This window comes from Saimiri boliviensis, chromosome 9 (genome assembly GCF_048565385.1).
Source record: "Saimiri boliviensis isolate mSaiBol1 chromosome 9, mSaiBol1.pri, whole genome shotgun sequence".
Taxonomy (NCBI): Eukaryota; Metazoa; Chordata; class Mammalia; order Primates; family Cebidae; genus Saimiri; species Saimiri boliviensis.
This window is the reverse complement of record NC_133457.1, coordinates 47,054,840-47,199,018: the sequence shown is the minus strand read 5'-3', so window position 1 is coordinate 47,199,018 and position 144,179 is coordinate 47,054,840. Positions and strand designations below refer to the sequence as shown.

Below are 144,179 nucleotides of genomic sequence, written 5' to 3'. Positions count from 1 at the left end.
ATCGCTTGGCTTTGAGGGCACGACGCTCCCAGGAGCTCTGCGAGGCTCTGTCCCGCGGACCCGTGGAGCCTGGGTGACGGCGCCGGGGTCGGAGGAGGGGAGACGTTTGGGGTCCCCAGCCAAGATGAATCAGCGTTACCGTCCCATCACGCTTGGGAAAATAAATGTTTCAAGATGAATTGAGAACTGTGGTTTGTGCAAGGTTAACTTAAGGACAAGCGAGCTGTGCTGTCCTGGCATGGGAAGGAGACGGGGGTCCTCATTTAGAGGCAGCTTGTAACAGGGTCAGGGGAGAACTGCGCTCGAGCGCGGGTGTCTGCGTTTATCCGCTGTTTGATCCAGAGCGAGTGGCTCTACTTTTTGGGCCTCAGTAATGCCGTCGTAAAATGCAGGCTTTGACAGATGGACCTCTAAGCAAAAAGATTATCTTCCGCTTGGTCCCTCCCTCTATCTTGTGAAAGGGTGGCAAGAAACATTTTACCTGAAAGCCACCAAAAGAAAAGGAAATAATCTTTGGCTATAAATCAGGGGTAACGTTGGATTCGCTGTGAGGGTATTCCTGCTGATCTATTCCAAAACAGGTTAAAAAAGAGATCAGAAGGGACATTTTATTCACAGTGTCTTATCAAGTGTGCCGAGAAGAAAGCAAAAACTACAATCTAATAAAATAAAACGAGGAATTAGTGTCTTTTAAGTATAGGGTCTAGCCAGGAAGACCTCCAGGAAAAGCATGGCCGAGATGAAGATTTGGGGAAATTCCATCCATCCATATGCATTTGGTAAGCACCCTGGGCTGGTGGGTAAATCTTAAAAATTTAAAATATAGCACTTTCCCCTGGAGCAGTAGTTCTCAAAGTGGCCCTTGGACCAACAGCAGGCAAGTTCCCTGGGAACCTGTCAGAAAATGGAAGTTCTCAAGCCCCACCCCCAGACTCACTGAATCAGAAACTCTTGAGGGTGAAGCCAGGAAGCTGTGATTGAACAAGCCCTCCAAAAGACCCTGATGCCTGCTGAAGTTAGCTGCTGCTTTAGAGAAACTGTTAATGAGTTTGGGGAAATAAGAGATACATACATGAAATGGCTGGAGGGGACTAACGTTTTGTGCATGACATTTAGTGAATACAAAAGACAGAAAAAGAGTCTAGACAACTCTATTTCCATAACACAAAGGCCAATCCTCTCTTAAAATTCTTGTGGTCGAATGGATTTCTAAATTCAGATTTTTTTTTTTATTTTAGAAAGGTAAAATGTATATATACCACATATTACATAATACCTTCAATGAGGTGTGTATTGACACTCTAATACACTAATTTTCTGCAAGGAAAATTACATGAATGACATAAGTATATACTTGGATTATCTATTGCAATGTATCAACTATTCACAAAAACATTAATAACTTAAAAAACATTTTATTTGCTCAGAAATTTGTTGTGTCAGGAATTTAGGAAGGGCTTGGCTGGCACGTTCTTCTGCTTTGCATGGTGTAATTGGAGTCATTTACTCAGCTGCTTTTAGTTGGTGACTTGGCAGGGCTAGAAGGTCCAAAAAGTCTTCAATCCCATTTGTGCATTTCAGTGCTCTTTCAACTTGCCTCCTTCTCCGTGCAACTTGGGCTTTCTAACAGCATGAGACACTCATAGTGGTTGGACTTCTACCTGGCACCTGGCTACTGGAAGAGACTTTCTAAGAAGGGCAAATGCAGAAGCAGATCTTTTAAGGCCGGGCCCTGAAGGCTACACAGACTCATTTCCACCGCATTTTATTGGTTTAAGCTAATGAATGACAAGGCCAGTCAGATTCACACACAAGGGAAACAGATACCACCTGTGGATGGGAGGAGCAATAAAGAAATGTGGCTGTCTTTTAATCTAAGTGAGATAAACACAGAGACAACAAATAGCTTCGCATCAGTTTAGGTTAGGTTTTTCTACCAAATATGTTTTCTGCAAGATCAGGAAAAAAATTTTGGTTTTCAGCTTTTGGGATTTCAGAATTTCAGAGAAAAAAAATTATACACTGGTTGTTTGCAAACTAGCTGCCCCTTTCCAACTGCTGCCTACATTTGGGTGATTGTCTTCCACCTGAAACTCTGATTGATGCCCATTCTTCCAATAACACTCTTATCCAGTCTACCTTCCATCTTTTGTTTGTTTGTTTGTTTGTTTGTTTGTTTTTTGAGACAGAGTTTTGCTCTTGTTACCCAGGCTGGAGCGCAATGGCGAGATCTCGGCTCATCGTAACCTCCGCCTCCTGGGTTCAGGCAATTCTCCTGCCTCAGCCTCCTGAGTAGCTGGGATTACAGGCATGCACCACCATGCCCAGCTAATTTTTTGTATTTTTTTTTTAGTAGAGACGGGGTTTCACCATGTTGACCAGGTTGGTCTCAATCTCTTGACCTCGTGATCCACCCACCTTGGCCTCCCAAAGTACTGGGATTACAGGCTTGAGCCACTGCACCCGGCCCGTCCATCTTCTTTTTATTTATTTATTTATTTTATTATTATTATTTTTTAAAGACAGTGTTTCACCATGTTGGTCAGGCTGGTCTTGAACTCCCAGCCTCAGGTAATCCACCCGCCTTGGCCTCCAAAGTGCTTGGATTACAGGTGTGAGCCACCACGTCCAGCCACCTTCCATCTTCTTGCAAGAATTATTGTCCTGAAACCCCAGACTAAGGTACCACTGTGCACAGCATAAGGGCCTATGTAAGATATTTCAGTCTATCTCTTCTGATCCCTTCTCTCAGCCAATCTAGAATGCATACTATTTCAGCCCCAGATACATTTTGCATATATCTCTGTAAGTGTGACCCCTTTATGCCCATAGCCAGCTTTTCTTTTAGCCTGCAAGGCCTCCTAGCTTCACACAGCTCAGAATCTGCAGTCTTCATGGGCCATTTTAAATGCCACCTTTTCTGTGATTTCTTTGAATTTCTGTGAGCATTGTTATTTTTGTTTTAGAATTCGTTGATTTTATGCACTTCTTTTTACTACCTCTCAAGAGATACGAATTACTCTTCCTTGTCTGCCACCCGCCATAGGAGGTATTGAATGAATGCTGAGGCTCAAACCTTTTATTTATTTATTTTTTTGAGACAGGGTCTCGTTCTGTCACCCAGGTTGGAGTGCAGTCGCACAATCACAGCTCTCTGCAGCCTTGACCTCCTAGGCTTAAGCAAGCCTCCTCACTCAGCCACCTGAGTAGCTGGGACTACAGGCGATCACCACTACATCCAGCTGCTTCGTTTTTCATTTTTTATTTTTGGAGAGATGAGGTCTCACTTTGTTGCCCAGGCTGGTCTCAAATTCCTAAAGTCAAGTGTTTCTCCCACCTCAGCCTCCCAAAGTGCTGGGATTACAGGTGTGAGCTACCATGCTGGTTCCAAATTTAATTCTTAAATGCAGAAAAATGTCAAAAGCTAAGCTAAGCCCTGTGACCCCATAATGACTTAATGCAGAAGAGAGCTTCCAGCTGAGACTTGTGGGAAGTATTTGATTTGTGAGAAGAAAATGAAAACAGGTTCAGCCCAAGTGATGCCACATGTGCCAGGACAAGCAGGTACTGTGTAATTAGGCACAGAGAAATCTAAGATCTGTTAGCATGGAATGTAGGGTTGAGGGTTTATGCAGAGTCTAAAATATGGCTGCCACAAGGCCATATTACCCAACCAGCCAAAGTTATGAGACACAGCACTCTTAAGGGTCTGTAGGGCTTAGGCCATTCAGGGGAAGCCCAAGACTCGTGAATAATTTAAAGAAATAAATAGACAGCATATGACTTCCACCTGCTATCTGAGAAAGAGGGCCAAAGGATATTCCCATTTTTTAGGCAATTTTCACAGGTTTCTTCATGTTCCTCTTCGCTGTTATTCTAGTTTGAAATTATGGTTGGTTCATGCAAGAATCATCAATGGATGTTAAAATTAGTGGGTGAAAGTGTGATGAGAAAAAGGACATTTACATTATCTCTTAAAAAATAGAAGTAACGAAATAGGAAAAAGATATTTACATTGTCTCAAAGTCTGTCTTCAAAAGATACTGTTCTCTCTTTGAAATTCATAACTGTACAGTGGAGAAACCTTTGGATATCACTAGACATTATCTCCTAATATGATGCAGTGAGAAGGATACAACATCATTTCTGTGATATGCTTACCAATACATAACCTGAATTTAATCATGAGGAGGGAGCAGACAGACTGAAATTAAGGGACAGTTTATTAATTATCAAGTTCACAAAAGACAAACACTGAGGAACTGTTCTATACTAAAAGAGACTAAGGAGACCTGACAGTAAAACACAATGTGAAATCCTGGATTAGAGCCTCCGCTGGAAGAAGAACAAGGATGGGACAATTGGTGAAATCAGAATAAATTGTGTAGATCAGATAAACATTGTATCGCTGTTACATTGATACAATAATAACATTGTATCTGTTATTTTGATGCTTATACTCTAGTTAAGAAAGTGTTGCTGGCTCGGTGGCTCAAGCCTGTAATCCCAGCACTTTGGGAGGCCGAGGCGGGTGGATCAGGAGGTCAATAGATCGAGACCATCCTGGTCAACATGGTGAAACCCCGTCTCTACTAAAAATACAAAAAATTAGCTGGGCATGGTGGCGCATGCCTGTAATCCCAGCTACTCAGGAAGCTGAGGCAGGAGAATTGCCTGAACCCAGGAGGGGTTGAGAGTGAGCCGAGATCGTGCCATTGCACTCCAGCCTGGGTAACAAGAGAGAAACTCCGTCTCAAAAAAAAAAAAAGTGTTAACATTTCAGGTATCTGGGTAAAAGTTTATATAAAATCTTTTTACTATTTTTGCAACTTTTTAAAGACTGAAATTATTTCAAAAACTTAAGAAAATAAAAATAATTCCTTATGGTTGATTAAAAATAGAGCTCTCTAATCCAAACACTTGTTCACACTCTCCAGGCACATTCGACTCTGTGGTTTATCCATCTTAGAACTTCCTGCCTCCCTTCATCTTGCTATTAATACTTGTCTTGGAAAAGAAATCAGATACTTGGCTGAGAAGTGAGTGTTCTTCCCACTCCAGCCGCCAAAGCCACCAGTTTTCCATCTTCCATTTGGAAATAGGCAGAGAGAGAATCGAAATCCATTCACTAAAGAACTTCTGAATCTGGGGTGGGTTTCAGTTCCAAGAGGCTATTATCAATTTGACCAGAGGTTATAAGCCCAAATGACCGCAGGCTTAGGCATATAAAGTAAGAAAATAAGTGAATTGGTCTCAGTTGTTTCCAGAATAGCCTCTTGAATTGCACTCTTCTGAACCAGACACCCTTGGGCTTACATATTAACTTTGTATCAAATTCTTCACTTATGCAAAGAGTACATTCACTTTATTTTTCTCAAAACATGTGACCTCCTGGATCTCACTCTGATTTTTCTCTTTAGTTTGAGACACAGGGTCAAGAAATACTTCACTTTCCGGCCAGGCGCCGTGGCTCACGCCTGTAATCCCAGCACTTTGGGTGACTCTAAGAGCAGAGTAGCTGGAGGAAATATTTAGAAGAGTGGTGAATAAAACGTGAAACAAATGGGATGCTGCTAATGGCAGAAGATGGCTGTCTGAGCCAGGGAAGTTTCAGACTGGGAGACTGTGGAGGGATGTTAAGAATTAACTTATTTTGAAGTAGGCATTCTTAGAAGATGTAATAATAACTAATTTATTGTTAACCTATTTTGTGCCAAGCACTATTTTAACTCTGAATAATTTTATTAAGTCACTGATTTTTTTCTTTAAAAGTTCTGTGTGGGGGCAGTGGCTCATGCCTGTAATGCCAGCACTTTGGGAGGCTGAGGTGGGTAGATTGCTTGAACCCAGGAGTTCAAGACCAGCCTAGGCAACACAGAGAAACCCTGTCTCTACAGAAAATACAAAAATTAGCTGGATGTGGTGGTTCATACCTGTAGTCCCAGCTGTGCATGTGACACTGCACTTCAGCCTGGGAAACAGAGCAAGACCTGTTAGGACTCTTGACCTTAATGAGAAAGATAGATAAAGCTGCCTCCATGGGCTCAACATTTATTTATCTAATATGCCACTCATTATTAAAATATTCACCTTGGCTGGGCGTGGTGGCTCATGCCTGTAATCCAAGCACTTTGGAGGCCAAGGTGTGTGGATCACCTGAGGTCGGGAGTTCAAGACCAGCCTGACCAACATGGTGAAACCCCATCTTAAAAATAAGAAGAAGAAGAAAAAAATTTTTTATTATTAAAAAAATAATGATAAATAAAATATTCACCTCAATAAGACACTAGCCCTTCCCTTAATGAATAGGTCATCAAGAGATTGAGAGAAATCAGTACATCAGTGATGGGTGGGACCCTTGCCAGGCCAAAGGTGGGCCCAGGGCCACTCCCATGTAAAGGGAAGGTGGTGAGGTCAGCCTGGGGCTCAGGCAGTTTCCTCAAGGAGCAGCCATTTAAACTATTTTCAAGGACCATTCAAAGTTAGCTAAGCAAAGAATAAGGGGACAGGGGAGAAAATTCTAGAAGGAGGGACATAACCTCTCCCAACAAGACACATGTGACCACTGTGTTTGCTGAGAAATGTAGCTAGAGGGAACTTCAACCCTCTTCCCTACCAGCATAGTAGACAATGGGCTGTCCCTGCTCCCTGTCCATTCCTTCAATGAACATTCACTACTTTGGGAGGCCAAGATGGGCAGATCACGAGGTCAGGAGATCAAGACCACCCTGGCTAGCATGGTGAAACCCCATCTCTACTAAAATACAAAAAATTAGCCGGGCATAGTGGCATGCACCTGTAGTCCCAGCTACTCGGGAGGTGGAGGCAGGGGAAATGCTTGAACTCAGAGGCGGAGGTTGCAGTGAGCCAAGACTGCAATGCTGCACTCCAGCCTGGGGATAGAGTGAAACTCCATCTCAAACAAAACAAAACAAAACAAAACAAAACAAAACAAAAAATGTTCACTAAACCATGCTTGGCAAAGGGGAAGATGTGGAGAAATTCCATCAGTGAGCATTTATGAAGCGCGAGGTCAAAACATATGCACATCCTGTTCCAGACAGGGAAAGGGCACAGGGGGTGTGTGTGGGGGGGTGGGGTGGTGTGTGTGTGTGTGTATAAGAAGAGTGAAATACTTGAGTCTTTTCCTGGTCTCCAGACTTTTTACTTTTTTTTTAGCAATTAAAAAATCAGTAGAAAATTGAAATTTTTTATATATATTTAAATGTATACACATACATTTTTCCACACAAAAATAAGAGGACTGGAGGATGGGATAGGGGTGGATGCTAACAGTTAACTTGATCCTCCTGTAGTGTGGCTTAGTTAACCCCACCTCAGGTTGCAGAGCAGAAAATCACTGAGCTTTATTGAAGAAAGGCCAAGTTTCCCTGAAACATGTATTAAATGGGCCCATTCAAAGAAGCAAACAGTATAAATGATAAGCAGATGGAAACCCACGAAAGACTGTGTTTGAGGACCAGGCCTGAGTGAGATGGACATTGATTTTAAAGAAAAGATCAGCTGACGGCCAGGCATGGTGGCTCACGCCTGTAATCCCAGCAGTTTGGGAGGCTGACGCGGGTGGATCACAAGGTCAGGAAATCGAGACCGTCCTGGTCAACATGGTGAAACCCCGTCTCTACTAAAAGTACAAAAAAATTAGCTGGGCATGGTGGCGCGTGCCTTTAATCCCAGCTACTCAGGAGGCTGAGGCAGGAGAATTGCCTGAACCCAGGAGGCGGAGGTTGCGGTGAGCCGAGATCGCGCCATTGCACTCCAGCCTGGGTAACAAGAGCGAAACTCTGTCTCAAAATAAATAAATAAATAAATAAATAAATAAATAAATAAGAAAAGATCAGCTGAGTTTGGAGAATCTGCCCTAGGAATTCCCTGGAATAATGGGAAATCACAAGGCAGTGGCTACTAAAAATACCTTGTGCGTGTTAATAGCACCTTGTCAAAAGTCCATGGGCCAAATCCTACAGGCTTTATTTGTATTTTACTGACAAACATTCTAGGCTCCCTTAAAAGGTCTTGAAACAGGTCAATATGAAGGTCCTAATGCCACCGCCTTTCTCTGCCCAAGGAGACGCAAGGATCTGTTGTCCAAAGCTGACAACCCCCAAAGCAGTGCCAGGATAGTTGCAAAATGAAATCAGAAACTCATCAAAAAACTGGACAGCGGGCCAAGTGTGGCAGCTCATGCCTATACTCCCAGCACTTTGGGAGGCTGAGGTGGGCTGACCACTGGAGCCCAGGAGTTTGAGACCAGCTTGGGCAACATGGTGAAACCCCATCTCTACAAAAACAAAACAAAAAACCCACAAAAGTTACCTGGGCGGGGTGGTGAATACCTGTAGTTCCAGCTACTTGGGAGGTTGAAGCAGGAGAATTGCTTGAGCCTGGGAGGTTGAGGTTACAGTGAGCTACAGTTTCGCCACTGTATTCCCTGGTGACAGAGGGACTCCCTGTCTCAAAAAAGAAAAAGAAAATCAGAATAATTACACCCATAACATGCCTCACCAAAGACTCTAAAAGGAATACATTAGGCAAGCGATTTAGGGAGAGGTGATTTGCTTACCAGGTTCTTTTGCTTTAGAAAGCATTAATTGGAGGGCTCTTCTGAGCCAGGAGCCAGCAAACATAAGGATTTGTTTATGGTCAATAAACTATTTGAGGAGCCGTGATGGAGCTGAGAAATTTAAAGGTGGCTAGGGTTTCTATCTAGAGTCACCACCAAGAAATATCAATAAAACATCAACTCTGTACAAAAGATATATTTAAGTATGCATCCTTGAAGAGTTACTGGCAAATAAAAGGTAAAATGTATTACAGGATTGTTCTGGAAATTCTATTGCCTGTCTTTTATAATGCCAAGAATCACCCCTTTGTTTTTTAGTTTCCATGTGCAAATCCACTTTGCTGGAAGGTAAATAACTGGCCCTTCAGGCCCAGCCTGTGCTTGCTTTGGGAGTTGGGGGAGAGGTTTTGGGCCTGGGTAGCAAGGCTTCCATTGCACAAGCTGAAGCAAGGTCAGCATTAGGTGTATGCCTACATGACACACTGTTCTCCCCTCCCTTGACCTGGTGAATCTGTAACCAGAAAAGCCAGTTAGATCTCCTGACGCAGTCAGAGGGTGGGTGCTGGTGGAGAAGGAGCAGGGGATGCCTTCGTGGGAGCTGTGTTTTCACAGTGGGGAGTCCTGATGCCTTGCCTGTGAGGGCCTTCACAGACATCCGAGAATGATGGCAGTGCCAGAGAGAAGAGAATTCATCATGGACACCTAGCCTAGTGCCTAGCAGATCGCAAGCATTCAACAAGATCTGGAGAGAGAATGGGGTTCAAAAACATGGAACTTTTCATAAATTCAGAATATGATGAGGCCTCCAAACATGTCATTGTGGACAGCTGAGATCCAGCTGGGCCCTGAGACTCACATACTATTATTATTTTTTTCTTTCTTTTTTTTTTTTTTCTTGAGACAGAGTCTCACTTCTTCGCCCACGCTGGAGTGCAGTGGCGCAATCTCAGCTCACTGCAACCTCTGCCTCCCAGGTTCAAGCAATTTTCTGCCTCAGTCTCCCGAGTAGCTGGGATTATAGGCATGTCCCACCACACCTGGCTAATTTTTGTGTTTTAGTAGAGGCGGGGTTTCACTCTCTTGGTCAGGCTGGTCTTAAACTCCTGACCTCGTAGTGCACCCGCCTCAGCCTCCCGAAGTGCTGGGATTGCATGCAGGTGTGAGCCACCGCGTCCAGCCTGTTACTATTTTTCTTCTCTCCACCTCCGTGAATGGTGCACTTTATCACACGAGGAGGAGTTTCACGTTGGCTTTGTTTGCTTGTTTGTTGAGTCAGAGTCTTGCTCTGTCTCCCGGGCTGGAGTGCAGTGGTGTGATCTCAGCTCACCTCAACCTCCACCTCCAAGGTTCAAGTGATTCTCCTGCCTCAGCCTCCTAAGTAACTGGGACTGCAGGTGCATGCCACCACACCTGGCTAATTTTTTTTTGTATTTTTAGTAGAGATGGGGTTTCACCACATTGGCCAGGCTAGTGTTTTGTTTTTTTGAGACAGAGTTTCGCTCTTGTTGCCCAGGCTGGAGGGCAATGGTGCAATCTAGGCTCACTGCAACCTCTGCTTTCCAGGTTCATGTGATTCTCCTGCCTCAGCCTCCCAAGTAGCGAGGATTACAAGCATGTGCCACCTTGCCTGGCTAATTTTTGTATTTTTAGTAGGGACAGAGTCTCACCAATTTGGTCAGGCTAGTTTCAGACTCTTGACCTCAGGCGATCCACCCTCCTTGGCCTGCCAAAGTGTTGGGATTACAGGTGTGAGCCACCACACCTGGCTATTTTGTTTTTGTTTGAGACAGTCTCACTTTGTCACTCAGGCTAGAGTTCAGTGGTGTGGTCAGAGCTCATGGTAGCCTCGACCTCTTGGGCTTAAGTGATTCTTCATTAGCCTCCCAGCAGCTAGGACTACAGGCATGCACCACCATGCCCAGCTAATTAAAACTTTATTTTTGTTTTTGTAGAGACATGGTCTCACTATGCCCCCCAGGCTGGTCTCAAATTACTGGCCTCCAATAATTTGAGTGCTCCTCATGACTCAGCCTCCCATAGCACTGGGATTACTGGCATGAGCCACCATGCCTGGCTTATGTAGGCTTTTTAAGACACAAATTAGAGATGGCAATCACTTTAATTCTGTAGTCTTTTCACTTATTTTAACTACTCAGATATGTCAGAAACTCTGGTTGTCTGCTAGTGCCCACTCTCCCCTCCTTCAAAGATAGAATTCTAAAACTCTAGCTGGACACACAGCCACCTGATTAAAGATATTTCCCAGTCTCCCTCACAGTTAGGTGCGGCAAGGTGGCTACACAAATAAAAATAATAATAGTTTATACTCTTTTTTTTTTTTTTTTTTTTTTTTGAGACGGAGTTTCGCTCTTGTTACCCAGGCTGGAGTGCAATGGCGCGATCTTGGCTCACTGCAACCTCTGCCTCCTGGGTTCAGGCAATTCTCCTGCCTCAGCCTCCCTAGTAGCTGGGATTACAGGCACGCGCCACCATGCCCAGCTAATTTTTTGTATTTTTAGTAGAGACGGGGTTTCACTTTGTTGACCAGGACGGTCTTGATCTCTTGACCTCGTGATCCACCCACCTCGGCCTCCCAAAGTGCTGGGATTACAGGTGTGAGCCACTGCACCCGGCTATAGTTTATACTCTTATATGTGTCGAGTAACTATCCTAAGTGCTTTAGATATACTTTTCACAATAACTTCATGAAATATTTAAAAACAGGAGTACAGATATGTTAAGTGACTTGGCCAAGGCCACACAGATAGGGAGTGGTAGGGCTGGGGTTTCATCTCAAAAATGGGGCTGCTGAATCTGCAACTAACTCCCATTTAGCCCAATGGATGAAAGTAGACCGTCTAGGCCACGCCCTCAAAGAGGAGAGGATCATCAGCCATTGCCCCTTCGCTCTTTCCTCCTAGCAAAAAATCACCATCTTAAACTACAAGATGAATGCTCCATACCAAAGTTGGCAGAACAGCAAGATAAAAAGAGCCTGGGTTGAGCGGGGTGCAGTGCCCTGTAATCCTCAGCTTTGGGAAGCTGAGGCAGGAGGATCACTTGTGGCCAAGGCCAGCCTGGGCAATATGGGGAGACTCCATCTCTACAAAAAACAATGAAAAAAAAAATTAGCCAGGTGTGATGGCCTGACCATGTCATCCTAGCTACTTGGGAGGCTGATGCAGGATTGCCTGATCCTAGGAGTTCAAGGCTGCTGTGAGCTATGATCATGCCATTGCACTCCAGCCTGAGTGACAGTATGAGACCCTGTCTCTGCAAAAAGAAAGAAAGAAAGAGCCTGGGTTCCCAGAGCCACAGAACTATCCATCAGTCTTGATTCCCAATGTTCAGATTGTTGCATGAGAAAGAAATAAATGTTTAACGGATTTTAGCCATTGTTATTTGGAGAGGAAAGGTGGTCTTTTATCACAGCCATATTGTAACAAGGGATATATCCTAACTAATCTAGGTCACAGAGGGAAGGAAAACATATCTTTGAGCACCTACTGTATACCTGCTGTCTTCATATATTACCTCATTCAACTCCTAGAAAAGTTCTGCAAAATAGGCATCATTAGCCAGTATCTGCAATGAGAAATCTGAGGCCCAGGGTGGCAATTCATCTAAGATCATATAATTAGATAGTTGAATAGGCCAGGATTTCAATAAATCTTCACCCAAGGCCTCTTTTTCACTATTCTATAGCAATGCCTCCTGGAGATGGTGACTCATTCATAAAAGACAATTTCCACATCTGTATCATGATTCATAACCCTTTTTTTAATTCTTCGAAGCAATTTGATCAGATTGGTACTCTTAGTTCCATTTTATAGACGACAAAACAGGCAAGGCATGCAATTACACCTCCAAAGTCAACAGAGAGCCTAGATTTAGAAGTTGCAGCTGCAGAAATTAAAGACTGATGATTCCCCTACAAATAGAACCGGTTTGAGACCCCAAAAGCCCTTACTCTTGAATCTTGCAAAATAACTGCTCATTTTTCATGAATTTTAAAGGCGTGGGATGTTGCTATGAGACAGACAATCTGTGTTTAAGCTGATTTTTAGAGATCTTTCCTAAAAGGTTTGACTATTCCAGGTTTGTGTGTCACATTAGGTCTTCTAGGCTTCAGGGACAGTTGCATGAAGTCCCTCAGCCTGGAAACTGGCCCTCTTTCAGAGACAAAGATGTAGTTACCAAGATTCTTGCATACTCTGCCATGAATAACCTTAAGGTGGGAGACCTGGAAACCTCCCCAGTACCCAGCCCCAAGTCCCAAGTCCCAAGTCCCAAGTCCCACTGTTTTTCTTCTTTGGTTTCCGGTGGGAGAGCAGCTTTCTCTGTTACCAGTCTACTTAGGGGTAAATGGTGGCCAACTGCTCCCTATGACATATTTCCTGGGTTAACAGGATGATATGGTTTGGCTGCAAACCCACACAAATCTCATTTTTTTTTTTTTTTTTTTTAAGACGGAGTTTCACCATATTGGTCAGGCTGGTCTTGAACTCCTGACCTCAGGTGATCCGCCCGCCTTAGCCTCCAAAGGTGTGAGTCACCACGCCCGGCCCCAAATCTCATCTTGAATTGTGACTCCCTCAATTCCCCTGTGTCATGGGAGGAGCCCAGCAGGAGGTGATTGAATTATGGAGGTGGGTCTTTCCTGTGCTATTCTTGAGACAGTGAATGAGTCTCATGAGATCTGCTAGTTTTAAAAATGGGAGTTTCCCTGCACAAGCTCTCTTTTGCTGCCATCCATGTATGATGTGATTTGCTCCTCCTTGCCTTCCACCATGATTGTGAGGCTTCCTTGGCCATGTGGAAGTGTAAGCCCCATTAAACCTCTTTCTTTTGTAAATTGCCCAGTCTCAGGTATGTCTTTATCAGCAGCATGAAAATGGACTAATACACAGGAATAACCAGATCAAGCTGGGTCTCACACCTAATTTCCCAGGGAAGGGGGAACAATGTTGTAACTTAAGCCCACTGTCTGCCCTTCATCCAATCAACCATGCCCAGTGAGAATATAGCTGTGGAGATTTGGGGAAAGGTCTGTTCTCATAGAAACTGCAGGAGCCAATGACTTAGAACATTGTTACAAGGACATAGGACAGGATTCTCAAATCTATCTGCACATCAGCATCTTCTGGGGAATCTTAAAAATCTACCAAAGTCCAAGCCCTACCCCAGAGACTATGATTTTTTGGTGCTTTGTCAAAAGTTAACCAGGTGATGATTTGTAGGCCATGGTAAGATATTTGCAATGTGTCTTAACAGTACAGAGGAATCCTCTCAAAAAGGGGAGCTCTGTGTTCTGAAAAGTGGTTTGCTTTGTTCTGTGACCGTTAGTGGCTCGATTCCCTTCAGGTGTTAAAGAAACATCCAAGGATCTGCTAACTGAAGAGTGGTCCACAGACCACTGGCATCATCATCACCTGGGAGCTTATTAGAAATGCAGAACCTCATGCCCCACCCCTGACTGCTGAACTAGAATCTGCATTTTGACAAAATCCCCAGGCGCTTTGTGTGCACATTACATTTGGGAAGCGCCACCTTGAGACCCTCATTCTCAAACTTGGTTGCACATTGGAGTCATTTGGGGCCAGATCCCACCTCCAGGGATTCTGATTTAATTGAGCTGAACTATAGTCTGGGAATTGAGATTTCTTTTTTCTTTTATTTTTGAGACAGTCTTGCTCTGTCGCCCAGGTTGGAGTTTGATGGCCTGATCTCAGCTCACTGCAACCTCTGCCTTTCGGGTTCAAGTGATTCTTCTGCCTCAGCCTCCCAAGTAGCTGGGATTACAGGCACCCACCACCACACCCAGCTAATTTTTTTGTATTTTTAGTAGAGACGGGGCTTCACCATGTTGATCAGGTTAGTTTCAAACTCCTGACCTCAAGTGATCCGCCCGACTCAGCCTCCCAAAGTGTTAGGATTACAGGTGTGAGCCACTGTGCTCGGGCAAAATTGAGTTTTTCGTTGTTTTTTGTTTGTTTGTTTTTGTTTTTTTTTGAGACGGAGTTTCTCTCTTGTTACCCAGGCTGGAGTGCAATGGCACGATCTCGGCTCACCGCAACCTCCGCCTCCTGGGTTCAGGCAATTCTCCTGCCTCAGCCTCCTGAGTAGCTGGGATTACAGGCACGCGCCACCATGCCCAGCTCATTTTTTGTATTTTTAGGAGAGAAGGGGTTTCACCATGTTGACCAGGATGGTCTCGATCTCTTGACCTTGTGATCCACCCGCCTCGGCCTCCCAAAGTGCTGGGATTACAGGTGTGAGCCACCTCGCCCGGCCAGAATTGAGCTTTTTAAGAGCTTACTAGGTGATTGTAAAAGGCAGCAAAATTTGAGAACCACGGCCTCAAGGGTCTTCCCGTCCCACACTCTCCACTCCACTTCTCTCTCTGCCCCCAAATTAGCTAAAGAGTCAGTCCTGAAAATCTCCTGTCTGTTAGGAGAGGGAATTCCAAGAAAGCAGTTATCCTATTTCACTATTTGATTTAGGTTTAAAGTAAATAGCCCCAGGCAAAAATACAGCCCTCAAGATTCTATTTGAATCTTTGTAAGAATTGATTGGAAAAAACTTTATGAATGTTTCTCTACCCCTTCTGTCTCAAGAACCACACCCCTAGGTGTCAGCCTGGAGTTTTCTCTCTCTTCCAGCCACTTTTTGAAGGCAGGGAAAGGAAAGAATAAATATTAGGCTTCCTGATGCTCACCTTGGTGTCCACAGCACAGAATGCCGTTTGTTACTGATTCGATGTCTCAATCTGGGGAAGTTTTCCATTTTGCTTAAGGTCTCAGTCTTCTGGGCTGCTCAATTTAAGCTCTGCCCCCTGCTGTGAGCAGCTAAACTAAAAAGCTCTGCAGAACCGGTCAAAGCAGGCTCAGGTTTTCTTTCTCCAGATAGCATCAGAGGGAAATAATGGAAAGCTACTGCAGAACAATTGTCCTTTCATGTCAAGGCAGCCTTCACTGAGGGAGGGGACCCCTTTGCTTTGTTATTCTCAAAATTAGCCTCCCAGGCAAGGGTCTGTGCTCTCCCCTCGAATGTCAATCATCACCCCAGTTTAGGGCTTTTCAATGTCACCTCTCAATCTCCCCAGCTCCTTTCTTTTTATTTTCTTGGCTAATAAGAATCACGTTTCCTAATATTGATTAAAAGAGATGTTGACATTCAAAACCAGAGAACTTAAATCTGTGGGAGTAGGAGGCCTTTCAGCAAGCAGTGACTGGTAAAATATGGGAGTCAGATATAGAAGACTGAACAAAGCAGGACCTTGGTCATCTCCCCAAATCTAGGGAGCCACCAAATCAAACAAGCAGCCACCTGGAACTACGAACACATGCCACCACTCCTCAGAGTCTCCTAAACCACATCTTGAAGTTGAAAGATGAGTTCATGTATGAAAACAGGGATTTGATAGCCATTGAGATTGCTTCCCCAACATCTATCAATCCCTCCACTACAGGGGCCATCATGGAAGAATGAGTTTGATCCCACCCTCAGCTCCACCTCCCTTTGCCATAGGGATTGGCATGAAGGAAGCTGGTCTGAGGACCGAGCCAACGTGTTGGGGGAAGACAGAAAAATGGAGACGCAGCCCTCAACAGTAACTCTCAGCACTCAGGAGTCAGTGTCTACATCCCCCAGCCTTGTTATCCTGGAGCGAGATAATTCTGAGCCACGTGTTGTACATCAGTTCCCAGAGCTTCCCCGGGGGTTAACTACCCGGTGCCGTTCCCAAGGATGTAAGTACCTTTCCCAAGGATATAAGGAAATGGATGCCAGTTCCTGGAGGGATGGCCCAGTCATTCTCCTTATGAATATGTATTTGAATCCAAGTTCCTTGATATTATGGCAAGATGTGTGTGTGTGTGTGTGTGTGTGTGTGCGCGCGCGTGCGTGTGTGCCCGCGCTGGCAGCGGCAGTAAAGGAAATGGAATATGACCAAAATACATTTGAATCTTTTTAAAAATTGCACTTATGTCAAGTAGCTTCATTGGGGGAAAGATTCTCTCACTAGGCTGGCCTGGGACTGGGCTAGCGGCCTCAGGAGGTGAGGAGAGTGATTAAGGTAACTCTGAACCCTAGAAATCATCATCTTTTGAATGAAAAGACATCTAATTTTTTTTTGCCTTTTTTCAACTGGGTTTTCAATGTGACTTCAGCTCAGTCTTCCTCTTCTCTTATGTTTCAGCTAAGTCTGGGTTCTAATGAAGACTGGGCTGAGAAGCATTTGCTTCCCATACTGGTAAGCAGGCAATATTTGTGGTATCTAAGAAGCTCATTATTGACCAGGCATGGTGGCTCATGCCTGTAGTCCCAGCACCTTGGGAGGCAGAGGAGGGTGGATCACTTGAGGTCAGGAGTTCAAGACCAGCCCAGGCAACATGGCAAAACACCGTTTCTATTAAAAACACATTTAGCTGGGCATGGTGGTGTGCACCTGTAATCCCAGCTACTTGGGTGGCTGAGGCATGAGAATTACTTGAACCCTGGAGGCAGAGGTTGTAGTGAGCTAAGATCGTACCACTGCACTCCATCCTGGGTGAGAAAGTGAGACTCTGTCTTAAACAAACAAACAAAAACAAACTGTAGAGCATATGCTAATGCAAGAGAAATTTGGGCTGATTTCAGGCTTACACAAAGTTGACTTTTCACTGAATCTCTGTGAGCTTATCTAGGAGGCTGCAGTGTGGCCAGAAGCACAGATTCTGAAGCCAGACTACCTGGCTTTGAATACCAGTTCTGCCATTTCTAGCTGTGTGACCATCAGCAATGGACTTAACCTCTCTGTGCCTTGAATTCCTTACCTGGAAATTCTCCTTACAAGGTCAGGAGATCGAGACCATCCTGGCTAACATGGTGAAACCCTGTCTCTACTAAAATTACAAAAAAAAAAAAAAAAAAAAAATTAGCCAGCATGGTGGCACTTGCCTGTACTGCCAGCTACTCGGGAGGCTGAGGCAGGAGAATCAGTTGAACACAGGAGGTGGAGGTTGCAGTGAGCCGAGATTGCACCATTGTACTCTAGCCTGGGCGACAGAGTGAGACTCCAACTAAAAAAAAAAAAAAGCATTTTCTCCTTTGTCACCTCTTGCTGTCCCCTTTGGCAAATTGTCACCATGGTCGTCCTATCCTGTTAAGCCTGAAAGCTTACATGAAACAAAAATGGGTTGCATCAGCTGCTCCCAGTGATGCGCTATCTCAAGGCTATGGGCTAGGATTCTTTTGGTAGGGAGGAGGCTTAGAGAATGCCGAACCCCAGACCTTCAATTCACAGATACAAGAACAACCTGATAGATGAATGCTCAAAGCTAGGACCTAAGCCCAGTACTCCTTTCCCTACAGGCAAGCAATGACCTCTATTTGTCCAAATACCATGTAACGGGCGTCCAGATGTTTTTTCACAATGTACCGACTGCTCAGGTATCTGCTGCACACATGCAAATGTCATTTCCAGTCTGCCCCAGTGGAATGGCCTGTTTGGATAGCAAACAAGACTTTGCTCCCTCTGAATGCCTATGCACACAGAATGTGTGCAGCCTGCCTGACCCTGTGCAGCTGATTGGGAAAACAAACCAAGTTGTTAACAGGCACAGCCATTAAAGACACACACAGAACATTTATTTTACATGGTTACAAGTCCCTCTAGAAAACCCTGTGCTTTTGCGAACTAGAAGTACCTGAGTAAGCTAAAAATAGTTAGACATTTTAAGCCATAGCAAGGTATGGTTTCATATATATCTAGTGCTATTTATTGCCATTCTCAGGGGAAAGTATAAAATAAAATTGCCCATTGTGGGGAGTTACATGCAAAATTAATATATTCCTTATGCCAGACAAGCATATATAATTATCTGCAGTGGCTAGAATTGAAATTTTAAACAGTGCTGGGAATGACAATGGGTAAAAAGAAAAGCTTTGGATGGGAGCTTTCAAATAAATACTCCATTAGAGCTGGTTTATGGGCTGGGCGCGGTGGCTCAAGCCTGTAATCCCAACACTTTGGGAGGCCGAGGCGGGTGGATCACACAGTCAAGAGATCGAGACCATTCTGGTCAACATGGTGAAACCCCGTCTCTACTAAAAATACAAAAAATTAGCTGGGCATGGTGGCACGTGCCTGTAATCCCAGCTACTCAGGAGGCTGAGGCAGGAGAATTGCTTGAACCCAGGAGGCGGAGGTTGCGGTGAGCCGAGATCATGCCATTGCACTCCAGCCTGGGTAACAAGAGTGAAACTCCGTTTCAAAAAATAAATAAATAAATAAAAATAGAGCTGGTTTATTAACTTTTGATACTAAATGAATGTATCTATGACAGACTTATTCCAGGAATAAATTATCTTTAACCTTCTCCATGTACCCAAATGTCCATACAACTTTCAAAAATTACACTAGGCCACCTTGCTTTTAATAGTGCCTTTTATACATGGCCATTTGAATAAAGCTTCTTCCAAAGTTAAATAATTTAACTGCACATTATTCTTAAAAGCCTAGCTTTAAAAGTATGAGGGGATTGAAATGGATGTTGATTTTTATTTCATCTGTTTTTTCATCTAGCTCCTTCCTTTCTGTTCTTATAAGACGTTATATAAACTTTCATTAGAGCCAGTGACAGTCTGCATGTACATGTTTTTCCAGCTGTCATATCAATAGTTTCTCCTCTGACTCTTAAAACTGCCCTGCCTTGGGGACACTTGCCTGGTGGCTCTAATTATAGCACAGGTCACACCAAGTTGTGGCATCTCCCTACTGATGTTGTGGGTTCCCTGGGGAAGGGAGCCCTTTCTTTTCTTTCTTTTTTCTTTCTTTCTTTTTTTTTTTTTTTAATAGAGACAGGTTTCACCAAGTTGACCAGGCTGGTCTTGAACTCCTGACCTCAAGCAATCCACCCGCCTCAGCCTCCCAAAGTGCTGGGCTTACAGGCGTGAGACACTGGGCCCGGCCGCGCTTTCTTTCCTCTTTATCTTTGTGTCCTCAGTGCCTAGAACAGAATCCGACTCATGGTACGTACCCTGGAAATGTTTACTAAGGACTAACAGCCAGTCACCAAAGGATTGGTATTTGCCATTGAGATTTTTTTATTGAGTCTTAATTATTTCATTCTAGTTACTGTATCGTGCTTGAGCCTATTAGCTAATCACAGTTGGCCACTAGTAATGACTGAAAAAGAAAAAGTGAATTGACTTGAAATCCCTCTGACTGAGTGATAGAGTTACAAGAAGATAGGAGGCAGAGGAAAACAGAGGAGGAGGTAAATATCACCCAGAGCCTGGCAGTGTTCCACATACAGCAATGATTTCACAATTTTCTTACTGAACAGGATCTGCTACTCCAAAACCAAAGTTTGGAAAATGAAATCGCGCTTGCAGTCAACAAGTATTAAAATCTTTCAATATTTATAGTGATATCACATGCTAACAAGATAAAGTTATTTATAGTGCCTGCCTTGCCCCTGGCAAGAATAATATGTTTTAATCTTATAAACATAAAAATGATAGTTTACAGAATTATAATAACTATCGAATCCCTTCGGAAAAGGTCTAGAATCCTTAGGGAAACGCACGTTAAGATTCAGTTTTAGTATCGTGTAGTTCACTTTTATTTAGGAGTAGAGTAGTAGAAATAGTAGTTTTGATTCATAAATTTATTCCTATGCTGAAATTGTTCCCAAAATGTAAATATCAGTATCACTGAAAAGGGAATAAGATTTCCTTCTGATAACAAAGCATATTTAGGACAATTGTCATTGGATAATTTGAATCTTACGACTGTTTAAGGCAATGTCTACTGTGAGTACTTTTTACCACCAAATTGTGAAAGCAGTAACAACTCATTGCCTTACAATTAAAAAAATGCAAGAGGGCGGGGCGCGGTGGCTCAAGCCTGTAATCCCAGCACTTTGGGAGGCCGAGGCAGGTGGATCACGAGGTCAAGAGATCGAGACCATCCTGGTCAACATGGTGAAACCCCATCTCTACTAAAAATACAAAAAATCAGCTGGGCATGGTGGCGCGTGCCTGTAATCCCAGCTACTCGGGAGGCTGAGGCAGGAGAATTGCCTGAACCCAGGAGGCAGAGGTTGCGGTGATCGCGCCATTGCACTCCAGCCTGGGTAACAAGAGTGAAACTCCATCTCAAAAAAAAAAAAATGCAGGAAATGAAAATTCTTTCCTATTCTTCTCTTCAGAAGTAATAATAATTTTATTTTTTAATTTAAGCAAGATTTTAAAAAGTTTTTAGCCAGATGTGGTGGCTAACACCTGTATCCCCACCACTTTGGGAGGCCAAGAAGGCTTGAGGCCAGGAGTTTGAGACCAACCTGGGTAACATAGGGAGACTCCATTTCTACAAAAAATAAAAAATTAGCTGGGCATGGTAATGTGTGCCTGTAATCCTAGCCTTGGGAGGCTGAGGTAGGAGCATCAGCTGAGCCCAGGAGACTACTGTAAGCCATGATTGGACCACTGCACTCCCGCTTGGGTGACAAAGTAAGACACTGTCAAAAAAAAAAAAAAAAAAAAAAAACAGTTCAGGTGTGGTGGCTTATACTTGTAGTCCCAGCACTTTTGAATCCAAAGGTAGGATCCCAAGGTAGGATCCAAAACATATTTATGTTTTGGGAATATTTCAGTATAGGAATAAATGTGTGAATTCTAACTACTATTTCTACTACTCTACTCCTAAATAAAAGTGAACTACATGATCGCAAGGTAGGCAGATGTGTTGAGGCTAGGAGTTCAAGACCAGCCTGGGCAACATGGTGAAACTCCATCTCTACCAAAAATAAAAATAAAATTAGCTAGATGTGGTGGCATGTAATATACCTGTAACATATATACCTTATACTATTTATATATTTACATAGCTTATACTTATATATATATTACATATAATATAATATATGTAATACATATAATACATAATACATACATATGTAATACATATAATATATGGAATATAATATATGTATAAGTATAGCTATGTAAATATATAAATAGTATAAGGTATATATATTACATATACCTTATAAATATGTAAATAAGGTAATCCTTATTAATATAAGGATTATATATAAATATATATAATATATTGATTTATTTATATATTTATATAAGGATTATATATAAATATATATAATAAATTATATATAATATATAATAAATATATATACTATAAATTATAAATATTTATAATATAAATATATATATATTTATTATATATAACATATATTTATGTAAATATATAAATAGTATAAGGTATATATATTACATATACATTATAAATATATAAATAAGGTGTATACCTTATACCTGTAATCCCAACTACTTGGGAGGCTGAGATGGGAGGATTGCTTGAGCTGGAAGGCCGAGGCTGCAGTGAACTGTGATCACACCACTGTACTCTAGCTGGGGTGACAGAGAGAGACCCTGTCTCAAAAAAAAAAAATTGAAAAAATTCTAAGTAAATATGCTTTGTACACACGCACACACAGATACACACATACATCAATGCAAATACACTTCTTCTGGAGGTCAACGTCACTCTTCCTGTTAATGGAGCATAAATCACTTCCCAGTTATAACCCTAAAATCCAATGATCCGAAAGAGCATTTCTTGATTTTTAATTCTAAAGAAAAGGAGTTGCAAACACAGTACAAAGAGGTCCTTGGAACCCTGAAGCCAGCTTTCCCGAATGGTTACACCTGATATAACCGTAGTATACCAAGCCAAGCCAACAAAGAATGTTTTTGTTTGTTTTCTCACTTCTTTTTGAAACACGAAGTCATTTGGGGAAAATCCTGCTATACATATGACAAAAGGCCCTTTGAATTCTTTATATCCACATAAAATTTTTTCTAAAAGGTTTTTATATCGTAGAAGGACATATTAACAACTTTAATTAGTGAAAGTAACAAGATACCAGGTCACAGGCCAAGGTAGATGTCAACAACATAACATTAAATGGGCTTTGACGGACAATATTGTTTTAAACTCTATACCCTCCTAGTCTGAATCAACAGAATTTTGAGTCACAAATGATATTGATGGCCCAAACACATTTATACTTAGTGGTAATGAGGTTGATAATAAATGTTTCTTAAAATACTAGATACTTTACAGTACATCATGTATACATTGTATGTACTTGGAGCAGTGCTCAAACAGCAATCAGCGCATCTGTAACAATCATGAGTGGTGGCACCAGTATGTTTTAGTTGTAATTTAAAAACTTGCCCTCAAGGCCTCACCCACATCAGTTCCTCAAAACCTGTGTGTTTTCATCTGTTTTGGCACCTTCATTTGGTATCATATTCCCTTTACTGTTGAGGTTGCATTTAGCAAAATCACAGAAAACAAATAACACAGTAATAAGAGTATTCTCAAAAGGCAGTTTCCTCGTTATTAAGCAGGTGGTTTGGGGCTTGGAAAACATAATGACAGTGTACTTCATAAGCCAGAACTACGAAGCAGAGGACAATAGCAAGTCACACGAATCTGTAAGATAAATGAATCAATGTATTTATTTGTGAAATACTGAAGGTCACCTGGTGGACAGGCACAGTCCTGAGCACTGGATATATACAATCCTAGATTAGACTTTTTCCTCCAACATGTTGACATCTCAAAAATAGAGAAGTAGCTAACAGTGTCTTAAAAGCATTATTGGGCTGATTGTGGTGGCTCCCTCCTGTAATTCCAGTGCTTTGGGAGACTGAGGCAGGCAGATCGCAAGGTCAGGAATCCGAGACCAGCCTGGCCAAAATGGAAAAACCCTGTCTACTAAAATACAAAACTTTAGCTGGGTATGATGGCAGGTGCCTGTAATCCCAACTACTCAGGAGCCTGAGGCAGGATAATCACTTAACCTGGGAAGCAGAGGTTGCAGTGAGCTGAGATGGCACCACAGCCCTCCAGCCTGGGGCACAGAGGGAGACTCTGTCTCAAAAAAAAAAAAAGGAAACAAGAAAAAAATTTTCAAGGATTATTGGCTAGATAGTAGTTGTCACTGCCTACACATCTGCAAATTATTATAATTCCTTTGATGTTTTGGTCAGTCTTAGCCCATTTTGTACAGCTATAACAAAATACCTGAGACAGGGTAATTTATAATGAAAAGAAGTTTAGACCAGGCACAGTGGCTCACGCCTGTAATCCCAGAAGTTTGGGAGGCTAAGGGAGGCAGATCACCTGAGGTCAGGAGTTCATGACCAGCCTGGACAACATGGTGAAATCCCATCTCTACTAAAACTACAAAAATTAGCTGGGCGTGGTGGTGGACACCTGTGATCCTGGCTACTCAGGAGGCTGAGGCAGGAGAATCACTTCAACCTGGGAGGCGGAGGCTGCAGTGAGCTGAGATCATGCCACTATACTCCAGCCTGGATGACAGAAGGAGACTCCATATCAAACAATAAATAAAATAAAAAACAAAAGTTTATCATTTCATGGTTCCAGGGGCTGGGAAGTTCAAAATCAAGAGGCCAGAACCCAGTGAGGGCCTTCTTGCTGTGTCATCCCCTGGGGGGAGGGGCAAAGAGAAGGTGAGAAGGAGAGAGTGGATAGCACTCACAGCCTTGAGCCCTTTTAGAATTGGCTTTCGTCCATTCTTTTTTTTTTTTTTTGAAACAGAGTTTCACTCTTGTTACCCAGGCTGGAGTGCAATGGCGCGATCTCGGCTCACCGCCAACTCCGCCTCCTGGGTTCAGGCAATTCTCCTGCCTCAGCCTCCTGAGTAGCTGGGATTACAGGCACGCGCCACCATGCCCAGCTAATTTTTTGTATTTTTAGTAGAGACGGGGTTTCACTATGTTGACCAGGATGGTCTCGATCTCTTGACCTCGTGATCCTCCCGCCTCAGCCTCCCAAAGTGCTGGGATTACAGGCTTGAGCCACTGTGCCCGGCCAGCTTTAATCCATTCTTGAGAGCAGAGCCCTCATGACCTAAGCACCTCACATTAGGCCCTGCCTCCCAGTACTGTTGCACTGGGGATTAAGTTTCCAACACGTGTTTTTTGGGAAGACACACTCAAATTATATCAGTCAACAAACCGTTTAAGAAGCATTTCAAGAAAGAATATGAGTCCTGGTTATTGTCAAAAAACCTTCTATTGACTCAGAAAAATCTAAAAAATATCAAAATTCAGACTCACAAAATGGGTGTCAAAGCACTGGGGAAAAACATCCTGTAGGCGAGAATGGAGCACTCTCTTAAGAGACCCTGAATATAGATGATACTCTTGATGTCTTAGAGGACAATATGATACATATGCAATCTATATATTATATATGCATTTTAAAATATCTTACCATTTATATACACACAAGAGGAAGATATAAAAAATATGTATAAATAAGTTTATTAAAAAGGCCAAAGTAATCCAATAGGGAAATAAAACTCTTTCAATGGATGTTGCCAGAACAATCAATACTGATAAGAAAAAAAAAAATTTGCTCTCTACCTCACACCATATACAAAATTAATTTGAAACCTTAAGGTGGTGGATCATTGGGTGTTTCAACTTTTTTGTATGATTGAAAATTTTCAAAATAAGATGGTGGAAAAAAATGTTTAAAAAGAAATCCAGCTGGGTGCAGTAGCTCACACCTGTAATCCCAGCACTTTGGGAGGCTGAGGTGGGTGGATCACCTGAGGTCAGGAGTTCAAAACCAGCCTGGCCATCATGGTGAAACCCCATCTTTAAAATAAATAAATAAATAAATAAATAAAAAGAAAGAAATCCAAAAGAGCTCTTTCAAAAAGTACAAAATAAAAATTCCAAGTGATAAGGAGTCATGGTCTCACAGTTTAATTGACAGGGTTTTTCTCCCTTTTACTAATTGTACCCAAAATAATGATATATCTTACAGTTGACGACATTTTAGATTTAAAGAAATATAATGATTCCTAGGGTGGAAGAGAATACAGTCTTCCCTGACCTCTAGGAGCTTACAGTAGAGGAGAAAAGGAACATGCACCTCTGGGTGGGTGGGATTGAGTTCTGTGATGGGACGTGGGAGTGCACCTACAAAGCAGCCCTCACATTTTAGAGCTTTACAGCTTGCACTGGGCTTCCACATTTATATTTACGGCATCTCCTTAACCATCCTTTCGATAGGCCACATGATTAGCCCAATAGGCATTAGTTTAATGAACCCATAAAAAGAGTGGGGCCCAAAGAAGTGAAATAACTTAACTAGGATCATTTGGCCAGTAAAGGCTCAGTCTCAGACAAGGTTCTTCCAATAATTCTTCCTCCTAAGCCACATTTGTTTTAGGTTGGGTTCCCTAGAAGCAGAGTCAGAGATGGGGACGCTTTTGTGCAAGTGACTTAGTGAGGTTGTGATCTTGGGGAAAACCTGTAAGGGACTGAAGAATGTAGAATAGGGCCAGGGATTGAGGCTGAGTGAAGATGTAGGTTCAGCCCAAGTCTGGCCTCAGTCTGATCTCATGGGGAACCCTGGAGAGGGGGTTTTCCCACCTTGGGGTAAGAGTCTGGGCTTACATACCCCTCTATCAATCTGGCTTCGGGTGCCGCACCTTCTCATGTTGGGGGTATGCATCTCTGAACAACGTGTTCTGAGGGCAGTTCTCTGGACAAGCGGGGGAGCTGTGACCCATTAGCAGCCAAAAGTCAGCAGCAGCTAGGGAACGCTTGTGCCAGCCAGGCAAGCAGATCTGGGTGGAGCAGTAACCACAACTCTTACACCACCGGGGCTCTCAGCGAGAATTCTATCAGAGACAGAGCGTCACATATTATCTTAGGGGAGGGTCACTGTCCCCGCTAATGACTTCACTGTGAGATATTGTGAACAGATAGCGTTTAGCCATTAGGCCCGCTCTGAGAGTTAGACAATGTTTACTGCAAAATAGATATTCCCGTGACATTATGTTCTGCTGGCCTAGAGGTCCTAGTTCCAGAGGGAGAAATGCTGCCACCAGGAGACACAGCAACGATTCCATTAAACTGGAAGATTGCTACCTGATCACTTTGGGCTCCTCCTACCTTTAAGTCAACAGGTTAAGAAGGGAGTTACAGTGTCGGCTGGGGTGATGGACCTGGACCATCAAAATGAAATCGGTCTACGAATCCAGAGTGGAGGTAAGGAAGAGTAGGCATGGAACACAGGAGATCATTACGTCTCTTAGTATTACCAGGCCCTGTGATTAAGGTCAATGAGAACCTGCAACAGCCCAATCCAGGCAGAACCACAAATGACCGAGATCCTTCAGGAATGAAGGTTTGGGTGACTCCAAAAGAGAAAAAACCCGCAATGTGCTGAGGTGCTTGCTGAAGGCAAAGGGAATACAGCAAGGGTAGTAGCAGAAGGCAGCCATCAATACCAGCTACGACCACGTGACCAGCAGCAGAAACAAGGACTGTCATTGTGAATGTTTGCTCATTTTGTTAACAATACGTTTGTGCATGTGTACACTTGCACTAAGAAAATTTTTTTTTTAAAGAAAATATTTTATTTCCTTTCTTTTTCCTTTATCAAGTGACATTTTTTTGGCTTCATATCAATATTTAAGTGTTAACTTTATGTAAAAACATTTAGGTTAAGGATTAGTGCGCTTTCCGGTTGTATGAGGGATAGCTGTATTATGTTAGACAACCTTATTATTCTTTATTTGGAGATTATATATGATTTTGGGAAATGTGTAAGGTTCAAGTGGACAAGGAGTGGACTTGTGACAGTTAATATTGAGTGTCAACTTGATTGGATTGAAGTATTGTTCCTGGGTGTGTCTGTGAGGGTGTTGCAAAAGGAGATTACCATTTTTGTTTGCTAGGTTGGTGTTTTTTTGTTTTTTTTTTTTGAGACGGAGTTTCGCTCTTGTTACCCAGGCTGGAGTGCAATGGTGCGATCTCGGCTCACCGCAACCTCCGCCTCCTGGGTTCAGGCAATTCTCCTGCCTCAGCCTCCTGAGTAGCTGGGATTACAGGCACGCGCCACCATGCCCAGCTAATGTTTTGTATTTTTAGTAGAGACGGGGTTTCACCATGTTGACCAGGATGGTCTTGATCTCTTGACCTCGTGATCCACCCGCCTCGGCCTCCCAAAGTGCTGAGATTACAGGCTTGAGCCACCGTGCCCGGCCTAGGTTGGTGTTTTTTTGGAGACAGAGTCTCGCTCTGTTGCCCAGGCTGAAGTGCGGTGGCGCAATCTCAGCTCGCAGCAACCTCTGCCTCCCAGGTTCAAGCAATTCTTCCTCAGCCTCGAAAGTAGCTGAGATTACATGTGCATACCGCCAGGCCTGGCTACATTTTGTGTGTGTGTGTGTGTGTGTGTGTGTGTGTGTGTTTTAGTAGAGATGGAGTTTCAACTTGTTGCCCAAGCTTGTCTCGAACTCCTGAGCTCAGGCAATTCACCCACCTTGGCCTCCCAAAGTGCTGGGATTACAGCTGTGAACCACCGTGCCTGGCCAGGAGATTAACATTTGAGTCAGTGGACTGGAAGAGGCAGACCCACCCTCAAATCTGCATGGGCACCATTCTGAGTCATCTGGCCTCCGTCTTTCTCCCGTGCGGGATGCTGCCTGCCCTCAAGCATCTGACTCCAAGTTCTTCAGCTTTTGGACTCTTGGACCTACACCAGTGTTTTGCCGGGATTCTCAGGCCTTTGGCCGCAGACTGAAGGCGGCACTGTTGGCTTCCCCACTTTTGAGGTTTTGGGACTCGGACTGGCTTCCTTGCTCCTCAGCTTGCAGATGGCCTAATGTGGGACTTCACCTTGTGATCACGTAAGCCAATTCTCCTAATAAACTCCCCTTCATATATATATTTATCCTATTAGTCTAGTTCCTCTAGAGAATCCTGACTATACAGCAGAGTTAAAGACCAACTCCCTGTACCGCTTTATCTCAGCTTTCTGTCATAAACCAGAGTCTACAGGCAGGATTTGCCTCACGGATGCATTTCATCTGGGCAGGAAAGTGTTTGACTGTTTTAAAAAGTTGGAGATTCCACATTGTGGGTTGTCTTGCTTTCACCAATAAAGTTGAAAGGGCTGAGTGGCTGTGCCAACGTTCCAACATGGCAACAATTTGAGTCTCAATATAAAGCAAGCAGAGCAGTGGCTTCCCATTGCAGACAGGTGTTTCCCTCCCTGGCCGCGTCCACCTCTCACTTTCACTGTGTCTGCCCTGAGGGTATTGGAATTAGTGACTCCAGGTATAATCTCCTTGTAAACCCTTTGCATGTATTTTTAAGAAAACTCTATGAAAAGTGCATATAATTGCTCCAGTTCTCCCTCTGCACAGTATAATTAACTTGTTAAAATTGAAGTATAATATACATATAAAAAGTGCATATTTCACAGTGTACGCCTTGGTGAGTGTTCATAAGTTAAACATATCTGTGTGATAATAACCAAGTCAAGAACCAACACATTTCCAGCACCCCAGAAGCCCCCTTGTGTCCCCTTCTGGTTACTCCTGCCCCGGGGTCACCACTATCCTGATCTCTATCAACATAGATCAGTTGTGTCTGTCCTTGTAGCTTATAAAAAGAGAATCGCCCATCTAGTATAACTTTGGAAACATTTTCGATAGCATATGTTTGGCTCCAGTTTGTAATAAAGTGATACAGTTTACTGTCCTGCTATATACTTTGCAGAGACTTCTGCCTCAGCTGTAGAATAACTGCATTTCCAGGTGAGCTGGGCACAGTTTAATTCCATCGTATTTTCCCGTATACTCCTGGGAAGAACTTGGTCAAGTAGACATTGTACATGAAAAGGGTCTCTGAGTGTTAGCACTTTGGGAACTGACTTGCATTCTACCAGGGAAGATAATAAGGTTTTACCTACAACAATAGCCTTTGCTTTCAGCCTACGTGTAATTAACAACCCCACTGCTCAATGCCAAACACTGGGGATATATTTAAAAAAAACAACTTTCCCTTAAGATCTCGTAGTCTGGCCTGCATAGAAACAAGTAGCTGCTATTTCTAGTTCAGGATGCTAAGTGAGTGCGTGACTCTGGAGTCAGATCGCCTGGGTTTAAAATCATGTCACTGCCAATCAGCTGTGTGACTTTGGCTCAACTCCTTAAGCACTCTGTGCTTCAATTTCCTCACCAGTAAAGATGATGAATAGCTCCTGCTTCATGGGTGTGTTTTGTGGCTTAAATGAAATCATCTGGCCAGGTGTGGTGGGTCACATCTGTAATCCAGCACTTTGTGGGTCAATGTGGGAGGATTACTTGAGGCCAGAAGTTCAAGATCAGCCTTAGCAATATCATGAGACATCCCCCCACTACTCCCAGCCCCTTGTCTACAAAATAATAATAATAATAATAAGCTAGGCATGGGGGCACATGCCTGTAAACCTGTACTCCTAGCTACTTGGGAGGTTGAGGCAGGAGGATCACTTGAGCCCAGGAGTTTGAGGCTGTAGTGAGCTATGATTATGCCACTGAACTCCAGCTTGGACAACAGAGTGAGCGCCTGTCTCTAAAAATAAAAAATTTTAAAACAAATATGGAAGAAAAATTTTTTTTAAAAAGACCAAAAACAAAAGAGAAAAGCAAATCATCTAGGTAAAGCACTTAACACAGTACCAGAACATGCAGACAGCTCAGCACATGTCATGATCGTTGTGATTATAAAGGAACACAGAAACATGTGAGGCATACTGAATGGAGTCAGGGGCTGGGGAAGATAGAAAGTGGACAGGAATGGAAGGAGGCAGAGGAATAGTCAGAAAAGCCTCAGATTAGGTGATACCTTGGTTGAGTTTAAAGTTGCCTTTCGGAAGTTAACCAAATATTAGCTAAGTTAACCAAGAGGAGAAAGGACTGGAAGGTGGCAGAGAGAGGAAGGGTGTTTAGGAAGGAGGAACAGCCTGTGCGAAAGAAAAAAGGCAGGAGTGAGCATTACCTGTTCTGGGCATCACACCCCAAGGCGTTTTCCTGGAGAATCTAAGAAGTGGCAGGAAATGAGTTTGGTAAAGTTCACGACGGTTGGATAACGCAGACTGTTAGGAAAAATGAGAGAAAAATTAGAATAAAACCAAGTGAAGATGACTGCATATGACTTCAATGCCTTACTGAAGCTCTGAGTAAAACGCCCACCGAAGGGCTATTTATTTCTCCAGGCAAATGTACCATTGTGAGATTTTGCTTTTTTTTTTTTTTTTTTTGAGACAGAATCCCATTCTGTCACCCAGGCTGGGGTGCAGTGGCAAGATCTCAGCTCACTGAAACCTCCACCTCCCAGGTTCAAGTGATTCTCTTGCCTCACCCTCCTGAGTAGCTGGGATTACAGGCACCCACCACCACACTCTGCTAATTTTTTTGTATTTTTAGTAGAGATTGGGTTTTGCCATGTTGGCCAGGCTGGTCTCGAACTCCTGACCTCAGACTATCTACCTGCCTTAGCCTCCCAAAGTGTTGGGATTATAGGCGTGAGGCACCGCGCCCAGTCTTTTTTGTTTTTTGAGACAGAGTCTCACTTTGTCACTCAGGCTGGAGTGCAGTGGTACGATCTTCGCTCACTGCAACCTTTGCCTCCTGGGTTCAAGTGATTCTTGTGCCTCAGTCTCCTGAGTAGCTGGAATTACAGGCATGTGTCACCCTGGGTAATTTTTATATCTTTAGTAGAGACAGGTTTTCGCCATGTTAGCCAGGCTAGTCTCAAATTCCTGGCCTCAAGTGATCCCCTCTGCTTGGCCTCCCAAAGTGCTGGGATTGCAGGTGTGAGCTACAGTGCCAACAGATTTTACTACTTAATATTAATTAAGGACTCAGACTTTGTGAAGTTCCATGTAAATTAGTAGATCTGTCTAACAGAGATGTAAATAATTTCTGTCTGGTAGAAAAATAATCCCAAAGGTTATAATTATATTGCTTTGCAGGATATTAACCAGCTTTATGTCTAACCTAGGAAACTTATTCTAACATTTTTTTAAAGGACCATATAAATCCTAGTTCCCCAAGCATTCCAGCTCTATTTTCTGATCGGTTCTCTCACGAATTAATGAATTCAATAAATTTTAACCTTTTTGTTCTATATTTGTGTAAAAGTCTAATTTTTTCAGTTTTCTTTTGTTTTTGTTTGTTTGTTTGTTTTTTTGAGACGGAGTTTCACTCTTGTTACCCAGGCTGGAGTGCAATGGCGCGATCTCGGCTCACCACAACCTCCGCCTCCTGGGTTCAGGCAATTCTCCTGCCTCAGCCTCCTGAGTAGCTGGGATTACAGGCTGCGCCACCATGCCCAGCTAATTTTTTGTATTTTTAGTACAGATGGGGTTTCACCATGTTGACCAGGATGGTCTCGATCTCTTGACCTCGTGATCCACCCACCTCAGCCTCCCAAAGTGCTGTGATTACAGGCTTGAGCCACCGCGCCCGGCCCTGTTTTGTTTTTTTGAGAAGAAGTGTCTCTCTGTCACCCAGGCTGGAGTGCAGTGATGTGATCTTGGCTCACTGCAACCTCTGCCTCTGGGTTCAAGCAATTCTCTGGCCTGAGCCTCCCGAATAGCTGGGATTACAGGCGTGTCACCACACCCAGCTAATTGATCTCGATCTCTTGACCTCATGATCCACCTGCCTTGGCCTCCCAAAGTGCTGGGATTACAGGCGTGAGCCACAGCGCCCAGCCTCAGTTTTCAAAATTATACTTTGGTGAAGGCCATTACATACTGTGCTAAGAGGTATGAATTTATGCTTTAAAAAGTAGGAAACCTTTGGAACATTTATGCAGAAGAATGACATGATTATATCACTTTAGAAAGGTCACTTTTATCAGGAGTGTCTTAAAGGAGTGAGATAGTCATTCATGTGAAATTTAAGTCTGAAAACCAGTGGACACTTGGTGGCAACAGTAGTGATAAGAATTTCTGAATATCATGGGAGCAGGTAGTAATTTCTGTATGGGAATTTTATCACGTACAGAATCAGGGAAGAATGGTATTTACACTGCAGTTTAGGAGAATGTCCTACATATTAATGTCCATTAACAACCACTATGGTAATCAGAGCTCATAAATATTTTAAGTAGATAAAAGAAGCTGTACTCTAGGGTTACTAGCAGAGGCACATTCTCAACGTGCCCATGGATATGGAGTAAGAAAAATGAGTCATCATTGCCTGCAGCTGGGAAGAAAGCCAGTTTATCTGATGTGAAGTTATCTCTAATACCCTTTTTTCTTCTCCTGGTATTCTCGAAACTCAAGAGGTGAAGTAGAATAAGGGAACACCCTGGAAAGCTCAAATTATCTTGGAACACTGCCTCTGGTCAAGGAAAGCAGGGATAGGAAGGAAACGTGCTGCTCATGTGCCTTTGTATTTTAAGCCATTGGAATGAACGCACTGCAGTTCTGCGCACTGCTGTGCCTGGGGTCCCACCCTCTGTGGAGGCGCCGTTCATATTATAGAGACTGTAGATCTGGATAAATATGCCGAGCTTTTGGTAGTTATCAGTAAAGCATCTTGGATCAGGATTGCATTTTTGCACAAAGGCACCAAGTGGGCTAGGGGTGGCCTTGTGAATGATGAACCTTTTCACATGTATTTAAAAATGCTAACAGGTCAGATTCCTAGGATTTGGGAAGGCTGGCATTTTGAAGTGCTTTTCTTATATTACTCATTATTGTACTACTGTTTCTCCCTTAAGATGGACTTATTTCTCCAAAGTCCTGGAAGGTAAGCAGAAGGCACAAATTCTTTACCCTAAGGAACATGATCCTTCTGTTTTGTGTTACTTTCACATTTAGAATCCTTTCTGCAGATGACTTGTCTGTCTATGTATCTATCTATGTATATATATCTGTACCTATGTATCTATGTATGTATCTATCTGTCTACCTCTCTATCTTTTATTTTTTTTAATTTTTTTGGCTTTTCTATCTGTCTGTCTGTCTGTCTGTCTGTCTATCTATCTATCTATCTATCTATCTATCTATCTATCTATCTAGAGTCTTGCTCTGTCACCCAGGCTGGAGTGCAGCGGCACGATCTGGGCTCAAGGCAACCTCTACCTCCCAGGTTTAAGCAATTATTGTGCCTCAGCCTCCCAAGTAACTGGGATTATACTCACATGCCACCATGCTCTACTAAAATTTTGTCTTTGTAGTAGAGACAGGGTTTTGTCATGTTGGCCAGGCTGGTCTCAAACTCCAGGCCTCAAGTGATTCACCTTCCTTTGCCTCCCAAAGTGCTGAGATTACAGGAATGAGCCACCACACCGGGCCATCTTGTCATTTTAAAAAGCTGTTCGGCCTCCACTCTGCCATTAAGACATCAGTCTGAATTTCTTTTGGGAAACCACTCTTTCCTCATTCTCAGCCATGTGGTTTAGATGGGACTGATTCTAACGCTGACCCCGACTGTCCTAAGTCACCATCTTGGCCACTTGATTGGTTCAGCAAAGGGAATATATCCCAATCAGAACTTGTGAGACAGGAAGATGCTTTCTGGGGGTATTTTGCTGCCACACTAGGGGAGAGCCTGATGCTGCTGGAGAGAGAGCACCTGGTATAGTTTGAGAATAAATCTAAAAGCATAGAAAAAAAAAGTCACCCATGGAAATGTCATTTGAGTCTGGGATCACACAGATTCTGAAACCAGCACTGCCTTTGGGTATTGTGGTTATGTAAGCCAATGCAGTCCATTTCTTGTTCAAGCAAGTTGAGGTTTTTTAGGGAGGTTGATTTTGTTTTGATTTTGATCACATGAAACACACACACATTCTTCACGAATCCATTCTATTTCTTATGTGATTCGGATTTATCCATTTTCAGACTAATGACTTAAAGGATGACTGCAGGCTACAGCAGATCATTTTAAAAATAACTATTTGCCATTAAAAGCACTTAAGGTCAGGTGGGAGGGCTGATGCCTGGAATCCTAGCACTTTGGAAGTCCAAGGTGGGAGGATTGCTTGAGCCTAGGAATTTGAGGACAGCCTGAGCAACCTGTAGGGAGACCTTATCTCTACAAAAAAATTTAAAAATTAGCTGGGCGTGGTGGGGGAGGTCAAGGTTGCAGTGAGCCATGATCGTGTCACTGTGCTGTAGCCTGGGTGACAAGCAAGATGCTGTCTCAAAAAAAGCAGGGGGATGGGGGAGGCACTCCAGCACCTAACATAAATTGCTGACACGAGAGCCTTATAGTATTTGAAATTTACAATTACTTTTTGTTTTCGCCTTTAAGCAGAAATGATTACCCTGACTACTCTTTCTCGATGTTTTGCTTTGGATAAATGATCAGTAATATCATGCATTTCACAGTATGGGTCCGTTCAGGAGAAAGAACCACTGCATAGGTGAAGTAGAGGAGGTTTTAGATAAAGAAGTATTAACTATGCTAAAAGTGTAACAATAAAAGATATATGGTGCCCTAGGGCTGAGCGAGAGGACTAAAGGAAGCATAGACTTGAAAGAGGTTCACGTCTCACTGGAGAAGCTGTGGTTCAGCCCATGGGGCAGCAGAGTGGTTTCCCAGTTCTGCTGGAGAAGAGCTGGCCTGAAGCTGCTGGAAAGCAAAGGGCCACCTTCCAGAGTGCAGCCTTGGAGCTGGGCTTGGGTGGGCAGTGGGAGTCTGCATGGGGACAGGAGCCCCTCAGAACACACGGGCTGCACCAGAGCTTTGGTTTCCATGACAAGAGGGCCATGGAAAGGCTGTCACCAGGCTGAGGCTGCAATGTCACAGAGGGACTGTGTTCTGGGCTGGGGCAGGCTCTACTGGAAGTCCTGGGACCCATAGAACTGACCCCTGGTTCCCTCAGGAAATGACAGGAGAGTCTCTTCCTCCTGCAGTGTCCTCCAGCGCCCTGTACAGAAGTTTAATGAACATCATGCTCCACTTCAAGAGAAATGCTTGAAAGAATTCTAGGTTGATCCCAGAGCATATACCGAAGGTTGCATTCAGAGCTGAGAAGCAATAAATTGTGTTTTTTCAAGAACACAGCTCTGTGCAATTCATCAGGGACTGTTCTGGGGGAAAGGATGACAGCAGTTGTCTGATCTTACTCAGATTTTGAGTTGGGTTAAGGGTTTCCCAAAGGGGTGAGCTTTGTCTACGTGGGTGTCAGCTAGAGTGTTCTATGTACTAGGATGAAGCAGAAAACAATGGAGATATGCCGTGTCAGGCAAAGTGTTAAGACTGACCTACTGCTGTTCACTCCAAGGCTTTCACATGCTAATGTATAATGACTTCTTCCCAAACTATTCAAACTGAGAACCCTTTTCCCTTCGGGGTTATGTTGCCTATAGCAGATTGTTTTTCTCTCAAAATTGCCATATCCTCCACATTCTCTTCTTACAATATGATATTAAAACTCTTCCCATTGAGAATTTGGATCTATTTTTCTTCCCCTGAAGTTTGGGTGAGCATATGACTATGTCGGATCTATACTACGTGGCTTCCAAGGTTAGATTATAAAAGATAAAACAGCTTCTGCCTGGTTCTCTTGGGACAATTGCTCTCGGAATCTAGCCACCGCACTTTCAGGAAGCCTAAGTGGCCACATGCAAGTCTTATGTCCAAAAGGCCCAGCTGTATCCCAACCAACAGCCAGAATCAATCACCATGCATGTGAGTGAGTGTTTAGTTGGTTCCAGCCCCCAGCCATTGAGTCAGGTCTTCCCAGTCAAGGCCTCCGACATTGTGCAGCAGAGGCAAGCCAGCCACACGATGTCCTTCCCAATTCCCAGACCTACAGGATCCATGAGGGTGATATAATGGTTGTTGTTTGAAGCTACTAAGTTTGGCTTGGTTTGTTACACAGTAAGAATTACTGCACCGGCTGGGCGCGGTGGCTCACGCCTGTAATCCCAGCACTTTGGGAGGCCGAGGCAGGCAGATCACAAGGTCAAGAGATCGAGACCATCTTGGCCAACATGGTGAAACCCCGTCTCTACTAAAAAATACAAAAATTAGCTGGGCATGGTGGCATGTACCTGTAGTCCCAGCTACTCGGGAGGCTGAGGCAGGAGAATTGCTTGAACCTGGGAGGCAGAGGATGCAGTGAGCCGAGATTGCGCTACTGCACTCCAGCCTGGTGCCTGGTGACAGAGAGAGACTCTGTCTCAAAAAAAAAAAAAAAAAAAAAAAAAGAGTTACTGGACCACACACTGTAGGAAAGCCTTTCTTGCAACTCCCAGCTGTCTTACAGTTCTGTCCCATCCTTTGATCCTTCTTTTCACTAGTACCAGGCTGTCCACTGCCCAGTCCAGGCATCCACTGCTCTACCAATGTGATTGCCAGTGTGCTGCGACTCTGTGAACACATTCTTCTGCTCTGTGTGACCCATACTGACCCGGCACTTTCCAGATTCTTACTCTGCAGTGCAAGATATGTTCTCATTAGGTCTGGAAGGGAGAGGGTGCTCGACTTGGCCCGGGTTGTTTAATCTTAGGTTTGTGTTTTGGTCACAAAATGTAAAGAAGCGAGCCTGAGCGAAGCCACTTCCGTTTCGTCCCTTTCAGGGTGACAGCCCACTGGGGTATTAGGCCTCCCAAGGAGGGCTCCTCCTCCTCTTCTTTCCCCCTCCATTATCCTCTCCTTCCCCTTCCTCTCCTTCTCCTCCTCTTCCTCTTCTTCACTCCCTCCTCCTTTTTTTTTTTTTTTTTGAGACGGAGTTTCGCTCTTCTTACCCAGGCTGGAGTGCAATGGCGCGATCTCGGCTCACCGCAACCTCCGCCTCCTGGGTTCAGGCAATTCTCTTGCCTCAGCCTCCTGAGTAGCTGGGATTACAGGCACGCACCACTATGCCCAGCTAATTTTTTGTATTTTTAGTAGATACGGGGTTTCACCATGTTGACCAGGATGGTCTCGATCTCTTGACCTTGTGAGCCACCCGCCTCGGCCTCCCAAAGTGCTGGGATTACAGGCGTGAGCCACCTCGCCCGGCTCCTCCTTCTTAAGCAGTGACCAGGAGCCAGGCACAGCATGTAACGACATACAAGGTGTGAGCGCGCTGTCATCCCCTGGGTGGTGCGGTTCGTGTTCTCCATCCGTGTGGATGCCTTTTCCATTTCCCTGCACACAGGCTCCCCAGCCAGCACCTGAGTCTCTGGTTTCTTTGTCCTAGAATGGTTCTCCGGCTGCCTAGTTGCAAATGCCTGGCAGTTAACACACCTTCTCCCGGTAGCCCTGAACTTTTGTGGAACTAGACCAAAACTTCCCTCTGTGCGACCTGGCTTGCTGGAGCACTTTAGATTGCCCCCATTCCCTTTCCTGTCTCCTGCGAATAGTTCCTGATACATCGCTTTTGCATGAATCCCAGACTCAGGGTCTCTTTCTGAGAAATTCAGCCTAAGACATTTCTGTTTAATTGTCAGGGAAACTGAGACGTACATCGCACCATCTCTGTAAAAAATAAGTGATTGACATTGAGATTTAAACCTGGCTTCCTTTGGATCTCAGGTCTGCGTACCTGCTCCTGACTCAATACTGCTTCCTGAGAGGAGGCAGCCAGGTAACACCTAGGTCTCTCCCCAGGACAGCTCCAGGGAAGACACTGCTAGGGAGAGCCAGCTGTGCCCAGTCAGCTGCCTGTTTATCCACCAGCCCACAGTTCTTTTTTTTTTTTTTTTTGAGACGTAGTTTCGCTCCTTACCCAGACTGGAGTGCAATGGCGAGATCTCGGCTCACCACAACCTCCGCCTCCTGGGTTCAGGCAACCCAGCCTGAACCCTGCCTCAGCCTCCTGAGCAGCTGGGATTACAGGCACGTGCCACCATGCCCAGCTAATTTTTTGTATTTTTTAGTAGAGACAGGGTTTCACCATGTTGACCAGGATGGGCTCGATCTCTTGACCTCGTGATCCACCCGCCTCGGCCTCCCAAAGTGCTGGGATTACAGGCTTGAGCCACTGCGCCTGGCCCCCACAGTTCTTTAAAGTTCATCCTTTGAGGGCAGACCATGTTATATTGAAGTTTGCAGCCCCACAACATTATGATGCTCGTGACTGCCATTAGGACAGGATTCGGTGGGGAAGGAAAGGCTCATCTCTGTTCCATGTGGTGTCAGCTGCAGGCCTCCACTGAGGGATGGAGAATCTGCTTCTAAGAGGGCTCAGTCTGTCAAATTGGTGCTCTCAACAAGATGATCAGCCAAGGCTGAGGCTAGAGGGGTCTCTCTCGGTGGGTCTCTCCATGTGGCTTCTCTTTTTTTTTCTTTTTTTTTTCAAGATGGGGTTTCACCATATCGGTCAGGCTGGTCTCTAAGTCCTGACCTCAGGTGATCCGCCCACCTTAGCCTCCCAAAGCGCTGGGATTACAGCCATGAGCCACCGCGCCTGGCCTCCACGTGGCTTCTCATAGCAGCAGAGCCAGGTTCCAGGTGTGAGCCATCCCCGTAGAGAGCCAGGAGGAAGCTGGGCTGCTTCTGTGGGCTGGGTTCAGAAGTCAGACAATATCACTTCTGCCCTTCTCTACTGATGGAGGCAGTCACAAAGGCCCACCCAGTTTTTTTCAAGGATGGGGACAGCCATAGACTCCACCTCTTGTTCAGGAGTGGCCAGGTTCTGGAAAAACACATGTGATGGAAAATATTACTGTGGCCATCATTTGGAAGCACAATCTGTCACAAAGGTATTACCTTCCTTCCCGTGGGTGAGCTTGTTAGACACAGACATCAGTAATTCTCAGGTTCCCAGCTTCCGCTCCACCATCCGAGAGGGATGCCCTTCTTGCCTTTAGCCCAGTTTGGGTTGCATCTTTGCTCTAATTGCTCTGGTGAGAGATTGAATAATGTTGTTGGTTTATTTGGGGTTGGGGCCCTACGTCTCCCTGTGGCCTGGGGTGTGAGATCTGAAAGCAGATGGCTCTTAGCAAGAGGGTGAGGACAGGATGAGGGTGAGGAGTAGACCCAGACGAGGCGAGGGGTGCTACCCTGAGCAGACAAATCAATAGCTGTCCACCACAGGCAAGACATCTGACCCCTGACCTTAGGACATGCTGTCTTGGAGAGATTGCTCTTAAGTACTGCCCTTCCCTGCCCTCCACCGGGCGGCAAAGAATGTGGCTGCTTAGATAAATGGGCTCCCAGCCTGCTGTTCCAAGGGAGGACTTATATTACTTTATAGACCCAATTCTGCCAATGTAGCTAGAGGTTTAGGTGGAAGTTGTGAAGATCTATGTTTAAAGAAAGAAACCCGGCAGGTTTAGCAATAAATGGGATCCATTTCTTCTTGGAAGTTTCTGCTCTGAGAAGGTGTAAACTTTTAAGTTTTATGATCCCTGATGGTGGCAGTCAACCCACATATGTTTCTCAGAACAATTTCTTTGGTTAAACACTTCAGATTTTTGTGTTATTTTGTTTGAAATTATTTATTTAAATGGACAGATATCATTGTTTGTTTTTTATCATGTATAACGTGATATTTGAAGTGCATGTCTATTGCAGAATGGTAATTAACAAAGGAGCCCTTCAGATTTTAAACACCAGCATTGGCCCTAAAAAACAAGAACTGCTTGAGACCACATGAATAAAATCAAGATTTTGGGAGGTCAGACATTCAAGGCTTTTTGTAAACTGGATCCAGCTGAAAAATGATAGCCTTTATTTTCACTACTGATTTAAGCTTCAACAAGTGGAATTTAACATAAGATTTTAAAAGCCAGGCACAGTGGCACATGCCTGCAGTTCCAGCTATGTTGGAGGCTGAAGTGGGGGGCAGATCCCTTGAGCCTAGGAATTTAAGGCCAGACTAGGCAACAAGTGAGATCCTATCTCCAAAAAACAAATAAATAAAAATAAAATAATGCTTTAATCAATCTTTCTTTCTCTTTTTCTTTTCCTTTCTTTTTCTTTCTTTTCCTCCCTCCCTTCCTTCTTTCCCTCCCTCCCTCTCTCCCTCTTTTTCTTTTCTTTTTTTTTTGAGACGAAGTTTCGCTCTTGTAACCCAGGCTGGAGTGCAACGGCGCAATCTCGGCTCACCGCAACGTCCGCCTCCTGGGTTCAAGCAATTCTCCTGCCTCAGCCTCCCGAGTAGCTAGGATTACAGGCACGCATCACCATGCCCAGCTAATTTTTTGTATTTTTAGTAGAGACGGGGGTTTCACCATGTTGACCAGGATGGTCTCGATCTCTTGACCTCGTGATCCACCCCCCTCGGCCTCCCAAAGTGCTGGGATTACAGGCATGAGCCACCGCGCCCGGCCTCTTTCTCTCTTTTTCTTCTTTTCTCTCTTTCTTTTTCTCTTTTTCTCTCTTCCCTCCCTCTCTCCCTTCCTCCCTCCCTCCCTCTTTTTCTCTTTCTCTCTTTCTTTCCTTCTTTCTGAGTTTCACTCTATTACCCAGGCTGGAGTGCAGTGACACAATCTCAGCTCTGCCTCTGGGTTCAAGCAATTCTCCTGCTTCAGCCTCCCAAGTAGCCGGGATTACAGACATGCATACCATGCCTGGCTAATTTTTGTATTTTTGATAGAGACGGGATTTCATCATGTTGGCCAGGCTGGTCTCGAACTCCTGACCTCAAGTGATCTGCCTGTCTCTGTCTCCCAAAGTGCTGAGATTATAGGCAAGAGCCATCACCCCCGGCCTACATATTTCTTAATAGTTTTATTTTCAACTTTGGTGGTTTCCTCGGAAATGGATTCTAGATAATTTTTTTTGGTTTTAGTCCTATTTTTTAATACAATTGAGGAAACCCAAGAAACATAAATCTGGGGGACATAAAATTCCTCACTCAACAGGATCCCCTCAAGGTCATCAGGTGCTGCTGGAACATGTGGGTGGGAGAGAACACACTGCTGGAAGAGGCTGTCCATCTTCCAACTCCGACACTCCTCACTGCGAGAAGGGTATTACATTAAAGCCAAGCCTGCCTCTCTCATGCAGGAGTGCATTTCTGGACTCTGACCAAGAAACACAATTCCGCTTCCTCCCACGACCGCCCTCTGGATACTTTAAGATAGTTATCAGGTTCATGCATGTTCAGTCCAAACTTTCTGTTGCCTAAGTCAGTCATACCCAGAACCCAAACCCCACACCATCCTGACTGTCCTCCTCAAGATGGATCTTCATTTTAAATGTTCCTTCTGAAAAGGGAGTGCCTGTACCAAACACAGTATTTCTTCATTCCTTCATCAACTAGGCACTGAACACCTATATGAGGGCTAGGCACTGCTTGTCATCCAGAGAGCTTGAAGAGCGCAGGACAGATGCAATTCCTGCCTTATGGAGTGTGACGTATCCTGAAGGAGCTGGGCATACAGGGTGCCAGGTGTTGGGGAGCCGGGCATGCAGAGTGCCAGGTGCTTTTATTTTTCCTGATCACCACTCTTTTGTCCCATTCATGCTGCCTGAAACTGTATTATCTTATTTGATTTCCACAACAAACCGTGTGTCATACAAACTGGGGCAGTGCCAGGCATCTGTCACCCCGAGCCTGTGCAGCTGTATTTATTTTATGCTTAAATACAGCTGTCATTTCCCTTTTATCTTGTTGGCTACACCTCAGGATTCTGATCTGTTGAAATCATTTAAATGTTGATTATGCCATCTCTTTTATTTGCCATTTCTCTGAGTTTAGGATCATCTGCTAAGTTGATGAGCATGGATTTTAAGGTTTTTGCTTTTAAATTAGTAGTTGATTTTTTTCAAAATGTGAAGGACAGAGCAATAAACAGTACCCTGTGGAATACCACACTAGTTCAAGGAGTCTCAGTAAAATACTTGAATGAACAGCTAGAGAGGAAGAGTAAGTTCTAATGTTCTGTACCAGTGTAGAATGACTACAGTCAGCAATAATGTATTATGGGCCAGGTGCAGTGGCTCATGCCTAAAATCCCAGCACTTTGGGAGGCCGAGGCAAGCAGACCACGTGAGGTCAGGAGTTCGGGACCAGCCTGGCCAATATGGTGAAACCCCATCTCGACTAAAAATACAAAAATTAGCTGGTGCGGTGGTGCAGGACTGTAATCCCAACTGCTCAGGAGGCTGAGACGCAAGAATCGCTTGAACCAGGGAGGCAGAGGCTGCAGTGAGCCGAGACGGTGCCACTGCATTCCAGCCTGGGCAACAGAGTGAGACTCTGTCTCAAAAAAAAAAAAAAAAAAAAAAGAGAGAGAGAAAAGAAAACAACACCCACCCCCCCACCCCGCCGACAACAAAACCCAATAATACACAGTTTCAAATGGCTAGATGGCTAGGAAGAGGATACTGAATGATCCCAACACGAAGGAATAAAACTGTTTGAGCTGATGGATACGCTAGTTACTCTGATCTGATCATTGTACATTAAATGTATTGAAACATCTCTATGTTCCCCATGAATATGTAGTTATTTGTCAATATAAAAAATGAATCCTTGAATGAATGAATATGTACTTTTCTCTGAAATTTTTAAAATCTGCTTTTCTAAAGTCACATTTACTATTCTCCAAATCAGTTAATCACTTTTTTCCAAAGGGTTCTGGCATTTCGTTACCCGTTGTTTGGAGGTTTGTACAAATTACCATATGCCCACTAATCCCTTACTCCGAAGAAAGGAAAACTGGGTACTTTGAATGCAATGTTCAATTTACCTTTGGTTGTGTCGAAGAGGATAGCCTTTAAAAAATGATCTAAGGTCAAAAAAGACATCTGCTATACTATTTTGTTGGTAATTTTAAAACCCTGGGCTAGTCAGGAAGATTCTATTTTTACACTCATTGTTGAGAGAATCAAGTAACAACAGGAAAACCACCCTACGGACTGAAATCAGATAATCTCAGACAATAGGGTGTCTTGCCACTGGCTTGAAGCTTCTGGTCCGGCCTGCAGGGAGGTAATGGTCTGCTCACAAACCTGGAGCAAGTTCCGGTTCCAGAGGCTTCACAGAGCAGAAGTTGGAGCCGTATCAAGCAGGCCTCTGATTTATGAGGGTAAGGCAGGGGAATAAACATGGCTCCTGCCTGTGCTGACCCAGTCTGCGTCATGGGGCTGAGGTGTGTGTGCCTGTGTGTGTGTGGGCATTCCTCGAGGGCACACCCCTGGCAGCCTCGCCAAGTGTTGGTGAGGTGAAATTCTGAAACCAAATATTGTTTGTAATCTTGCTGTTACAGGGACAGATTTACTTTATTGTCAAAATTAAAACTCGTTCATATCTCCCAAGAAGTTTATGGACCCCTTGTGCACCGTTGTGTATGGGAGCAGATTTGGTTTTGTCAGCTCGGGGAACGAGCAGTCTGGAAATTCACACCAGCCTCTGGTTCGTCTGAAGGTCCTGAGTGGTGAGGAGTGGAGTGGCCATCTGAGGGGTTGATGGTGACAGGCCCACAGCCTGGGAGTGGAGAGGGCTAGGTTCTGACTGCGTTGTGGAAAGGGACGCCATAGCCTTTCTTGATGATAAATGATCACCATTTATCATCCAGACTGTGGCACTTAAAAAAAATTCTAAATAAGGCCGGGCGCAGTGGTTCGTGCCTATAATCCCAGCACTTTGGAAGGCTGAGGCTGGTGGATCACAAGGTCAAGAGATCGAGACCATCTTGGTCAACAAGGTGAAACCCCGTCTCTACTAAAAATACAAAAATTAGCCAGGCGTGGTGGTGCACACCTGTAGTCCCAGCTACTCGGGAGGCTGAGGCAGGAGAATTGCTTGAACCCAGGAGGCGGAGGTTGCAGTGAGCCGAGATCGTGCCATTGCACTCCAGTCTGGGTAACAACAGCGAAACTCCATCTCAAAAAACAAAACAACAACAACAAAAACAGCTTTAAATACTTTGATGTGTATTTCCTTTTTTTTTTTTTTTGAGACGGAGTTTCGCTCTTATTACCCAGGCTGGAGTGCAATGGCACGATCTCGGCTCACTGCAACCTCTGCCTCCTGGGTTCAGGCAATTCTCCTGCCTCAGCCTCCCGAGTAGCTGGGATTACAGGCACACGCCACCATGCCCAGCTAATTTTTGTATTTTAGTAGAGACGGGGTTTCACTATGTTGACCAGGATGGCCTCGATCTCTTGACCTCGTGATCCACCCGCCTTGGCCTTCCAAAGTGCTGGGATTACAGGCGTGAGCCACCGCGCCCGGCTGATGTGTATTTCCTAAACCTAAGGACCTTCTACATTAATGGCAGTGCTGTTACCTAATCTGCAGTATTCAGATTTCACATGGCCTGCTAATGCGCTCTTTTTCCATTCAGGACATAATCTTGTACCACGTGTTGCATTTCGTTGTCATTTCTCTTTAGTCTCCTTCAATCTCGAATGACTCCTTAGTCCTTCTCGTCTCTCATGACCTTCACATGCTTTGTGGCTCAATTGTTGTGTGGAACGTCCCTTAGTTGGGGTTTATCTGATATTTCTTAGTCATGAGATTCAGTTTAGATATTTCTGGCAACAATATCACAAAAATGCTGTTGTGTCCTTCTCAGCACTTTTTTTTTTTTTTTTTAAGATGGGGTCTCACTCTGTCGTCCAGGCTGTAGTGCAGCGGTACGATCTTGGCTCATTGCAACTTCCACCTCCCAGGTTCAAGTGATTCTCCTGCTTCAACCTCCTTAGTAGCTGGGATTACAGGTGCATGCCACCACGGCCAGCTAATTTTGTATTTTGTATTTTTTTTCTTTTGAGACGGAGTTTTCACTCATTACCCAGGCTGGAGTGCAATGGCACAATCTTGGCTCACCGCAACCTCCGCCTCCTGGGTTCAGGCAATTCTCCTGCCTCAGCCTCCTGAGTAGCTGGGATTACAGGCATGCACCACCATGCCCAGCTAATTTTTAGTATTTTTAGTAGAGACGGGGTTTCACCATGTTGACCAGGATGGTCTCGATCTCTTGACCTCGTGATCTACCCGCCTCGGCCTCCCAAAGTGCTGGGATTACAGGCTTGAGCCACCGCGCCCGGCCTAATTTTGTATTTTTAGTAGAGATGGGTTTTACCATATTAGCCAGGCTGGTCTTGAACTCCTGACCTCAGGTGATCTGCCCACCTGCCCACCTCAGCCTCCCAAAATACTGGGATTACAGGTGTGAGCCACCACACCTGGCCCTTCTCAGCACATTAAAAAAAAGTTGTTTTTTTTTAAGAAACTGATGGGTTTTTAAAAACTGATGTTTGGTTTCATTAACCTTATTTCCATGTTGCTTAAGAGTCCGTGAAGAACAGCTTAAGACCATTCAATGGTTGCTCCTACCCATTCAGTGGCCTACGCAGTGGGAGCTGCAGACCAGTCTTCCGTGGCAGGCTGGGTGCTCCAGGCTTCAGCAGGGAACTCCTGGACAGGCACAGCGGGCACCTGAATGCCTTCAGACCAGTCGGCAACCTCAGGCTGAGTGGCAGTGAACTCAGGAGCTGGAGCAGTCCATTCGCCCTGAAATTCCTCCTTTTTTTTTTTTTGAGACGGAGTTTCGCTCTTGTTACCCAGGCTGGAGTGCAATGGCGCGATCTCGGCTCACCGCAACCTCCACCTCCTGGGTTCAGGCAATTCTCCTGCCTCAGCCTCCTGAGTAGCTGGGATTACAGGCATGTGCCACCATGCCCAGCTAATTTTTTGTATTTTTAGTAGAGACGGGGTTTCACTATGTTGACTGGGATGGTCTCTATCTCTTGACCTCGTGATCCACCCGCCTCGGCCTCCCAAAGTGCTGGGATTACAGGCTTGAGCCACCGCGCCCGGCCGAAATTCCTCCTTGGTCACAGCCTTGTCAGCAGCAGCCTGCTCTTTTTCAGTCTCTTCAGGATCTCTGTAGAAGTAGAGATCAGGCATGACCTCCCACGGGTGTTCACGGGAAATGGTGCCACGCATGCACAGAGCTTCCTGAGCCAGCATCCACCACATCAGCCCACGGAGTGAGCTCCCTTGTTGTCGCATGGGATGGCAATGTCCACACAGCGCAGAGGAGAATCTGTGTTACACAGAGCAGTGATAGGTAGGTTAACTTAAGACGCCTCCATGAGAGGCTGGTGGTCTGCCCTGGGTCGGTAACCATAAGAGGCCATGGCTCCCGGAAGGCTGCCTGGATCTGGTTGGTGAAGGTTCCAGGAGTGAAACAGTGGCAATTGGAGTGGCTCCAGTGGAAGAGCAAACTCAGCGCGGCCCTCTGGCCAGTATTCCTGGAGGATACAACACTGGCATCAGCAGGGTTTTCAATGGCAACAATGGCACGAGCTGCCAGCAGGAGCTGCTCCCAGGTCCTCTGCAGATTTCTGATGTAGATGCCATCACTTTTCATTTTACAGATGTACTGTTCCATTTGGAAGACAAGATTGGTGCCACCTAAGTGCGTTCCTCCTGCAAGGAACTTAAGGACATCCTCCTCCTTCATTTGCAGGACATCAAGGGCTCCGGACACTGTGAAAGTTTCCCTTTAAGTTACGATGGGAATCCAGAACAACGCCGTCTGGACCCCTCTGTGGGTGGCATGGAAAGCTCTCCACACATCTTAACAGGAGGCACATGACGCCCGTTGGTACCGTCTGTGAAGATATTGATCTTGGTTCCTGGATTAAACTTCTGCCAGATTTCTCTACTGTGAAGTTACTATTTTTTTCCTTCGTAATTACAACAATTTTTTAGGGAAATGCTTTGAAACCATGCATAGATCAAACATGTATTTTGAGAGGAAAAAAGGGAGCTACTGATACTTAAACTGTGACAACAGAAGCAAACGTATTATTCTGGGGAACTAGGACATATGGTCATCCTAGTTCTGAATGACTTTTGTTATTTCCTGGTGTAATGTCCAGGTTGCTCCTAGCCACATTGTAAGGGTCACATTCACGGCAAAACCATTTCGGAACCCCTCTGCACTGCTCCCATTTCACCCTGTGAAATGACTGACATAGACGGTTATGTCTGTCTGACTTCCTATCTCTTTCTCAGACTCACAGCTCCTTGAAGGCAAGAACCTTGTCATTTCTATATCTCCTAGGGCCGTGCGCGGGGCGAGTACTTTCTACAAGTTTTAATTCATACTGACCTCTGAACATTGGTTTTGTCATCTTTTGCAAAGAGGGGTAATGAACTTTGCTGATTGCCTGTATGGATGAATTGCAATGAGATTTTATAAGTGAAAGCATTTCATAACCTACAGAGTACCAGGGGACTCAGGCATCATGGTTTGTTTGGAGAGAAGAAGGACTCCAACACCAGTGAGAACTGCTGGGTCTCCTCGCACACTCAGCAGCTGGCCACCCAGACTCTGATCTGAAATCAGCATGTTCACTCCCTGGTCCTAAGGGTAGTTTCTGTGGCTGTCTTGTTCATCTTAGCAGCTTCAGGGCCTAACATAGAACACACCCAGGGGTACTCAATAAGTGTTTTGAAAGAACCCCACATAAGTGAATGAATCTAGCCCCTTTCCCTTTTCTTAGTGTCCAAATCTCCTAAAAGAAATTTCAGAACTAGCACTGTACCTGACACAGTATTGTGTCAGCATTCAAGATGAATGCTGTGAAGAGAATCACAGCAAGTAAAGAGATTGAATTAGCAATCAAATAGCTACTTACAAAGAAAGCCCCAGATTTAGATGGCTTCACTTGGTGAATCCTATCAAACATTTGAAAAACAATGAATACCAAGTTTTTCACAAACTCTTTCAAAAAAATATTAGACAGGGGAATATTTCCCAACTCATTCTATGATGCCAGTATTATCCCTGATACCAAACAAAGACAATTCAATAAAACTCCAGCTCAATATCCCTTATAAATATAGTCAAAATCCTTTAACAAAATACCAGTGAAATAGAAGAGTTATACACCATGACCAAGTGGAATTTATCCCAAGAATATAAGGTTGGCAATACATGAAAATAAATCATATAATATACCACATAAAAAAAGAAATTGAAAAAAGCCACATGATCATCTCAGTAAACGCAGGAAAAGCATTTGACAAAAGTGAATATACTTTCATGACAAAAACACTCAACTACGACTAGAAGGGAACTTCTTAAACCTGATAAAGGGCATCTACAAAAAGAAAACTCATCGATAATGGTGGAAGACAAATGCTTTTTTTTTTTTTTCTAAAATCAGGAAGAAGATAAGAATGTCTATGCTTGGCCAGGTGCCGTGGCTTACGCCTGCAATCCCTGCACTTTTGGGAGGCTGAGACAGGCAGATCATGAGGTCAAGAGATGAAGACCATCCAGGCCCACATGGTGAAACCCCATCTCTACTACAAACACTAAACTTAGCTGGGCATGGTGGCACACACCTGTAGTCCTAGCTACTGTGGAGGGCTGAGGCCGGAGAATTGCTTGAACCCAGGAGGCAGAGGTTGCAGTGAGCCAAGATTGCATCACTGTACTCCAGCCTAGTAACAGAACAAGACTCTGTCTAAAAAAAAAAAAAAAAAAGAATGTGCTCACCACTTCTACTCAACATTCAATTAACTGACAAAGTAATTCGAAAATAAAATAAAATAAAAGGCATCTAGATCTGAAAGGAAGAAATAAACTCTATGTCATCTATTGGCAGATATAAGTCTTATATAATTATGAAGTATCCACTAAAAATTACTAGCACTAATAAACAAGTTCAGCAAGGATATAAAATCAATATATAAAAATCAATTGTATTTCTATATGCTAGCACTAAACAATCTGAAAATGAAATTAATCTAAAAATTCTAGTTATAATAGTATCGAAAAGAGTAACATACTTGGGAATAGGTCTAACATAAGAAGTATAAGACTAAAACACTCAAATTATAGAACACTGCTGAAAGAAATTAATGAAGACCTAAAGAGATGAAAAGACATCCCATATCCATGAATTGAAAGACTTAATATTGTTCAGACGGCAGTACTCCCTAGAGTGATCTATGGTTTCAATGCAGTCCTTATCAAAATCTCACCTGGATTTTTTTGTAAAAATCAACAAACTGATCTTGAAAATCATATAATTTGTGTATTAGCTCAATTTAGCCATTTTATAATATATATGTATTTCAAAACATGTTATACATGATAAATATATACTGTTTTTGTCAATTAAAAATTAATTAAAAATAAAATAAACCCAACAGTAATGAGAAAAACTTAAAAAAAAATATGGAAATTCAAGGTATCCAGAATAACCACAACCATCTTAAAAAGGAAGAATTAAGTTGGAGGCTCACATTCCTCTATTTCAAAACTTACTACAAATCTATGGTAATCCAGACAGTATGGTACTGGTGTAAGGATAGATACACTGGTCAATGGAATAGAATTGAGAGTCGTGACAGAAATTTATACATCTATGGTCAACTTGTTTTCTAAAACGGTGCCAAGACCATTCAGTGGAGAAGGAAGTTTCTTCAATAAATGATGGTGAGGCCGGGCGCGGTGGCTCAAGCCTGTAATCCCAGCACTTTGGGAGGCCAAGGCGGGTGGATCACGAGGTCAAGAGATCGAGACCATCCTGGTCAACATGGTGAAACCCTGTCTCTACTAAAAATACAAAACATGAGCTGGGCATGGTGGCATGTGCCTGTAATCCCAGCTACTCAGGAGGCTGAGGCAGGAGAATTGCCTGAACCCAGGAGGCGGAGGTTGTGGTGAGCCGAATTCGCGCCATTGCACTCCAGCCTGGGTGACAAGAGCAAAACTCCGTCTCAAAAAAAAAAATAAATAAATAAATAAATGATGGTGAAACAACAGGATAGCCATATGCAAAAGATTGAAATTGAACTCCTACTTCATGCCATATACAAAACTTCATCAAAATGGAGCAAATACCTAAATAAATGTGAGAGTTAAACTATAAAACTCATAGGCCAAAATCTTCACGATCTTGGATTAGGCAGTGGTTTCTTATCAACAGCACAAGCAACAAAAAAAAGTAGATAAACAGATAAATAGGACTTCATCAAAATTGAAAACCATTGTGCTTCAAGGATACCTTCCAGAAAATGAAAAGAAAACCACTGAATGGAAGAAAATATTTGTAAATCGTGTATCTGACAAGGGACTTACAGCTAGAATATGTAAGAACTCTTAAAATTCAGTAATAAAAAGATAAATAACCCAGTTTTTAAATGAGCAAAGGATCTGAATACACATTTCTCTAAAAAGATACACAAATGGCCCATAAGCACATGAAAAGATATTCGACATTATTAATCATCAGGGAAATGCAAATCTAAACCACAATGAGATACTACTTCACGCCTACTAGGCTGGCTAGAATCAAAAGGTAGATAATAATAGGTGCTGGTGAGGCTATGGAGGAATTAGAACCTTCATATTTGTGCTGGTGCCAACATAAAATGATACAGAGACTTTAATAAAGTCTGGCAGTTCTTCAAAATGTTAAACATAGAGTTACCATATGACCCAGCAATTCCACTCAGTGTATACCCAAGAAAATGAAAGACATATGTCCACACAAAACCTGCATACAGATGTTCACAGGAGCTATTATTCATACTAGCCCAAGAGTGGAAATGACCCAAATGTCCATCAACAGTTGAAGGTGGTAAAGCCATGTAAGGAAGCATTATTCAGCCATAAAGAGAAATGAAGTATGTGAACCTGCTACTTCCTGAATGAACCTTAAAAACATGCTAAGTGAGATGAGCCAGATACAAAAGGCCACATATTGTGGGATTCCATTTATATGAACTTTCCAGAACCCGAAAATCAGTAGAGACAGGAAGTAGATAAACGGTTGCCAGCAGCTGGGGGCAGGGAGGACAAGGAGTAACTGCTGATGGGTTTGTGGTTTCTGTAGAAGGTACAGCCTCTTCGGTTTGCCTGGGACTGGGGGATTTCCTTGGGATATTGCAGGACTTTCAGTGCTAAATTTGGGGCAGTCCCAGCTAAACCAGGAGGGACTGGTCGCTCTATTCCATACTTGCAAATGAATGTGTTATATTAGATTGTCTCTAAGGTCTCTTTGAGCTCACAAATTCTTTGAAATTTGTGACAAAAACAACAAAAGCAACAACCCATGCTCAAAAACAAGAAAAGCCTGTTTTTCTCTCCCTGTCTGGTAAATGATCCTCTCTGGGTTAGCTTGCTGTCCACACCTGCTGGCTATTCCCCGCTCATCACAGCTAGCGGCAGACTTCCCTGGTTTCGGGAGAAGCGTGGGTACCACGCATCTGAAACAATAAGCATGCTTAGTCTCTAACCCCAGATCCATTGAACCAGAATCTCTGAGGGTGGGACCCAGGTCGTGGGCATGTTTTTAAAGCTGCGCAGGTGATCTGAATATGCAGCCAGGTGACCTGAGAGCCGCCCAGCTCCTCTTTCCCTTTACTCCCCGCCTGTGCCAGCTCCTCCATTTGATTGGACCATGTGTTGCTGAGACAGATGAGATGAGCCAGTCAGAGCCTCTCTCTGGAATTTGAACTAATACATTTGGGGAAGCTTGAGAAAGGGAGGGCAAGGCCATAGCAGGTCAAAGGCCAGTGCGCTGGGGAGGAGCAGGGGCTGAGGGAAATCTAACAAGACTAAGAGAAACAGTACAGAGAGGGCAAAGCAGAAATACAGAGGTCGGAGTCAGAGTAGCTGGTCCATTCCAGGGCTTTTCTAATTCTAGTCTTTTGTATTTTTATAATAAATCCTTTTTTTCTTAGCAGTGGAGGAGATTCTATTTTTTTTTTTTTAAAGAGATGGGGTGTCACCATGTTGACCAGGCTGGTCTCGAACTCCTGACCTCAGGTGATCCACCGATCTCGGCCTCCCAAAGTGCTGGGATTACAGGCGTGAGCCACCGCGCCCAGCCTGCTGATGCTTTCATAGCCAGAATGGTTCTGAAAAGCACATAATGCAATTCTAAAGTACTAAGAGAAAATATAAGCAAAATATCTCTAAAATGTGGTAAAATATACAAAAACTTACCATTTTAACCATTTTTAAGTGTATAGTTCAGTGGCATTAAGCACATTAACACTGTTATATAGCAATCATTGCCATTTACCTCCAGAACTTTTTCATCTTCCTAGAATGAAACTGCACTCATTAAACAACTCCCCATTCTCCCCTCCCCTGTGTCCCAGGAACCACCACTGTGCTTTAGGTCTCCATGAATTTGGCTACTCTGTGTACCTCATATAAGTGGAGTTACGTGGTATTTGTGCTTTTTTTTTTTTTTTTTTTGAGACGGAGTTTCGCTGTCATTACCCAGGCTGGAGCGCAATGGCGCGATCTCGGCTCACCACAACCTCCGCCTCCTGGGTTCAGGCAATTCTCCTGCTTCAGCCTCCTGAGTAGCTGCGACTACAGGCGTGCGCCACCATGCCCAGCTAATTTTTTGTATTTTTAGTAGAGGCGGGGTTTCACCATGTTGACCAGGATGGTCTTGATCTCTTGACCTCGTGATCCACCCACCTCGGCCCCGCAAAGTGCTGGGATTACAGGCTTGAGCCGCTGCGCCCGGCCGTATTTGTGCTTTTATATCTGACTTAATTCTCATAACATAATGTCTCCAAAGTTCATATATGTGATAGCAGGTGTTGGAATTTCTTTTCTTTTTAAGGTGAAAGAATAGTCCATTGTATGGGCTGGGCGCAGTGGCTTACACTTGTAATCTCAGCTCTTTGGGAGGCTGAGGTGGGTGGATCATAAGGTCAGACATTTGAGACTAGCCTGGACAACATGGTGAAACCCAGTCTCTACTAAAAATACAACAATTAGCAGGGTGTGGTGGTGTGTGCCTGTAATTTCAGTTACTCGGGAGCCTGAGGCAGGAGAACCGCTTGAACCTAGGAGGCGGAGGTTGCAGTGAGCCGAGATCGGGCCAATGCACTCCAGCCTGGGTGAAAGAGTGAGACTCTCTCTCAAAAAAAAAAAAAAAAAAAAAAAGATTAGCCTATTGTATGTATAGATCACATTTTGTTTATCCATTCATCTTTTAGTGGACACTTGGATTCCTGCTACTCTTCGGCTACTGTGATTAACATTACTGTGAATGTTGGCATACAAATACCGGAGTCCTTGCTTTTAATTCTTTTGGGTATATACCCAGAAGTAGAACTACTAGATCATATGGTAATTCTATTTTTAACTCTTTGAGGAAACACTATACTATTTTCCATAATGGCTGCACCTTTTTTTTTTTTTTTTTGAGACAGAGTTTTGCTCTTGTTGCCCAGGCTGAAGTGAAATGGTTCGATCTTGGCTCACCACAACCTCTGCCTCCCGGGTTCAAGTGATTCTCCTGCCTCAGGCTCTCCGGGAGCTGAGACTACAGGCATGTGCCACCACGCCCAGCTAATTTTGTATTTTTATTAGAGATGGGGTTTCTCCATGTTGGTTGGGCTGATCTTGAACTCCCGACCTCAGGTGATCCCCTGCCTTGGCCTCCCAAAGTGCTGGGATCACAGGCGTGAGCCGCCGTGGCTGCACCATTTTATGTTCCCACCAACAACGCAAAGCAGTTCCAATTTTCCCACATCCTAATTCTTGTAATTAACTACATATTATGAAAAAAATAACCTTCCTAATGAGTGTGAAGTGGTGTCTCTTTGTGGTTTCGGTTTGCATTTCACTGATGATTAGTGAAGTTGGGCATCTTTTCCTGTGCTTATTGCCACTGCATATCTTTGGAGGAATGCCTATTTAAGCCTTTTGTCAGTTTTTCAATTGTTTTTGTTGTTATTGAGCTGTGGGAATTCTTTATATAGTCTGGATATCAATCCATTATCAGTTATATGATTGCAAATATTTTCTCCCATTTTGTGGGCTGCCTATAAACAATATAAAAAGACCTGAAAAACACCTTCTCTTTCTTTCCCTCCCTCTGTCCTTTCTCCCTCACTCCCTCCCTCTTTTCACTCCTCCCTCCCTCTTTGCTCTCTCTCTCTCTCTCTCTCTCTCTCTTGCTCTCGCTCTCGCTCTCTCTCGCTCTTTCTCTCCCTCTCCTTTCTTGAGATGGTCTCACTGCCACCCAGGCTGGAGTGCAGTGGTGCAATCTTGGCTCACTCCAGCCTCCGCCTCCAGGGTTCAAGGGATTCTCCTGCCTCAGCCTCCTGAGTAGCTGGAATTACAGATGTGCACCACCACACCCAGCTAATTTTTGTAATTTTAGTAGAGATGAGGTTTCACCATGGTGGCCAGGTGGTCTTGAGCTCCTCACTTCAAGTGATCCACCCACCTCGGACTCCCAAAGTGCCGGGATTACAGGCATAAGCCACTGCACCTGGCTGAAAAAGACTTTCTAAGTGTGGTGCCAAAGCGGAAGTTATAAGGAAACTAATTGAAGAATTTGACTACATAAAGATGCAAGAATTATCACAAAAAATATAAACCAAAAGGCAAAGGACACTGATTTTTTTTTTTACATTATATAACAATAGAGTTTTAATATACGGGAAATAAAATTCAATAAGCAAAAGGTAAGCCCCAGTAAAATTAAATGGGGCAAAAGACATGTATGGTTATACAAGAAGAAATTTACAATCCAGTCTACACCTGAAAAGTCTCATGGACGCAAAACAGATCCCTTGCCTCCGTTAAGTCTCATGGTTAGAGGAAAACAAATGTTTAGAACCCTCTCTAATTCTAGCCCCCCAAATAAATGAACTCCTGAGCATTTCCTGTAAGCTGCTGACTACTTAACGCAAACAACTTCATCCCAGACTTTTGCAAAACTGCTGTCTGAAGACTACCCTAGTCTTTGTAGAAATGATAACCCTGTAAGAAAATTGCTGGTTTTCTGTCATAAACACACCAACTATAAATTCAGTGGCCTTGGTAATTCTGCAGAGTTTGGTGTTAATGACCTGTCATGTTTTTTATCTGATGAGCAGTTCCTTCTGAGGCCCCACATTTCTTGCAAGTAAACTTTTTCCTTTTCTAAATGCTGTCTTCTCCAAATCTTCAACTTACTGATAATTAAATGCAAATTGAAATATGAAGATACCACTTTCACCTATTAAATGAGCAAAGTTGTATTCTTCCAAGATATTGCTCAATGCCAGATGGATGAGCACTAACCTGGGCACTGATATGTGGCTGGTGGGCAGTTGGGTCATATTTATTGAAAGCTTTGAAAATCTAACCTTCAAGTCCTGTAATTCTACCACTAGCAATAAACCAATGGATGTAATTACATTGTATATCCCCAAATTAAAGCAAAACACTAAAAATGCCATCAAATTACACACAGTTAAATATATTTCCTTTAGCTGGGCATAGTGGCGCGTGCCTGTAATCCCAACTATTCGGGAGGCTGAGGCAGGAGAATTGCCTGAACCCAGGAGGCGGAGGTTGCGGTGAGCCGAGATTGCGCCATTGCACTCCAGCCTGGGTAACAAGAGCGAAACTCCGTCTCAAAAAAAAAAAAAATTATATATATATATATATATATATATATATATATCCTAAGGATATTTAATACTATGGGAAAATGCTCTTGATTTAATAAAAAAAAAAAAAAGGGACCACACAGGGTGATTGAAATTTTGACATAAAAATCATATATATGGTATCCAAAAGTCAAGAGAAAAAAAGAAAACATTTTAATGACCACTCTTTCCTTTCTTTAAGACGAAAAAGAAATCATTCTATTCTGCTGCTATTTAATAACAGTAAAACTTCTTAAGTTTAATGAATTTAGAATCATATATAATGTTCTGTGTTAAAGTGGGTGAAACTGGATGTGATTGGTTAGGAATGAAGAAAAGAAACAGAGGGGGACAGGGAAAGAAAAGGGAAAATTTTGGGCCTGGCGGCTCACACCTGTAATCCCAGCACTTCGGGAAGCTGAGGGACGTCAGGAGTTCCAGACCAGCCTGACCAACATGGTGAAACCCTGTCTCTACTAAAAAAACACACACACACACACACAAACAGCTGGGCATGGCTGCGCGTGCCTGTAATCCCAGCTACTTGGGAGGCTGAGGCACAAGAATGGCTTGGACCTGGGAGGCAGAGGTTGCAGTGAGCTGAGATCGCACCACTGTACTCCAGCCTGGGTGACAGAGTGAGACTCTGTCTCAAAAAAAGAAGAAAAAAGAAAAGCGAGTAGAAGAGAAGCGTGAGAGTACAGAGAGGCAGCGGAGAGACAGACAAACTTGGAAATCTAGGGATAATGATCAAAGGAAATCAATCCATGGGGTGCTGTTTGTCTTTCTCTGTTTCTCTCTCCCCCTCTACACACACACACACACACACACACACACACACACACACCAGCCTGTTGTTTCAGAAAGCTCTGTCATAGAAACCAACGAAGAAGTCAGCTCTGTGAACCGACAAGAACACAGATTCTTCTGCAGATACATATACTAAAGCTGAAAGAAACGATGTTTGCATCAAATCCTTGTCAGTAGAGCCTGCGCAGGAACATGCCCACTGGAGTTTGCAAAGGACATCAGAGGCGTCTCAGAAGTCATGATCAATTGTTCCGGAGGAAAAAGAAATTGCATCGCAAATGGGCTCAACACCCTTCTGTGGAAATTGCCAATAAAGATTGTGTGCATACTCCCACCTCCAGGAGGCAGGGACCTCAGGCCAGATTGCTCAACTATTTATTGGAGTTCTAATTTAAAAGAATGAAACCAGTTTAAAAAATAAAAAAGGCAAGTACTGGCTGAAAGAACAGAACAGGCTATTATTTACAAAGGACACACACACGTGCAGGCGCAGACCTGTAAGGTGATCAGAAAGGCAGTGTACCAGCAGACGAAGCAAAAGTGAAGATCAAAACCATAAGTAATTGTCCATGGCAGGCCCAAGGTACTGTACTCCTCAGCAAGCCATGCTGGCTTCTGCGAGCATAGAACTCACTGCCCAGGAAAGAGCTCTGACTTGCTGGGTCAAAGGAGATCTGTCCTCTCTCAAACTAAGACTCACACCTTAGATTGCCCAGGTGTGAGAACTCTTTACCAAATTAAAAACTTCTAAGGAATCTAGCTTAAATAGTAGAAAAATATCCCAGATTTGGAATTAGGAAAGTGTCACAAACACAGAATTAGCACTAGGTATCTGGAAAATAAAGCAGGGTTCCCTGGCCCAGTACGAGGGAAACAGATCAAGTTAACAGTGTAGTCATTTAGCTGCCTATGGAGGGAACCCAAGAAGCGATTTGACACCTGTATGTGCCCTGCCTGGTGTGGATTTCAGGAACCGTGGGGCCTTTGATTCTCAGTGGTCACTCCCTTCAGTAAGTTAAGGTGACACAGTCTCTGAGGTAGCTGAGAAGACCATCGCCGGAAAGTCCAGAGGACTCACACACATATCCGTGAGTTGGATAATAGCAGGATGCGAAGGGCAAACACCACGCAACGCGTCCCTCTCCCGTTTCCTTTAACTCTGAGGAAAGTGGCCTCAATCTGGGGCATTGCTGGGCCACGATCTGGGACAGAAGTGGGGCAGGGTTGTAAACAACAAGGAAACATAGACAACCTCCCCCCCCCCGTAAGGTGGCAAAGCCGTTTGTGGAAACGGAGGGTGGAGGCTGAACTCCCCACCCCCACTCTGAGATGGTGACTGCTGTGGGAGCCCAGTGACAGGACAGGGAACAGAAACACGTGCGTTCAAGGAAGTCCTCAGAGGGATGAGAAGGGAGGGAAAGAGATCTGACGGCTGGTCGCTGCCACGGCTTCTTTAGCAAAGATAAGGGGTTTATTAAAAAAAGGATGGGGTTTATTTAAAAAGAGACATCCTGGTGTCTACCCAAGACGTCCATTCGTGTTGTATTTACTCTGTTGGCCGCAGTAAGGAAGAAGTCATTTTTGGGTAAAGGCTGCGTAAAGTAGTAGCCATTCCACATTTGCAGAGCAGATTTGTAAATGGGGAACTGAAAATGAACCAAGAAAACCTAGCACATCCTTGGCAACCTACTCTTCACAGGGCTTCAGCTATATTTTCTTAGAAACACAAGCTCTCGTTGCCAACAGAGCTTTGAACACCCACTCATAAGGTGTAACGACCGTCATACTCCAGTCCCTTTTAAAAGGGGCCTGCAGCTCCCTCACTGAGAACCATTCAGTTTGCCCAGCAGAATTGCAAATTTGATGGCTTAAAGCACATAGACTAAACATCCCTAAATGAAAGTGGTTTACAGAAAAAAGTTGGGATTGCTCCTCAAAGATACCTGCATCAGGTCTGGCTGTTCACTGGAACCCCCGGGAGCTCTGGAGCCGCTGGAAGTTTGGGATCCATCCTGCAGCAGTGAAATCAGAATCTCGGAAAGGCAGGCCAGTCCTTCGCATTGTTCCCAAAGGCTTCCAGGTGATTTCAACACAGACCCACCCGGGTAAGAAGGAGTGGTCCAAGCAGAGCTTGTCAAGCCGAATGGGCACAGGACTCACCTGGGGATCTCCTTCAGCCTCGGAGACCAATCCAGGCAGGTCTGAGAGACTGGAGTCTGCATTTCTAACCAGCTTCAGGTGATGCTGATGCTCTTGATCACAGGCCACACAGGACAACGAGGGTCTCCAGGCCTACCTCTTTAATTATGGGGATTGGATTGGAACGGGGGATTCTCGCCAATGAAATACTGTTGAAAGCCAGTCAGAAACCTTTTGATCATCATGGTAAAAAAAAAAAAGAAAAAAAAAACCCTAAAAACTTTTCTTTTATGCATGAGGGGAGGTCAAGGGTAAGCAATCAGATCAGATGAGTAGAAATCAGATGCTATTAAAAACAGTTTTTGATTTCAGTTACATTTTTCAGTAAACATTGCTTCAGCTGATGAATGGGAAAACAAAATTAGCCTATTCCTACAATGAAATATTATTCGGTCATAAAAAAGGAATGGAGTTCTGATATATACTACAATGTGGATAAACCTTGAAAAATTAGGTGAAAGGAGCCAGTCACAAGAGACCATATATTTTATGACTCCATTTATATGAAATGTCCAGAACAGGCAAATTTGTAGAGACAGAAGTTAGGTTAGTGGTTGCTTAGGATGGGGGTGGGGGAATAGGGAAATGATAGCTAAAAGGTGTGGGTTTTTTTTTTAAGTTTATGAAAATGTTCTAAAATTGTAACAAAAACCCATTGTACACTTTCAGTGGTTGAATTGCATGATATATAAATTATATCTCTATGAAACTGTTAAATACTGGAAGATCTTCGCAGCGCATATAAGCAACCAAATACACAAAGAATATAGATGTTAAATGTATTGCATATACTATAGTCTTTATATATTATCTTTATGTGGTATACAGATATACATTTTATGTATAATATAAAATACTAAGATTATGTAAAAACAGACTTTCAGGAGCAAGTCAACTCAAAAAAAAAAAAAAAAAAAGAGAGAGAAAAGAAAAAAAAGAAGAAAAGGGACCCAACGGGCAAATAGCCAGAGGATCTGCACAGCCAACTCACAAAAGGAAACTGGGAGGCCAGTGAACACAAGGAAAGAAGCTCAGCATCTTTGGAAATCGGGGAAATGAACATTAAAATATCAACCAGATACCATTTCAGATCCATCAGACAGGCAGAAACCTACACAAATTAGCATCGCAACACCAGGTGATGCCAAATGTGAGAAATGGGATTTCTCCTGTACTAATGGTGGGAGAATATAGATTGGTCCAAAGTCTTTGAAAAGCAATTTAGTAGTAGTTTAGTAAATTTGAAGACGTGAGTATCCCATGGCTTGCTGGTGTATATCCATGAGAAAATCTCACTTAGGTACACAAGAGGCATGCACAGAAATATTTTCCATTTTGTTCTTTACTAGTCAAAAAAAACCCTTCAAACAGCCTAAATCCCATCCACAGGGAAATGGATAACTAGAGTGGGATTTATTCATATAATAGAAAGTAAGACGGCAGATAAAAATAAATGAATTGAGCTATTGTATGCATAAAAAATATTTAAAATATGATTCATATTTTATCTCCTTAAAAATGAGGCTAAACAGAGCAAAAGTATAGGAGAAAGTCAAGTTGATAAATATATATATTGCTTGCACCTGGCTCACCGTCACCACCTGGCTCACCGTCACCCTGCCACACTGCACTGGCAAAGCAAATCACAAGACCAAGCCCAGATTTGAGGGCCTGGGAAATATACTCTATCTATAAAGTCTGATGGCCAAATGCATGGATTCAGGGAGGGGTGAAGTGGAGCCAAGATCTACCACGTCACCGTGTCATTTGATCTGCCATTATCACCTTGTATACGCCTATTTCCAGACAGGGACCGACTGGAACAGAGCACCCCCTAGTGGTCATCTCTGGGCTAGATACTGAGAAGACAGGTTATCAGCAGAACCTCTGACTTAGGGAGACCTGCCCAGTCTCCAGGACTGGACATATAAACAAAAAGGTCAGTGAGATAGTCAACTTGTTGACACAATTGAACCATGTGCTGAAGAAAAGGTAGGACTTACTGTCCGGTGGAGACAAGGATGTTCTGGGAGGGAGAGGTGCCTTGAAGAAAGACTGGTGATAGCCATGCCTCTATGCCTTTGTAAAGTGGGACGACTACCACCTTCCTTGAAATAAGTTACAGGAAAGGGCCTGACACGTGGTAACCGCTCATAAAATGTTAATAACTCTAGAAACTGACCTCTAACCCCGATCCGCCTCCACATCCCACTCCTTTCCCAGCCGCCACTACCCTGTCCCTTCTTCCCTCAGTCCCAGGCTCTCTGCCCTCACAGAGCCTTCATACATGCTGCTCCCTTTACCAGGAACACCTCTTCCTTCGCTGTTTAATTCCAACCCATCCTGCTACATGGCTCAAGGCCACTTCCTTAGGAAAGCTTTCCTTGACCCTAGTTACAACCTTGCTTAGCACATGACATGCCCTCAGTAAGTATCTGCTGAATGAACGATGTTGGTTAAAGAACCCTTGAGCAGTGCTGCCCTCAAGTGTTTATTCTGGGTATTATTTATTTATTTATTTATTTATTATTATTTTTTGAGACGGAGTTTCGCTCTTGTTACTCAGGCTGGAGTGCAATGGCGCGATCTCGGCTCACCGCAACCTCCGCCTCCTGGGTTCAGGCAATTCTCCTGCCTCAGCCTCCTGAGTAGCTGGGATTACAGGCACACGCCACCATGCCCAGCTAGTTTTTTGTATTTTTAGTAGAGACGGGGTTTCACCATGTTGACCAGGATTGTCTCGATCTCTTGACCTTGTGATCCACCCGCCTCAGCCTCCCAAAGTGCTGGGATTACAGACGTGAGCCACCGCGCCCGGCCTATTATTTTATTTTTTAAAAATATTAAAGTAGCCTAGAGCACCCGGTATTCTCAGGAGGCCTCCTATCCAAGTACTAACCAGGCCCGACCCTGCTTACCTTCCAAGATGAGACGAGATCGGGCGTATTCAGGGTGGCATGGCAGTAGACTGCAATAATTAATTTTAAACGGACTTCGAATGGTTGTCACACTTAGGACTGCAGATCAATGAGAACAGGGCCACGAATGAGTAAGTCCTGGGGAACGGAGTGAGAGACTTAGAAATTACCCTCAAGAAATGAAATGTGAACTTCTGAAGTTCAGGCCTCACCCCGGGCACTGTGCTGGGCTGAGACTCCCACTTCTTCCTTCCTGCCCCACAGAAACTTCCTTCACCCAGCTCTGGCTTCAGTCACTGCCTGGACCCTGGCCTCACTCCACATCTCTGCTCCTCATCCCCTTTTGATCTGTAGTCCAGAATGTTCTTTTGCTTCCTGAACATCTTCCTAAGAAGGCCCCAAGCCATTCTATCCAAATTTGGATTTGTCATTTTCTCTCTGGGTTCTTTCCATCATGAAGTCCCCTATGTGTTTAGGGAATTGGGAAAATCAAATTACATGCTTTCTGACTTCTCAAGACACTCAAGATAAAAGATACTATTTACAGACAAGAAAATTAAGGAGGAGGGGGAAGTGACTTCCCCAAGTTTACACAGGACTCAAATTTGAATCCCCACCTGACTTCAAAGTCCTGACTTTGGGGGACATCACTTTAAGAAAAATAAAAATATATGAAAGCAAAGTTTGGTACAGAGCCTTAGAAAGGATTTACACTCACACCTGTAATCCCAGCACTTTGGGAGGCCAAGGTGGGCAGATCCCAAGGTTAAGAGATCAAGAGTGTCCTGGCCAACTTGGTGAAACCCTATCTCTACTAAAACTACAAAAATTAGCTGGTTGTGGTGGTGCGCACCTGTAGTCCCAGCTACTCAGGAGGCTGAGGCAGGAGAATCGCTTGAACTTGGGAGGTGAAGGTTGCAGTGAGCCAAGATCACACCACTGCACTCCAGCCTGGTGATCGAGCAAGACTCTGTCTCCATAAAAATAAAAAAATTAAAAAAAAAAAAAAGGATTTACAAAAGTAGGGGTCTTGAAGCTTAAATTTCATTAGTTTCATGATTATACAGCATCCTAGTGAAAATTATGCTATCCTCAAAGATAAAAGGCAAATCAGAAAGAACATTAAGATGCAAAGAGGTTTTTTCTTTCCTACCACTCGCCTTGCTGAAACTGCTTCCTTTAAAAGTCTTTCCCAGATGCGTTCCTGGAATAAAAGCAAAAAGCAGGAAGCAAGTGTGTGTGTGTGTGTGTGTGTGTGTGTGTGTGTGTGTGTGTGCAGAATGTCAGTGTCAGAATGAGAGAGAGAAGAAACCAAATTTAATAAAGACGTTCGTAAGTGGATCTCCCACTTTAAGGAAAGGAAAGAGACCAAGAAGCAACAAAATCCCCCCAGACATCTAAGTGGACACAGGCAGCAGTGAAAGTAAAGCTGCTATATGTAAAAAATTGTGGTCTGGGAGTTTCCAGATAGCTGAACACATGGAGGTCCCTGGACGCTGGCGTGGAAGCTCCATGCCCCGGCTCCATTCCTGGCCCTACGCATCTCTTTGTTGATATCCTTGGTATTCTGGTGACTCACGTTTTGCTCCAAACCTCTATTTCCCGGGCTGTGTCCCTTGCAGAGAAAGACTGCATCGACTCTGTTTTTCTTGTTTAAAAAATTTGTCTGCTAACCTAGGGATTGACAAACTTCAAGCCAAATCTGGCCCACTGTCTATATTTGTAAATAAAGTTTTATTGGAACAAAAAAAAAGTCATCTGTTTTGAGTTAGAGAGTCAAAATGAAACCTTGACACTGGGTAACTTCCTAGTGCAAACTCAGTTTAGTTTGTAAGAAATACGTGTCTTTCTAAAAACTTGACTAAAATGCCATAAGAATAATGTCTGTCACAGGATGCCAACTGCCTAGAGAAAAGTTATTCGCAAGAGCGACCTCTAGTGGGCAAGGGTCATAGTTAATTGGAACCTGGAACTCTCCCAGAAATGCATCTTACCCTCATTTCATCTTGTTTTGACAAAGGCCTGAAGAGGTTTTGCCTAAATAGTAAATTTGTGATTAAAATAATAATACTAATAATGTTTCTTGTTTTAACATTCCTTAAAAACATCTCATTTACATGAACCTTTCTGTGACTCAAAAAAAACTTTCAAGGCTGGGTGCTGTGGCTCACGCCCGTAATCCCAACACTTTGGGAGGCTGAGGTGGGTGGATCACCTGAGGTCAGGAGTTCAAGACTAGCCTGGCCAACATGGTGAAACCCAGTCTCAGCTAAAAACACAAAAAACTAGCCAGGCGTGGTGGCAGGTGCTTGTAATCTCAGCTACTTGGGAGGCTAAGGCAGGAGGATTTCTTAAACCCAGGAGATGGAGGTTGCAGTGAGCTGAAATTGCGCCACTGCACTCCAGTCTGGGTGACAGAACAAGACTCTGTCTCAAAAAAAACCACAAAAAACCTTTCACTATCAACTGTTACAACTACAGTAAGATGGCTTCTGCAACACAATTGTAGTATTGAATAACAAAAATTTTTATTTTTTACAGTGAAACTGGTAGGAGAGACACATTATTGATAAGTACAAAAGCTCACATTCTGGGACTTACTGGTTCAATGTAGGTCTCTAGTTATTCTAAAGAATTCCCTAATAGAGGTTCTAGAGGTAATTAAGAGCAGAAAGTGAGTCAGAAGCATAAATTGCAGCCATCCTTTTGAAGAGGGATTTGGCAGTGTCTATTAAAATACAGAACACACATACCTTTGAGCTAGCATTCCACTTCCAGCATCTTATGCTGTAGGTTCACTCATATTAGTCAGCAGAAATCCATGTGCAAGAATGTTTTCTGCACCAATTATTATAACCCAAATATTCATCTGTAATAAACTAAGGCAAAGTCATGGAAAATGATGCAGATACATAGAATGATGTAGGAGATTATACTGATATGGAAAGTTCAATATTGAAACTATCAAAAAAGTTTTAAAACAGTATTGTCTTAAAATATATCGCACGCACGAACACAGTACATTTATGAAAGTTTGCAGAAGAATGAAGAGTGATTACCGTTTCAACCCTTCAAACCATTGTGTGCTTCCGCTTAACTGTGGACACCCATTACTCAAAGGAGTTAATGCAGTCTTATCTAAGAGTTAAGAACACAGACTTTTAAGCCAAATGGCCCAAGTCCAAAACCTGGCCTCATTAATCACTGTTTCTGTAGTTTGGACACATTCTTTAGCTCCTTTGTGCTTTTACTTCCCCATCTGTATATGGGGGTGATACAATTTTATTAATAAGTTCACATATGCAAAGCACTTAGAATCGTGCTATAAGTGGGCCAGGCATGGTGGCTCATGCCTACAATCTCAGCACTTTTGGAGGCCAAGGCAGGAGAATCACTTGCGGCCAGGAGTTCAAGATCAGCCTTGGTAACATGGTAAGACCCTGGTTTTACTAAATATTAAAAAATCATCTGGGTGTGGTGGCGCATGCCTGAAGTCCCATTTACTGGAAGAGGCTGAGGCAGGAGGCATGCTTCAGACCGGGAGCTAGAGGCTGCACTGTGCCAGGAAAAAGCCACTGTACTCCAGCCTGGCAACAGGGAAACCCTGACTAAAAAGAAGGAAAGGAAGAAACGGTGCTGAAGGTATTTTGCTACTGTTATTTTGACTTACAGTTTTAAAAACTAGGTGTTAATATATTAGGGGAAAATTGGGTGGAGGGTACCTTTGCAATTTACTGTGAATCCGTAATTGTTTCAAAACAAAAAGTTAAACATGCAGTTGTTAAAAATAACTGATATAAAAGACTGTCAAGATGTCATGTTAAGTAAAAAAAGCGAGATGTGGAACAATGTGTCTGGTAAGCTCAATTTTGTATAGAGAAATGGGGAAGGGAATAAGTGTATATATTTTGCTTATGCATATCAAATGAAATTCTTATGTTAAAAACCAGTAATTACTTGGAAAGTGGGCTTTATTTTTGAGCCAAGTGACTGTGTTATCTATTGAAAAATTATTTTAAAAATAAGACTAGTAGGGCTGGGCACTGTGGCTCACGCCTGTAATCTTAGCACTCTGGGAGGCCGAGGTGGGTAGATCACCTGAGGTCAGGAGTTCAAGACCAGCCTGGCCATGATAGTGAAACCTCATCTTTAAAAATAAAATAAAATAAAATAAGACTAGTAATGAAAAATACAAATAACACTTCCATCATAGCATAAAAGCATTTCCATTTGTCACAAGTCAACACCAATTTGACAAATGACAGAGTGTATTGAGTTCAACAGTAAAGTATTTTCCAATGGCTCAATTTCACTCACAATGTGTACAATTCAGAGAACTTTAATTCCTCAGTCTTTGAGGGGGAGCTGAAGAACCACTCCTTCAGGCTTTACAAGTAGCACGTGGCCTTATCTAAGATCTAGTGATATTTCAAACTTAAAGCTTTTGAAATGAAGAAGACATCTTAAGGACATCACCACCTGGTGAAGCCTTCTCTGATGTTAAGGAAGCACGTGTTATAAGTCCTGGAACTTGATGGCATTAGTCCTAGAGAAAGAACGGCAAGGCCAGGCACAGTGGCTCGTGCCTGTAATCCCAGCACTTTGGGAGGCTGAGGCGGGCAGATCTGAGGTCAGGGGTTTGAGACCAGACTGGCCAAGATGGTGAACCCTGTCTCTACTAAAAATATAAAAATTAGCTGGGTGTGGTGGCATTCCCCTGTAGTCGCACCTACTCAGGAGGCTGAGGTAGGAGAATCGCTTGAACCTGGGAGGCTGAGGTTGCAGTGAGCCAATATTGTGCCACTGCACTCCAGCCTGGGTGACAGAGCAAGACTCCATCTCAAAAAAAAAAAAAAAAAAAAAGAAGCAGGGGGAGAAAGAAGAACGATTGGATATACAAATTTGGATTTAGCCAGAGTTATCCTGGGGAGGAGAGAGTCAGACACACCCACAGGCACACCCATGCTCCTATCTAGCCTCCTGTGTCCAAACAAATGATGGCAAAACAGACACTTGATGCCGTAGTGACCAAAGGATGGAAATTTCCCTCATCTCTTGATGTTTCTGCAAGTTCCATTTATATATATATATACACATATATATATATGATTTAGAGACGGGCTTTCACCATGGTCTCGATCTCTTGACCTTGTGATCCGCCTGCCTCGGCCTCCCAAAGTACTGGGATTACAGGCATGAGCCACCGCGGCTGGCTCTGCAAGTTCCATTTTTAACTCCTGAAACACACTTTTTTTTTTCATGTCTGATAATGAGCAGATGTTGTGACAGGTTTGCAGGATTGCGGGGGACACATCTCACACATAAGCATGACAACTCAATCATCACACTTATTAATCACAAAAGGATCTCCTCAAACATCTTTTTAGCAATGTATGAAGTGAAGTTATGCTAGCTGCTATAACGAGTAACCCCTATGTCTCAGTGGCATAATAAAATAATTTTTGTGCATATCAAACACAGACCAATGTGGACCAAGGTTGGGGGAGGGGGACTTTCTCTACATTGTCTTGTAGAATCCTGGCTGAAAAAGGGTCCATCATCTTCAATGTATGGCTTCCAGAACATACTGGAAATCGACATCCAACCAGCACACACAGAAGAAATAATAATCAGACAGAACAGAACACCTGAAAGTGATATTTTTCTCTCCCTGTCATTGGCTAGAACTCAATCATGTGGTGCCACCCAACTGTTGGGGAGTCTGGGAAATGTAACTTAGCTGTGTATAAGAAAGAAGGAAGGAAGGAGGGAGGGAAGGAAGGAAAGAGAGAGAGGGAGAAATAATTTAGTGAACGCATGGCATTGTTTCTGCCACAAGCAGTTACTGCCATGATGATTTAATTTTTCTCCTTTACTTTGTTGATTTCCTGGTCTTTACGGACCTTTACAGCAATTCTATGAGGCAGGCTGCACAGACATTATTCCCACTTGCCAATGAAAAAAGATGAACTTCAAAGAGGAGTTAGCTGAGTTGACTAAACAACATGGATATTAAATGGTTAAGCCAGAGCTACAAGTCTTCCCACAGAACTATGCCTGCTGTCTCCCATCCCTACCAAAGGCAACATCGCTTGCTTCAGTAACGTGAATCAATCAGAACTTCAGTAAATTAGATTATGCAAAGAGTTTTCATAAAGTTTCTTTCGTTAAAAAAGTTCACTATTGACTTAGTTATATGCAGTCATAAAAAAGTTATACAGACCATGTGATTACATTTTAATGGAAATACATTATGGAGAATAACATAAAATTGAATGCACATAATTTTTTTTCTTTTTTTTTAAGAGACGGGGTTTCTCCATGTTAGGCTGGTCTCAAACTCCCAACCTCAGCTGATCTGCCCACTTCGGCCTCCCAAAGTGCTGGGATTACAGGCGTGAGCCACCGCACCCGGCCCTGAATGCACGTAATTAATTCAGGACAAATTTCAGCCTTTTCTTCAAAAATTGCCTCCCTTTTCTCTCTTCTGTAACTCCTATCAGATTTATGTTCAAGTCTTATTCTATCTTTCACTTACCCTTTAAATTCTCAAATATTTTCTTTGCTACTATATTTTTTTGAGATGGAGTCTCCCTCTGTCACCTACGCTGGAGTGCAGTGGTGTGATCTCAGCTCACTGCAACCTCCACCTGCCAGGTTCAAGCAGTTCTCCTGGCTCAGCCTCCCAAGTAGCTGGGACAACAGGTGTGTGCCACCACACCTGGCTAATTTTTTATATTTTTAGTAGAGATGGGGTTTCACCATGCTGGCTAGGTTGGTCTTGAACTCCTGACCTCGTGATCTGCCTGCCTTAGCCTCCCAGAGTGCTGGGATTACAAGCGTGAGCCACCACGCCTGGCTCTTTGCTACTTTCATATGCTCAGATCTATTTTCCAGCTTGCCAATTCCATCTGCAGCACTGTCAAATCTACTCTTTAACCTTTCTATTTGCCTATTTTTAAAATTCAAATGATTATATTCATTCCTAAATGTTCGAATAGGTTCCTTTTCAAATCTGCCTGCCTGGGTTCTTTTTTAAATTTCTCCCATAGTATTTATTTTTTAATCTTTCTTTTATGTCTTTATTTATTTATTTTTTTTTAATGTCTTTCAAAGCATCTGGCCAGGTTTCTTGCTTGTAGTTCCAGGGCTTTGGGAGGCTGAGGTGGGAGGACTGCTTGAGGGCAGGAATGAGACCAGGCTGGACAACACAGCAAGACTCCATCTTTACTTAAAAAAAAAAAAAAAGTCTGGGTGTGGTACCATGTCCCTGGAGTCCTAGCTACTTGAGAGGCTGAGGCAGGAGGATCACCTGGGCCCAGGAGTTGGAGGCTGTAGTGACCTATGATCATATCACTGCAGTCCAGCCTGGGCAACACAGTAAGACCCCATCTCTATAAAGGATTTCAAATGATTTTTCAAAAACTATCTACTACATTACTCAAATTATCTAAAATCCTAAGGTTCTAACCCTGCTTTTAAAAATCTGTTGGTTTTCACTCCTAATGAATTATTTTGCAATCGTTTTATTTATCTTTTCAAGACAGGGTCTCACTCTGTCTCCTAGACTGGAGTGCAGTGGCGTGATCTCTGCTCACTGCAGCCTCAACCTTCCTGGGCTCAGCTGATCCTCCCACCTCAGCCCCCTGAGGAGCTGGGACCACAGGCATGTGCCACCACGGCACTCCAGCCTGGGTGACACGGCCAGACTCTGCGGCAAACGAAACAAAATGTTTTTCTCCACATGGGCCTCAGCTTCCTTGTTTGTGCCTAGACCTGGGTTTTCTCAGCTCATTTATTTCCTCGACAACACGGACTTTGGTGGGCTCCGGTGTAGCATAAGCTTCACAGTTCAATCCCTTCGACTCTGCCAGTCAGTCCTCTATGTGTTTCAGGATCCTAGGAATTTCCCTCATATTTTTATGAGATCAGCACTGGTTATACTTTCCCAGCTTTTAAAGGTATACATAGAGTCGGGAGAAGGGGATTTCAAATTCACCAGAAGGTCTCCATCCTATACTGCGATTATGTAAAAATATCAGTAAACAATAAAAACAGATGCATTTAAGGCCTGGGATTAGAGAGGAAGCCCTTCTGTTGAAAACTGTCTTTGATACTGGTAAGGAAACACAGTTCAGGAAAAAAGAGCTGACAAATAAAACGTTTACCGAAGCTGATAAAAAGAAAAACAGAATCCATGGTGCAAGTTTAGGGGGTTAAATGTTTATTAAACCAAGCTTTAAAATTATATATCCACCTCCAGTCTGTAAACAAATACAGAACACATATATGTAAAAGGCTAGCAGATAAGAACTAGTGGAAAAACTGAAGTCCCCTATCACAACGACACCCCACCACGACGCCCTCCTGGTGCGGATGCCACGGGGCCATGTTATAGTTACGAGTTAAAATGAAAAACCGCAAGTTCAGTATGACTCCATCTCCTAGGGTGGATTTCATTCAGATATTTGTTCCGCACTGCAGAAGAGTGGATCACAGCAAGGCCACGGTGTAGTTTTTACATTCACAGATTGGCTGAAGTAGTACAAATTGAGCTTCTAATCTAGGTGTCTCCCTCCCTGTTACCATACTTCGTAAGAAATATGAATTAAAACGAACAATGGACCACAGGTGGTTATAAAAATAGACAACTCACAGAGCAATAAATATCTACAGTTAGTACAGCAGAAACTTGTAAAATTTGCCTTTTTCCATAATGTGCAGAATATGCTAAGTATGTTCAGGAGACACAGTCAGCAGACTTCAGAGTGGTAATTACAAGGGGATTTGTAAAGAAATAGCACTCGAATACAAACCCAGAGTAAGAAGCTGAATGCAGATGAAAATATGCCAAACACGTAAAGTCCCACCTCCTCACATCTCATTATGCTGCTTAATAGACACCACAATTAGCTTACAGCCCTTTATGTATCTTTAAAAGTAACTTTTTGTTACCTATGTACAAACTTTAAAAAAGATTTTTCATGAGACAAGCAAAGTGGGTTCATGGCGGTGCTAAAACTGACACTTGTAACGTTCTGTGTGCTTTTGTATACTTCTGTGTATGGGGCTTTAAAATGCTCCAAAAATGGTTTGGATAGAGTTAAAATTCCCACAAAAATCTAGTTTATAATCATTTAAAGGTCTAGAAAAAAAAATCCTAAACTGGGGTTGAGGGACAGGCCCAAATCTCACAAAGTAACTGAAATTCCAGGAATATATAAATTATATTCATACGCTCCTTTAACATATGTCAAGTGCTATATAAAGTACTGTAACGCTATTCTGAAGCCAATCTCACTTAAAACAGTACATCAATCCCATCCTAATTCTACAATTAAAGCACTTATTCCAGGTAATGTGCGTTTCAGCAAAGCTGACATCTTGTACAACAGTGTCACCTTAAAGCTTTATCAGATTCACGGCAGGCCTGAACTGTCAAAGTTCGGAACCAGCAATACCACAGGTAGTTCTTCATCCTAGTTCCTCGAAGGGAGTGAAGGGTCTACTTGAGTCATCCTAAGGTCACCTAAGCCTAGAATAGCGTTCCCTGAAAACTCCAGCAAGTTACCTCACCAAAATCTCTCTTCAGTGTAATGTGTTTGGGACTTGCTAGGCTAGAAAAATGGGTTCCGCTGATGTATGAACATACATTCTACACCTTCAAGAGGTGTACAGACATGGTACTTCCCAAACTCACCGGACCTTTCCGGGGAGCACCTGGAATAACCGCTGGATCTTGGGGGACTCATGTCCCAGGGGACATGGTTAGAGGAATGCCAAGTTAAAGCAGATTTTCTCAAGTAGTGGTTCTCTGATTGCAGTGAGTATCCAAAGCACAGACGCCATACCCCTTCAGAGGTCCAGCATGGGACCTGGAAATCTGCATTTCTGACAGAGGCCCGCCGCCCGCCACCAACCCACCAAGTGAAGCTGCTGCTCTTGAACCGAGAAGTACACTTGGGAGAGGCGTCGTTGAGGATGGCCTGCACAGATCTCAGCTGCAGGAAGCCCTCCTGCGGCCCCAGGAAAGGCTGCACATGGCGTTTGCCACAACCAATTAGTCAGGGGTCAAATCAGCCCAGTGAATTATTGGAGGGTCACGTACCTTGGCGTTGTAATTGACTCCTGGTTCTGTCCTTGCTCACTGGGTGACCAGGAAGAGTGACGGCATCTAACAAGAGGAGTAACAGTAGCCCCCGGCCCCCCAAAGCATCTGTGATGCTTAAGAGAAATGTTTGCAAAAAGAGCACTAACCAGCCAAAAGCATCATACAAGTGTCTGCTAATCAGAAGAACGTGCCTGGCACAGCAGGAAAACCCCAGATGAGTTCTCTGTCTTCTGTCACTGCTGAGCCTTGATGAAGGCACATTCTGACAACTAATGAAGAGAAAAGAGGCTAAAAATGCAGACAACTGCAGTGAGGGGGAAATACGGAAGTGGATTATCTAATTAAAAATACCTGATTGTTAAAAAAACAAAGGTCAGCCCACAAAGTAGTTAATTAGGCTGGCTTTGAGATAGTGTTTAAAAGTTAAATATATTGATCTTTGAACACACTTATCCAGTCTACCATGTTAATGCTGGTTAAAATTTAACATTAGAAGAATGAGAAAAAAGAAATCCCCCACTCAAATCCGTATGTATTACACCTAAAACAATTTAGCTGAGGTCATTCCAATTTTATAAGCTACCATTGTGTGGAAATTTCATAAACAATTTTTTAAAAAGACATTGAATTTTGGCTCATAGAAACACCCGCAGAAGGAGGAAGAAACTGCCATTCACACGTTTGTGTGTGTGTGTTTAGCTGCTGCCCAGGACATCTTTGCCAATGAACTTCCTCCCACAATTTAAAAATGAACCTGTAAAAATTCATACATATCCATGATGAGATTACAGTCAAGCAAACATCATGCTGCCAAGTCCTGGTTTCCACGTGAACCCAAAAGATGGATCCGAAAGGCAGAGCTTTCCCCAGCACGTTGCGCAATTCAGTTTAGATATGCTCCGGATGGCTCTGAAGACAAGACAACATCTCTTGAACTGGTCGGCCTTCATAGCAGATCTGATAGACTGCAGTAAACAGTGGAAACCTAGTTGGGAAGAAATGTGAAAAGACAAGGTTAGGCCACTGGATTTGCCTCAGAGAATAAGTTAGGTTTTCTGTCCTGACAGATTGCAGGTTAGCATGCGACTCTGGAAAACACAGTGACCCCTTTCTGCATTCTTTACTGTTTGGTCTGCAGAGAGCCTCTGCGCTGTGGCTGTCAGATCCTGGTGCAACCTAGACCATGCTCTGTCTAATTAGATTTGGAGTGCATTGTCCACAAACAAGTCACATGGTCATCCTACCGGGCAAACTGTTGTCATTTATGGAAAGAGTTGTGGCTCCAACTCTTGGTCAAATCTTGGATGAGTCTAAATTCTGTCATTATTATAAAAGTTGTAAAAATAAATTTTCAGTTGCAAGGAGGCATTGCTCTCCCTTCTCCAAAAAGAATCATCTCACGATGACGATGAAGCAGTCCACACATCACCACAAATAATGCAGGCTGGAATGCTCCCACAAGAATCCCAGTGAGGACCCGCAATTAGCATAGCACTCATCTTATGCTGGAAGCTTGATCTATCTTACCTTTTCTTCCAAGAGGCGAACACACATATGAGTGAAAGTCTGGAATGGATGAGGGTACAAAGGGGTGGGCTAATCATCCGTTGTAAGAAAACAGCACAATCCCAGGGCACAGCTACTTAGTAATTTTTTTTCTTTTAACGGCAGAAATCGCTAAATAAATAACTAATTTCAGTAGGCGTTTAAGTACACACACACATAGCTCAAAGTGAGCTTGGCAGAATCAACAGTCTTTTTTTTTTTTGAGACGGAGTTTCGCTCTTGTTACCCAGGCTGAAGTGCAATGGCATGATCTCGGCTCACCGCAACCTCCGCCTCCTGGGTTCAGGCAATTCTCCTGCCTCAGCCTCCTGAGTAGCTGGGATTACAGGCACGCGCCACCATGCCCAGCTAATTTTTTGTATTTTTAGTAGAGACGGGGTTTCACCGTGTTGACCAGGATGGTCTTGATCTCTTGACCTTGTGAACCACCCACCTCGGCCTCCCAAAGTGCTGGGATTACAGGCTTGAGCCACCGCGCCCGGCCTATCAACGGAGTCTTGAAAGGCAATCCTGAAAATTAGCTGGACAGAATCTTATAATGGTAATTTAATTTGAGAAGAACAGGCTGGGTGTGGTGGCTCATGCCTGTAATCCCAGCACTTTGGGAGGCCGAGGCTGTCGCATCACCTGAGGTTAGGAGTTTAACACCAGCCTGGCAAGCATGGTGAAACCTGTCTCTACTAAAAATACAAAAATTAGCTGGGTGTGGTGGCATATGCCTGTAATTGCAGGTACTTGGGAGGCTGAGGCAGGAGAATGGCTTGAACCTGGAAGGTGGAGTTCTATAGTAAGCTGAGATGGTGCCTCTGTACTTCAGCCTGGGCGACAGTGAGACTATGTCTCAAAAAAAAAAAAAAAAAGAACAGACAGTACTAACAGAGCACATGTCTTTATGAGAGCCTATCGTTGTAGGGTTGTTGTTTTTTTTTACTGTAGTTTTTTTAAGGTTTGGGATATTTTGTTCTTTTTTGGAGTCAGGTAGACCTAATGAAATCTGACTCTACAGCCTACTAACTCTGCCAAGTTTCACAATCCTTCTGACCCTGTCATCTGTAAAACAGGACTGGATATACAGCCTTGCTGCAAGTATTAAATGACTTACGTGTGGAGTGTATAGTATACACTTAGCAAATGGTGGATGTGCAGTAACGACAGCTGATAACAGTAGCCACAAGATGGTCAGCGTGTCCTGGACTAAGAAAGCTCCACGAGGACTGGGACCAAGTCTGTGTTTTTCACTACTGTATCCTCAGTGCCTTGTGCAATGCAGAGCAGGGGCAGGTGCTCAGTGAGGATTTGCTGAAGAAATTCCTGTGGATGGGATTTAAAGCCTACAAAATTCAGCCCGTTTCTTTGTCCTTTCATGCTATGTTTCCCTGTTCCTGAAACAAGAACGATGTGTATGTCCGCAAAGCAGTGTGGTAGCAGAAGACTGGCCAACCAAAGCCATTTTCAACCTGCTTCTCCCTTTCCCAAGGTTGGAGAGAGCCTACTCACCTTCCTAGCCTTTCTTTAATCTAGAATTAGCCAAGTAACACAGTCTGAGCCAGCAAGGCACAACATATCTGCTGAAGGGTTCTGGGGACGACACAATATATCTGCTGAAGGTTTCTGGGGAAGTCCTAGCCAGCAAGACATAATGTATCTGCTGAACATTTCTCTCCTTCAGAGGCACCAAAGGAAAAATCTGTTACTTTAGACTACTCTTGTTTCCTTGCTGAGTGTAGAAGTGAATGTGATGCCTGGAGCTGCCGCAGCTATCTTGAGGTTCAAGGGAAGGCCAACAGGATCACTGAGATTCTAATACAGAGCCACATGGGCCAACACTTTATTAATGTCCCCCTCCATACCGCCTGCTGTGACTGAGTGTTGCTCTTGAAGCTGAAAGCACTCCCAACTTTTAAAACTAGCATTTCCAAAGTGTATTCTGTGGATGGGATATTAACAGGAGATATGAAGTAGGGAGAGGGGAAATTTCTGCAGACAAGTAACTTGTTTAATCCTCACAATCACCCCATGAGGTCGAAAATATTGTCCCCATTCTATATACGAGTAAACTGAATCACAGTTTTGGACTCTGAAGCCAATGTTCAACCATTAGGCTACACTGCCCATCTAAATATTATTTTCTATTATACAAAATGCTAAAAGGCCAATTCGATCAGTTTGGAAAGCTCTCTAAATAAAGTTAGAGGTGAAAGGAAGACAAAAGACAACATTTCATTTACAAAATTGACAAACCAGTCAGTCAGCTATCCCACTAATAAATACTGAGGGTTTAAGATGTATCAGACTTCAGACTAGGTGCAGGGATGTGCAGTATTATAAATAAAGCCAGGCCAGGCATAGTGGCTCACACCTGTAATCCCAGCACTTTGGGAGGCCAAGGTGGGAAGATTGCTTGAGTTCAGGAGTTTGAGACCAGCCTGGGCAACATGGTAAAAACCAGCCTCTACTAAAAATACAAAATTAGCTGGGCATGTGGGCATGCGCCTATAATCCCAGCTCCTGGGGAAGCTGAGGCACAAGAATCTCTTGAACCTGGAAGGCGGAGGTTGCAGTGCTGAGATTTCGCCATTGCACTCCAGCCTGGGTGACAGATGGAGACCCAGGAGCTTACAACAATGTGTATGGCCTGAATGGTGCCCTCCTCCCAATTCATATGCTTAGGTCCTAACCCCTAGTATCTCAGAATGTAACAGGGCCTTTGAAAAGGTAATTAAGGTAAACTGAGAGTCTGAGAAGGAACTTACAAGTTCCATTCAAGAAAAGAAGGTACCATTGGGGAGTAAGTGGAGGTACTACCGGAAGTTATGTGGATACTAGATTGAGGGGGGCTGCCTCCACCTAAGGACCGTGTGCTTCACTCCATAAGAGCAGGAGGTCTCTGACTGTAAATGCTCAAGCTAGTAGGGATCATGGCGATCATCTGGTCTACCATCTTAATTTTGTGGATAAGAACACTGGGGCACAGAACAGCAAAATACGTGACTTGCCCAAGACCACATGGCTCATAAGCCACAGGGCAGCCTTGAATGCTGCCCTCCTGCTATTTTTTTTCTATAGCAGTGGAGAAGAGAAGGGAGGGGAGGAGGAAACAGAGGAAGACCAGAGTAGTGGTGGCCAGAATGGAAAAAAAAAAAGGAATCAAAGAGGTGGTGCAAGAGGAGAACAACAGGCCTCTGCCTTTGGGAGGCAGATGGTGCGAGAAATGGGGAGAAGTCCCAGGGGAGTCTACACTCCAGCCAGGAGAAGGGCGCTGCTGTCTCCAACCCAGCAGCGATGTTATTAAGCACAGGTGCAGCCTGTTCAATTTCTTTCTTTCTTTCTTTTTTTTTTAGAGATGGGGTTTCATCATGTTGGTCAGGCTGGTCTTGAACTCCCAACCTCAGGTGATCCACCCGCCTCAGCCTCCCAAAGTGCTGGGAGTACACGTGTGAGCCACTGTGCTGGGCCCAGCCTGTTCAATTTCTAATCAGAAGAAATGAAATGGGACATGACCAAGGAGAGATGTCTGCTCGGAGCAGAGATTTGCCTGCTTGATTACACCTGCTTTTGAAAACAGGCAACTATTGACCCCATAATCACAGTTCCAATCCATGCCCCCCTGGAGCTAACAGGCCAATGCCCAGCCAACCTGTCCATCCACAGAATCCTATCAAGGCACCCCTTGGTAGCACACAGGTGCCACTCGAAAATTCTGGTTGGAAGAGACTCACCAAGCAGCCAGGTGTGTGTGTGTGTGTGTGTGTGTGTGTGTGTGTGTGCCGTGTGTGTGTGTGTGTGTGTGTGTGTGTGTGTGTGTTTAGACTTAAAAAATTTTCTTTATAAATCTCAGTGGTCATTAAAGTAGTCTAACCACACACAAACGTGTGAGTGTCTGCTGCTAAGTAGATAAGGAAAACCATGCATGTCAGACGCATTTTCCTTTTAGTCACTATTTAAAGGTAGTTCTCCTCCTGTGGCAGCCTGTTTGTGAGCTTCCATCTCTGCCTGGCTGGTTTTAAAAGCCATTTCAGAAAAATAAAGTGCAAATTAAAGAGGGAAGGCGAATGCTCCATCCACCTTCATTTTTAGCTTTCAGTAAGGAACTCCATGGCTGACGAATTTGTTCTGGGTAAAAGGAGGAGGGGTGCTGGGTGCAGAGGGAGGTAAAGATGCTTGACGAAGACCAGCAGGCACCTGAACTGACAGAACCAGGATAAAGGAGCTGCAACCAGAGATAATAGCAAGGCATCCACGACCCTCCTCCCAGCTTGGAGAGCTCCTGCTCTGAATCAGCCACAATCAGCATGTCAATCCGGCTGCTCAGCTCCCTCCAGTCCTAGGCAACCAGACTTCCCCTCCCCCAGAGAGTATTACGGGAGAGTTAGGAATACATACAACGTGCTGCATAAGCATTTTATAGAGTGGTATAGTTGGCATCTTGATTATGGTCACCCACAATCATGCTCAGTAAATTGGCAAGAGAAAGTGCTGTGGAGCAGGTAGGGCCGGGGAGTGGCCTCAAGAGAGGCTGGGAAGCTTTGTGGTGCTACAGGGCTCACTCTCTAAATCAGGTGGCAAACAAACTGACTCAAGCCCACTTTTAACACACAACTGGCCTGGAAGGGCAATGGAGGATGGATGCACCCACCCATCTATCCATCCATTCACCTACCCCATCCATCCACTCACTCATCTACCCATGCACCCATCCCTCATCCATCCATCCATCCATCCACCCCTTCATCCCATCCCATCCCATCCCATGCCCGCATCTACCCACCCAGTGACGAGACTGGAAGGCTGTGCGTCGAACCTTAACAGAGCTCCCTTCTGACCGTACAGTGTTGGGCTACCTTGTCCTTCCTTCCCTTCTGACTTGTTTGACATTTTAATAACATGACCATATTTTTTTATAAAACAAAAAAAGTAATCTTTTTTTTTTTTTTTGTGAGACGGAGTTTCGCTCTTGTTACCCAGGCTGGAGTGCAATGGCGCGATCTCGGCTCACTGCAACCTCCGCCTCCTGGGTTTAGGCAATTCTCCTGCCTCAGCCTCCCGAGTAGCTGGGATTATAGGCATGCGCCACCAGGCCCAGCTAATTTTTTGTATTTTTAGTAGAGACGGGGTTTCACCATGTTGACCAGGATGGTCTCGATCTCTTGACCTTGTGATCCGCCCACCTCGGCCTCCCAAAGTGCTCGGATTACAGGCTTGAGCCACCGTGCCCGGCAAAAAGTAATCATTTTTATAATTTTTTTTTTAAAGACAGGGTTTCACCATGTTGGTCAGGCTGGTCTTGAACTTCCGACCTCAGGTGATCCGCCCACCTTGGCCTCCAAAGTGCTTGGATTATAGGTATGAGCCACCACGCCTGGCCCATTTTATAAATTTTAAAATGTATGATATGTAGATTTTACCAAACACCCCACAGGACAAACTGGAATTCTAAGCTTTAGAGTTTATAACATGATTTAGAGAACTGAGCTCCTTTTATTCTCGTTGAGCCTGGGTTTTGTGTAAACATTTGTTTTTGGGGTAGGTGGATGCTTCTCATCACAGATGTTCATATCACACAAAGGACAGAACTAATCCAGGAAAGTTCTAAGTGCACTTGTTAAATAGTCTAGCTCATCTCCATGGGGCTGGGAGTCCTGGGAACAGGAGCAATGGACGTTTATCTGGTTTCATGGGTGACCAAGAGACTTACTTGTCCACTAGTCCCTTCTGTTTGAGGATGCGGTACACTTCGGCAGAAGTCTGAGGTCCTTGGAGCTTTTGCCCGTTCAGCATCTCCTTCTCCAACTCTTCAATGGTCTTAAAAACAAAGGATTATATAGAAAAAAAAATGGTAAAGACAAAAGGATCATTGACTTGTTTAATTTTTAAGTTTTTTCTTTTCTTTGTTTTGAAGAGATGGGGTCTCGCTACGTTGTGCAGGCTGGCCTTGAACTTCTGCCTAAAGCAATTCGCCCACCTTGGCCTCCTAAAGCAGTGGCAGTACAGGCACAAGCCACGCCTGGCCTGGCATCATTTATTTCAAGAGCAGAGTGGAGAGAAGAGCCTCAATACCCTGCTGCAAGCCAAGGAAAGATAAAGACACAAAGAACAGAAGACTCAAGTGAAAGCAGCCAGGCAGACAGAACAATCCCAGTAGACAGATGCCGGCATGAATCTCCGCTGGACTGCAGCTCACCCCAAGCCAGGAGTCTCAAGTGAGGAAGGAGGGGTACGGGAGGGCAGGTGAGGGACTACCTTCCCAGTTCTGGCGAAGGCCTCGGCCACCCTGCGATTCCGCCCTCCGTAGCAGGTGGTGATCAGGTCGGCCACTCCGCAGCTCTCTAGGAAGGTGGCTGTGGACACCCGGCCCTTGCAGAAGATCCTGGCGAACGCAATCATTTCCATGAGTCCCAGGCGGATGACGGCAGCTTTGGTGTTGTCTCCGCAGCGGAGGCCGTCGCAGAAGCCAGCTCCCACAGCTACGATGTTCTGCAAAGAAGACCACAGAGCCCAGATGCTGTTACAGCACCCACTGCGGGTATGGATGCCAGGGGCGGTGGGGGATGCTGAGGAAGGGACAGACCAGAAACACTGGCTCCATCCTTGAAATGATCAATGCCGGGTTCTGCTCTTGTACACCTGGGTGAAAGAGATGATGAAAGGAGAGACCAGGCTTCCCAAGCCCCTTTCTAGGACAAAGAGCCCATATCTGGGAGCAGTAGGGGGCAGCAGTGGCAGAGCATTGGCTGATAGCAGTCTTAAGTTAAATAATATTTGGACAAACCACTTTCGGTTTTCTTTCGTTTTAAATGGAATGCTTTGTGCAACTTTAGCATTCATACAGAAAAGTACACAAATCCTAAGTGCACAGATTGAAGAATTTTTACAGACTGCACAGCCCGCAGCCAGCACAGTGATCAAGGAAAAGAACACAGCCAGGGCTTCAGGAAGCCCCCAGTCCCCACTTCCAGCCACCTCTACCACCAAAGGCAACCACTCTCCTCACTTCTCACAGCACAGATTTGTTTTACCTGCCTTTAAATTTTTTGTGAAGAGTCATACAGTATGTAACCTTTTATGTGTAGCTTCATCTTAATTCAACATCATGTTTGTGAGATCCATCCATATTTTTACATCTAGCACATTAATTTTAATTGCTGCACAGTACTCCATCTTGTGAATATGCTGCAATTAACTTGTTTAACTGTCTTCTGTCAACTGGCACTGGGGTAGCTTCCAGTTTGGGGCCATGACAAACAGTGCTGCCATGGACACCCTGGCACATGTCCTCTGGTGGCTACGTGCAGGCACTCCTGTTGGGTATGACCTAGGAGTTGAAACATTGGGTCATGAGGCCTGCATATGCGCAGCTCAAATTCCAGCCTTTTGTTTCATTTAATAATCCCCAAATGAGTATTTACAGAGCACTCACTCTTTGCATGGCCTCTTCGAGACACAAGGCAAATGAGACACAGAGCCTGCCTTTTCAGAAGCTGATAATCTGGTGTCGGCTGGCAATCGAGGCCAACTGCCTGTTTGGTAAATAACGTTTTATGGGAACCCAGCCATACCCGTTCATTTACGCATCGTCTGTGGTTGCAAATTTGAGTAGTTGCAACAGAGACCGGATGGTCCACAAGGCCTCTTCTATCTGGCTCGGATGGAAAATGTTTGCCACCCCTGACCTTACAGGAAAAATAGAACGTATACAAATAACTGTAACCCTCAGCAGAACGTGATATCCTCTAAAAGGTACTGAGAATCTGAAATTCCATTTCAACAGGTATGCACTGAGCACGCACTGTGTAGGAAGAACCCCACTCAGCTCTGGAGGGACACAGGGATTGCAGGGGCTAGGGCGGGGAGAGGGGGAGAATGCAGGGGCTGAAGACGCTCCCAGGGGAAAGGTGTAAGGAGGAGAGTCAGACACAGAGCTTGTCCTCAAGGAGCTGACAGACTGGCTGGGAAAAGAGACACAACAAAGCACATCAAAAGGCAGAGCAAAGAGAGTGTGCTGAAAAGTCGCAGGAGCCACACGCTTCTGTTCAAAGCAGGGAAGACCACACGGAGGAGGTGACACCTGAGCTGGGCCTCAATAAGTAAAAGTCAGATTACCATCTAAGACAAGTAACACCTGCATAGCTGCACAGGTGACAACTTAGTTGGAACTTCAGTTGAGCCCCGGATTCCTGGCCCCTTGTGCTTTGCTCCTTCAACAAGAACGCTTAATGCTAAATTCCAGTAACACCTGGTGACTACACAGGGAGCCTTGCAAGACTTTAAAACATGAAGCTAGTTTTGGAAATGAGTTAACATGAGTGCATTTTAATAAAACCAAGTTTTACTAGTGAAAGAATAACTTTTCTTAAAACATCAGGCCTATGAAATGTGAAGGATCAGGTGAAAAACAGAAAGAGCTGGGGAATAGAAATGCCTTCTCTAGTATGCAGGCAGTTCTTGATAAAACACATGAAACATGGCATTGATATGGCTGGGCTCACCAGGACAAACAGACTTGGTCATTTAGATACAGCTACTTCTCACTATTTCACATGAAAAAACATCTGACTGAGCCTCCTGAAGTTTCCATCTACTCCCTGCAGACCCACAGAACAGAGCCCTCTCTTGCCCTCTCCCACAAGGTGACTCGGAATGAAGAGGGCTAGAGAATAAAGATGGGGATGGGAAGGGCCCCCCGTGTCTTCTCTTCCTCAGCAATAATGGGAGAGCTTATTGGGGTTGCTGCTTAGGCCTCTCATTGCAGTCGAAAGGAAAAAGTTGAAAATTTTTCTAAAAAGGATGCAGGCAGCGCTGATGAGGAACTGGGTCCTAGGAACTGACAGGCTGACCATATGCGTGTCTTCGTAAGGTACCACCTTGCCTGTACCTGTGAAAGTTTCTCAGCCTCTTCCTACCACACAGGCTATGTGAACTTAGGTTTCATCAGTTCTCATACAGCAATCGCCTCAAACTTCCACACACAGGGATGGTGGAAGGGGGCAATTCCTGGCTTACACACTCTCAGCATCAGGCAGCATCAGGGAAGAGGCAAGCGAGAGGCCTTGTGAAAGAAGCCTGGAGAGACGCTGGGGGTTGGTGGGATCTGGTTCTGTGGCTTTGCTCCTTGGGGGGTGAGCTGCCGAGTCGGGATGGAACACCCAGGCCTTTTAGGATGAGTGCTATGCAGAGACTAAGAGCAGGGACCATAAGAACACCCGGGCTGGGCCCACCTAGGCCTGGATCCCCTTCCCAGCACAGCAGCCAGACTAAGGAGGCTACAGGGAGAAAAAAGCGGTACACGGCACTGACATCACAGAGCCTTTGCATCACACAGTGTGGCCTGGGGCCATCCCTCCACCCCTCGGGCCACCTTCACCTCCGAGGTAAAATCCAGGGCTTGCACAGGAGTTTTCAAGGCCCTTCTGGGACTGACATTCTTTCAGAGAAGCTGGTGCAACTGCAGCCTGCACTGGGCAATAGGTTGACCCCTGGGGACGTGCAGGGGGACTGGCTGCCGAAGCCCGGAGGCCAGCCCTTGGCTGAGCTGGCCAAATGGTTTTACTGAAGTTGCTATGCAATGTGGCGAGGCTTAGGCTGTGGGCCAACCGGTCAGCTTCCTGAAGTTGCTCTCTGATGCCCCAGGGCCTGTGTCTCCACGTTCCCCTCCATCACAACATGAACCATTCTGAAACTGTTACAGGAAAAACCAACCCCAGGAAATGCCTATGAGCTGAGTGGGCGAGAACATGGGCTTCTGTTCGATAACGGGCTCCTGCAAATAGAGGAGGGGAGGCATTTCCTTATTGCATGCCTTCAGCCGGCCCAGGCTAGTTACACACACTGCCTGATCGTCATTCCCACGACTCTGAGGCATGTACCTATCCTCCTATCTCCCAACTGGCACAACTCAGGCTCACGGAGGTTTAGTGGCTTGCGAAAACACCTCACCGGTAAGCGATGGAGTCACGGCGCACTCCTGGTGCCTGGCTCTGCAGCCCACTCTGCCCCTGTGACTTGCTGCTCTAGTGTGGGAAATTTGCCCTTCCTCCCCCCTCAGTCAGAAAGGCCTGCCTGACCCTTTGCCATTGGATGTTAAAGGAGAGTGCCTTCCCGGCCTACACCAAGGCTTAGGAGGTAAAAAGGGTTGCTTAGGCTGGGCGTAATCCCCGCACTTCGGGAGGCTGGGGCAGGTGGATTGCTTGGGCTCAGGGGTTCTATTGAGACCAGTCTGGGTAACATAGTGAAACCCTGTTTCTACCAAAAATACACAAAATTAGCCAGGTGTGGTGGCATGCACCTTTTGTCCCAGCTACTTGGGAGGCCGAGGTGGAAGGATTACTTGACCCCAGGAGGCAGATGTTGCAGTAATGGAGATCACGTCACTGTACTCCAGCCTGGGTGAGAGTGAACCTGTCTCAAAAAAAAAAAAGCTAGCTTTGGAGACAAAAAGTAATAAAAAATAGTAATAGCTAACCTTATCAAACTGTTCTAAGAGCTTCATATATTATTGCCTTATTTAAACCTCACAACATTGCCACAAGGCAGATCCTATAATCATGGGAGCATGAAAGGAAACTGAGGCACACAGAGTAAGGTGCTTGCTCGAGGAGATGACGCCACACTATGCTGCTCTAGGGCCAGTGGGTGAAAGGCACAGAGAAGCCACCACAGAGTCCAGATGAGAACTTTCTAACAGGAAGAGCTGACCCTGCCCAACAGGAAAGATTTAGCAGGAGCTTTCTGCCACCAAAACCATCCAAGCAGGACTGTATGGACAGGCCCTGCGCTCCGAAGCAGTGCTTCCATGTTGCTGTACTCAGAAAAGTCAGATGAGGAACCAGGGCGAGCAGATGAGGATGCCTGGGGGCTCCCTCGCAGCTCCTCTGTGGCCCCTTCAGTGCAGGACACACGGGTTGAGACACCCTCAAAGCTTCTACTAGACGTTTAACCTCCCCACTGGGACGGGGGGTGGGCGGGAGACCACTGCAGGGTCTATTCCTCTTTTCTAAGAGGACCCTGGGCTGCAACCCAGTTTAATCGCCTTATGATGGATCTCAAAATCCTCATTCTCTTCCCTCCACCACTTACCACTGTCAAAAGGAAAATAACCATACTGAGCCAGTCAGAGCGTGTTTGAAGAGCATCGAGCAGATGTCCTCTGAGATGGCTCAGATGTGAAAGTTATCATTATCCACTGTGCATTTAAATCTGTTTTAAACTCTTTTGGAGCTAAAAATACCGTAATTTTCAGAAGACAGACGTGTGTAGCCCTTCCCCATCTCCTGGGTGATGGCAACGCTCAGAGGCAATCATCCATTCCCGAGAGCACTCGTTTCAGTTCTGAATAGGGGTGGGTTGGATGGGGCTCAATTCCTCTCCCACTTCCACCTTCCCACGGAAAGAATAAAAAACAGGAGAACCAGCCCATGCTACCTGCAGTTTCCACAAACGTTCTCACCGCCCAGCAAGAACTGCCTGCCTGAAACCCAAGTCAGTCAGTACTGTTTTCTCCTGTTCCAACAATCCATCCAACTCCTCCTGAGGCTAGCTGCTAAGGGGAGGCTGTCTGTTTGGGATTACTAAAGCAAGGTGCCACCTACTGTCTGAGCTGACCCCTAAGGCGGCCTGGCTGAGATGTCAAAGAAGGCTAAGGCAAGCCCACGCTTGGCCCGCCAAGCCGGTCGCACCAATAGGAAGCTGCCTGAGCTGGAGCAGCAATGTCCAGTTGACGTTTCTTCAATAAGAAATGTTTTCTATTTGCTCTATCGAATACAGTAGCCATTAGCCACACGTGGCCACTGAGTCTTTAAAATGTAGCTACTGTGACTCTGCAACTGAATTTTTAGTTTTTAAGAAATGTAATTCATTTGAATGTAAATGTAAAGAGTACATATGGCTACTGGCTAGCGTGTCAGACTATGCGGGCTTGCTCTCACTCACATAAAGGTGCTTTTGGGCAAGCAGCGGCCCTGACTACAGAGGAGACCCAAGGCGGGCATCCCGGCACGGTTTATCACAGCCGAAGCCCGGGGCAAACCTCTGCGCCCAGCAGTGAGTGCTGCAGAACAGCCCCACAGAGGAACACTGCCAGCCTGTGCCACAGGCGGCTGGGTTATCCCTGAGCTGCTCTTCCTGTCTACAGTAACAGTCTCTTATTTCAATGCAAGCATAGGGCTATCCAGAAAAAACATCCTCCAAATGATTTTCCAGCCTCCCTCGTAGCTAGTTATGGTCACACCTAGTGTATCCAGTAAGAGGAAGCCAAGTCACAAGGTTGATTTTCCAGAACCTTCCTTGAAAGATAGCTGCCTCATGGCCTTCGTCCTTTTTTTGTCTTTCTTTCTTCGTTTTTTAACCTTGCTGCCTGGAAGGTAGATGTGACATTGTACCTGGAAGGTAGATGCTGCTCTGGTCACCTGCATAGAACATGAAGACCGGGGTCATGCCCTGTGCTACCCTGTGCTAGTCAGCGTTTGCCCTCTCCAGAGCCCATGTTGAAATTCAGTGACCACTGTGGCATGCTGGGAGGTGGGCCTAACAAGAAGTGTTTTGGTCGTGTGCATTCGGCCTTAATGAATGGCATGTTAAGAAAAGGACTCTGGGAGTGGATCTCTGTTTGGCTCTTCCACTCCTCTGCTGTGTGAGGGTCAGCGCTTCTCCCTTCCAGCAGGATTCAAGGTGCCACTTGGAACAGACCATGCCCTCATGAGACACCAGAAGTGCTAGATTTCCCAGCCTCCAGAACTGTATGAGCCAACCAATTTCGGTTCATTGTAAGTTACCCAGTCTCAGGTGTTCTGTTACAGCAGCACAAAATGAGCTAGGACATCCAAGTGAGCTGGAAGAAGCCTGGGTCTCTGCAAACTCTGTGGAATAGAATTGTCATATATAGGATCCGACTTTCAAGATGGCCGCCTAAGAACAGCTCAGGACTTCAGCTCCCAGTGAAAGTGCAGAGGGTGAGTGGACGCCGCATTTCCAGACGAACTCTTATTGCCCACAGACCAGGAGATACCCAGGCAGAGGGGTCGCCAGCGTCGCAGTCCCAGCCGGTGCGGCTGTTTTGGCCCCCGCGGGGCTGATTCCGCCCGCGCGGCTGCTGTGACCACTCCCTGTTGCTGCCGTTCTCCGTACAAAAGCCACTGGTCTGGGAGCCCTCTTAGCTGGCGAGCAGAGCCTTGAGACGGCAGAATAGCCCATTCATCTGAAATAGCGAGTCAGGCCAGGAGATTCCTAGGCAAAAAATCCGCCAGGAGCCGGCGCCGCGGTTCGAGCCGACTCCGTGAGTCGCAGCACGGGAGATCCCGGCGCCTTTTCAACAAGCGACCGGAACGCGGGGTCGTTCAACTTAAAAGAAAAGACTCTGAGTCAGGGAGCCAGGTGATCAGGCTCGGTTGGTCCCACCCCTCCACCCCCAACAACAACGAAAACAAACACAGTAATTGGAAACCCTCTGGGTTGAGCCCTTCAAACCAAGCACAGCTGAACCGGGACGGTCCGGCTCCGTGGGGGAGGGGCTTCCGCCATTACTGAGACTCTCCACCGCTACGGAGGCAGGCTGCCGTTGCCGAGGCAACCCGCCGTTGCCTAGGCAACCTGCCACAACAGAGAGAGTCCGCCATAACAGAGGCGGGGCCACCATTGCCCAGACAGTTCTAACTACGCCCATATAAAAAGGACTACAGGGAAGAGCTCAGGGCAGCTGGGCGGAGCCCACAGCAGCTCAGCAAAGCCCCTGCGGGCAGGCAGAGGCTAGGCTTGCTGCTAGCTGGGCGGGTCCGACCTGAAAAAAAAAAAATCAAAAAAGGCAGTAGTGCAACGGAAACTCATAAAGCTCCAACTCCCTGGGACAGAGACAGACAACAGGTGGATAAACCCACAAAAATGGGTAGAAACCAGCGTAAAAAGGATGAAAACTCCCGAAACCAGAACACCTCTCCTCCTAAAAGTGATCACAACTCCTCACCAGCAAGGGAACCAGACCGGATGGAGAAGGAGGGTGATGAAATGACAGAATCAGACTTCAGAAGATGGGTAGTAAGAAACTACAATGAGCTAAAAGAACATGTTCTAACCCATCGCAAAGAAAATAGGAACCTTGAAAAAAGATTGGACGAACTGCTGACGAGAATGGACAGCATAGAGAGGAGAATAAGTGAATTGATGGAGCTGAAAAACGCAACACGAGAACTTCGTGAAGCATGCACAAGCTTCAACAGCCGAATTGACCAAGCAGAAGAAAGGATATCAGAGGTCGAAGACCAACTCAATGAAATAAAAAGAGAAGGCAAGAACAGAGAAAAAAGCGCAAAAAGGAATGAACAAAATCTTCAAGAAATGTGGGACTATGTGAAAAGACCTAATCTACGTCTGATAGGTGTACCTGAATGTGATGAAGAGAATGAATCCAAGCTGGAAAATACTCTTCAGGATATTATCCAGGAAAACTTCCCCAACCTAGCAAGGCAGACCAATATTCAAATCCAGGAAATACAGAGAACACCACAGAGATATTCCTCAAGAAGAGCAACCCCAAGGCACATAATTGTCAGATTCACCAGGGTTGAAATGAAAGAGAAAATTCTAAGGGCAGCCAGAGAGAAAGGTCGGGTTACCCACAAAGGGAAGCCCATTAGACTCACAGCAGATCTCTCAGCAGAAACCCTACAAGCCAGAAGAGACTGGGGGCCAATATTCAACATCCTTAAAGAAAAGAACTTTCAACCCAGAATCTCCTATCCAGCCAAACTCAGCTTCATAAGTGAAGGAAAAATAAAATCCTTTGTGAACAAGCAAGCACTCAGAGATTTCATCACCACCAAACCTGCTCTACAAGAACTCCTGAAAGAGGCTCTACACATATAAAGGAACAACCAGTACCAGCCACTCCAAAAACACACCAAATGGTAAAAAAGCAGCAACACAATCAAGAATCTGCATCAACTAACCAACAAAACAGCCAGGTACCATCAAAATGACAGCATCAAATTCACACATAACAATACTATCCCTAAATGTCAATGGACTAAATGCCCCAATCAAAAGACACAGACTGGCAAATTGGATAAAAAGCCAAAACCCATCAGTGTGCTGTATCCAGGAAACCCATCTTACATGCAAGGATACACAAAGGCTCAAAATAAAGGGATGGAGGAAGATCTACCAAGCAAATGGAGAGCAAAAAAAGGCAGGAGTTGCAATTCTCATCTCTGATAAAATAGACTTTAAAGCAACAAAGATCAAAAGAGACAAAGAAGGACATTACATAATGGTAAAAGGATCACTGCAACAAGAAGAGCTAACGATCCTAAATATATATGCACCCAATACAGGAGCACCCAGATACATAAGGCAAGTTCTTAATGACTTACAAAGAGACTTAGACTCCCACACAATAATAGTGGGAGACTTTAACACCCCATTGTCAATATTAGACAGATCAACCAGACAGAAAATCAACAAGGATATCCAGGACCTGAACACAGACCTGGAACGAGCAAACCTAATAGACATTTACAGAACTCTCCACCCCAAATCCACAGAATATACATTCTTCTCAGCACCACATCACACCTACTCTAAAATTGACCACATAATTGGCAATAAATCACTCCTCAGCAAATGCAAAAGAACAGAAATCATAACAAACAGTCTCTCAGACCACAGTGCAATCGAGTTAGAACTCAGAATGCAGAAACTAACTCAGAACCGCACAGCTTCATGGAAACTGAACAACTTGCTCTTGAATGTTGACTGGATAAACAATGAAATGAAGGCAGAAATAAAGATGTTCTTCGAAACCAATGAGAACGAAGACACAACATACCAGAATCTCTGGGACACATTTAAAGCAGTCTCTAGAGGAAAATATATAGCAATGAGTGCCCACATGAGAAGAAAGGAGAGATCTAAAATTGACACCCTATCATCAAAATTGAAAGAGCTAGAGGAGCAAGATCAAAAAAACTCAAAACCTAGCAGAAGACAGGAAATAACTAAGATCAGAGCAGAACTGAAGGAAATAGAGACACAAAAAACTCTTCAAAAAATCAATAAATCCAGGAGCTGGTTTTTTGAAAAGATCAACAAAATAGACAGACCACTAGCCAGATTAATAAAAAAGAAAAGAGAGAATAACCAAATTGATGCAATAAAAAACGATAAAGGGGATATCACCACAGATTCCACAGAAATCCAAACCATCATCAGAGATTATTACAAACAACTCTATGCACATAAACTAGTAAACCTGGAAGAAATGGATAAATTCCTGGACACCTGCAACCTCCCAAGCCTAAACCTGGAAGAAGCCGAAACCCTGAATAGACCAATAACATGGTCTGAAGTCGAGGCAGCAATAAAGAGCCTACCACCCAAAAAAAGCCCAGGTCCAGATGGGTTCACAGCTGAATTCTACCAGACATACAAGGAGGAGCTGATACCATTCCTTCTGAAACTATTCCAGACAATCCAAAAAGAGGGAATCCTTCCCAAATCATTTTACGAGACAAACATCATCCTGATACCAAAACCCGGCAGAGACTCAACAAGAAAAGAAAATTTCAGGCCAATATCCATGATGAACATAGATGCAAAAATCTTCAATAAAATACTGGCAAACCGATTGCAACAGAATATCAAAAAGCTCATCCACCATGATCAAGTAGGATTCATCCCGGGGATGCAAGGCTGGTTCAACATAGGCAAGTCCATAAACGTAATTCACCACATAAACAGAACCAAAGACAAAAACCACATGATTATCTCGATTGATGCAGAGAAGGCTTTTGACAAAATTCAACAACCCTTTATGCTAAAAACCCTCAATAAACTAGGTATTGACGGAACGTATCTCAAAACAATAAAAGCTATTTACGACAAACCAACAGCCAATATCATACTGAATGGGCAAAAACTGGAAGCATTCCCTTTGAAATCTGGCACTAGACAAGGATGCCCTCTCTCACCACTCCTATTCAATATAGTACTGGAAGTTCTAGCCAGAGCAATCAGGCAAGAAAAAGAAATAAAGGGTATCCAAATTGGAAAGGAGGAAATCAAATTGTCTCTATTTGCAGATGACATGATTGTATATCTGGAAGACCCCATCATCTCAGCCCAAAATCTCCTGAAACTGATAAACAACTTCAGCAAAGTCTCAGGATACAAAATCAACGTGCAAAAATCACAAGCATTCCTATACACCAGTAATAGACTTCCAGAGAGCCAAATCAAGAACGAACTGCCATTCACAATTGCTACAAAGAGAATAAAGTACCTAGGAATACAACTAACAAGGAACGTAAAGGACCTCTTCAAGGGGAACTACAAGCCATTGCTCAACGAAATAAGAGAGGATACAAACAGATGGAGAAACATTCCATGTTCATGGTTAGGAAGAATCAACATCGTGAAAATGGCCATACTGCCCAAAGTAATTTACAGATTCAACGCTATTCCCATCAAGCTACCAATGACCTTCTTCACAGAACTGGAAAAAAACACCTTAAACTTCATATGGAACCAAAAGAGAGCCCGCATAGCCAAGTCAATTCTAAGCAAAAAGAACAAAGCGGGAGGCATCACACTACCGGACTTCAAACTATACTACAAGGCTACAGTAATCAAAACAGCATGGTACTGGTACCAAAACAGAGATATAGACCAATGGAACAGAACAGAGGCCTCACAGGAAATACAACACACCCACAACCATCTGATCTTCGACAAACCTGACAAAAACAAGCAATGGGGAAAGGACTCCCTGTTTAATAAATGGTGTTGGGAAAACTGGCTAGCCATGTGCAGAAAGCAGAAACAGGACCCCTTCCTGACACCTTACACCAAAATTAACTCCAGATGGATTAAAGACTTAAACATCAGACCTAATACCATAAAAACCTTAGAAGAAAATCTAGGCAAAACCATTCAGGACATAGGTGTAGGCAAGGACTTCATGACCAAAACGCCAAAAGCAATGGCAACAAAAGCCAAAATAGACAAATGGGACCTAATTAAACTCCACAGCTTCTGCACGGCAAAAGAAACAGTCAGTAGAGTGAATCGGCAACCAACAGAATGGGAAAAAATTTTTGCAGTCTACCCATCTGACAAGGGGCTGATATCCAGAATTTACAAAGAACTAAAGCAGATCTACAAGAAAAAAACAAACAAGCCCATTCAAAAATGGGCAAAGGATATGAACAGATACTTTACAAAAGAAGACATACAGGAGGCCAACAAACATATGAAAAAATGCTCATCATCACTGGTCATCAGAGAAATGCAAATCAAAACCACATTGAGATACCATCTCACACCAGTTAGAATGGCGATCATTAAAAAATCGGGAAACAACAGATGCTGGAGAGGATGTGGAGAAATAGGAACACTTTTACACTGTTGGTGGGAATGTAAATTAATTCAACCATTGTGGAAGACAGTGTGGCGATTCCTCAAGGACCTAAAAATAGAAATCCCATTTGACCCAGCAATCCCATTACTGGGTATATATCCAAAGGATTATAAATCATTCTACTACAAGGACACGTGCACACGAATGTTCATTGCAGCACTGTTTACAATAGCAAAGACCTGGAACCAACCCAAATGCCCAACGATGATAGACTGGATAGGGAAAATGTGGTACATATACACCATGGAATATTATGCAGCCATCAAAAACGATGAGTTCACGTCCTTTATAGGGACATGGATGAACCTGGAAACCATCATTCTCAGCAAACTGACACAAGAGCAGAAAATCAAACACCGTATATTCTCGCTCATAGGCGGGTGTTGAACAATGAGAACACATGGACACAGGGAGGGGAGCACTACACACTGGGGTCTGTTGGGGGGAAATGGGGGAGGGGCGGGGGGTGGGGAGGTGGGAAGAGATAGCATGGGGAGAAATGACAGATACAGGTGAGGGGACGGAAGGCAGCAAAGCACACTGCCATGTGTGTACCTATGCAACAATCTTGCATGTTCATCACATGTACCCCAAAACCTAAAATGCAATAAAAAAAAAAAAAGAAAAAAGAAAAAAAAAAAAAAAAAAAAAAAAAAAAGAATTGTCATATATATATTTTGGATTTTACATGAGAAAGAAACTTCTACCTTGTTCAGCTAGGACAGGTTGAGCATTCCTAATCTGAAAATCCAAAACGCTCCAAAATCTGAAACTTCTGGAGCACCAACATGATGCTCAAAGGAAACAGTCATTGGAGCATCTTAGATTTCCAAATAGGGATGATGAACTGGTAAGCATAATGCAAATATTCCAAAATCGAAAAAATCCGAAATACCTCTGGTCACAAGTATTTTGGATAAGAGATACTCAACCTATATTGTTTGGGTCTCTGTTAATGAAACTTAATCCTGATAAAGAATGTATTAAAAATAATAGCCTTTTGGGCCGGGCGCGGTGGCTCAAGCCTGTAATCCCAGCACTTTGGGAGGCCGAGGCGGGTGGATCACAAGGTCAAGAGATCGAGACCATCCTGGTCAACATGGTGAAACCCCGTCTCTACTAAAAATACTAAAAATTAGCTGGGCATGGTGGCACATGCCTGTAATCCCAGCTACTCAGGAGGCTGAGGCAGGAGAATTGCCTGAACCCAGGAGGCGGAGGTTGCGGTGAGCCGAGACCGTGCCATTGCACTCCAGCCTGGGTAACAAGAGCGAAACTCTGTTTTTTAAAATAATAATAATAATAATAATAATAATAGCCTTTTGGCCAGAATTGCCATCTTCCAGTAATTTACCAAAATGACGAAAGCAAAAGGGAAAGGGAAGTACCCGACATATGCTCTCTAGGTCTTTTGGAAAACATGAAGTTGCTCTTTTGGCCACATATATGTGAATCTATAAGAAAGGTGATATTGGCAGGGTGTGGTGGTTCAGGTCTATGATCCTAGCACTTTCGAGGCCAAGTCCGGTGGATTACTTGAGTCCAGGAGTTTGAGATCAGACTGGGCAACATGGTGAAACTGTGTCTCTACAAAAAATACAAAATTGGCTGAGCATGGTGGTGAGCACCTATAGTCCCAGCTACTCAGGAGGCTGAGGCGGGAGGATCACTTGAGCCCAGGAGGCGGAGGTTGTAGTGAGCTGAGATTGTGCCAGTGTACTCCAGCCTGGGCAACAGAGAGAGACCCTGTCTCAAATAAATAAATTAATAAATAAATAAGCTTAAAAAAGTAAAAAAAAAAAAAAAAAAAAGATGCTATTGTAGACATCAAGGGAATGGGCACTGTTTAAAAAGGAATGCCCCGAAAGTGTTACCACGTGAAACTGAAGAGTCTACAGTGTTACCCAGCATGCTGCTGGCATTGTTGTAAACAAGTTAAGGGCAAGATTCTTGTCAGTGGCTATAGCGAGCACACTAAACTAAGAGCTGAGATAGCTTCCTGAAACACATGAAGGAAATGAGCAGAAAAACAAGGAGGCCAAAGCTTCCGGTTCTAGGCACTTCGGGAGCCGCAGCTTAAGGTGCAAAACCACGCCACACACAACCAGTCCCGAAAATGGCACGGAAATTGTATCAAGAAACCCCGGTCACAAAGATACAAATATCTTAAGCGGGTGGACCTCAAGTTCCTGAGGAACATGTGCTTTGCCAAGAAGCACAGCGAGAAGGGCCGAAAGAAGATGCAGGCCAGCAACGCCAAGGCCGTGTGTGCACGAGGCCGTCAGGCCCTCGGAAAGCCCAAGGAGGTTAAGCCCAAGATCTAAAAGGTGTCAGCCGCAAGCTCAATCGCCTTGCCTACAGTGCCCACCCCAAGCTTGGGAAGCGTGCTTGTACCCGCACTGCCATGGGGCTCAGGCTGTGCCAGCCAAAGGCCAAGGCCAAGGCACCAACCCAAGGTCCAGGCTGCAGCTCCAGCTTCAGTTCCAGCTCAGGCTTCCAAAAGTGCCCAGGCCCCTACAAAGGCTTCAGAGTAGCTATCTCTGTCTGCCAATGTGAGGACAGAAGGACTGGTACAACCCCCCCGGGGATGCCATCTGCATGGGGCTGGGTCCTCCTGCGCTATTTGTACAAATAAACCTGAGGCAGGATTTGTAAAAAAAAAAGAAGGAAGTCAAAGAGAAAGGTACCTGGATTAGACTGAAGCCCCAGTCTGCTCCACCTAGGGAAGCACACTTTGTGGGAATCAATGGGAAGGAGCCTGAGCTGTTAGGACTTATTCCCTATTAATTCATGCAAAACAGGTGTAAAAAATAGGCCAGGTGTGGTGGCTCACGCATGTAACGCCAGCACTTTGGGAAGCCAAGGCAGGCGGATTACTTAAGGCCAGGAGTTTGAGACCAGCCTGGCCAACATGGTGAAACCCCGTCTCTACTAAAAATACAAAATCAACTGAGCGTGGTGGTGTACAATTGTCAGCTACTTGGGAGGTGGAGGCATGAGAATTCCTTGAACCTGGGAGGCAGAGGTTGCAGTGAGTTGAGATCACGCCACTGCACTCTAGCCTGAGAGAGACTCTGTCTCAAAAAAAAAAAAAAAAAAAAAAAAAAAAGTCGTTAAAAAAAAAAAAAAGGACCACGGGACTATTTAAAAACACACAAAACAACAACATAAATCAGGCACTGTGGTGTGCACCTATAATCCCAGCTACTAGGGAGGCTAAGGCAGGAGAACAGCTTGAGCCCAGAACACAAGACCCCTCTCAGAGGGGGAAAAAAAAAGATAACATCAATTTAACTATATACTTACGATTTTTGTACTTTTCTGTATGAAGTACCTTTTAAAATTTACATTAAAGCAAAGAAAAATAGACCTCCAATCAAAGAAGCCAATAAAAAACAGTACATACTGTATAATTCCGCTTATAACAATCATACAAAATGCAAATGATAGCATCTAAAAGCAGATCAGTGGCTGTCCGACTGGAGGTTGGGGTGATGAGGAACCTCAAAGGGACATGTGGAGTTGTCTGGGGATAATGGAAACGTTGTGTACTGTGGTAGTGGTTTTCACGAGTGCATGCACACAACTCTCAAAACCCATGGTATTAAATACTTTAAATAGCTGCAGTTTGATTACATGAATTACGCTTTTTGTTTTTTTTTTAATTGGAGACAGAGTCTCACTCTGTCGCCCAGGCTGGAGTGCAGTGGTGCGATCTTGGCTCACTGCAACCAGTGCCTCCCAGGTTCAAGCGATTCTCCTGCCTCAGCCTCCTGAGTAGCTGGGATTACAGGCATTCACCACCACGCCTGGCTAATTTTTGTATTTTTTAGTGGAGATGGGGTTTCACCCTGTTGGCCAGGCTGGTCTAAAACTCCTGGCCTCAAGTGACCCACCCACCTCAGCCTCCCAAAGTGCTGGGATTACAGGTGTGAGCCACCACGCCCAGCCTAATTACATGAATTACACTTAAAGTTGATTTTTAAAAAAGAACATATCCTTACTAAGAGATTAATACAGCTAAGAGGTAGTGAAAGACATTCTGAAGGTAGTAAGAGGCACTGGTACAAATGATCATGCATACATCTTTGAATTTTCGGCCAGGTGTGGTGGCTCAAGCCTGTAATCCCAGCACTTTGGGAGGCCGAGACGGGTGGATCACGAGGTCAAGAGATCGAGACCATCCTGGTCAACATGGTGAAACTCCGTCTCTACTAAAAATACAAAACATTAGCTGGGCATGGTGGTGCGTGCCTGTAATCCCAGCTACTCAGGAGGCTGAGGCAAGAGAATTGCCTGAACCCAGGAGGTGGAGGTTGCGGTGAATTGAGATCTTGCCATTGCACTCCAGCCTGGGTAACAAGAGTGAAACTCTGTCTCAAAACAAACAAACAAACAAACAAACAAACAAAACTTTGAATTTTCTGTTTTATCCTTGTAGAGAGATGTTTTCCTATTTTTCCTAGTAAGCCAAACGCTCTACATTTTTTAGCACAAAAAGATAATCTACATTTTGTAATTTGGCTAGTACGGAGAATATTACTAAAGATTGTTATTGTAAAATAAGTAAAACACATCAATGGCTGGATGTGGTGGGTCCTGCCTGCATCTCAGCACTTTGGAAGGCCGAGGTGGGAAGACTGCTTGAGCCCACTAGTTCAAGACCAGCCTAGACAACACAGTGAGATCTCAGCTCTACAAAAAACAAACAAAATTAGTCGGGTACGGTGACATGTGCCTGCAGTCCCAGCTACTCAGGAGGCAGAGGTGGAAGGACAGCTTGAGCTTGGGAGGTTGAGGCTGAAATGAGCCATGATTGTGCCACTGCACTCAGCCTGGGCAACAGAACGAGACCTTGTCTCAAAAACAAACAAAACACACACACACACACACACACACACACACACACACACACACAAAATCAAATTGTTTGAACAGTAAGATCTAGTTTTTGTTTTAAAAAGGAGCCAAACACATATGTACACACTAAAAACACTGGAAGGGTATACAACAAACATTAATTGAGGTTATTTCAGGATATAGGATTGTTAGTGATTTGATTTTTACTTCCTTCTTTACACCTTTCTGTTGTGTAAAAACAAGGAATATGACTGTTATAGTCAGGGGGGAAAAACCCATCACTGTTATTTCTGTAATAAAAGCAACATATGGCCATGTGTCCTTGCTCTGGCAGGATCTGATGAGAGAGGGCTTCCTTTTGTTCATGCTGTCTGGTTACTAACCAGAAAAGTCAAGTTGTACACGGTAACGAAAGAAACCAGGCTAAGAGTCTTAAACCTCGTGTTCACGCTTCGACTGTGCCAGTATTTGCTACCCTAAAGTCATTTGCTCTCTTGGATCTTGATTTCCTTATCTGTACAGGACAATGGTTGGATTTAATAACTGCTAAAAGTGCCTGCTTCTTCGTTTTCAAAAATCTCAACTCTGATGCAAGCCCACAGGAATGATGGTAACTGATTTTGTTTTAAAAGACTGGGTGGGAAGTCGCAGGGAGGATGCCCCCACCACCCTGCATCCACCACGAACCACTTTCCATCAAGGTAGGAAGCACATCCACTTACCGTCTTCCTGCATGCAAAAATGAAAGCCATTCTAAGTTCAGACACAAGACCAGCAGGGGCTTCTATTAGCAGAAGCTTTTCCAAAGCCCTCACGTCAATCTAGACTCCTTCTTCTCACCCAGCACTCTTTGTTCTGGGCAGGGTTTCACAGCTTCTCCATGACCACCAAAAACATCCAGTCACTTAAAAACAGGTTTGAAAGAGCTCAGACCGGCCCTGAGCAATTAGGCATTCATGATGCCCCCTGCTGTTGAATGGTAATTAGTTTAATGAAGGACTATTAAAAACACATAAAAATCTCAACCAACAAAAATAAACAAAGCAACCAAAGCCAGCGTCTTACATGGATAAGTGGACCTGTATGTAATGCAATGCTAACGCAAAGAATGCCCCACAAAACATGCACGTGTGCTTCCCAGGAGCCCAAGCCGTTCACTGGCTTTAATTTTTTAAAAAGCTCACCGCATATCGTGACCACACATATATACACAATGTTAATTCTAGAAAGTGGATTTAACTTCCAACTAGAAAATAAGATAGACAATTAAGAAGAAAGCATAGACAGGCATCCTTTCCACCTTTGCAGCTCCTACCCAACAAAGACGGTGACTGGTGGATTGCCTAACCTCCTCCCCAGGTGCTCAAATTTCTGAAGAGTGGCTTTTTGCTGCAAAAGAGATGACTCCAAGTGGCTCAAAAGGAGCATTCACACTGAGAACTTTTTATTTCCCCTATTCCCCCCACTCTTTTTTGTAGATGGTAGTGACCTGAAGGCAACTTGGATTGTGAGAGGGAAGGAGCAGGTAGCTGCTGCAGCACGACTCCCTGCTGGCTGTTCCCCACGTCCTGGCAGAGAGAGGGACGGTGCCTAAGGCTTCAAAAGCCAGAAGCCAAGTCAGAAGCCTAGGAGTGAGGAGCTCCCAGCACGTTGGGAGGCTGAGGGAGGTGAATCACTTCGCAGGCCACTGGCCAATGAAGGGCGCTTCTTTAATCAGATCTTCTCCCTCTAGAGGGCAAAGACAAAACTGTTCTTAGAAAAACCTCTCCCAGCAGCAGATTCTCTTTTTTCCTTAACAAGAACAACCAGCCAAACTAGTAGAGTAGCATAATTCAGAGTGAACAAGATCCTCTCCCTGCTCAGAATGCAGTGTAGGAGAAAAACATGAATGAATAGAATCATTTGCTCCTGGGTGAAACCCTACCATCAAGGAAATCCCATGCTTCCCAAATATCAATGCTGCCAACTTCCCAAAGACCGAAACATCACAATTCCCCCATATTTACAAGTAGAAGCAAGCCACGAGTAAGAGAGGAACTGAACTTCCCAGGAAAGGCTGCGGCAAAACAGGAAGTTATAAACAAGGCTCTCGATTCACTATTCTTCGCTGATGGGGGTGCACAGAACACAGGGCCCATTCTTGAGGATCAGACTCAATGATGCTAACATTGGCCTTGCTTGATGAACTCCTCCCCTGCAGCAGCGATCACCGGGCTGACTTTACCTTAAGAGCACCACAGAGTTCAACAGTGTCTGCGTCATCAACCACGGTAATTCGGAAATTTGGAGTCTGCAGAAGTTCTTTGAAGAGGAGACCATTCTCCATGACTTTGCTGCCTGTCGAAAGGTGAAACAAAAAACATATATAAATAACAATCTCTAATCTTAATTTTCACACCGAATACATTCTAAAATAACTTTCTGCTTACTATAAAAGTAACATATGTTCACGATAGGATGTTTAGAAAATACATAGGAGCAGAAATAAGTAAATATTCTTTTTCCAATAGAGGTGATCATTTACAATTTGACATACATTTTTAACGGACTGAATGTGAATCTAAAGTTTTTCTTGGCCAGACATAATGGCTCATGCCTGTAATTCCAGCACTTTAGGAGGCTGAGGCAGGTGAATCACTGGAGGTCCGAAGACCAGCCTGGCTAACGTGATGAAACCCCATCTCTACTAAAAGAACCTGGAGGTGGAGGTTACAGTGAGCCGAGATCATATCACTGCACTCCAGCCTAGGTGACACAGTGAGACTCTGCCTCAAAAAAAAAAAAAAAGGTTTTTCTCAAAATTGGGAACATAACATATATGTGGTTTCATCATCGACTTCTGAAATTTCTGGAAATGCTGTCGGCCTACTTGTTTTTGCTGCCACTATATTCCTGTCCTTTGGGACAGTGTCTGGGATGTGAGGATGTCAGTAGTTCTGACATATTTATTATAGTTCTTTTTTTGTTTTGGAAACCTCTGATTAAAATACAAAAACAAACAAAAATAAAGTCTTACACACAAAGCCTGATGTGACATCTGCTGTGGCTGGTGGCATTCAGGGTGAGGCTCATCAAATCCACCCCACCCAGCTCCAGAGAAACTGAAAATCAGAATCAAAGGTTTACCAGCCAAGTCCTGCCTCCCAAATCATGTCACCACACAGAGATAGCAGAAGGCACACTGAATACTATACAGCACTTGGGCTCTGCCTGCCTCGAGGTGGGAAACCAGCTGTTCCCAAGCCTGTCTGCACAGAACAATCATCTGAGATCTTTACAAATACCAAAGCCCACGCCTCATCTCAGACCAATTAAATTACAATCTCTGGAGTGGAGCAGGCATCAATCGTTTTTGAAACTCCCCAGGTGACTCCAAGAGGTAGACAAGTGTGAAAGCCTCTGATATAACTCCTTCAGCTTCCGCTTCACTGGTAACAATACTACAGTACAGCGAAATGAGAATCCTATGTGAAAACAGTCTTTCAGGGGTAAGAAGCACTTAAAGATTCCATGTAATAATGATGGAGTCAGCTGACATTTGCACAGTTATGATTTTCTCCATGTTCTGACAGAGAAACAGAGTCCCAGAGAAGTTTGCCAACTTGCCCACGGTCAAACAGCTGGTAGGAGGAGAACCCAAATTCTAACCCATACACTGCTCTGGCCGCCAGGGCCCATGCTCTGAGTCTCTATGCTATGCCACCTCTTGGGAACGGGAAGAGAAGATAAAACAAGCAAAAACCAAACATACATCAGAATTAGAGCTGTAAATTTCCAAAGCACAAAAAAAGCATGATTGTCAGCCGGGCACAGTGGCTCACACCTGTAATACCAACACTTCGGGAGATGGAGGCGGGTGGATCATGAGGTCAGGAGATTGAGGCAATCCCGGCTAACACGGTGTAACCTCATCTCTACTAAAAATACAAAAAATTAGCGGGGTGTGGTGGCACACACCTGTAGTCCCAGCTACTTGGGAGGCTAAGGCAGGAGAATAGCTTGAACCCGGGTGGCGGAGGTTGCAGTGAGCTGAGATCACGCCACTGCACTCTAGCCTGGGCTGGACTGTCAACAATTAAAATTATACCAAGAAGTGATACAATGTCAAAATAATCCAGGCCATCTGAAGGTTGAGTGAAGGTGGTGAGTGGATGAAATGAGACTGGCCAGAAGTTAATCATTTCTAAATACAGGTGACGGGAATGTGAGGTTCATAATACTGCTCTCTCTACTTTTGTTTTCTGAAGTTTCATGATAAACCACAATATCTACCCCCACCTAGAAACACATTGTCTGTTCTGTAGCATTACTGTTCTGTCATTTAGCCGACTTCCCCTTTTCCAAATATTAGAACTATGTCAGTTTGTGCAAACTGTTCTCTTCCTTTTTAAGCAGTCCACCAGGCTGTCTCGGTGACTATGTCCAAGTCTACTGCCTCATCTGGGTTGGGTAAACCAGCTCCTGGCCCCAACATCATATTACGGCCTCACCGTGTCTCTCCTCTCACTGCTCAGTGCCTCCCACGTGAAGGGATGTCCCTGAACACTGCAGACCAGCCCTTCCCTTGAGTCACTTTAATGCAGCCTTCTACGCCTGGAAGCTTGGGTTGCTGGTGAGCAAACTGAGGACTGGGCAGGGGAAGGCACACTCTTGGCTTGCCATAGATACAAAGTAGGGTCGATGGGTTCCTCTGTGGCTGCAAGCAACACACAGTGTCCGTCCAAGAAGTGAGCTTGACTTACAACAATCTCATATTTTCTCAAAGGTACCTTTTAAAATTTATTATCTTAAATCATGGACAAGAGGCATTAACTTTATTTGTTTATGAGACAGAGTCTTGCTGTGTTGCCCAGGCTGCAGTGCAGTGGCACTATCTCAACTCACTGCAACCTCCACCTCCCAGCCTCAAGCAATTCTCCTGCCTCAGCCTCCTGAGTACCTTGGACTACAGGCATGTACCACCATGCCGGGCTAATGTTTGTATTTTTAATAGAGGGGTTTGGCCATGTTGGCCGGGCTGGTCTCGAACTCCTGACCTCAAGCAATCTACCTGCCTCGGCATTCTCAAGTGCTGGGATTACAGGCATGAGCCACCGCGCCGGGTCCATTAACTTTATTATTAATATCAAACCAGTCAGAGGCCAGTGTGGTGGCTCATGCCTATAATCCAAGCACTTTGGGAGGCTGAAGTGGATGGATTGCTTGAGGTCAGGAGTTCGAGATCCACCTGGTCAGCATAGCAAAATCCCGTCTCTACAAAAAATAAAAAAATTAGCCAGGCGTCATGGTGGTGGGGTGTGTGTGTGTGTGTGTGTGTGTGTGTGTGTGTGTGTTCCCAGCTACTCCAGAGGCTGAGGCATTAGAATCATTTCAGCCCGGGAGGCAAAGGTTGCAGTGAGCCGAGATCACGCCACGGCACTCCACCCTGGGCAACAGCATGAGATTCTGTCTCAAAAACAACAGCACCAACAACAAAAATCCTAGTCACAGTGGCATGCAAGCAGGGACTCAGGCCGTCTATACAGAACAGGTAATGCCAGACAGCCATGTGGTTAGGCTGCCCAAAAGTCAATGTAAACCAAGGACCGGAAAATCTCCTTTGTCACATCAAGTTTTAGAGGCAATTAACCTATTTAATAAAACTCAAAATCCTTATTTTAGTCTGTGATTCCATATGTGTTTGTGTGCTTAGCAGTTCCACAAGGAGCTTATGTATTCTAGACATCTGGCACCATGCCTGATACATAAGATGGTCTGAAAAATATTTGCGAAATGACTAAATAAAAGCCTCAGTCAGTGCTATGCCCCAAGAATGAAGGGAGACCTCACCACAAGAAGGCACTGTAGTATTTTGAAGCCTGAAACTGCCATTACTTTTTCCTCCACAGAAGACTCAAGTGGGCTAGGATTCCTGAACCTATCATAATTTAAAATGGTCCCTACGCCATCAACAAAGGACATCTGGATAACCACACTGCAATGATCAAATACAGAAAATGTAACGTTTATATAGTATTATCTAATACACAATCCACATTCAAATCTCACCAATCATCTCTGTGTTGCCTTCCACAGCAGCCCTCCCTGCCCAATCCAGGATCCCACACTGCACTTAGCGCTCATGTCTCAACTTTTATTTTTATTTTTTGAGACAAGGTCTTGCTCTGTCACCCAGGCTGGAGTGCAGTGGTGCGATCACTGCTCACTGCAGCCTCCACCTCCCACACTGAAGCAATCCTCTCATCTCAGCCTCTCGTAGCTGGGACTATAGGCGTGTGCCACCACACCCGGCTTATTTGCTGTATTTTTAGTAGAGATGAGGTTTTGTTCGTCATGTTGGCCAGGCTGGTCTCAAACTCCTGGACTCAAGCAATCCTCCCACCTTGACCTTCCAAAGTGTTGAGCTAATAGGCATGAGTCACCACGCCTGGCTTGCTAATATCTCTTTAGTCCTCTTTAATCCGGGACACTCCTTTAGCCTTTCACTGTCTTTCATGACACTGACTTTTTTGAAGAGTCAAAACTGTCATAGGCCTGTTGTTTTGTAACACATCTCTTCCTTGGGCTTGTCTGATATTTTCTCATGAGCAAATTCAGGTTATAGGCCAGGCACAGTGGTTCACATCTGTAATCCCGGTACTTTGGCAGGCTAAGGCAGGAGGACCCCATGAGGCCAGGAATTCAAATAAGACTCTACTTCTAAAAATTAATTAATTCAGGTTATATAAAACCATTTCATGTTCTATCTCACTTTCAATGTTTCACTTAATTTTTTTTTTTAAGAGTCTTCCTGTTACCCAGGCTGGAGTGCAGTGGCGTGATCAGAGCCACTGCAGTCACTGCAGCCTCTGTGGAACTCTTAGGCTCAAGGTGATCCTCCCACAGCAGTCTCCTGAGTAGCTGGGACTACAGGTATATACTACCACAACAGGCTAATTAAAAAAATATATTTTTTTCCTTTTTGGAAACTCCCAGCTACATTGTCCAGGCTGGTTTCAAACTCTTGGCCTCACAAGATCCTCAGCTTTAGCCTCGTGAGTAGCTGGTATTACAGGCATGAGCCACTCCACCCAGAAATGCTTTACTTAATTTAATTCAGGTCATCAGTGCCTACCACAGTCCAACCCAAGAGAAGGCATAGAAGCACTGGGGAAAGAAATGCCAGGGGGAAAGAAATGTAACTGTGTGTTTTTGTTTGTCTTTTCAAACCAAAAAATCCTGAAGCACCCAACTGGAAACTTTCTTTTAACAAACAGGGCTAGAGTACAGGATTGGATCAGGGATTGGAGATGAAGACTTAGCCTTACAGAATGAACTGGGAAAGGATTATTGGCAAATAGGATTGAGCTGGAAGAAACTAGTTAATAATCTTTTTGGAAAAACGTAAGTAATTACATGACAATTTCACAGGCTACATTAAAACTGCAGATGAGCAGGGTGTGGTGGCTCATGCCTGTAATCCCAGCACTTTGGGAGGCCGAGGCAAGTGGATCATGAGGTCAAGAGATCGAGACCATCCTGGTCAACATGGTGAAACCCCGTCTCTACTAAAAATACAAAACATTAGCTGGGCATGGTGGTGCGTGCCTGTAATTCCAGCTACTCAGGAGGTTGAGGCAGGAGAATTGCCTGAACCCAGGAGGTGGAGGTTGCGATGAGCTGAGATCACGCCAGTGCACTCCAGCCTGGGTAACAAGAGCGAAACTCCATTTCAAAAAAAAATTAAATTAAATCAAAAATAAAACTGCAGATGAATAAAAAAATTAACTGTAAAAGAATAAGACACATTCATATGTGTAAATACTAACATACATATACACACAAATGTTTTCCAGAAGAATATTCAGAAACTGCTAACAGTCAAAGCCATTAAAAAAGAAGGCAATCGTGTCCTTTGTAGCATGGATACACCTGGAAGTCACTATCCTAAGCATGTTAACACAGGAACAGAAAATCAAATACTGCATGTTCTCACTTATAAGTGAGAGCTAAACACTGAGTACTTATGAACATGAAGATGGCAACAACAGATACTGAAGACTCCTAGAGAGGAGAAAGAGAAGGGAGGGAAGGGTTTAAAAATGACCTATTTGGTACTCTGTACTGTGTAAGAGTAGAAAAGGCTTACTATTTCAGGAAACAGAAGACCCACATTTGTTCCTGGCTTCTACAGTAGTGTGTGATCTTGGGGCAGGTAATTTATTCTCTGACTCTTATTATTCACCTGAAAATGGGGATCATTCTAACCAATTTTTAGATCTCATTGGAATCAATGAGGATCCAGATGCTAGCAACTGTAAGAAAAAACAAATTTGGGTTTCTAAGGCCAGAAGTCCCTTACCATGGATGCAGCCACCTGTTCCTTGGTACAAGTAACCTTGCACTTTTGTATTTAACCTTAATAACTGATTACTGGATCACAGCAAGTCAGAATGGTCTCCTTGGCCATATTCATTTATATTCAGTCCAGAGGTTGTTGAAACTCTTTAGTCCCACAAAATAGCCTCCTTATATAAAATCCCCACTCCACTGAATGCCCACTTAGGAATGTTAAGAGGGACAGGGAAGAGTCTATTACAGAAAATATCAGAAATGGAACATGAACATGTTCAAACAGCAAACGTCCAGACTCCTGGGGCCCTCCCAGGCAGCGCTTACCGATGGTGGTCTCACAGAACTTCTCCGCAGCCACCTCATTGGCAATGTTGGCTCCCATCAGCACACTGATGTCGATGCCCATCTTCTCGCGGATGATGTCAGAAATGAGTTTCAGCCCCTCTGGGCCCTCATCTATGCCCTACAAGCATGTGGAGAAGTTAGGAGAAAACGAACCTCCAAATCAAAGAGGCATGGGATCGCGGCTTCATAAGTAATCCAGATTCAGGTATCCCATGGCGACACAACTTGAAAAGTATCTCCTACTTACAAGAGTAAGTGTGTATACTGCATATGTACAACTTAAGTGAAAATAAAACGAAGAAAATAAATGTGCTCATCACTCACGTTAAGAAATAGGACGTGAATGACACCACTGAAGTCCCCTGCGTCTCCCCTCCAATCATCCTCCTTCTACCCCAGCTCTCCAGGGTGAACCACTGTCCTGAATGCTGTACGCATTGCTCCCTGGCTTTTCTTGATTATTTTACCACACCAGATGGTCCCTAAACAGTGTTATATATTATTATCCCTGGTATTTCAAGTCTATAAAGAGAATTGCGCCATTCACCTGTGATGCGCTGTCTTGCACCACATTATCATTTTAGAATTCACTCATGTGGCTGCATGAACCTTGTGGTTCGTTTCTGTTCACTTACTGCATAGAATTCCAAAATAAATCGTTCACATTTCATTTGTCTACTCTCTTGCTGATGACATTTGGGTTGCTCTGGTTTGTCTTCAGGAACATTCATCTGTAAATGCTCTGGGACAGCCTCTCTCGGGAGTTCTTAATCTTTTAAACGACATGGGTCTTACCCCTGGTAGTCTGGTGACATTTATGGACTCATTCTCAGAATTTCATATGCATAAAACAAAATACCTAAAATAGCCCAGGAATCCAATTATATTGAAATTTGTTAAAAAAAACAAATGTATGATAAAGTAATATATGCACTGTTTTATTAATGCAATTAGAAAAAGATGTCATGGCAGGTCTAATAATTACCACGATTTCCAAGTAGTGACAAGTATAAATGATACCTTGAGATATCTGAAAAAGGTATAAAGTGAAATGAAAGCCCTGTGACTCATATTGAAAACAAGGTCTCTGATCCTGCTAATACTACTGTTACTGAAACTTTGGCTGTGACTTACCTTCATAAATGAAGAAAATGCTCATTTCACTTAGAGGTTAAAATGAATTGGAATGCAAGGATTTTTTTCCTCCACACTTAAGTGCATGAACTTCTTGCATTCAATCTGTGGACCTTTGGAGGTTCATGGTTAAAAACACAGGCTTTAGGGTATATATCCAGGAACGGGCACTAACGGTTATTGATTTCCCAGCTAATTCAAACCACTGGTGGTTTCCAGATGGCAGGCTGAGCCCCCAGAGTGGACGGGATGGGGTGGCACAGCTCTGCACGTCACTGCTGCTGCAACAGAACACAGCAGCTCACTCTAAATCTCAGCTAAACCAGTCTTACATTTTTTATGACCTTTCGGGCATCTTTAAGAACACGAATGAAAAACTTCCCCCCTTCAGCTCCAAATCTCAAGCAGATGAAAGCATGAAAAAATGAAATTTCCTGGTAACCAACGTCTGGCCCTGGGCAGATGCACTCGAGTTACCTTGATGAGGGTGATTCCCAGTGCTTTCTTGGGCACTCTCCCAGTGATCTCGTCACAGATTCTGTGAATGAACTGGTGAGGAATGACAAACACCAGCAGGTCTGCGTCCTCCACGGCCTCGCTGAGATTTGAGATGGCAACCTGCAACCAAAAGGCAGAGAAGACCGTTTCTCCTCCCACATCAAACCATGCCTGTCCACACAGCTTCACTCACGGACCATTTATCAGAGGCCTACTATGTGCAGAGCATTGCACAGATAGACAAGGAAGGCAAGTGTGTTTGCTTGGCCTTCCTTATTCCTTGTGGGGTCTGAAGCAGAGGGTCCTGCGTCTGTCTCAGCTGGGCAGGTGATTTATCCTCTCCACTCCTCGACTGCCTTACCTGCAAAAGGCACCCCTAATAACACTGTGTGGGTTGCTCTCTGTTGCTCTCCCACCTCGCCAGCTCTCCATCCATTTTCTGCTCTTCTCTGCCCCACTCTATTCCCAGGAGGCTGCTTTCTCTAAACTGTTTCCCAGGCTCCCTTGTTCTCTGGCTTCCAGTGGGCTTCAGCCAATGGGAGGCACTGTCACGAGATCAAAAGACGGGAGGAGAGACAGGCTGAGGGTATTTATCAGTCTCCTTGGGCCTCTTCTGCCCAGGCTCACAGTGGTTCTGGCCTGGCTTCATCCTACAGCTGCCCCTGCTGCCAGGCAGCCTCTCTCTAAGGCCATGTCTCTAAGCCCGCTTCAGGCCGGTGACATGTTCTTTCCCTGACCCTTTCAGGGGTGGTAATGGCTTCCTGCTGTTGCAAATCTCTGAGCACTTCACCAGCCCCTGTTGGTTCCCTCAACCTCGTGGCCCCTCAGTAAATGATCTCACACTAATCTCTCCTTTGAGAGTGCCGATGTGAGAAGTAAATGATACAGAAAACTGCCTGGCACTTGATATACACTCAATACGTGTCAGCTATTATGACGCTTTCTTTCCTTAAGGGTGAAGATCAGTTTAACACGGCAGAAGTGAGGGCATGCCTTGAGGACTCCAGGGCACATGGTCTCTGGCAGAGGCTGCTTGCTGCACCTAGTATCTGTTCTGCCTTCTTCCTCAGCATTAGAACCTCTAGTTTCGAGTTGGGCTCCTGAATGCCGGCAAAGAAGGCTATGTTTCCCAGTGCTCCTTGCAGCTTAGGTGTACCACGTGACTAAGTTCTGATCAAGGGAGCGTACATGGAAGTGCTGACTATGACTTCTAGAAAATGTCCTGGAAGGCCTTTCTCCCTCCTTTTGCCAGTGGGAATGTGAAGGTATGACTGGAATTCAGACAGTCACCTTGGACCAGGAGAAGGCCAGCAACAACACATGCTGAGATGGCAGAACAGTGGAATAAAGCGAGTCTCTGCCACTGTGATGCTGCACAACCACAAACCTCTTTACGTGAGGGAGAAATGGACAAGCACTGACCTTGCTTAGACCACTGTTGTTTTAGATTTTCTGTCATATGCATTTAAACTTACCTACTGATATAGTCTCCATTAAGCATTCCTGGTTCCTACAGTGAAAGGCCCTGGATGAAGATTCTTCTCTGAGGAAACCATGTCTGTCATAGGAGCATCAATCAGAGTGGACAAGCCTCTGAGGAAACTTGGTTTGGGGGCTGTGATGGAGACTACCAACTCCCAGCCAAAGTTCCTTGTCCCCTTTTCTGTAATCACAGACCTGAAAGCTGGTCACTGGCCATCTGGCCAGGGATTGTGTTTCCCAGCAGTCCTTGCAGCTACACATGGCCAGGGAACAAGTTCTCATCACTGGAGGTGAGACGGAGAAGTGGGTGCCACTGATAGCCCAGAGGCCTCAAGACAGCGGGTTGCCTCTTCCACACTTTCTCTTACCCCTTTCTGTGAGCTGAAAACCTTGCAACTTAGCCTTGACCCCAGCGAGGGACACAAGGCCTAGGGGACGCTACAGGAAAAAAACAAACAAACGTGGGACCAAGAATAAGAGCATAAAGCATAGCACTAGAGTACTTCCGTGTGAGAGGAAGACAAGTCTCTTGTCCTTTGTCACATTATTACGTCTCTTGTAATATATTGGCCTGTCACCTTGACTAATACCTGTGCTAAGAGTTACTCCCTCACACAGAGGATTCCACCTAGAACATCTGAAGTTTCATTCCCTTATCCCTCCAGGAGGTGCGGAGGACTTCTATAATTTACTGCCCAGCCTCCATTCCCCTTCTTTCTAGCAGAAGTGTCCCTAAATTTCCCTTCAAAAGTTATCACTTCCCCATTTTAACCAAGCCATTTGGGTGGAATTGGCCCTACCCCATTCCAGGGATGGTTCTTCATTTGTTCAGGCTAAAGACACATTAAACAATTGGAGCCAACAAGAAACCAGCAGATGTCTTCTGGGAAATACATGCTTCCTTGTTCTTCAGGAGTAGCCACGGGTCTTTGAACAGTGTGGGATGCTGCTGTGAAGTCTGGAACTACCACATCCATGCTTACAAATGTGAGGGGAGAATCTACGCCATGGGGCTCCCATGTGAATGAAGCCAGCTTTGTGGATGGCAAAGCAGAGAAACAGAGGGAAAAACAGGGCCCTTTTAATATGAAGCTGCTGGTTCAGGCTGCACCTGAAGCCAGCCCTACCTGGATTTTTGGTTACATGAAACAAAACATTTAGCTTTAAGCTGGTTTGAATGACAACCTAGAGTCATTCCCCCTACAGCAGATCAAAACCCAAAGCTCAGCACTTCTCTCTCGTTAGTGGCAGACCCAAAGGCAGGGAAGGCCTATTTGCCTACTTTCCTCTTTGGAAGGGCTTCTCCAGGTTGGTCATCTAGGCTGGGTAGTCACAAGCGGCAAAGGTTTATTACCAAAAATCCACCTGCTACATTAATCCTCTCATACCTGGCGACTCCACCCCCTCCAACAAGGCATTTTCTGATTCTATTCCATTAACCTCCTGATGCAGGCCAGGTACCATGCTCATGCCTGTAATAATCCCAGCACTGTGGGAGGCTGAGGTGGGTGGATCGCTTGAGGCCAAGACTTTGAGACCAGCCTGGCTAACATGGCGAAACCCCATCTCTACTACAAATGTAAAAATTAGCCAGGCGTGGTGGTGCACGCCTGTAATCCCTTAGGAGGCTGAGGCATAAGAATCACTTGAACCCAAGAGGGGGAGGTTGCAGTGAGCTGAGATCCTGCCACTGCACTTCAGCCATCTCAAAAAAGAAGGAACTTGCAGGTGGTAGCGAATGTGATGGTCTCTAGGACAATGTGACTGGGGCTTATTCTCCTTGGTGGAATACTTAGGGTTTAACCCACAGAAGCAATGCGTACAATGGGAGCTGTATTTTTATGGTGTACATGGTCCATTCATGGAACATTATTCCTCTTACGTAGCATCTGAACAAGTTCTCATCAGCTAATGAGATCATGTGAATCTCATCTTTTAGAATAAAACCTTTTGCTAAGCCCCTACCCAACTTTCTGCTCTGAAAATAATCAGGATGCTGCTTTGGAAATGGCAACTGATTTTGTGAGCCTCCTGCCAAAAATCTTTCTGAGGGTGTCTGTCATCCCAGATCCTGAAATATGCGGGAAGCACAACTCTGAACAACAGGTCTTGCCTTCCAATGGCAAGTAGGACAAACAACTCAGAACGAAGGCATCAGGGCTGGTTTGCTTAATGTCCAGACTTTCAGGAGCCCAGTGCTCTTGGTCAAAGTTAATAAAAGCATAATAATAAATAAAAATCATCGGAAACAAAGCTGGTGAAGTCTGTGTGGGCAAGCCTGAAGGTTCTTCTGTGCCTTCTGGGTCCCACCATCACTGCCCACAGTGTGTGCTTAAGGAGGTTTTACCTATGAGCAACATGTTATCTGCAGTCATCAGAGCAGGCAAGAAAAAGATCTCCCTCCCATCAACGGCGACTGACCTCCTCACCCTCCAAAGATGCTATTTTATGCTCTTTAAAATCAATTAGGATGAAAATGCTTTCTCCATTCATTCATGACTATAAATAGGCTCACTGGATCAAACCTGAAGAAAAAGCATCTAAGTAGGAAAATAAGAACTGCTCTTCCCGGCACCAGAAATAATCACTGTCAATATTTTGGTACATTCCTTCCAAGGCCTTTTTGAGCCTACAGATATATCTAAAGGTATATTTATAGAATTAAAGTAACACTTTTATATCTTTTTAATATAGTATTATAACAATTTTCCTGTAATTCAAATGAAGACTTTTCCCCCTAAAATCCATGAATCTTGCCACATACCTTTTCATACCAACATCATAGTGATGACAGATAAACAAGGGTAAGCCAAATAAAAGGTACCAGGGCTGCTCTCATTTTTATCTAATCTCTTAGGGCCACTACAGTTATTTCTACCTCAAGTCTATGAATCTGCATGCTGAAACAATTCTGGTACCTAGCAAGAATGGCGTGGTTTAACGACGGTCCAGGTGCTGTGGGTGCACAAAGCATCATGGCCAGGCTCTACTGCCAGTCAGCTAACCGGATGCCACAGCAGCTCACCTACATTCTCTGGGGGATGTGCACTCAGATTCAACACAACACCAGGAGTAAAACACATAGCAGTGTGGTACCTGGGATGTAGCAGAGGCTCAAACATATTGTAATCCAATCCCCCTCTATTCTCATCTCACTTTCCGCCAAGATCTTAGGTGAAATTCACATACTTGGCCCTACATGCAAAAACATGACCCTTAGACAGAGGACCTTATCTGATGACGCTTATGTAAACATGCCACTGTTGGTAAGTAAGGCTGCTTCTGGAAAAACAGCTATCCACTGCCTGGATTCCCCAGTACATCACCAATAATATCAATTTATTATATACACCCATGATTCCCAAAGCATGGCTCCTGAACCAGCCGCATCCCCACTACCTGGGAACTTATGGGAAATGCACATACAGGGACCTCACCTGAAACCTGCTGAATCAGAAACTATAGGAGCGGGCCCACATATCCCTGGGAAGCTCTTCCAGTGATCTGAAGAACACTAAAATTTGAAGATCACCAGGGAAAACTACTAATCTAATGAAATCAAAGAGTTAAACCCAGGGAGGAGTTAACACTGAGGCTTCCCACTGAACTAATATTTTAATTTTAAGAAGGCTTTCAGCAAAAATTAATAGATATTACCCCACCCCTAGTGCCCAAATGTAAATGCTTAATTTTTTTAAAGTCTTGCCCTAACCTTATTCCCCATGTGATACCACCTAAAGCATTGAAACAAAACTCTTCATCCTGGTTTGTTCTTCCTCACCACATCTACTATCCCTGGCATTTATTCAGACCACAAATAATGCCAGGCACTATTCCAGGTGCTGAGGAGACATTAGTGAATACAGACCGATGCAAGAAACTATAATCAAAGATTTAGTGGGAGAGTCAAAAGGTAAACACTGGACTTCATCATTAAAAAGTCTGTGCATCAAAGGATACCATAAAGCAAGTAAAAAGAAAACCCATAGAGCATGAGAAAACACTTGTGGAGAAAGGAGACCTGTATCTAGACTATACAAAGAATTTGTATAACTCAATAATAAAAAGACAATCCATTTCTTAAATAACAAAGGATTTAAATAGACATTTCTCCAAAGATATACGAAGGACAATAAGCACAAGATGCTCAACTGGTTAGCCATCAGGCAATTGAAAAGCAAACCATGAATTAGATTCCCACTAGAATTAAAAAGTCAGATAACAGCAAGGGCCGGTGAAGAAAACGGAAACTTTATACACTGTTGATAGGAACGCAAAATGGTACAGCCACTTTGTAAAACAGTCTGGCAGTTCCTCAAAAATTATATCTGGCTGGGAAGGTGGCTCATGCCTGTAATCCCAGCACTTTGGGAGGCCAAGGTGGATGGATCATCTGAGGTCAGGAGTTTAAGACCAGCCTGGCCAACATGGTGAAACCGCATCTCTACTAAAAATTCAAAATTAGCCGGTGGCATGCACCTGTAGCCCCAGCTACCCACGAGGCTGAGGCAGGAGAATCGCTGGAACCCAGGAGGTGGAAATTGCAGTGAGCCGAGATCACACCATTGCATTCCAGCCTGGGCAACAGAGCAAGACTCTGTCACACACACACGAAAAAGGTATATCCACTCATAGGTACACACATGAAAGAACTGAAAACATATGTTCATACAAAATGTTGTCTATAAAGGTTCACATTGTACATAAAGGTATTATTCATAACACCCAAAGAGTGGATGCAACTCTAATGACCATACACAGATAATGGGTAAAGAAAATGTGGGACATCCATACAGGATACAGGATAGTATCTAGGCATAAAACGGAAGGAATATGTGCTACAACATGGATGAAGCCTGACAACATTATGTGCAGTGAAAGAAGCCAGTCATAGAAGACCAAAAATTTAAGATGCAATTTATATGAACTATTGAGAATAGGTAAATCTATAGAGATAGCAAGTAGATTAGTGGTTATATAGATCTGTAGGACAATTGGGGAAAACAGGAGGTGACTAAGAAAGAGTACAAGACTTCAAGGTGATGAAAATGTGTTGAAATTCACTATAGTGATGGCTGCACGGCTATGTAAATGTATTTAAAAAGACACTGAATTGTACGGTCTGTGGATTGTATCTCAGTAAAGTAGTTTTTTTAAAAGCAGGCAGAAGATGAGAGGCAATGGCAACTGTACTTCATGAGGGCGCTGAAATCTAAATCCTGGTGTCACACCCAGGCTGGCTGAAGCTGGAACAGGGAAGTGAAGAGCCCTCTACCTTGATAAGCTCCAAACACAAACTCTGGAAACAGAGCTAGAAAACAGGATCAACAATCAGTTTTATTTGAGACGGGAGTCTTGCTGTTGCCCAGGCTGGAGTGCAGTGGCGCAATCTTAGCTCACTGCAACCTCTGTCTCCTGGGTTCAAGCAATTCTGCCTCAGCCTCTCAAGTATAGCTGGGACTACAGGTGCGTGCCACCATGCCCGGCTAATTTTTGTATTTTCAATAGAGACAAGGTTTTGCCACGTTGGCCAAGCTGGTCTTGAACTCCTGACCTCAAATGAGCCGCCCGCCTCAGCCTACCAAAGTGCTGGGATTACAGGTGTGAGCCACTGCACCCAGACTACAGAAAATTATGAGCATTCTTTTTATTCAGATCTAAAGGGAAACCACAAACTCAGATGGGCTCAGCTTTTAGTGAGCAGGCAATGACATGGTGAAGTCAGTGTAACAGAAGGCTCCTATGTGGGAAGGGCCACATGATGACAGTGGACCTGAGAAAGGGTCAGGTGGGCAGCAGCTTGGGGGCTTCACGCTGAAAAGGCTCAGTCTGAAGTCAGCACATCAACCGACAGCATAAACAGTGAGCTAGTGTTGATGGAAATGCAACAAACCTCTCCTGCTTAAATTGGAAAGAAAAACAATAATTAAAAACTGGCCTTTTAAGCGGTTACCTGAGGTTGGAGGGTGAGGGACTGGGGATATGTTGGTCAAAAATTCCACTTAAACAGGAGGAATAAGTTTGAGAGCTCTAATAGACATCAGCAGGGTTCTGGGAGTGAATTCTTCCTCCCTTCTCTCCTGCCTCTGTCCACACCCGGTGACCAGGGGTGGGTGGTGGAGTCAGTCGTGTGGGGGCCAGGCTCTCTCGACTGCTCTATATAGATTCCTTCCCTCCCACTCTCCCTGTTCGCAGCACAGGCTCCAGCTTCACAGAACCACTCAGCAGATTCACTTCCCCCAACATTCCCCCAGTATTCACCGTAGGAGAAGCACTGTGCTACGGACTGGGGGTGAATAAAGAACCAGAAAGCAAGGTCACACACTGGGGGGCAGGTGGAGGCAGACAGACAGGTACACAAGGGACTGGTGCCAGGCATTGTGGGAGGAATTTAACAATGAGGCATGTAGTTTACCGAAGGGAAGGGGCAACCAATTCTGATAAAAATGAGAAAAGTAAAGCTCAAAAGAATAATCTGCCCCATGAACGGATTAGAGATGACCCCAGAGGCCTTTCCATTTTGGTGGAAACAGCTGCCTCTCTTATTCTCTCCAGCAGATATTTGGACAACTTAACTTCTAAGCTCATAATTCTAAACGTTCTTCCACCCCCACCAACTGCACCAAGAATAACTGTAGGGAAATGCTGGCTCACTCAAGTCCAGAGGAGAAAGTCATCCTTGTCTGGAAGGCAACAGATTCAGCATGCTCAGGGATGAGTCCACCAGGAATCAATCTGAAACATCACCCTTAGCTGTGTGACCCTGGACAAGTTCATTCGCCTCTCTGAGTCTTGGTTTCCTCCACTATGTAATCAAAATCATCATCTTAATAGGAAAACCAGTAGTATCAACCTAAGAGGGTTATTGAGAAGATTAAATGAGACTGTATGTGTTACTTAGCACAGTGCTTGACGCTAACGAATACTGTAACTAAAACTTCCCCACATTTATTGATTTAGAGATCAGTCTCCCCTGCTCAGTTCCTTGAGGAGAGCAACAGTGTCTTACTCCTCTTTCTGTCGCCAGCACTCAGCGCCGTGCATTGCATGCACAGTACATACCCGTAAGGTTTGGTGAGTGAACATATGCAGTAAAGGGTATTTCATTAACAAAGGGGATAAACTTCCTGGGTTAACCGTAGGAATCAGACAGCCACAACTGTCTGGTTTTCAAAGAGATTAGGATAGAAAGCCACAAAGGGGCGAATCTGATAACAGAAAAAATTCATAAATGCCACTCAGACAAGCAGCAGGGAACACCCTTTTCACTCCCCAAGCTCATTTCTTTCTTCCCCGGCAAGTCAATAGGAGGAGGTCAGGCAATAACCTGTATTTTTCTCTCCCAGACCTACTAAGCTTGAACTTAAACTGTCAGTCCTACATTTTCCCATTTTCTTCTATCTCATTCTGTAGTTTAGGCCTTGACCCTGGTTTTAATCACAGACCAGTGCACTAGCTGTCCTAGCGAGCTGACCTCATGCACTTAGAGAGGGTACACCAGGAGCTACTTGGGGAGTATGAACAGCCCAAGGCAAGTTTGTTAGCTCCAGACATGGCTGGCACTTTGAATGCCCAGGAGGAAGCCTGTTAGGGGCTGTACCTCGGAATGTGACTATATCTGGAAATGGTGTCTTTAAACAGGTAATTAACTTAATATGTCATTGGATGGGTCTTTATCCAACACGACTGCTATCTTTATAAGAGCAGATTAGGACGGAGACAGGATCACAGGGAAGACCCCATGGAAATACAGAAATGCTATCTACAAGCCAAGCAGAGAAGCCTCAGAAGAAATCAACCCTATCAACACCTTGATCTCACACTCAAAACCTCCAGGATTATAAAAGATAAATTTCTGTTGTTTAAGGCACCCAGTCCGGCACTTTGTTAAGGCATCCTTAGCAAATTAATAGGAAAACCATTTTCAGAGTCAGGAAAACCAAACTCAACCAACCAACTGGTACTGGAAAGGAACTGGGGAAAGGGAAGTAGCTTTCCCAGGTCCAAGTCCCGGGGGCTGCTCAGCCAAGAACAACTTGCAGAATGAACTAATGTACATTTCACCCCAAAGTCTTACCACATTTTCTGGCAGCTTGTGTCCAGGAAGATATTTTACATTTTCGTGGTCATTATTGATGATGTCTGTCAGTTTTCTGCCGTTAACTGTTTCTTCAAAGACCCACATCTTGACTGTGGAGGCAAACTTCTGAAGTTTCTTGACATTATTACCAATTATTTTTGCAACAGCTGAACCCCTACAAAACCGTGGAAAAGAAAAAAGTCCAGTCACTTGGGCAGAAGAGAAAAAGCATGCTATTAAAATTCAGAAGATTTGTGTTTTGATTCGGATTCAAACACTGAGCTTACTCCTGATGTGATGTGTATCAGCCCCAAGCCATTTCAAACAGTTGTTTTCACGTGGAATACCACTGCCTGTGACTGGGGAAGTGACTGAATCGGGTCTAAGTTCAAAAAGCACTACCCCTGGAAACTTGCAAGACTCAACCTATCGACAGCATCATAGGCAGAAGAGAAATCTACCCGAAAGCATGAAAATGACCCTAGAAGGTCTTCAAAGGACATTGAGATGTAGCTATGGTAAAATAAACTGTGTCTTGATGAACTGCAACAGACGCAAGGCAGAATCGCAAAGGAAAGACAAGAACCTGAGTGGATGCCAGGAGAGGAGCCGGGGGAGAGCACGGGGCCCAGCTGCCAAACAGTTTGCGGCCCCTCCTCCCCACGACCAAGCTGGCCTCTGGCCCTCAAGCTCCTTTTCTCTGCATCTCGATCCAGCAAACATGCTCTAGTGACGGCTCAGTCTCCCATAGGCTTTCCTACAAGGGACGAGAATGACCCTGGCTTGTGAATATCCGTCTTCCTGACAGCAGCGCGGGTCTGCCTGTGGTCGCTGCAGCAGAGGGGGTCGGACCAGGCACCTGTGTCCATCTCACAGGCGCCGTTGATGGAGCCAGGGTGGGCACTTGATCTTCGCTGAGCCTGTCAGCTTCCCCCTCTGGACTTTCAACTGAGAAAAAGCTTGTTTCTTAGATGACTTCCTGGTGTGAGGAGCAAATGAGAGAATGCAGCAAAGAGCATCTTGCAAATTCAAGTGTTAGCGCGTTTGTGACTTTTTCTCACAATTACTCTCAAGACAGTTTGATGAGATGGAGTAGCGGGTGATAACAAAAGGTGGGGCAGCCAAGCTGATGCCGAACATGTTGGAGACATTTATCTTCATCCCCTGATGAATCTGTTATTCTAACCCAATGATTCATCTCAGCATATAAACCTATGTGCTCTAACTACCACAAAAATTCAAATAATTCTAACAGATTCTAAGAGATTCTTATCATCCTTTTCCTGAGATAGAATGGATAGACTAAATAAATGGTTCTCAACTTTGGCTGCGCACGAGTTACCTGGGAGATTTAAAAGTCCTGAATCCCAGACCATACCCCAGGCCAATGACACCGGCACTTCTGCGGTGGGAACAGGCATCTGTACTTTTTAAAGCTCCCTGGTGACTTGATGTGCAGCCAGGGCTGAGAGCCACTGCTCTGTGCAATGAATGATTAGAATTCCAGTATCCTCCTCTCTCACAAAAGAATAGCTGTAGATATCAAGGCTATGCAGCTGTACCTGTGCAATTCTTATTCTATGCCAGCAGAACAAGTTATTAGATAAATACCCATTAATCCAATTCTCCTACTGACGCTTTGTAGAAAGGAGGCCAGGAATCTCCCATCATCACTACCACCTCTATTCTAATCTTGGAAACAGCTGCTCACGTACTCACAGGGAGATAAAGGCTGTGGTTCACAGTGTTCCCTGGCATCAAGTAACTTTCACAAGGTCACAGAGAGCAAGTGTGGCTCTGGGGGACTGAGCATCAACTGACGGTGGGCTGTGAGACATCAGGAATCTAAGTCTGGTAAACCAAGTGGAAAAATAAACCAGAACCAGGAATCCCTCCCTGTGATTACTGGAATACACTTGTTTTCCCCTTTACAGCTGCCTTTTGGGGAAGCCAAACATTTGCAACCAGAGGCAAACCTGTAGTATCTGCTGCAATGAGTTGGGAATATTTATTTATTTATTTATTTAAACAGGATCTCACTTTGTCACCCAGGCTGGAGTGCAGTGCTATGATCACAATTCACTGCAGCCTCGACCCCCGCCCCCCACCCCTCGGCTCAGGTGCTTCTTCCACCTCATCCTCCTGAGTAGCTGGGACTGCTGGCACGTGCCACCACGCCTGGCTAGCGTTAGGAAAATTTAGGCAAACATTGGGACTGTTAAGAACTAGGCCCTCCAGACCATGTCTGTACGTCCTGTGGGATTCAATGGGGCTTAAAGTGACAGGATAAAAATTAATAAGGGAAATTTCAGTTATTTTACTCTTGAGGGGTCAAGACCTCATTCTGCCTCATTCCTGGTTTCATCAATACATTCCATTCACTCATTTATCTCAGTCATCAAATATTTACTGAACACCTACTATGCATAATGCATTGGGCCAGATGCTGGTGATACAGCAGGGGAAAGGCAATGTGTTCTTTGCTCTCAAAAGCTCACCGCCCACTCAGAGAGATGAACAGCTAGAAGTCATTCCCGATGCTGCGTGTGATAAGAGGTGGAGGAAAGCAGAAGCAGCTGTGGTTAGAAGGGTACACTGCAGTGGACTGCAACACAGAGGACTTACCTGCAATCCATGTGATCCGTGACAAGTCTCCCAGCCCCAACCTTCTATTGAGAGAATCGTAACAGACAGCCCCACCCAGGGTGCAGGGAGAAGACACCGGGATGGTAGGAAAACCAAACCCCCACTGAGAAGCAATGCAGGCTTCGCAAATCAGGGCTGGGAAGAGCAGATGCAACAGTGCTTTCCACCCAGTACTCAGCTAACCGTAGACACGTGAGTGAGCCCAACCAGGCCAAGAACCACCCAACTGACCCACAGACTCATAAGCAATCATACATGCTTGTTATTTTAAGCAGCTGAGTCTAGGGGAGAGTGGGCTGCTGATGGATGCATAAATACAGCATCTTTGACACAACTAGAGGTAACTCCAAGTAATTCTTGGCCAAGCTGCTGGATTTGCCACCCAGGGATTGGCAATGTGGTGGGTGGGACTGGGGGCTGGGGTAGGTGTTCAGTGTTGAAGGAAGGACTGTGGAATTACGTTCATAGATGGAGAGAAACAAAACAATCCTAGTACCTTAAGGCCTGTTTTGTTCTCTCTATATAATTTATACAATAATTTTTGTTTGGTAAGGGTGGCAGGGACTCAAGAGGAGGAGGACCAGGCCTTAAAACACTATATTTCATTTCGTTTTAACCCCTTTAGTATACTCTCTCTGTTTGTTTGAGACAGGGTCCTGCTGTGTTCCCCAGACTGGAGTGCACTAGTGCAATCACCGCTTACTGTAGCTTTGACCTCCTAGGCTCAAAGGAATCGTCCTTCCTTGCCTCTCGAGCAGCTGAACTACAGGTGTATGCCACCAAGCCCAGCTAATTAAAAGAAAAATTTGTAGAGACAGAATCTATGTTGCCCAGGCTAGTCTTGAACTCCTGGGCTCAAGCGATCCTCCCACCTCAGCCTCCCAAAGTGCTAGGATTGCAGGCATGAGTCACTGCGCCCGGCCCAATCTCCAGGTTGAACTCAACATTTTCTCTGTTGTCCGCTTTTATCTGTCTAGTTTATAAACACTCAAAAAGTATAACCTTCACCTAAAACTCCTTTGTGCTTCTGGAATAGTACTAGACGCATTCGTCCCAAGTGTTACCTCTTCTGACCAATGTGAAGGAGCAGCTTCATTTTGCTCGTGGATCAAACAGAGCAAGAAAAGCGTGCTGGAGGAGCCGGAGGGTTTCGAAGGGACCAGAGTCTACTTATAAGTGACATACCCTGTTCTGAAGAAGTGTGACTGGCCAGCAGAAGGCCAGTCCAAAAACATGCACCGATACATCAGAACTGAGTTTAAAATAAAAGTACTGACTACAGTCCACAAAGGTGGTTTGCATGTGAACAGGTCATAGCTGGGGTCCTGTGGCCACGCTGCTGGCACTCTCTGTGTCCCAGCTGGTTTCTGTGCCCCTACACAAGCATAGGCACAGGCGTCTGTCTCTCTGTCTGTCTGTCCGTCTTTCTGTCTCTCTCTCTCTCTCTCTCTCTCTCCCGCATATCTATGTCTATCTACCTACTTACCTATTTTTCACCTCCTGCATATCTGTCTGTCTGTCTTTTAACTCCTGCATTTTGAGAATCGAGGGCACAGGCCTCCACATGGCTGGGTCAAGGGCATGAGCAGCCACCTCCACACCTGGCTCAGCTCATCCAGCTATGAAAGGATGGCAGGTAAAGTTCCTTGCATGTCTATGATCAAATCCAGTGCTTCCCAAAGTGAGAAGTGGGTACCAGGGATACACATGAAAGCAAATGACACTGAATCACTCATGCTCTTTTCAGCTCTCATGGTCCTGAGCGAGTGCAGAATGTCTCACTGCAGTGCCATTAAGTGGCTACCATCTCTCTGGCATGTGCTAATTTCCGTTCTTCACAAACTTTGAAGAGGCCTCGGACTCTGAGCCTTGGCAGGTATTAATATCTGGCAAGAATTTTATAACACTGCCTTGTTTTCGTTCTGCTGGGTTTTGTTGTTGTTACTGTCTACTTGTGATATTTACTATAGTGATATGAAGTTGTCTTTTAAAGTAAATATTTAGGCTGGACAGAGTAGCTTCCACCTGTAATCTCAGCACACTGGGAAGCTGAGAAGGGAGCATTTCTGGAGCCCAAGAGTTTGAGACCAGCTTGGGGAACATAGTGAGATCCTGTCTCTACAAGAAATAAAAAATTAGCTGGGCGCGGTGGCTGTACCTGGAGTCCTAGTTACTCAGGGGGCTGAAGCGAGAGGATCAGTTGAGCTCAGGAGGTCAAGCCTGCACTGAGCCATGATCATGCCACCACATTTCAGCCTGGGTGATGGCGCACAACCCTGTCTCCAAAAAATAAATAAATAAGCTTTTGAAGAAAAAATAGCAAACAAATAATACTACAGATACGAAGCAGTTAGAGCCAAAGTCATAAGGGTGCTGCCTGCGTGATGCATTTAACCCTACTCAAACTCTTCATCTTGCAGATTAAGACGCATGAGACTTCATCTTGCAGATTAAGACGCATGCGATTCACCTCGCATCCTACAACCAGGTATGGTCCCCGGCTGGGTCTTACCTGGGGAGGAGGTTGAGGAGCCTTCCAGGCAGAAGGAAGGCCCCTGGAGCAAATGCCAATAACTAGCTAAGGCAGAACTTGGAGGACTCGGGTCTACTGATGGCCAGTCCTAGGTCTTTACATAGATGTATAAAATTCCATTACCCATGAAATCATGAATTATCTTAAGTCTTAGGCCTTAAAATAGACACGAATTCACAAGTCCTGTAATGCCATGCAAATGAAATTTAAAAAGAACTTGAGTAGATGGGTACTTGATATAAGATCTCATTTAATATTTATTACAGCTCACAAGAGAGGTGCACATTATTCCCATTTTGCAAATGAGGAAACTGAGGCCCAAAGAGCATAAATGAATTACCTAAGTCATGCTTCCATCTACAGTCAGCAGCTCAAACCTAAATCAGAGTGTCCCCAAAGCCTGCACTTCTTGCTAATTTATATTTGCCCTGGTGTAGGTTAGAATCTTCTATTGAAAATATTTATTGAGCACCCATTAATTTCGGACACGATGCTGGGTGCAGGGGATGCAAGGGAAGAAAAGCAGACAAGTCCCCATCCTCATGGAGCTTGGAGAGTGGTAAACGGAGATTGATGTTGTTTCAACAAGCACACAAAATACTTCTGTACCACAGCGACCAAAGTGGTCAAACAGGCAACACAGCGACACCTAGCGACGATGTCAGGGAAGGGTGGGAGAAAGCGTAGCCAGGGCGGGGCTCCGAGAGGCTTAGTGGGCCTTACCTGGGGAGGAGACTGGGTACCTTCCAGGCAGCAGGAAGGCCCCTGGGACAAAGCTCAGTCACAGCAGGTGGCAGGCTGTGATCAAGAATAGGCACAGATTTTATCTAGAACCAACACGTCTAGGGAGGAGGGAAAAGGAGGGAGAGGAAAGAGGTTAAGGGAAGGAGAGAAGAAGAGACAGTACAAGAGAAGTGGAGAGGATGGGAAGACCAAGAGAGGAGAGAGAGGAGGGAGGGAAGGTGGAGAAGACAGAGAGAGGAGGGAGGGAAGGTGGAGAAGACAGCATGGTGGGGGCAGGAGGCAAGGAAGGGACAGGGTAGGCAAAACCAGCACTGATTTGGTGCCTACCAGGTGTCGGGCACTATTCCAAATACCTTACCCATATTATCCCTTTTAAGCGTTCTGCTCTACTGCCCCAACTTGGCAATACCCCCTCCCTCACCCCCGCCACCACCCCTACCTAACCCTTTGGCATTCACTCTGTCCAGAGCCTTCTCACCTCTTTCTAAAATGGTGTAGTATTTAATTAGGCTGGGAATGTACTACTTCAGCCAAGGAATGGCCACCTGGTTTTAAATAAAAGTAAAAATTTCAGGACCCCTAAATTGATTATGCCGAGTGGGAAGTCAGGCCTTGAAGAGTGGGAAGTCAGGCCTTGAAGACTGGATTACGTATAACTTGCGCACTTGCAATTCTGCTTCACTTTCTTCCCCACTGTTCTCAACTTCCTCATCATAAATACCGCTCTAATCACTGATCTTTGTTGTAGATTAACTGCCTCCTTTGTTGTCTGTATCTAACTCAGTCCAAGACTGCAGATGGTTAGTTACATCTGCAGTGTGGAATGTTAAATACACCTCGCCCACCATTCCAAAAGACCACCTTGACTAATCAGATCATTGTAATCACGCATTACGCCTTACAGAGGAGCATGCTGAAATGCTGTTAAACTTCTCTGAACTTTATCTGTCTGAACAATCTCACATTTCTACACTTCGGAATACTGACTTCTGTTTTTGGAATCTGTGCTTTCTGGGTAGGCTCATTTTTAACCTTTGCACTTAATCAAACTCTCTTTAAACTAGATTCTGACATTTTTTATTATTTTAGATTGATACTATCAAGTCGGACCTAAACCTGACAGAATGTCTTTGAGGCCAGAAAGGACCCTACAGTCTATCTTTCTTGTTATGATGAGGAAGCTGAGGTCCAGGAAGAACTGTCAGCTAGATTCTCCACATTCCAAGCCCCCATCTCTTCCAGAGCTGCCCCAGGCTGGTTCTGTGGACAAGAGGGTGGTCCTTCATGGTTTAAACAACATGGACTTTTTCACTCATAAAAGCAACACAAGAAAAAATAATTATGAATAATCTCGCCACCCAGGGAGAACCACTGTTAACATTTTATGTAATTCTTTGCAGTCAAAGGGCTTTTAAAGAACAATCAAACGCCACAGTATTAGATGCAAATGTAAAAATGAAGCATTTTAAAAATAGATTCAACTTAGTGAATGTTTATTTCATCTCTACCTAGGGAAGCTTTCTAAACTTAAAATCAAAGAAAGAAGCCACAGAGGAAAAAAGATCAATATGAACAACTTCACTTAAAAGGGAAAGACTGAGAAGGCTTTCTATCAAAATTCAGACTGCACAGGAAAATGCTTATGACAGAATGTCACATTTAACAAAAAACAGGTTGTAAAATTGTACATACCATATGATTGCAAGTGTGCAATTAATAAACAATGCCACCTCAGATCCACTTAGATGGCTACTATCAAAAACACAGAAAATAATAAGTGTTGATAGGATGCAGAGAAATCAGGACCCTTGTTATTATACTGTTGGTAGAACTGTAAAATACTGCAGCCACTGTGGAAAACCAAATGCGGTTCCTCAAAAAATTAAAAATAGAGGTAACATATGATCAAGCAATTCTGTTTCTGGGTGAATACCCAAATAACTGAAAGCAGAGTCTCAAAGAGGCATTTGTACACCCATGTTCACAGCAGCAGTATTCACAATTGTCAAAAGGTAGATGCAACCGAAGTGTCCATCAGCTGATGAATGAACAAGCAAACATACAATGGGACATTATCCAGCCTTAAAAAAGAAATTCTAACACAGGTTACAACATGGATGAAGCTTGAGGACACTATATTAATTGAAATAAGCCAGACACAGAAGGATAAATAATGTAGAATTCTGCTTACATGAAGTACCTAGAGTAGTCAAATTCGTAGAGACAGAAAGCAGAAAGTGTGATTTCCAGGGGCTGGGGAAAGAGTGGATTGAGGAACTGTTGCTTAATGAATACAGAGTTTCAGATTTGCGAGATGAATTCTGGAGATCAAATTCTTTTCAACATTTTTACTGCTTTCAATACAAACAAGGTGAATATTCTTTTTTTTTTTTTTTGAGACGGAGTTTTGCTCTTGTTACCCAGGCTGGAGTGCAATGGCGCGATCTCGGCTCACCGCAACCTCCGCCTCCTGGGTTCAGGCAATTCTCCTGCCTCAGCCTCCTGAGTAGCTGGGATTACAGGCACGTGCCACCATGCCCAGCTAATTTTTTTGTATTTTTAGTAGAGACGGGGTTTCACTATGTTGATTAGGATGGTCTCAATCTCTTGACCTCGTGATCCACCCGCCTCGGCCTCCCAAAGTGCTGGGATTACAGGCTTGAGCCACCGCGCCCGGCCTAAGGTGAATATTCTTAACTCTGCTACACTGTATGCTTAAAAAATGGTTAAGACGATAAATTTTATGTTATGTGTGTTTTGTCACAATTAAAAAAAAACCCCAACACATTTAAAAATGATTGCAAGAAAACACAGAAGAACTAGCATAAGACCCAGCCTATGGTCAGATCCTATTAAAAGTGTAGTTTGTAGACCAGCAGGGAAAACATCCCTGGGAACTTGTTGGAAATGCTGAACCTCAGGCCCCACCCCAGACCTGCTGAATCAGAATCTGCTCTGTAACACAATCCCCAAGAGATTCACACGCATGTTGAAACTGATGTGCTGATATAGTAGATGCACAAGAAACATTTGTTGCATGAATACATCACATTCTTGTTGGTAAGGTTACAAGCAAATGTTATCGTGTTCTTCATACTTGCCTATCTTTTCCAAGTTTTCCCAAATAGACATGTATTATTTTGTTTTTTATTCTGATTATAAATCATTCCCATTTAGATATTTTAACAGACCCCAAATCCAAAGCAGACAAGTTTCAGCAAGTCCCAAGGCCTGTTAGCCAACCAGAAAATAGAAACTATGGAGGTAACTGAAACCCACAGATGTCCCCGAAGTCTCATTTTAGTTGATACTTATTTCAATATGTTTTCCGAGCAGCCAAGTATGAGCAGTTTGGGACAGACCACACCTCCATCAGCCTGTTGCAAAATGGCTACCCATGACTGGGCCAGCTGTGCTATCAACCCCACATACCCTGGGAACAATGTTCATCTGAGTGAGTGAAGGAATGGTCAGTGATGAATTCAGATCAGAATCAAAGACACAGGTAGCAGGAGAACCTACCTGGGCACTCAGGAGAACACCCACAGGGTCCTGGAGAACGCCTCAGTCACAGTCTCAAATTGCCTTTAAAGACTACCGTTCTTAAGCAAGGATGGCAGAGAACCAAACTGTCCATGGTGCTTCAAACAAGCATATTCTACATCCTAGCCCAAACCTTTTAGATAAACGCATTCTGCAGGCCCATCCATGGATAATGGAAAGAACCGTGTAGTGCACATTCTGACAGCCACGTGGCATGTGGTCTCTGTTGACAGAATAACTGAAGACTATACACGCCTGCCCTCATTCCTGGATAATGAGAACCACTGAAAACCACCTGCAAACATCCACCAGAGTCTCAATGATGCAAAATGTCAGCTTTCAAACCTGAGCCCCACACTAGACATGCTAGGTAATCCAGAACAAACCAACCGCCTTTCTGCTCATCTTTCTAGGCCCTCTACAGCTGGAATGTCACTCTCCATCTTCTTTGCTTACTACAAAGTGAAATATGCAGTAAGAAATCATGACTAAACTATTTCTCGTGTATTGTTAATAGTTCTGGCTTCTACCAACATATACACAGAGGGTTGAGTTTAAGGCTATTCACTGCAGAACTCTTAGAATATCCATCAAGAGGAAACTGATTAAACAAAAGCATATCTACACCCAGGAATATTATACAAGGATAAAAAACAATGAAGACGTTCTTTTTTTTTTGAGGCAGAGTTTCGCTCTTGTTACCCAGGCTGGAGTGCAATGGCGCGATCTCGGCTCACCGCAACCTCTGCCTCCTGGGTTCAGGCAATTCTCCTGCCTCAGCCTGCCGAGTAGCTGGGATTACAGGCACGTGCCACCATGCCCAGCTAATTTTTTGTATTTTTAGTACAGATGGGGTTTCACCATGTTGACCAGGATGGTCTCGATCTCTCGACCTCCTGATCCACCCGCCTCGGCCTCCCAAAGTGCTGGGATTACAGGCGTGAGCCACCGCGCCTGGCCGAAGATGTTCTTTATGTAGAGATATGGAAAGGGCTTCAAGACAGAGTTAAATGAAAAAGCAAGGAGAAAATTAGGATGTAGAGCCCCGCTGCATATGTAGCTACACATCGTGTTTCCATTTTAATTAGTTAACATTTAAATTTAGTCCCAAGAGCCACAAGTGGGCAGGAAGGCAGAGAACTTCAACCGCTCCACTGCATCGTATCTGTGTAACTTTGAACACATTACGTAACTTCTGTAAGCTCAGACTCATTATAGAGTAAGGACAATGACAATATAGTACCTCATACTGTGAGGATTAAAAGAGGTAACACATAAAGTGCTTAAGGGGTCAACAGGGCCAGTCCTTTCTACTGAATCTAACATTTGTGCAGCTGTGGGCCAAAGCCGAGCATGAGCTGGCTGTGCCAGGCAAGGCCTCACAGATGGGTTCTCCTTTGGTAGAAGTAATTAGTCCAAGTTGTAGTACATTTAAATGTGAGTAGTGGTAAAATTGGTAGTAGTAAATCAGTCCAAGCTAGATGCTGTCAGTCCCCACCCCAATCCCTACCCCAGCTTTCTATCATAGGTCACAGCACCCTTTCCTGCCAAAGCTACTCTCCTCCCCAGAACCCTTCTTAACACAAAACTCTAGGCAGCCACCATCAATCAACTAGAGTCAGCGCTTGAGATGAAATCTAATTGCCATCATTGCTGGTCCTGGTTGTGCAGATCAGAATCATGTTACTTAAACAGAGTTCAGTTTACCAGGTTACCATAAGATTTATTGTTTAAAATAAGATCCTTTTGAGAATGCTCTGAAATTAGACTGGGACAAGTATAAACCACAGTCCAAGGCAAATGTGAATGCATGGTCACTTAATTATATGTGATAATGCAAATTTATCCATAATAATTTCTAACATTTATATAACATTTTACAGTTGTCAAAGTATTTGCACATGCAGAATCGCAGCAGACAACCCACACAGTGGAGAACCATGGAGCAGAGTCTATAAAAGGCACTTCTCATCACTAGGTGGATCCGCTCAAGAAACTCAAAGTTATAAAAGTTCAACCTGGCTGGGCGCAGTGGCTCATGCCTGTAATCCCAGCACTTTGGGAGGCCGAGGTGGGTGGATCATGAGGTCAAGAGATCAAGACCATCCTGGTCAATATGGTGAAACCCCATCTCGACTAAAAATACAAAAAAGTAGCTGGGCATGGTGGGGCGTGCCTGTAATCCCAGCTACTCAGGAGGCTGAGGCAGGAGAATTGCCTGAACCCAGGAGGCGGAGGTTGCGGTGAGCCGAGATCGCGCCATTGCACTCCAGCCTGGGTAACAAGAGCGAAACTCCGTCTCAAAAAAGAAAAAAAAAAAAAAAAAAAAGCTCAACCTGGCTGGGCGCAGTGGCTCATGCCTGTGATCCCAGCACTTTGGGAGGCCGAGGTGGGCAGATCACAAGGTGAGGAGATCAAGACCATTCTGGCTAACATGGTGAAATTCCATCTCTACTAAAAATATAAAATATTAGCTAGGCGTGGTGGCACACACCTGTAGTCCCAGCTACTTGGTAGGCTGAGGCAGGAGAATCACATGAACCTGGGAGGTGGAGGTTGCAATGATCCGAGATAGTGTCACTGCACTCCAGCCTGGGTGACAGACTCCATCTCAAAAAAAAAAAAAAAAAGTTCAACCTACACTAAAAGGGGTTTAGAAGCTTGAAGCCATTTCCATCAAAGTGAGGTAGCTACATGAATTACTGATTTCATCTTGGGAATATTTCCGTCCAGATAGCCAGTGTTAGGGCTATCGGGTTAGAGGTCTCCTCCAGGACTGGAGAAACACAAATTCTTTGGTTCTTGATTGCCTATGACCTATGAAAACCACTTCCTTTCTTCAGCACTGGAAAAACCAGGTAGAGAAAATTCAAACACTGAGGATACAGTTTTCTCAAGACATACATGTACATCCGCAGAACCACTCTGACTGTAATGATAAGGAGAACCTGTTTTACTACCTAGGACAGTGTTTCTCAAACTGAAGATTATGCAAGTACAAAATAAATACAAGGAGAAAAGATCACAGTTAGTCACCCACAGCAACACTTGCTACTGTGAAACATTTGTCTCTGGTTGAATATGAAGTATCTTCCATCATCATTTAAAACTGTATGCCAGTTAGTTGCAAGTCAAAAAATTTAAAGCCACAGATTTAGGAAACTATGAATCTCCTGAACCCATGGACTAGAAAAGCATGTGGCCTCATTTGTGCTACAGCTCCAAGAGTGCCTACTAAGCTCACGAAGGTTTGCCTTCTCTTACTCTTGTTAGAACCCAACCACCACATGGAGACGCCTGAGCTAGCCTGCTGAAGGATGAGAGACATGTGGGCTGGTCACTCCTGTCATGCTGGCTGAAGCCTGCCCACTGCCAGACGTGAAGGAGGACCGAGAGTCCCAGCCAGGCTGGGTGCAGTGGCCCATGTCTGTAATCCCAATACTTTGGGAGGCCAAGGCAGGAGGACCGCTTGAGCCCAGGTGTTCAAAATTAGCCTGGGCAACAAGTGAGACCTCACCTCTATGAAGAAATTTGAAAATAGCCAGGCATGGTGGTGTGCACCTCTAGTCCCAGCTCCTTGAAAAGCTAAGGTGGAAGGACTGCTTCGAGCCTGGGACGCTGAGGCTACAATGAGTTGTGATCACACCACTGCATTCCAGCGCGGATGACAGAGTGAGACTCGCAAAGGGCAACAACAACAAAAAGGTGGGGTGGGAGTGTCCAACCGACCCACCAGCCAACCACAGCCATATGAGTGAGCCCAGGCTAGATGAGCAGAAAATCTGCCCAGGTTAGTCAGCCCAAATCGCTGAACCCCAGAATCAGGAGCTAATACATGATTCCTGTCTGAAGCCACTAAAGCTTGCGGATAGACTGGTAGGCAGCAAGAGATGACTGAGTCAGTTCTCTTCCAGCTGCGGAAGAGACTGAACCTCAAAGCAGAATAACTACAAAGTGTCACCGGCATAGCCTCACGGGAGCCCAGTTCACTTCTGGCACAATGAGCTTAGTTCCTGACATCACCAAGTTGGGGAAGAGGAAAGGAAAATGAGAAGGGTGACGCAGATGGTGAGGACCCCAGAAACCACTGTCTACCTGCAACCACTGAGAGACTTGGGGATGCTACTTGGCCCGCCAGAGACAAGATTTAGGAGACATGTAACTTTTCTATCCGAAGGGACATGACTTAGATTCTGAGTAGGCTCACCCAGGTGCTGCTCTGGGATTAATAGGTAAAAGTTGGAGGTGAGAGATCTTTAGCTTAGATTTTTCTAAGATTTTTCTTCATTTACAAAGAAGAAAAAAAAGTAAGATTTTCCTAACAATCTGCTAATTAATTTTAAGATCAATTGCCTTGAAAACAGTAAACTATAATCATCTGTCACACAGGAGAAGGGATGACTACTTTGGTCGGAAACTGAGTAAGATGATTTTTAAGGCCTTGTTTCTATTTTATTTCTCAGAAGGGGAATATAAAATTGGACTTTTGTTTAGGAGGATATTCAACATTTTTATGAAAATGGTATTTGTCCTCATGTAAAGTATGCTTCACACTGAAAATGGTAAGAATTTACAGAAACGTGCTCTTTGGGGTTACAAGGATCTGGGTGTCTAGTCCACTTTATTAACTGTTAACCTAAGCAAATTTTCTCTAAATCTTAGTCACGTCATCTAACATGGGGATGATAATAGTACCCTACAGGCCTGTTACACTGTTTAAATAAATAACACAGAAAATGATCAATTATTGTACTTATCCCTCCTAAGGGAGAGAAGGACGTGGAATGGAAGAATGATGGAAGACATGAGGGTTAAGAAATGAAAGGTGAAGATAAGAAATCAAGCGCTCAACTCATTCCTAGAACAGTAGTCATTATTATATTATTATTATTTTTTGAAGAAATGCCAAATGGAATGGAGCAACTGCTCTGTTACATTTTAAATTATGTTTCTTTTCCTCTATTTGTTTTGAGTTGGACTCACTCTTGTCGCCTAGGCTGGAGTGCAAAGGCACCGTCTTGGCTCACTGCAACCTTGGCCTCCTGGGCTCAAGGGATTCTCCTGCCTTAGCATCCCAAGTGGGTGGGACTACAGGTGCATGCCTTCATGCCCAGCTAATTTTTGTATTTTTTCTAGAAATAGGGTCTCACTATGTTGTTTAGGCTGGTCTCAAACTCCTAGGTTCAAGCAATCCACCTGCCTCAGCCTCCCAAAGTGTTGGGATTACAGGTATGAGCCGCTGTGCCTGGCCATAATTTTTATTTTATTTATATTTTATTAAATTTCTAAATTTTTTAAATTCAGAGACAGGGTCTTGCTATGTTTCTCAGGCTTCACTCAAACTATGGGGCTCAAATGATTCTTCCACCTCAGCCTCCCAAAGTGTTGAGATTACAGGCATGAGCCACTGCACCCGGCCACACTCATGATTTGTATACTGAGCAGGTAGGGGAGATGAAGGAAGCAGGTGATTAAATATTACTTTTAAAAAAACTATACAAACTTTCTCATCTTAGTCCACGAGAGAACTCTGATCCTCTTTCCAGTTCAACTCCAGTCCACCCTATCAACTCGCACTCCAACTTCCAAGGCAGAAGTGTGTCTGAGCGACTGTCCTCAGGGAAGGATTATTTCTGACTATAAAGGAGCTAACTTATAGTCACTCAAATTGTCTCTGAGCTCTCTGTGTGGTGAGCATCACAACGGAAACTGAGTAGCACAGACAAAAGGGAGCCCAGGGCGGACGAACAGCCAGGATCCTGCACCCAACTAAAAAAAAAAAAAAAAAAAGACAGAGTCACAGGTCCAGCTTCGGTCATCAGTGCAAAGTGGGCCAAAGCTCTCCCTGACCTTCAGTCTCAGAGAAAACGTCAGGCTGTGGGGTGATGTGAAAACAAGGGCAAGAGACAGGCAACTCCCAAGGACTCTCCTCCAGCTGCCTATCAGCCACTCTGCTCGTCTCCTGCCTTCTCCCCCATCTTGTTTCTCTACCCCTTGGCCAAACCCCAACCCGGTCCATTTTGTGACTTAATGACAGCTCTGATCCAGGATGATGAAACTAATAACAGCAACTGTCATTTATTTCGTGCCAGTCACCATGCACTCTCCCAGAACATTTCACTTAATCCTCACCATAATCCCAGAGAGCAGGTACCAATATATGATTCTTAGAGAGAAGCACTTTCCCAAGGCCTCAGAGCCGCCAAGTGGGGGACCCAGGCAGAAACCTAGGCAGTCAGATTCCCAAGCTCTTTCTTATACTACTGCACTACCCCGCCTCCAAAGGAAATTTAGGATGTGTTTCTGGACGTATGCTTCCTATCGCAGGGGTTTGCCTATAAATACAGTACTGAAGTTTTAACTCTAGAACTGTATTTTGAACTGTCTGGGTGATCTACCCAAGGTGCTGGTTAACAGAAAGAAACTTTGGGCCAGGCATGGTGGCTTATGCCTATCGAGTACCAGCTCTGCCAGACAGACCCCCATCCAGGTGGCGCTGAAGAAGATGAGAAGCAGACACCCAGATAAAACGGAAAAGCCGGTCTACCCAGAGGGCCAGCAGCCTTCCGAACTCATAGCCTCAGGGCTGACGGCATTCCAGGCTGAAGGCCCCAAGCAGATTCTGATCCACGTATTTATTCTCTCTGAACAGGTGATTAACAAACAGGTATTCTGTATTTTCTCATAACACAAAAACCTACCAAGTAGGCAGCTACTATCTGCTTACCACTGATTACAAACAAGCCGAAAGGTATTCTTCACGAGGGAGCTATGGGGGCAGGGTCAGCTATCTCAAAGAATTGTTTTATCTGGTATATGATATTTATACATTGTCCTGCCACTTTGGAATACCGCAAGTAGTTTTCTACTTGGGGGAGGCAGTCAACTAGGTTTTCCTTGCCATCATTCTTCCTAGCAAACAATATATTCTAACATACGCTCAGTATTCATCGGTATTCATAAACTTACCATTTCTCAACATCTATATTCATAAACGTAACATTTCTCCACATCTGCCTGTAATCCCAGCACTTTGGAAGGCCGCGGCAGGCAGACCACTTGATGCCAGGAGTTCAAGACCAGCCTGGCCAACATGGCAAAACCCTGTCTTTACTAAAAATACAAAAATTACCCAGGAGTGGTGGTGCCCGCCTGTAATCCCAGCTACTCAGGAGGGTGAGGCATGAGAATCGCTTGAACCCAGGAGATGGAGGTTGCACTGAGCTAAGATGGCACCACTGCACTCCAGCCTGGGTGACAGAGCTGACTCTTATCTCAACAACAATAACAAAAAAAAAAAAAAAAAAAAAAGAAAGAAAAGAAAAGAAAAGAAAAAAAGAAAGAAAAGAAACTCTGTTTCATCTTTGAAGGAATCTAAAAAGCTTTTATTGTTTTTCCAAGTCAAAGTCAAAGGCCAGGAAAAGTCATGCAGGTTAGGAAGTCCCTCCCCGCACCCGAGGCAGTGGGCAGCGCAGCAAGGCTCAGCTGGATGCCTGAGGGCCCCTCCTCTGGCCTCCTCCCTCTGATCTGTACAGAGAAAATGAGGTTCACCAAAGGACAGGACAAGGGCATGTTATACAACACATTTACTTTCCTGCCCAGGTTCTTCCTGGCTGAAGCTCTCTGGCAAGCCAGCTAGATTTAATATTCTGGTAACTGTATTGCAACTGATGACAGGTGACTTAGGAGAGGCTCTCCATGTGACAGTTCTGGCTACCTTTTAGCTATGAGCTTATATGTGACAAATACCATTATTTACACAAGCAGGCTAAACTGCCTTAAAGTTCCAAGTATAAATATTGCTTAAGCAACTTGACATTCCTGAGGTAAGAACCAAATCTGGAAGTGTAGGTCTACCTCTTGGTGATCCATATTAAAATTGGCAAAAGGCTGAAGTTCCTTAAGAAAAAAAAAATCTCATTCTCAGGAGACATGATTAAGCAAGTCTAGTTTCAGTGTTAATTCTGACACGGGTAGTTTTTGGACCACACTTTAAAAAACAAAATTTAAGGCTGGGGTGATGGCTCACGCACGTAATCCTAGCACTTTGGGAGGCCGAGGTGGGTGGCTCACCTGAGGTCAGGAGTTTGAGACGAGCCTGGCCAACATGGTGAAACTCCGTCTCTACTAAAACTACAAATAAGATTAGCCTGGTGTGGTGGCAAGGTGCCTGTAATCCCCGCTACTTGGGAGACTGAGGCAGGAGAATCTCTTGAACCCGGGAGGTGGAGGCTGCAGTGAGCCGAGATGGCACCATTGTACTCCAGCCTGGGCAACAAGAGTAAGACTCTGTCTCAAAAAAAATAAAAATAAAAATAAATAAATAAAAGGAAAGAAAAGAAAAGAAACACAATTTAAAATGTAACCGAGCAGTTACTCCATTCCACTTGGCATTTCCTTTGGTCTTACTTTCCACCCCTTACTGATCTTGTTCCTGAAGGGAAGTTGTTCAAGGGCAGGGACCGTGTCTGCATCCCTGGTTAGACCATAGTATCTATACCGGGCAACACTCAAACGTCTAGTGACAAGCGCTGAACACCCCTCTGGGGCTTCTCCATGTAATTTTCAATTCCTGAGTTTCTGAATCCCTCTGGAGAGGTCGTGATCCTCTCTCTAGGACTGGAGTATCTCTGTACCCAAGGCAGTGGCAGAGAAGCCAACCACTGTTCCCGTCTGATCCCATAGTTAATGAAGCCAGGCAGCCGGCCCGAACCATTTCTCAATTGCTCTGCTTCAGTGTCACTGGCCAAGTTCTTCTCCATTTCCCCGGGCTGGAGTGGGCCAAGGAAACAGTCAAGTACATCAGAACGAAGCAGCCAAGGGCAGGCAGCCAAATCCTGGCAGAGGGGGCAGGAGGTTCACCTCACTGCTCTTGCTGCAGGCCCAGATCCAGCATGGCAGAGCTGTGCTACTTGTAAATTAGGAAGAGGGGCTGTTATCTGTGGAATGTCACAAAATAGAAAACTAATGTTAAAAAATCATCCGCTAAATGGGTGCTTTTCGAATGGCATGGCCAATAGGGAAGCTGGTATTGCATTCAAGTCATCTTGAGATTAAAACTGGCAAAGCCGAGCAGCAGCAAGGTACCAACTCCATTAAATGTTGTGTAGAACATTGTTGTTGACTGAAAAATGCAGCTCACAGAAAAGTAAGCAATACCCTAGTATCTGTAGGGTAGACGGGGAAAGGAATGTATGTAAGCATTCACTTGCATGGACTTCCTCCAGAAAGGACAGAGGAAATTAATAACGCTGGTTTTCCTCCAGGAGGTATTCAGGGGGAATAAACGTGGATGGGAGATGTTTCACTGTTTTTGGGCACTCTTTGGGTTTTGTTTTGTTTTGTTTTGTTGAGACGGAGTCTTGCTCTGTTGCCAGGCTGGAGTGCAGTGGCGCAATCTCAGCTCCCTGCAACCTCTGCCTCCAGAGTTCAAGCGATTCTCCTCCCTCAGCCTCCTGAGTAGTTGAGATTACAGGCAGGTACCATCATGCCCAGCTAATTTGTGTATTTTTAGTAGAGACAGGGTTTTGCCATGTTGACCAGGATGGTCTTGAACTCTTGACCTTGTGATCTGCCCATCTCAGACTCCCAAAGTGCTGGGATTACAGGCATGAGCCATTGTGCCTGGACTGTTGTTGTTGTTGTTGTTGTTTTTAATTTTTAATTTTGTTTTGTTCTTTTGAGACAGGGTTTCACTCCCTTCACACAGACTACAGTGCAATGGTGGATCTGATTTTGGCTCACTGCAACCTCTGCCTCCCAGGCTTAGGTGATTCTCCTGCCTTAGCCCTCCAAGGAACTGGGACCACAGGCATGTGCCACCATGCCCAACTAATATTTTTATTTTTTGTAGAGGTGGGGTTTTGCCATGTGGCCCAGGCTGGTCTCAGACTCCTAGGCCCACCTCAGCCTCCCAGAGTTCTGGGATTACAGGTGTAAGCCACTGTACCTGGCCTTGGTTGTTAATGTGAATGTGTTATTCAATCAAATATGATTATGGTTTTAAAAATTAGTTTTCAGGCTGGGCGCAGTGTCTCACACCTGTAATCTCAGCTACTCAGGTGGATGAGGCACAAGAATCGCTTGGCTCAGGAAGGTGCAGTTTACAGTGAGGCAAGATCACGCCACTGCACTCCAGCCTGGGCAACTAAGTCTTGGTATTGACTTGGCATATGCCAGGCACTAGGGTAGATGCCATTCTCAAACGCTGGAGACAGATAATCAAATAAATCCTTATAATACCATGATACAGGCCAGCAATAGAGGGATAGACAGAGGCCACTGGCCTTGCTGGGATGGAAAAGTGAAGCACCAGGTAAGGTTTCTTCCAATAAGTACTTTCTAAGCCAAGTCGTGAAAGAGCAAAACTAAAACCAACTACCCAGGACCAACTGCTGCAGCACTTCTGATGCCTGTCACACCACAGAAAAACCGGTGACCAGGAACACTGAAAGGGCGTCATCACTCTTAACTATTGTCCACCAGTCCCTCCAATGTGGCGAAAGAGTGTACAGCAATGAAAACAGGCTTGGAAACACCAAGCCTTTGCTTCCTTTCCCCTTCACACCCCCACGTCTATATTCACCCACGACGTATGTTTGATTAAGGGTACTAGAAGAACTGACATTTCTAAAGTGCTTTACAAAATGTTTAAGTCAAATAAGGCCCCAAGGGGACCAACGCTTCGCAAACACCTCAGCAAGGAAGAATTCTCAACGCCTCAGGGGGCGCGGCCTGTTGAAACTTGGATTTTCTTCCTGATACGACGCGCCTAAGATAGTGGACCTATCAGAAGCGGGGGCGAGACAGGCACCTTGAAGGACAGAGCCTGCCCCGCCCGTGACCTGGGCAGCAAGAGCCCTTTAGCCTTCTCCGCCTCGGTTTCATCAACACCGAAACTGTAGTAAGAATGCTCGAGCCTCTTCCAATTCCTTGACCCAGGAGATCCCCCGTGGAGAACGGAGTGCGCCCTCAGGATGTCGTGCAAAACACCCGGGCGTGGCGAGCAGGTGGCTTCGGTGCGCTCAGTAACGAGGGCGCAGACAGGTGCCCGCGTGTGCTGGCTGCCCTCTCTCCGCGCTGTACCCCGCGCGCAGGCGGGCCCAGCGCCTCCCGAACGAGTGCCCCGGTGCGGCCTCCTCGGGCGCGCGGTGTCCAGCCCCGCAGCGAGGTCGCCCACCCCGCCTCCCTGCGCGCAGCGCCCGGTGCCCACGCCGCGGCACGGGGCGCGCAGCCCTCTCCGCCCCGGAGAGGCGCTTCCTGGAGGCGGAGCCCCCGCCTCCAACCCGCCGCCGCTCACCAGTTCCCCGAGCCCACGATGCACACTTTCAGGGGCGCCGCTGCCATGGCCAGGCCGAATGTAGCCGCCCGGACCGCGCTTCCCTGGCCAGTTGCCCACCTTCGCCTGCTCAGCCTTGCCCGCAGCGGCTGGGGCCGGCCCCGCCCCGTGCGCCTCTCCGCCAATGGTCGCGGCCACCCCTGCCCGGCGCCGGGGGCCACAGCTGACAGCCGGGCAGGACCCGCTCCGCCACTCCCAAGAACCACTGCGCACGCCTGGCCCTAGCCGGCCTCCCAGCCCGGCTCCGGCGCCGCCCCACCCTGCCCGAGGCACGTCGGGACATGTAGTCCTCACTCCCCCGGCGCAGCGACCCTGGACAGCTGCTCCCGCCGCGCCACGTGCAGGCCAGGGCCACTGAGCAGCGACTCGCGCCCCTGGTTCCCGGTGGAGGCTGCACTCTATCCTCACGGGTGGAGCAGACCCGACCAGCTCGTCGTGGTGCTCCCTACACGCTTGTTCCCTACGCGGGAAGAGCTGCCACACTGCCATTTGGAGCAGAGAGAGGCTCCTAGGTTGACTCTCAAGCCGACCAGACTTGGGCCAAAGCTCGAAGTGCCCACCGTGCCTTGTCATCCTCTGCCTCATTTGCACAAACAAGACTCTGCCTGGCACCTCTGAACTTCTTAGTGAACTTGGATCTTCAGAGGGCTTTGGAATTTGGCTGGACAGTACCTGCATTTCAAGGATGACACCTTTTCTAGTTAGTCAAGATAGAAACTTGGCCAGGTGGGGTGGCTCATGCCTGTAATCCCAGCACTTTTGCAGTCCAAGGCAGGAAGATCGCTTGAGCCCAGGAGTTTGAGACCAGCCTGGGCAATATAATGAAATCCCTTACCCCGACATCCTCACCTCCCACCCCACCCCCGACCCCTGCACAAAAAGTTTAAAAATTAGCCAAGCATGATAGCACACACCTGTAGTCCTAGCTACTCAGGAGGCTGAGGCGGGAGAACTGTATATGCCAGGAGGTTGAGGCTGCAGTGAGCCATGACAGGGCCACTGCACTCCAGAATGAGGGACAGTGAGACCCTGTCTCAACAAAAAATAAATACCTAAAAATAAAGGGAAAAAATGTAAACAATAACAACTTGCACTAAGTGGGTGTCACCCTCGCACACTTACTTGGCAGGAATTGCCTGACCACTGTCTTCGTCCAGGGCCTGACTCACACTTGCTTGTGGTTTGTTTGCATTTGTGATTAACACACTGCTCTCCTCCTTCTTGACAAATAGAACCTCAGTTTGTTCATTCTGAGCATCAGTCTCTGCCAGGCGCTGTGCTAGACACTGTCAGAGTAGGACAAAGGGGTTCTGAAACTCTGCTGCATATTAGAGTCATCAGGGCTTTAAAAAATCCCCATGCCCAGGCTCCACTGCAGACCAGTTACATCAGAATGTCCCAGCGTGGCATGCAGGCATCAGAATATGTATTTATTTATATTTTTTTAGACAGTCTCACTCTGTTGCCCAGGCTGGAGTGGAATTTTTTAAAGTTCAAGAGGTGATTGCAAAAGGAAACCACGAATGAGAACCAAAACACTAAAATATCAGTGGATTCTGGCTAAAGAAACAAATACTCTAGTCCCTACAAAAATACCTGTTAGTTTGGTGCTCAGAGAAGTAACTGTTATTTTTGCTTTGTTCTCTACATTGTGTGAAATATGTATTTGTGTTACTTATGGTATTTACTTAAGGAAATACTTAAAGGGAGTAGGTGAGCCAGAGGAGTCTTTCCATCCTTCCACCAATGGTTTGTTCGCAATTGTTTGCACGAATGCAAAGATACATGCAGGGATAATGGGAAAGATGGGGTAGTTAAGCTTTATTAATCTGTATTTGTGTAACAAAACGCATTTGTCAAATTGAATAGTGAAGTCATGTACTTGGGTAATATACATACACTGCAAATATTTATGTTATCTAACTGGACTAGGGTCCCTTCACCTGGAACGGTAAGGCCAAACACCCTATGCCGATTCAAAGAAATAAGTAAACAAAGCAGAAGGGAAAGTTCTCTACAGTCGAATGTCAACCCATGAATATGGAGAAATTATGGGTCTAGACAATCATCAATGGATGCTAACAGTAGTGACGGAAGTTTGATGTGGGACAGGATATTTACTTATCATCAAAGCCTCCACACAAATTGTTTACAAAGGATAAAACAGTAACTTTAGAGAAAACTGGCTGACACCATCTTAACCATGTGGTCAAAGTCATCACCAGTGATGGGACAAACTGACATATGCATGTCCTTCTTTTTTTTTTTTTGTTTTGAGACAGAGTTTCGCTTTTGTTGCCCAGGCTGGAGTGCAGTGGCATGATCTCAGCTCACCGCAACCTCTGCCTCCAGGGTTCAAGTGATTCTCCTGTCTTGGCCTCCCAAATAGCTTGGAATACAGTCACGTGTCACCACGCCCAGCTAATATTTTTGTATTTAATAAAGATGAGGTTTCACCATGTTAGGCTGGTTGCAAACTCCTGATTTCAGGTGATCCCCCCGCCTCGTTCTCCCAAAGTGCTGGAGCTCCCAAAGGGCATGCTCCACCTAGCTTGGCCCAAACTGGCACATGCATCCTCTTTAACTAAAATGAGAAGAAGGTATTTGCTTCATACTGGTGTGTTAGACATTTATTTTAAAATTAGGACTTAAGGATTTTACAGATTAAAATATTTCTAATTTTTTTGATGTCTGACAGAGAATTGTCAATTTTTTCCAAGTAAGGACGTAAGCTATTGCCATATCCTATTACCATTTTACTTCATCTTATTTTATTTAATTCATCTTATTAATCTTAATTAACTTATCTTTTGAATAATTAATGCATCCATATGGTTTAAAACCCATATTCTTTTTTTTTTTTTTTTGAGGCAGAGTTTTCGCTCTTGTTACCCAGGCTGGAGTGCAATGGCGCGATCTCGGCTCACTGCAACCTCCGCCTCCTGGGTTCAGGCAATTCTCCTGCCTCAGCCTCCTGAGTAGCTGGGATTACAGGCACGTGCCACCATGCCCAGCTAATTTTTGTATTTTTAGTAGAGACGGGGTTTCACCATGTTGACCAGGATGGTCTCGATCTCTCAACCTCGTGATCCACCCGCCTCGGCCTCCCAAAGTGCTGGGATTACAGGCTTGAGCCACCGGGCCCGGCTGAAACCCATATTCTTAAAAGGAATTTCACTGTGTACCCAAAAGTCTTAAAGAAGTACGCAATGAAATTCCTTTCTTTTCCAGCAGACACTCAATCCCTCCTTTGAAGAAACGCTTGTTCTCAATTCAAATTTCTCTGTGTATCCTTCCAAGAATATTCCACACGTATACAAATACATTTTTTCTTTCCTCTTTCTTTTTTTGTTTTTGGGAAAGAGTTTTGCTCTGTTGTCCTGGCTGGAGTGCAGAGGCACAAGCAGGCTCACGGCAGCCTTGACCTCCTAGGCTCAAGCAATTGATCCTCTCACCTCATCCTTCCAAGTAGCTAAGACTAAAGGAATGAGCCACTACACCTGGCTAATTTTTTAAAGTTTTTGTGGAGATGGAAGTTGACCATGTTGCCCAGGCTGGTCTTGAACTCCTGGGCTCAAGAGATCCTCCCGCCTCAGCCTTTCAGAGTGCTAGGATTACAGGCGTGAACCACTGCACCTGGCTCCTCTCGTTTTTAATTAGTATACTATGCACATTTTTCTGCTACTTGCTTTTTGACTTAATGTCATTTCGTGTTAAAAATGTCAGTCAACGTTAAAGAAGTATGCACATAGGCCGGGCGCGGTGGCTCATGCCTGTTATCCCAGCACTTTGGGAGGCCAAGGTGGGCGGATCTCTAGGTCAGGAGATCAAGACCATCCTGGCTAACATGGCGAAACTCCATCTCTACTAAAAATACAAAAAATTAGCCGGGCGTGGTGGCACATGCCTATAATCCCAGCTACTCAGGAGGCTGAGGGAGGAGAATCACTTGAACCCAGGAGGTAGAGGCTGCAGTGAGCTGAGATCACACCACTGCACTCCAGCTTGGGAGCAAGACCCCATCTCAAAAAATAAAATAAAATGCAATAAAAAGGATGCACACAATAAAAACTTAAAATTAAAAAAAAAAAAAACAACAACTTTGCTTTTGGGAAAACACTCCACAAAAGTCTTTACTTTTCTTATTTCTTTGTGACACTAAAAACTTTTTTACAGACCGATATTGGTTAGATTTATTCCTGTAATTCCAAGCAAAACATACACTTGGGCCACCAAAGAGAAACATTTTATCTATTCTGCCTTACCCCACATATGTCACAACTTTATTTCCTCATTACACACCATACAATCTGTGATGGTGACGTTTGTTCTTGTTATAGCTGGTTTCAAATGCAATTACCCATCTTCAATATTGTTATTGACAGTCCAGTGATAAATTACAGACTTTTGGCAGAAGAAAACAAAGCCTCTGGAAACTTATATTGGCTTTTATCTCACTTCCTTGGGGAATAGAGACATAATGGATAAAAGGCAGATTCGGCTGCTTGAAAGAAGCAGATAGAGCCCTGGACACTTAGCAGTAGCAGGTGTCAATTGTAATCTGTTCACATCAAAGTTTATTACATTAGCCAAGAGGTCTGTGTACCAAGTTTTCTCCAGCAACCGCACGTTTTCACCAGTTCCTTAAATTGGGACTGTGTGAAAACTTGCTGCTTCTTTTACAAGCCACAATTCCATAATCCACTTTTGGTTTAGAAGCCAGCTCTTAGCCCAGCATTGTGTATTATTCTAGATTATGTCTGGGGTGTCAGCCAGCTTGGATCATTTGGAGAACTTGGAAGTTTTAAAGATGGATTTACCGGACTTAGCACTGTAACTGACCAGAGACAGGCATTTATCTATTCAGAGTTTTTGCCTGATTAAAAGTCAAATATTAACCTGAACTTGCGTGTTTTTTTGTTTGTTTGTTTGTTTGTTTGTTTCAGATGGAGTCTCTCTCTGTTGCCCAGGCTGGAATGTAGTGGCACAATCTCAACTCACTGCAACCTCTGACTCCTGGGTAGGAGTGATTCTCCTGTCTCAGCCTCCCGAGTAGCTGGGATTACAAGCATGCGTCACCATGTCCAGCTAATTTTTGTATTTTTAGTAGAGATAGGGTTCCACCATGTTGGCCAGGCTGGTCTCAAACTCCTGACCTCAAGCGATCCACCCACCTTGGCCCCCCAGAGTGCTGGGATTGCAGGCATGAGCCACAGCGCCCAGTCTGAACTTGGCTTTTACTTTGTCTTTGTTTATTGAACACATAGTTACTGAACTCCTACTAGGTGCCAGGAGCTAAGGACACACAATATTGAAGAAAACAAAGTCCTGCTTTCGTGGAACTTAGTATAGAAGAGAGGCTAGATAAAAACAAGTATCTTCAAAAGTATCCACTCTTATGTTCCTCTGATGTGAGATAAGAGATGCCAGAACAGATAAGAGGGGCAGCAACCTGGACCCAAGGTGTCAGGTAAAACTTTCTAGATGTCTGAATTGAAGGATGAGTAGGAATTAAGTGTGGCAGGGGAAGAGTGTTGAAAGCAGAGAGAACAGACTGGGTGAAAGTTAGGAGGCAAAACAAAAATAGTCATCCGTTCTTTCGAGAAACTGAAAATTCAATAAATTGGAGGATAATTCAAGAGATAAAGACAGATGAGAGGCCGTGTGCAGAGGTGCATGCCTGTAATCCCAGCACTTGAGGGGCTGAGGTGGGAGGATCCCTTGAGCTCAGGAGTTCGAGACCAGCCTGGGAAACATGGTGAAACTCCGTCTCTACAAAAAAAATACAAAAATTAGCCAGGCGTAGTGGTACAAACTTGTAGTCCCAGCAACTCAAGGGGGCTGAGGTGGCAGGATTGCTTGAACCCCGGGGGATGAGGCTGCAGTGAGCAGAGATCATGCCCCGTACTCCAGCCTGGACGACAGCAAGACCTTGCCTCAAAATCAACCAATCAATCAATCAATAAGTGTTTTTAAAAATCAGAAACAAAGTCACTAAAAAAAGAAAAAAAGCATTAGAAAAAAGCGAATAAAGGCTGGACATGGTGGCTCACGCCTGTAATCCAAGCACTTTGGAGGCCAAGGTGGGCGGATCACCTGAGGTCGGGAGTTCAAGAAAAAAGGGAATAAAGACAGATAAGGCAGACAGTTTGCTGGAGGCCAGATAATGCAGGCCTCTGTCATAGAGATTTTGATTTTATTTTGGAGACAATGAGGGAATATTGAAGTGTTTAAGTTGGTGAGTGAGGTGGCCATATTTGTTTTTTAAAAGATCACTCTTTTTGCAGCAAAGAAGATGTCCTAGAAGGGACAAAGTTGGAAGTAACAAGAGCATAAATATCTCATATTTATACACAGAGAGGTACACTCCTCTTGTGTATAAATATCTCATATTTATACACAGAGAGGTACACCCCTCCTGTGTATAAATATCTCATATTTATACACAGAGAGGTACACTCCTCCTGTGTATAAATATCTCATATTTATACACAGAGAGGTACACTCCCCTTGTGTATAAATATCTCATATTTATACACAGAAAGGTACAGTCCTTTTGTGTATAAATATCAGAGATGTACACTCTTGTGTATAAATATCTCATATTTATACACAGAGAGGAGGGTACCCTCCTCTCATATTTATACACAGAGAAGAACACTCCTCTTGTGTATGAATATCTCATATTTATACACAGAGAGGTACACTCCTCTTGTGTATGAGTATCTCATATTTATACACAGAGAGGAGTGTACACTCCTCCTGTGTATGAGTATCTCATATTTATACACAGAGAGGAGTGTACACTCCTCCTGTGTATGAGTATCTCATATTTATACACAGAGAGGAGTGTACACTCCTCCTGTGTATGAGTATCTCATA

The 144,179-nt window shown here is 44.5% G+C and overlaps 1 protein-coding gene and 2 pseudogenes across 6 annotated transcripts; all 3 read right to left on the bottom strand.

The window, feature by feature from the left end:
- Positions 1-61,615: 61,615 nt before the first annotated feature.
- LOC120360854 (5S ribosomal RNA) lies at positions 61,616-61,734 on the bottom strand (annotated as a pseudogene).
- Positions 61,735-66,938: 5,204 nt separating this feature from the next.
- On the bottom strand, positions 66,939-67,050 carry LOC120360889 (small nucleolar RNA U13; annotated as a pseudogene).
- Positions 67,051-69,884: 2,834 nt separating this feature from the next.
- Positions 69,885-137,506, bottom strand: GPD1L (glycerol-3-phosphate dehydrogenase 1 like). Of its 6 annotated transcripts, none has more exons than XM_074405787.1 (8): positions 137,358-137,506; positions 116,491-116,668; positions 106,911-107,051; positions 105,279-105,417; positions 98,845-98,957; positions 79,601-79,834; positions 79,056-79,162; positions 69,885-72,779 (listed from the first exon to the last, which is right to left on the bottom strand). In XM_074405787.1, the coding sequence occupies exons 2-8, from the start codon at positions 116,596-116,598 to the stop codon at positions 72,683-72,685; spliced, it is 939 nt and encodes a 312-aa protein (XP_074261888.1). In that variant the 5' UTR covers positions 116,599-116,668; positions 137,358-137,506; the 3' UTR covers positions 69,885-72,682. The 6 variants fall into 6 exon arrangements, with proteins under 6 accessions (XP_074261888.1, XP_074261889.1, XP_074261885.1 ...); XM_074405788.1 differs by having other exon boundaries at positions 137,259-137,503; XM_074405784.1 differs by lacking the exon at positions 137,358-137,506 and adding an exon at positions 119,119-119,387.
- Positions 137,507-144,179: the final 6,673 nt, after the last annotated feature.

Excerpts from the sequence above, each read along its gene's own strand:
- GPD1L (XM_074405783.1), bottom strand. The coding sequence starts at position 117,216 with ATGTTTGCTGGATCGAGATGCAGAGAAAAGGAGCTTGAGGGCCAGAGG. Across the intron at positions 79,835-98,844 it reads AACTCTGTGGTGCTCTTAAG|AACATCGTAGCTGTGGGAGC; the intron begins GTAAAGTCAGCC and ends TCTTCTTTGCAG. Across the intron at positions 72,780-79,055 it reads CAGAAGGGACTAGTGGACAA|GTTTCCACTGTTTACTGCAG; the intron begins GTAAGTCTCTTG and ends CTTCCCAACTAG.